A 137,578-nucleotide genomic window follows, 5' to 3' on the forward strand; every position below is an offset into this window, starting at 1 on the left:
CAGACACTACGTTGGGTTCTTAATTCGCTGAGCCACAACGGGAACTCCAGTTTTCTGTAGTTTTAAAGTCTCTTCCCCCAGCAGACTCTAAGGAGAATAAAAGAGGTGTCCCCATCAAATGCTTAGATGACCCCGAAGCAGGGAATGGAAAAGCGGGGGGCAAGCCTTGCAAATATCCAGGAGAACTCCAGGCAGAGGTACCATCAAACTCAAAGATCCCAGAGTTACCACGGTGGCACAACATAATCAGCCGTGTCTTGGGAGTGCTGGGACACAGGTTCTATCCGAGGCCCAGCACAGTGAGTTAAGGATCTGGCGTTGCTGCAGATGAAGCTTGGGTTGCAAGTGCAACTCACATCTGATCCCTATGCTCCATATGCCTCAGGGTGGCCAAAAAAAAAAAAAAAAAAAAGATGCAAAGCCCCTTTGCTATGAGCTTTCACATTTAGGGAGCCTAAGGGGGAGAGAGGCAGGAGAGGATGAGAGTTGTAGTCAGGGGCCACACGGTGAAGAATCTTCGCTTTTACAGCTACATGCCAAACGATCAAACTGGACTACTCTGTCACACCATATACAGAATCAACTGAAGCTGGATTAAAGGCTTTAAAGTAAGACCTGAAACCTTAAGATTCCTAGGAATTTTGGAAACACAGGCAGAACTCAATGTCTTAGCAAAATGAATTAAGTCAGAGAAAGACAAATACCGTATCTGACGCACATGTGGAATCTAAAAAGCAAAACAAATGAACAAACCAAACAGAAACACTCACGGATACAGAGAACAAACAGGGGCTGCTGGAGGAGAGAGAGGTGGTGGAGCAGTGAGACAGGCGAGGGAGACTCCAGTTAGGACAACTCCGCCTGGTGACTTACCGGGGGTCCTTTCGTGATGTACCGAGATATCAAAGTGCCACATTGTCCACCTGGAGCTAACAGTGTTGCAGGTCAGTTACATTCAAAGAAATCCTAGCGACAAACGTTTTAACTTAATTCCAGAAAAGAACTGAGGAAAACAAAAACTACCTTATTCCGAAGGATATTGGCAGGTGAGGGCACGGAAGCATTGTGAGCAGGACCATAGCAAGATTCGTTGCATTTTGAAATCACCACCTGTGGCGTGATTAGACTTCAGGAAGCAAGAGTGAAGCCGCTGGAATAGTGAGACGAGAGAGAACAGTGTCTTCCATCTGGGAGAGGAAGAGGAATTCTGAAGTAGAGCTGACAGGTTTGGCTTACAGGTTGAATACTAGTTCTCCAGCAGAAAGATCACTAAGTAGAAGCAGGATTCCCTCAGACGCAACAGCTGCTCCGGGATGAACCGAGGCTATGAAACTAGAGTACGATTTGCCAGTGGCCACCTGGCTTGGTCTTTCCCTTCCCCTTTCTGGAGGCACATTCAAAAGCCATTTAATTAAGGGTTTGACCGTGTGTCTTTACCACTCGGACCCACTAGGGCGGCAGTCACCAGGCACTGAGCTGAGTACGGCGACCGAGCCGCAGGGACGGCGCATCGCAGAGGATTCGGGGCAGGTGTTTCCTCGGATTCAAGGTTCTCACGGGTCTCTCTCCTGTGTGGGGTCGATGGTGCGGAGCCCGGTGAGGGAGCTCTGAGCCTCCCAGGCGCTCCACACTCGCGGGCTTCTCACAGGCATGAATGCTACACGCTGGATAAAGTGCGCGTTTTGGTTAAAGGTGCCACACCCGCCGCATACGCAGAGCTTCCCTCTGTGATCTGCCGTCAGCGGGGCACCGTGTGCTTCTGATGCCGACGGAGGTGTGAACCGTCTAAAGGTTCCCACAGCCCCAACGTTCGTGGGGTTTCTGCCCGCTCCGAGCTCCATGCTGAGCAAGACGGGCGCTTTGTCTCAAGTCTCCCCACGGTCGTCACGCCCGAGTGGGGCTTCCACGTGGGTTTCCTGACGCCCACTTGATCCGGGCTCTGATGCAGGTTCCCGAAGCCACTACACGCAGCTTCCTCTCCAGGGCGGGCTCTCTGGGGGTCTGTGCCCACCGAGAGCTCCCCGAGGGGTTTCCCAGCATCCCTAGATCGGGAGGGCTTCTCTCCTGTATGAGCTCTCACGCTGAACCGAGACCCGAATGAAAGCTTTTCTCATGTTTTTTCCAGTATCTGGGTTCCTTGATTGTCACTGTCCGTGCGAATTATTTTAAGATTTTTATTTTTTCCATTATAGTTGATTTACAGTGTTCAGTCCACTTTTATTGTACAGCAAAGTGACCCAGTCATACATACATAGCACATTCTTTTTTCTCACCTTATCCTCTATCATGTCCCAACACAAGCGACTAGATAAGAGTTCCCGGTGCTATACAGCAGGGCGAATTATGTTTAAAACCTTGATCACATTGCTGAGACGGCTCTTGTGCAGGAAACTCCTGAAATGATAGAGTCTGAGCTCAGATTCAAATTTTGCCTCTGACTTGTTACATCCCCGCCCTGGAAACGAATCCGACGAAGCACGAGGTTGCAGGTTTGATCCCTTGGCCTTGCTCAGTAGGTGAAGGATCCGGCGTTGCCACGAGCTGTGGGGTAGGCCAGCAGCTACAGCTCCGATTAGACCCCTACCTAGCCTGGGAACCTCCATATGCCGTGGGAAGCGGCCCTAGAAAAAGGCAAAAAGACAAAAAAAAAAAAGATCCGGCGTTGCTGTGAGATGTGGTGTGTGGTGCAGGTCGCAGTTGCCACTCAGATCTGATGTTGTTGTGGCTGTGGCATTAGGCCGGCAGGTGCAGTTCTGATTCGACCCCTAGCCTGGGAACCTCTATATGCTGTGGATGTGGCCCTAAAAAGCAAAACAAAAACCTTCCCTCCGGGTAACTGTCGTTGGCCTGAAACCAGTCTTCTCAGAATGAGGGTGTTTCACACTCACAAGTCACTCGAATCTGCAGTCCCACCTCATCTTTCCAGTTTTTACCGAGCTTAGATCCTGCTATGACCATTTCTTGTATTTCATTTCTTCATAAATTTTCCGGTTTAAATGTTAATTTTCTTCTTAATCCTAGCCTCCAATTCTGAAACACAAATTATCAATATTATCTAAGAACTTTTACTACATGCAAGTGAGAACTAGAGGAAATAGGAACTGTATTTCCTAGGAAATATAAGGATGAGGAGTTTCTGTTGTAGCTCAGCAGAAACGAAGCTAATATCCATGGGGACACAGGTTCGATCCCTGGCCTCACTCAGTGGGTTAGGATCTGGTGTTGCTGTGGCTGTGGTGCAAGCCGGCAGCTACAGCTCTGATTTGACCCCTGGCCTGGGAACTTCCATATGCTGAGGGTTGGGCCCTATAAAGACAAAAAGAAAAAAGGAAATATAAGAATGATTCAGAATGGATACCTTGCCTAAAGAATGGAAAGAAGTAAGAGAAAAATGAGAAGTCAGAGCCGAATGGCGGATGTGGCAGTCACAGGAGAGCTGTTTACGTGTGTCCAGGCCTGACAGGAGGTACAATCTGAAGTTCACCCAAGCATCAGGAGCGAGAGGCGGGCTGAACAGCTGTGAGATGCAGGAGCTTCAGGGACTAGGTTAGGGGGCCAGGAAAAGGTTCTTAGAACTGAAGGCAGAAACGAGGTAGAAATAGGACACTTGGGCTCTTTTAGTATTTATTTTTAAACTTAACTTTATTGGCGTATAGCTGGCTTACAATGTTGTCGTAGCTTCAGGTGCACAGCAAAGTGATTCAGTTACACATACACCGTTTCCCCCCACAGGTTATTACCAAGGACTGAGCAGCTCTCCCCGTGCGGTACAGCAGCTTCTCGCTGCTGCGTGTGTTACCCCCGCCCTCCCAGTTCCTCCCGCCCCCTCAAGTTTCAGCTGCAGTGTTCAAGATTGGTTTTGAAATGTGTTTCCATTTTCTAAGGTTTTCTGTCTCATTTTTATTAGATTCCACATATAAGTGATACCATATGCTGTTTGTCTATGAAGGCAGAAACAAGGTGCAAATAGGACGCTTGGGTTCTTTTTAATTTAGCTGAGCTAGGCTCTTTCATCTCAGTGCTTGAATCTTTCCTTTCCCTCACTTACCACAAATAAACAGGAACACAGAGCATGGACTTAGTGACATTATTCCTGCAAGAAGAGGAAAGTCAAGTGTGGGGGGGTCATGATCGGCAGCATGATTTAAAAAAAAAAATTGGGGGGGGGGGGTCCTACTTGCAGCATATGGAAGTTTCCAGGCTAGGGATTGAATCAGAGCTGCAGCTGCTGGCCTACGCCACAACCACAGCCACACAGGATCCAAGCCATGTCTGCAAACTTCACCACAGCTCACAGCAACACTGGATCCTTAACCCACTGAGCAAGGCCAGGGATTGAACACTTGTCCTTATGGATCCTAGTCAGGGCCACAAACGGGACAGGAACTCCCTAAATATTTGATTATCTACTTCCTTATTTCTTCCTGCCTCAGACTTAGTAACTGCAAGACAGTCACTGGCCACAGACACTGTGTATCATGGGCTGGCTGACTGTGTCCGCCCCAAACCCGTATTTTGCAGCCCTAGCATCCAAAGTGACTGTATTTGGAGACACGGTCTTGAAGGAGGGAAATTCCGGTTAAAGGAGGTCGTGAGGCGGAGCCCTCATCTGACAGAACAGGAATTCTTAGGAGGAGATGAAAGGAGGGAGTCTCCGTTGTGAGACTCAGCAGTAACAAACCCACTAGGATCCATGAGGTTGCAGGTTAGATCCCTTGCTTCGCTCCGTGGGTTAGGGATCCAGCATTGCGTGAGCTGTGGTGTACGTCACAGTTGTGGACTGGATCCCGAGTGGCTGTGACTGTGACCTAGGCCAGCAGCTGCAGCTCTGATTCAACCTCTAGCCTGGGAACTTCCATATGCCGCGGGTGTGGTCAAAGACTAAAGATGAAAAGCCTCACAGGAAACCAACCCTTAGGGAACCCCGACTTGGACATCCGGCCACAAGAACCAGAACAGAAATGTCTGTTGTTAAAAGTCGCCCGGTCTGAGTAGAGAAACATACAATTTTTTAAGGAAAAAAAACTTCGACCTAATGAGATAACTGGCCAGGTTGATAACTCACAGAACAGCAGCCAAAGGAAATAAATGTTAGAAAAAATTACTGTAATTGTTCTAAGAAAGGGGATTTTTAAAATTTGCTTTTTGTCTCTTTGCCTTTCCTAGGGCCGCTCCTGCGGCATGTGGAGGTTCCCAGGCTAGAGGTCTAATCGGCAATGTCGGATCCTTAACCCACTAAGCAAGGCCAGGGATTGAACCCGCAACCTCATGGTTCCTAGTCGGATTCGTTAACCACTGAGCCACGATGGGAACTCCCAAGGGGATTATTTTGATGGAGATGATCTCTCAGAGATTTAGGGACGGGGACAAAATACACTTGTACCTGGACAGCTGCACAATTTGGTGTCTTTACAGCTCAACAGCAAAAAAACCAATAACCCAATTGAAAAAATGGACAGAGACCTAAGTAGACATTCTCCAAAGATACACAGATGGCCAGAAGGCACATGAAAAAGTGCTCAACATCACTAATTACTAGAGAAATGCAAATCAAAACTACTATGAGGTACCACCTCACATCTGTCAGAATGGCCATCATTAACAAGTCGACCAGTAACAAATGCTGGAGGGGGTATGGAGAAAAGGGCAAGAAAGTTGGTCCAACCACTAGGGAAGAGCCTAGACCACGGAAGCAACCTAACCGTCCACGGACAGGTGAATGGAATACTACTCAACCATAAAGAAAAAAATCACGCCGTTGGCAGCAACATGCATGGAACTAGAGACTCTCATACTACGTAAGTCAGAAAGACAAATACCGTATATAGATAGCACTCATATCTGAAATCTAACATACGGCACAAATGAACCTATCTACAGAAGAAAGACTCATGGACATAGAGAACCAAAGACCTGTGGTTGCCAAGGGGTCGGGGGAGGGAGTGGGACGGACTGGGAGTCTGGGGTCAATAGACGCAAACTGTTGCCTTTGGAATGGATGAGCAATGAGATCCTGCTCCGTAGCCCTGGGAACTATGTCTAGTCACTTATGATGGAGCAGGATAATGTGAGAAAAAAGAAGGTATCAACGTATGTGTGACTGAGTCACCCTGCTGTACAATGAGGTCCTGCTGCACAGCACAGGGAACTATTATCTAAGCACTTGTGATGGAACATGATGGAGGATAATGTGAGAAAAAGAACGTGTATATATGTGAATGACTAGGTCGCTTGACTGTATAGCAGAAATTGACAGAACACTGTAAATCAACTATAATAAGTAAATTTTTAAAAATTGAAAAAAAACTTGACGTCTGGTTTACTCAACACAGGGGACTAGGACGATGATTTGAGATAAGACGGAATGATGGGAGTCGCTGAAACGTAGACAGTCCACACACAACCAGAACCTTTTTTTCTTACCTGGGGATCTTGCTTGCCTGCTCAGGTGTCAGGGGTCTTCTGCTGGAGTTCAGCAGGTGTTCTGGGAGCTCTGTTCCATTGTAGGTGTATTCCTTTCTCAGTGCAACTTTTATTGTATCCTGGCGTGTACTTGATTGATTTACAGGGTGTGTGAGTTCCGGGTGCTCCGCAGAGCGAATCGGTTCTACACACACAAACATGCGTTCTTTTTCGGACCTTCCCTTTCAGGTTATTGCAGAATCCTGGGCAGGGCTCCCTGTGCTGCGCAGCGGGAACTAGGTGGTTATCCGGTGTGTACATGGTCGTGTGCACGCGTTCCTCCCAAACCCACTCGCCCTCCCCCCGCACGTGTATCTGTGGGAGGAGCGAGTTCCAAGCCCTACTCTGCCCCGCTGGCTGCAGCCCCCCGACCTTGAGTAAAGTTACGTGACCAGAAAAAGGGGTTTCTAAGTTTACATCACTTTCTCTAGTTAATCTCTAGGCCCTCCCTTCACACAAAACAAGTGGTTTCACCATTAGGATTTCCAGCCATGTTACACGACACCTGGTGACAATTTCTTCAAAGCCGTTTGCCCACACAGCACTTCAGGTTTAACAGGATACTGAGGCTAGCCCAATAGTCGTTGTATTAGGAAAGGCCTACCATGTTCCAAGAAGATACATCTGGGGTGAAAGGAAGTCTAGTTACACCCTAACTTTCTGGAGTTTCTCATGTCCGGTAAACTAACGTGAAATAAGAGTTAAGCTCACAACAGCCATGTGGTGAATCCGCACTACAACTTCGACTCACTGGGAGACAAATGAGGGATCCTTGGAGTTCCCTGGTGGCCTGTCAGTTAAGGATCCAGCGCTGTCGCTGCTGTGACTCGGGTTTGAACCCTGGCCCGGGAACTTCTGCATGTGTGGGCACAGCCAAAAAAAAAAAACGAAACAGAAACAGACTAGGCATCCTCTGAAGTTCTTGCAGAGACATTTCATGCAGTGCTTCTCTGGCGTCTTTTGGGGACACTGAATCAGCAAAGGGTGTCCCCCAGTGAACAGATGCTGCCCCAGGACTGAGGCTTCCCGGGTCTGTGTGGCTTCCAGGCGGCCCAGCTCACAGCTTCCTGTGCACCTTCTGGTGCTGGATCAGGTGCCCGTGCTGGTTGAAGGCGCGGCCACACTCCCCACACTCGTAGGGCCTCTCGCCCGTGTGGATGCGCTGGTGCTGCACGAGCACGGAGTACTGGCTGAAGGCCTTCCCGCAGCGGCTGCACTCGTAGGGCCTCTCGCCCGTGTGGGTCCTCAGGTGCACGATCAGCGTGGCCTTCAGGCTGAAGGTCTTGCTGCACTGTGCGCAGCGGAAGGGCCTCTCGCCCGTGTGGATCCGCTGGTGCTGGACCAGGGACCGGCGGGCGCTGAAGGCGTGGCCGCACTCGCCACACACGTAGGGCTTCTCCCCGGTGTGGACCCGCTGGTGCTGGGTCAGGTGGGAGTGCTGCACGAAGGCCTTCCCGCACGCGTAGCAGCCGTAGGGCTTCTCCTCGGTGTGGATGCGCTCGTGGTTCATGAGGGTGGAGCGGTGGCTGAAGGCCTTGCCGCACTCGCCGCACTCGTAGGGCTTCTCCCCGGTGTGCACGTTGTGGTGCTGGATGAGGACAGAGCGGTCGCTGAAGGCGCGGCCGCACTCGCTGCAGGTGTAGGGCTTCTCGCCGGTGTGCACCCGCTGGTGCTGGAGCAGCGTCCTCTTCACGCTGAAGGCCCGGCCGCACTCCTCGCACTCGTGCGGCTTCTCGCCGGTGTGCACCCGCTGGTGGCTGCGCAGGACCGTGCTGTGGTTGAAGGCCTTCCCGCACAGCGGGCACACGTACGGCCTCTCCCCGGTGTGGATGCGCTGGTGCTGAATGAGATGCGAGAGCTGCGTGAAGGCTTTCCGGCACTCGAGACACTCGTGCGGCTTCTCCCCCGTGTGGATCTTGTGATGCTGCGCGAGATCTGAACTCACTCGAAAGGCCTTGCCACACTCATTACACTCGTAGGGCTTCTCGCCTGTGTGGATCCGCCGGTGCTTGCTGAGCACGGAGCTCTGGCTGAAGGCCTTGCCGCACACGCCGCACACGTAGGGCTTCTCCCCGGTGTGGGTCCTCTGGTGCTGGAGGAGGTGGGAGCTCCGGCCAAAGCACTTGCCACACTCGATGCACTTGTAGGGCCTCTCCCCACCAGGGACGGCCGGCAGCCGAGTGAGAGGCCCGCTCTGGCTCGAGGCCCGGCCGTCGGGGGGGTCCACACAGCTGGGGCTCAGACGGAGGCTCCGCTCAGGCTGGCGAGTGCCCCGAGCCGTCCACTCTGCAGGCGTCGAACCCAGCATCGCCGATGTGTCCTCGGAAGTGAGCGGCCTCAGATTCAAGTCTGTGTTTGGGTTCTGCCCCTTGTCCTCAGACCCTGAAACAGCAAAGCCAAAGTGAGCGTGAACCCCACTCCAACTGCACAGCAAGTGCCGTCCTAAAGGTGCTTTGCTGAGGAAGGGGTGGCTCCAAAGTGCCCGCGAGTGAGAAGCCGCCAGCACGTCACAAACTGAAAGGTGCCCAGGTTGACAGTACAGCTAAAGAGATGGCGCTGGCTCCCGTCTGAGGAGCACACGGGGTCATAGCTCACTGCCACCCGAGTCCTGCCCTCTCTGGGGCCTCAGAGGCCCTTGGAGCCGGCAAGGCAGGACCACACCTGCAACCACGGTGGTGGCGGCTGGTGGGGAGACGTATGAGCTCCCATGCGCACGTCCAGAAGACTCCCCCCTGGGGCTATGACCACTTTGCTGGACACACTGGGGCCAAGACAGGACCTGCAGGCCGGGGTGAGGACGGAGAAAGTGCTCGGGTTGGGGGCTCTGCAGGCCGAGTGGCCAGAGCAGGGGGGTGCCGAGGACACCATGTCACCGGGGGACGAGACCACCCTAGGAGGAGGGGCTGTGCGCACAGCGAATCTCTTCAAGGACCCTCGGAAGGTGGGGCTGGTCCTCCTGCCAACGTGCTGCCACCTTCAGACTCCCGAAGGGTGTGCCAGAGCAGGGAGCCATGTGGGGGGAGGGGGATGCAAGGAGGGGCTCTCCCACTCTGGTCACACAAGGACTCAGCTGGGACCTGTGACAAGTGCCAGGGGCTGGTAACTCTGGGGAAGCTGATCAAGCCCAGATCAACACGCTTCCCGGGGCCACCTGGGTCTGGTGGGCAACAGTCTCCTTCTGGAGCTCAGTGTAGGAACTGCCCTGAATGCAACCCATTACATTCTCCCCCATTGTGCTTTTTATTCTAAAAGGGTATTTTTAAGTCCAGTGAGCCCTTTATTTATTTTTGGTGGTAACAGCATTACTTCGATATCAGCTGTTTTCTTTGTTTGTTTGTCTTTTTAGGGCCGCACCTTTGGCATATGGAGGTTTCCAGGCTAGGGGTCGAATCGGAGCTGTAGCCGCCGGCCTACACCACAGCCACACCAGATCCGAGCCACGTCTGTGACCTACACCACAGCTCATGGCAACACTGGATCCTTAACCCACTGAGCGAGGCCAGGGAGTGAACCTGCAACCTCATGGTTCCTCGTTGGATTGGTTTCTGCTGCGCCACAATGGGAACTCCTACTTTTTCTTCTTTAATGGCCACACCCATGGCATACAGAAGTTCCTGAGCCAGGGATTGAATCTGAGCTGCAGCTGAGGCAACGCCAGATCCCTATCCCACTGTTCTGGGCTGGGGAGCAAACCTGCACCTCTGCAGTAATCCAAGCTGCTGCGCACGGATTCTTAACCCACTTCACCACAGTGGGAACTCCCTAAGCTTTACTTTTTGATTCATTCAGAAGTTGGTTTGGGAAGACAAATGCTGAACAGTGGGCTTCCTCAAACCCCAACAAGGACCCTTGAAATAGCTGAATCAAATCCAAGCAGTACCCCCACTAAGCAAGGGAGAGTCTAACTTGGACTCGGAGTGAAGTGTCTGGAAAAAGATTTGTGCCAAGGCGCCAACAAATGAGACACGTGCTTGATTTGACCTACAGTGTCTCGTGACATCCAGGAGGTCCGAAACACCAAATGCTAAGACATCCTGCAACAGGGTGGAAGCCAGGCCACAGCAGACCCTGAGCAGAGGGTCCTCTTGGGAGAGGCTGGGGACACTTCCCCAGGGTGACACCAAAGGGGTACAGAAGCTGGGGTGCCCCAGCTTCAGCTGACCCCCTGAAATGAAGACACCCCGGGCCCCCAACACCTGCACTACTCTCCAGGGCTCAGGCGGGTGACCTGCCCACAGCCAGACCTCTCCTTCCGGAGGGCCGGCCAGCACATCCAGGTCCCCCAGCCTCAGAACTTCCATGTGCCGTGGGTGCGGCCCTAAAAAGACAAACAAAAAGAAAACCAAACCCCTTAAATCAACACAACGCTCCTGGCATTTTACAGAGACTGTGTTGTGTAACGAAACCAGAGTTCAGCATCAGGGCCGCCTGGGAACCGGCTCCTGTGCTGGCGAACCAGGAGCACGAACACCTCCAGGGATTGCACGGGACTGAAGAAAAGGTCAGACACACTTACCCCAAGGACAGGAGGAGCTGTCTTGTCGCACACTAGTTGTCATGTGGTCACACTTGAGGCCGTCTGCAAAAGGAACAGAATTGAAGGAACAAAAAAGAAACACCTCTCTGGAGAGTGGAAAAGCTGCCGTTACAATAGGAAAATGCAGTTCACGAGTCACAAACAGCAGGACCAGCCTGGTGCACACGCTTAACCATCCCGAGCAGCTGCCGGGGTGAGGCTGAGATGCATGGGGGGGCCCAGGCTGCAGCAGGCAGCTAGCGCTCTGCACACCCTTCATCTCTCAGACCCCTTCTCCGAGGCCCACGGAGTAACCAGGTGCTTTTGTGCAAAAGCTTCTGTCTCTGACCCACCATGCTCTTGGAGACTCACAATCTCTGGCATCATATAAAAAGGGTGCTCGTCCAAGACCTCTGCTGGGTGATCCCACAGCTGGCTGCCAGGGAGCCCAGGGCTGGTTGGTGGCAGCTGTTTTTGAACCCACTGTGGCTGCAGTCAGCAAGCAGTTTATCTTTTTTTTTTTTTTTTTTGGCATTTCTTGGGCTGCTCCCTCGGCATATGGAGGTTCCCAGGCTAGGGGTCTCATCGGAGCTGAAGCCACCAGCCTATGCCAGAGGCACAGCAACGCAGGATCCGAGCCACGTCTGCAACCTACACCACAGCTCATGGCGACACTGGATCCTTAACCCACTGAGTGAGGCCAGGGATCAAACCCATAACCTCACGGATACTAGTCAGATTTGTTTCCTCTGAGCCACAACGGGACCTCCCTAATCAATATTCTTGCAAGGAGACAATTATACGAACGACAAGCAATGCTCCTCCTCCTTCTTCTCAATTCTCGTAGCTTCCGTTTTATTGTTTTGTCTGGCTGGCTGTACTTAGGGCAGGACCCCTGGACAACGCCGTGTGGCTGTGGACGGTGGGCTCCGTAGTTTGGTTCCTTATCTCAAACAACGGGCTTCAGCCCTCATTAAGCACCAGGATAACCTCTCCTTCTGCGCTTAGGATGCTCCCTTCTTTCCTAAACCAGCCAGGGACGCCGCAAAATCTGAATGTCCCGTAAGAGCAGGGACCTGGCAGGGGACAGTCACCACGCGCCCAGCCCTCCACCCACCTGGCCTCACTCCCTGCACTGGGCCTCGGCCCCTCGCCACCTCCACACAGGCTGCCGGGTCGGAACCCAGGTGGAAGCACCCACGGGTGCAGGAAAGCCAGCTGCTCGCACTCACCTGAGCAGCCGCTGCCCAGGCCTCTGCGCTCCTCAGCGCCCTTCCTGTCCAGGACCCAGGGCTCCTCTCCTCGCTCCAGCTGGGAGATCACCTCGGGCTTGGACCCTGGAATTCCTGCTCAGGGAGGGAAGTCCTTTGTCTACACAGCATGTGTGAGGACCCCCAGCCTCCCAAGGCCGAGCACGCACGCAGGCCGCCTTACCCACGGAGACCACGTTGCCGTAGGTCTCCATCATCACGTGTCGGTAGAGGCCGCGCTGCGCGGGGCCCAGGTGGTCCCACTCCTCCTGGGAGAGGAACACGGCCACGTCCTCGAAGGTCACCTTGGCCTGGATGACAGGAGCTGCAGGTCAGACTGAGGCTCCACGTTCGGGACAAGTGGGTGCAATCAGTGTGGGGTGTGGGGAGGCGCCTGGTTGGGGGGGCCCTGACAGGAAGGGGCCACAGCGTCCAGGGGAGCCCCAGGGGCGGGAGGACTGCGAGGGATGGCAGGGGTGCCGGGCCAGCCTCGGGGGGGCGCTCACCTGGGGTGCCGCAGCTGGTGGCAGGAGCCTGGTGGCTGCCATGACCTGATCCTCTGGGGTCTCCGAGAAAGAAGGAAATGGGGGTGCCTGAAGAAGAGGAGGGCACACTTGAGAAGCCCAGGAAGGTGCCCGGGAACACTGTGCAGCCCCAGGGCTCTGGCCACCGGCACAGCCAGAGCACCCTCCTGGGGCAGGTGAGAACGCTCCCCAGGAGCCGGTCCTCTGGGCAGGTGTGGGCCCCAGGCCAGGCTGCCTCCAGGAACAACTTCCCAAGAGAAGAGGCTGGGAACGGCCACATTCCCGAGGCCCCACAGGCTCGGCTGGACCTCAACCCTCCTGCCAGCAATGTTAGCACCTCAACCACTCCAGGCCCTGCCCTGGCAGCCCTGGTGTACCCACCAAGCAGGGGCTGGCAGCGGAGGCAGGTTCTGGGGACAGCAGGACCTAGCAGGTGTCCGTCACACCCAAACTGCCGGATGGCAGGGGGTCCGAGAGCTCTCCTAAAGAGTTGTGGGGCTGACACCCTCCAGAGGCTGAGGGGCCTGTGGCACCGGAGCAGGGAGCCAGCACCCCACCGTCTCTGTCCAACAGCAGGTGTATGAAGAAGATGCTGAACTGCACAGCAGCCACCTGCGGGGAAAAGGACCCTGGGGAGAGACCCCCACAGCCCAGTCCCTCTGTTCACTGTTCACCACGAGTGCTCAGTTCCCAAATGTCTGTCCTTTTCTGCAACTAGCAACTCTAATTACAATTCAAATGTCTAATTTAAAAGACAACAGGGAGTTCCCGTTTAGGCGCAGCGACTAGGAACCATGAGGTTGCGGGTTCGATCCCTGGCCTCGTTCGGTGGGTTAAGGGATCCGGCGTTGCCATGGTTGTGGTGTAGATCGCAGACGTGGCTCGGATCTGGCGTTGCCGTGGCTCTGGCGCAGGCCGGCAGCTATAGCTCCGATGAGACCCGTGGCCTGGGAACCTCCACATGCTGCGGGTGCGGCCCTAAAAAGGACAGAAAAAAGAAAAAAGACAACCAGCGTCTTAAAGAAAGAAGTGAATAAGAACAGAATTTGAAACAACAGGTGTTGGTCCCACCTGGCCACACAGGTGGGGAAGCTGTGGCCATAGCACCCCCTCCCCCGACCTTTGTGTGCCCAGCCCTGCCACCTCTCAAGGTCAGCCGTCCTCCTCACAGCCGGGTCCCACTGCTTCCCATGAGTGGGCCCCTTCCCTTCACCCCAAGCGGCCCTGGTCAGGGTCTCCTGTGACCTCCAGCAGCTCAGTGGCCACAGGTCTCCTGGACACCGCTCGGACTACCCGCATCTGCATGAGACGTCCGCCTCGGGCCCTCTGGGAACCCAGTCAAGGTGGACAATCCTGTGCACCACGGCCTGATGGCACCTGGGCCAGGATCCAACAGCGGCACCACAGGAGAGGGGCCCCATTCACGGCCTCCCCAGTGGGAGCTGGCAGCCTGTGCAGCCGACCCTGGCCAGCGCCCGGGCTGCGCCCACCCCACAAGCCTGCAGTCAGTGGGGTCCAGGGCTCCCGTGTGGTGTGCTGAGCCGGCAACTCCTTCCCTCGGGGCTGCCCTCTAGCACCCCAGACACTCGGCCCCCCACCCCGTTTCTGTTCTCACAGGGCAGCACACAGCCCAGATCCCCAAGTTGGTCTCCCCGCCACCGTCTATACCCACGCCTGATCCACCCTCCAAGGGCACCCAGACTCAGGCTGCAGCAGCACGGTCCCGCCCTGTCCCCCACAGGGACACACAGGGACACAGTGACCGGTGACCTCCTCAGCTCCAGGCCCAGCAGGTGGCGCCCGCCCGGTGGCTCATGCTTGGCCATGGTGCTCTCACTGAGGCCCCTGCCTCACCCAGCTCTCAGCCTCCCTTCCTGTCCCAGCACAGCAGCAGCAGCAATGTCTGCTGAGAATGTATAACTGAGCAGGGCTCTGGGAGGCTCCTGGGCGCACAAACCCTTCTGTGGCCTCCATTTCTTGTTTTTGTGACCTTCCGCTCAGACGGTTGCTCTGGTGGGGGGCAGGGAGGCAGAGACCAGGAAGGGTGATAAGGAGACAGCAGTGCAGCCTCGGGGCAGGGCCTGGTTCCTCCTCAAGGAATACGCACAACACTACCTTTGAGCCTTTCTGCAGAACCGCTCTGAAGGTGCAGTCCTCAATCTGGCAAGGAGGACCACCAGTACCAGCCCGGGGGCCACTAAACACAGCCTGGAGAAGCAAAGAAAGCTTGCCTCAACCCCGACCCTTATCTGTGGCCCTATTTTCCACTCCCCAAACTATAAAACCACCTCCTAATCTCCTCCAAGGGGGCACAGTCTTTACAACAGTACCTGTCGCGGCCCCCTTTGTCTGGTAAAGCAATAAAAGCTCTTTTTCTCCTCCATCCAAAACATTTCTATTCAGCAACTGCGGAGTTTCAACAACAGAAGCGCATGAAATTACAGGAGCAATGAGACCAAACATCTGCCATCTCTTGCCGCAGGGCGGAGCTTCCCAGGAAAGTCACCTGCCTGTTCAGGTGGAGCAGTGCTGTGCCCTGGGACAGCAGCAGGCTCAGGGTGCTGCTGCCAAAGCCACCAGTCCTCGTGCACAGCAGGCTTGCCCCCACTAAGACCAAGGTTCATGCCACAACAGGCGGTCAGGAGCATCGGCAAAAGCATGGGACACGGAGCATGTCCATGATGCTCCTGTTTCCTAGACAGGACCCCAGAGCCACAAAGGGGGTGCGACCCTTCGACCCCACCAGTAAGACAGGGAAATAACACCCCTCCTCCAAGGGCCTCTTTTTTTTTGGTTTTTGCTTTTTAGAGCTGCACCTGCGGCATACGAAAATTCGCAGGCTAGGGATCAAATTGGAGCTGCAGGTGCTGGCCTACACCACAGCCACGCCAGATCCTTAACCCACTGAGGGGGGCCAGGTAGCGAACTGGTGTCCTCATGGATACTAGTTGGTTACCACTGAGCCACAATGGGAACTCCCAAAGGCCTCCTGAAGACGGCAAGATTGGGGATAGCATTTGCCTGTTGTATCACATGATTAGAGCAACTCAAACCAGGCTGCAGACACACCTGAGAGGGGTGGACAAGACCCTGCCACGGCGAGTCCCAGAAGAGCATCTAAGAACTCTACACATTACCAAAGGGGAACAGCGTACCATGAAGCATGCTTGTCCCTGCGGCCTGAATGTTTGTGCTCCCCCAGATTTCCAGATCTAAGTATTGAAACCCCAGTGCCCAGAGTGACGGTGTCAGAGGCACCCAGGTCAGGAGGGTGGAGGCCCCAGAACTCCCTGGCCCCTTCCTCCGTCAGGACACAGACGCCTGCGACCGGAACAGGGCCCTCCCCAGCCCACCAGCTCCAGACACCCGGCCTCCACACAGCGGGAAATAAAGGTCTCTTGTCTTACAGGAAACCAGGTCGGTGGGGTTTTGTTTACAGCCGCTCAAATGGGATAAGACACTTGTATGCCGATAAAAACAAGTTTAAAGAGAGGTACTAACTAGTTTTTCATTTTTCTGGACTCTGACTTGTCCAGATCTCCTGGAACAAGTCTGTGCTGGATGCAAAGGTGTGCAGAACACCGCAGGGAGCACAGCCACCTGGCTCTGAACCCCGCTTTTCCTAGACCACCCCTCCCTCCAAGTCCACGGCTCCAGGCTGTCACGACGTTCAGGCAGGAAGGGAGAAGAGGTGGGCAGGACAAGCCCTGTTGGGAAGGTCCCCAAAGCTGGAACCACCACCCTCAAAGGCCAGAAGTGACTTTGCGGAGCCACCTAGGGAGACCAAGCTGCCCCCAACCCAGGGCAAGTACAAGACGTGCCCACCCACCCATGGGTCTCGGTCATTCTTCAGATGCAGGAATTCTGTCTTTGGAAATCTCCCTTGGGAATGACCAAGACCAAAACCAGAACAGATCAATTTCTCTGCAGCAGTGGTCACACTGCAGTGAGACACTGCCAGGTAAAGTCTGGCTCTGGTGGTGACTGAGGAATAGGAACTAAAACCGGCAGAGGGCTTAGGATTTCACATTTATTAAATGACTCTATTTTGTAAACTAAGCTAAGCCTAGGAGCGGGTGCTCTAGATAATCTTGACACAAAAGAGCAAGGAGCTGTCCTTCCAAACAGCCCACCCACAGCGGCAGGCATGACAGGGCCTCTGCCTCTTCCTCACCACCCTCACCCTCAGACCTGCCTGCTGGAATGCCCGAACCCTCCTTCTTCATCTCCAGAGCCCCACGCCCCAGGGTGGAGGCACCTTCGAAAGTGCACCCACACACCAGTCACAGAGCAAGATTCTGCTCACACACGGCCCCGAGAAACAAGGCTAAAACAAACTTCCGAAATGTGATGTAAATTCTGTGCACTATATCCACAAGGCCTGGACCAGAAGGGGCAGAGCAGGGCCACCTCTATAAACAAACAGAGTCAGGCCCGCCACTCAAATGCTGGGGACGACCGTCCAGGAAACCGCACTAAGACAATGGGTCTAAAACTAGAATTCTGCACCCAGCTCAACCAATCTCTAAAAAACTAAGCAAAAGCAGAGATGAAAACAGGACAGAAAGAAAACTAGACCATCTGATGTCTACCACTAGGCTAATGATGATCATGAGCTAAACAGGGAAATTGTTATCGCTTAAGTGGAAAGAGCCTTTCTAAGCAACAAACCAAAACCAGAGAGTCTGGGGGAGCAGAGACCCAAAGATCTGCTGACATGAAAATCGAAATACTTTGTACATCAAAGCACCACAAATTCCAGAAATGGGCCCAAAACTTGGGAGAATTTAATACCTGACAAAGGCGGTTTTCCAAATCAACGAAAAAATGAATTATTCAGTAGGTGGTGTCAGAAATACCAGGCTTTACAGAAAAATAATTGAGGCTGGATTCCCAACTTGCCCCACACCAAAATGATTCCAGACGGATCCAACATTTTACAAGTACCAGAGAAAAACAAGAGCTTATTTTAAAACTAATCCTGGAGTGGGGAAAACCCTTTAAAATACACCACAGAGCCAAAAGCCCATTAAAAACGAGAAATCTTCCATCTCAAAAAGAATAAAACGCCAGAAAGGAGTCAGAGAACAATTTGAGAAGAATATTTTTAACATATACGGGAAAGAGGAGGAACCGGCGATCAGAAAGGCAACGCAAAAGCCGGCGCTCGGCGAGGGCCGGACCTACGACCACCGGAGGGGCCGCGGGGCTCGCCCTCCAACGGCTGCGCCCTATTTTCCACTGAAGCGCGAAGCGGCTAACAAGCGGCCGAGAAGGCCGATCGCACTCGGTGAGAAAGGGCTGCACAAAGCAGCAGGGACTCGGGCCTCAGGAAAGAAGGAGCAATGGAATCCGGGAGGCAGTTTCCGAACAAGATGCCCCGGCCGCCCAGGGCCGCCCAGGGCACCGGTTTGGAACCTTAGCCCGCCCCGCCCCCGCCCCCGGGCCCGGCGCGAGGCCGGGGCTCGCGGCGCCGCCCTGCCCGCCGGACTCACCGTCCGCGGGGAGGGGCGGGCCTGGGCACGGCGAGAGAGGGGCTCAGAGGGGCCCGGGGGTCGGGCGCGCGCGGGAAGAACCCCCCCGCGTGCGGGTCTCGGCCCCGCGTGGCCCACAGGTTGACTCACCGTCTCGCCGCAGCCTCCAGCGTCAGGGCCGGCGGTCCGCAAAGCACTCAGACAAAGGGGGCGCCCCGCCCCGTCTGCGCATCCGCCAATCCCATAGGGCCCCACCCCCACAGGTCCCGCCCCCGCCCCAGGCCCCCAATCCTAGCGCGCGGCAGCTCCCAATCCGCCCTCGGCCCCGCCTTCCCCGCCCGCCGCCTTTTTCCTGACAAGGCCGTGCGGCGCGCTCCGCGGCCGCTGAGAGACCAATCCCCCGCCGCTCCTGGAGAGGCCGCGCCGTGCCCCGGACGCACTTCCGGCGGCCTCGCGGAAGCTGCTGCCGGGCGCTCCGGTCGGTTTTCCGCCCTCTAAGCTGGTCCGTCCCCGCTCTGCTTCAGCCGTGGGCTCAGAAGCGGGGCCTGGCTCGGGCTGCGGTGGTCGGCTCCCCGCCCACCCCGCGCTGGTGGTTGCGCTTTGTGGGGGCGGCGGCCGAGACAGGAACGCGGGAGGACCCGCGGGGCGGGAGGGAGGACCCGCGGGGCGGGAGGACACGATGTGGCCGTGTGGCTGTTTCTAGCCGCGCCTGCTGGGTCTCAGGCCGGGCCGAGGTCTTTCCGAGGGGCACGGGTGACTGGGACTCAGGACGAGCTAGGCGGAGTGGGAGGACAGGTGCCCCGACGGTGGGGCTGCAGAAGGGGTCTGGGGAGAGGCCCGATGCTGGAAGCGGAGGAGTGGAGGAGGCTGGCAGGCGCCGGCGTCAGGTGCGGGGGTTGCCGTCCCGTGGAGCGTGAGGTCAGTTTCCCACGGGAAACTGCGTCTGCTGCTCGGCACCGGCCTGAAGCTCAGGTCCGACGGTGTCCTAGATGGTTTTGGCCAGATGGCAGTGTTAAAATAACTAAACAAGGTCATTAGACTGGGTGGCTGTACTGCCTGGGTAGCTCCTTTTTTTTTTTTTTTTTTTTTTTTTGATCTTTTTAGGGCTGCACCCAGGGCATATGGAGGTTCCCAGGCTAGGGGTCTAATTGGAGCTGTAGCCAACGGCCTACGCCAGAGCCACAACAACGCTGGATCCTAGCCGTGTCTGCGACCTACACCACAGCTCAGGGCAACATGGTATCTTTAACCCCCTGAGCGAGGCCAGGGATTTACCCCACGTCCTCATGGATGGTAGCCGGGTTCGCTAGCCGCTGAGCCACTGTGGGAACTCCTGGGTAGCTACTTAAGCGACGCTCCCCCCTTCCAAGTAAGGCAAGTGCTTAAGTTATAAGCAACTTCCTTGCTTTGCTTCTACCTCTCTTCTATAAAAACCTTACTCTCCTCTAGCTCCTGTTGGAGCCCAGTTCCACTCCATATTTGCTCAAATAAACACTTCAAAGTTTTTATATGCCTCAGTCTACTTTTTAACAACGGGGATGAGGTCTGTCCCAGCAACCTTGGTCCCAACCCGGAACCGATGTTGGGATGTTGACCACATCCTGCTCTTTTTCTCCTCTGTAACTTATTTTACAAATGTTCATTCATAGGGGTTGAAAGAACAATACGACAAATACCTGTTCATTTTCCCCTTAGAGTCAACAACTGATATTTTGCTAGTTTTTCTAGCAATTCAGCCGCCAGCATTTGTGTGTGTCAAGCTCTGCCACTTTTTTTGTCTCTCTGCTTCAGCAAGTGCCGTATTTCTTGAGAGCCTGGTGTGTGCTAGGCACTGTTCTGGGTGCTGAAGTTACATCAGTGAATAAGACGAGAAACATGCCCAGTAAGTCCCTGTTCTCATGGACTTCACATGTGAGTGGGGAAAGCAGGCAGAACAGAGTAAACGTGTGAATTATGAGCGTGTCCAGGGGTGGTACTTGCCACTCAGACGTGTCCCCTGGCTCGGTGGCATAAGACAGCAACAGAGCTGCAATTGCTCCACCTCCCTCTGGATCCTTCAGCATCACTGATTCTGGCTGTATTTAGCCCAGTGCAAAAGGCTCTCTGTTCTGCAGGGTACCCACATCACCAGGAAAAACAGAGGGTTTCGGTCCATCCCCATGGGTCCCAGTTCACACCACGGGTCTCAGCTCATCCCTGCTTGCTCCACTTTGCACCCATGTCCCTCTGCAACACCTGTCTTGCTCCAGCATCAGAGGCAAAGACAGCAGTTGCTTGGAATTTATTATGTCCCACATTTGCATGAGTTCTAATTCCTGTAATATATATTTTACATAATTATTTCTATAGCTTCTGTCTCTTGATTTCCGCCTCATACAGTATACTTTTTGTGTTTTTTTTTTTTGGTCTTTTTGCTATTTCTTGGGCCGCTCCTGCGGCATATGGAGGTTCCCAGGCTAGGGGTCGAATCGGAGCTGTGGCCGCCAGCCTACGCCAGAGCCACAGCAACACAGGGTCCGAGCCGCGTCTGCAACCTACACCACAGCCCACGGCAACGCCGGATCGTCAACCCACTGAGCCAGGGCAGGGACCGAACCCGCAACCTCATGGTTCCTAGTCGGATCCGTCAACCACTGCGCCACGACGGGAACTCCTCATACAGTATACTTTTAAGTGCACATGCACACGCGCACGCATGCGCACACACACACACACACACACACACACTTTCCTTTTTATAGCTGCACCTGCAGCATATGGGAAGTTCCTGGGGTCTAATCAGAGCCGCAGCTGCATACCTACACCACAGCAACACCGGATATGAGCCAAAGCTGCGACCTATACCACAGCTTCAGCAATACTGGATCCTTAACACACTGAGTGAGGCCAGGGATCGAACCCACATCCTCACAGAGACATCAGATCCCTCATCTGCTGCACAACAGAATTCCTATTCCTATGCCTTAGAATATAAATTTTTATTTCACCTAAGCCTTTCACCAACTCTGCTTTACCCAACTAAGTATCATTATAATTATTAGTTACTTGAAAAATGTCCAAATTGTCTGAGCCAATCAAAGGGAGCTGCTGCAGTTGGCTGACATCCTTGAACCTACCTTATTGTTTTTTAAAGCAGATTTTTATATTTATTACTTTGAATGCCCCCTCCCCTTTTTTGCACTGACGTCATCTAAACTGAGTGATCTATATTGCCAACTGACACCACTTCCCCAAACCCAAGTGTGCAAGGGAAATGAGCCTGTGTGAGGCTCTTTAATAGATGATGCACCAGGGAATCTGTCTACCCCTTTCCCTGAAAGAAAGTAACTAGAAGGGCTGGAACCACAGGGTGGTCTAGGGCTCCCTTGCTTTTCTGGCTTTTGCATATGTAGAGTCAGTCCCCTCAGGATCCCTGACTGTTTTGGTGGAAAAGAATCAGAGGCTTCCAGGGACGCACGTGAAATTTTTCATGCTGTTGGTGCACTGTTAGGGTGCTAAGCTGGAAATGGTCCTTTTGAGATTGTGTCCGCACTGACTTTTGACAAATTCAACACATTATGTTAGTTTCAGGTAGGACTGGCATTGACCATTTTCAAAAGAAACTTGGGGAGTTCCCGTCGTGGCACAGCAGAAATGAATGCAACTAGGAACCATGAAGTTGCAGGTTCAATCCCTGGGCTCCATCAGTGGATTAAGGATCTGGCGTTGCCGTGAGCTGTGGTGTAGGTCGCACACACAGCTCAGATCTGGCGTTGCTGTGGCTGTGCTGTAGGCCGGCGGCTACAACTCCAATTGGACTCCTGGCCTGGGAACCTCCAAATACCATGGGTGCAGCCCTGAAAAAAAAAAGAAAAGAAAAACTAGGCAAATAATATTAACCATTCACAGAAAACAAAATACAAATTATTCTTAAAACATCACTCTTTAATAACAAATGCAAATTAAGTCTCTCTGGAGCACCCATCCCACCTGCAGCTCTGTCACTTGTTCACTGGCGCATCCAAAGTACCTGCTAGAGGCCCGGTGGGCGAGCAAGTGGAGTTTTTCCTGCAGCAACTCCCATCTGGGACCTGACTCACATCTGCCCGCACTTGGGGCGCCTTGTCTGGCCTTTGCAGGGTGTCAGGAGGGGCGAGGACACTGGGCCCTCTGCTGTCCACGTGAAAATATGGTCCTTAAAGAAAAGGCAAGTTAAATGTTGAATTACTACCTTTATTTACTAACTTTCAGAATACTATATTGTTTTTCTAGCATTCTCCAGAGATGACTAATTAAGTCTTTTTATTTCTATTAACATTTGAACTAAAAGAAATGTAATGTAGTTACTACAATTAAAAAAATTATTACACATATCATCCCATCTTTGGTCACCAGGAATCTCTTCAAGTTTGCCCAGAGTTTTTCTGACACAAGCCCTTTGATCACTTCTAGCTCCTAGATTTCTGATCTGACAAGACTCTAGGCTCAACTCCTATACTCCCTGGACCCTAGGGATGGAATCAGTGTTTTACTAAGGAGCCCTAGGCCATCTAAGTGGGAAATGGTGTTGGGAAGACAAAAGTGGGGCATATGGAGGTTCCCAGGCTAGGGGTTGAACCAGAGCTACAGCTCCCGGCTTACACCACAGCCACAGCAATGCAAGATCTGAGCCATGCCTTCAACTCACACCAAAGCTCACGTTAACGCCAGAGGCCAACCCACTGAGTGAGGAGAACCTGAAACCTCAAGGATACTAGTCAGATTCGCTTCCACTGTGCCACAGTAGGAACTCCCTTATTTTTTTTTTTTTTTTCAATTTTAGAAACTGTTTACTTTCCGTCAACAAATTCCCATTTTGTTTGTTCGCTTATTTATTTTGCTTTTTTTAGGCCCATCTGCACATTTGCAAACTCGTGCCACTGCCTGGAGTTGCCCCCTTGGTGTAAAAAGCTCCAGGAATCTCTGACCTCACAGATGCCGCAAAGTATCGCTCAGAGTCACTAGGTCTGTAACTACACTCAGGCCACAGTACAAGCCTCACCGGGCGCCTCGGCCCCCAAGTCCCAGACTTCACTGCGAGTGGCCGAGGCACTCCTGTCACTTCTCCCGGAGAAGGTGGCAGTGGACTTTCATCTCCCCTGCCGGCCCCAGGCTGCCACCTGCAGAGGGTGCTGGACGACTCAGTGAAGCAAGCTCTGATTCAAGTGAGGGAAACGCGGTGCGTCTCTGCCATCAAAGGTCAGGGGGAGTTGTAGCCAGCAGCCTGGCTCCGCTGTTTGCTGTTTGCTGCTCAAAAGCAAGTCAGAGCTGCTCTCCCTTCGTCAGGGCGCTCCTGGCCCACAGGCCCCCGCGGCCCCCTTCCTGCGGTTTAGGTCCCAGACATCATCGGCTCCCATGTTGCACATGATGTCTCGATGAGGCCTTCTCTGCCCCATTTGAGACTGAGCCCCTCAAAACACCTGATCCCATTTCCTGCTTTACTTTGGCTTCACCACACTCACAACTCTTAGGCAGTTTTTTCTCCCCGCTGGAATGCGGGCATTTTTGTCTGTCTGGTTTCCTGCTGTCTCCCCCACTGAGTGGCACGGAGCAACCACCCAGCATGTATTCAATGGAAAGGAAGCGTGGAATCCAGGCTGGGAGAGGAGGAATGTGGAGCCACAGGAGGCTGCCTGACAGTGAGAGCACTGAGCTGGAGGGCGGCAGGGCGGGGGCCCCTGTCCAGGCTACAGACGCAGGCCCTGCCTGGGGCAGGGGCTGAAGTGGAGGGAAGGCCTTGGGGGGCAGCAGCAGCTGCCTGGAGGGTCTCGGGCAAGAGAAGGCAGCCGGTGCTGCCAAGCCCAGGGGACCCGCCTCCGGTCCAAGGCGGTCCCTCCACACTGGTTTCTCTCCCGAGCTCCCACCACCTCTCTATCCTCATTTGCAACTGCTGGTCTTGCCTCACTTCCCTCAGAAAACAGAAGCCAAAACCTTACCTGCCCACTGTAACTACAAACCCGACGACACCTGCCCATGCCTCTTGTCCTGTTGAAAAAATGTAGGAAGTGCCCTCGCTCCTTCCACCCTGTGACCCCCCCCTTCCAGGTCAAGATCAGCCGGCTGGCATCCAGAGGCCTCCTGCTTCTGGACCACATTCCGCTGCTTAGGGAGCAGGGTCACAGCTCAGGCAAACAGAGGAGGGGCCAGTAGCCAGCTACCAGAGGCAGCTAGGTACCCTATAAACGGTGACGGACCTGGGGAAGAGCGACCTGAGGGCCTGTAGGGGGAGAGGAAGGGCAGGGCCCGGACCCTGGGAAACAGCCCCGAGCAGCGCCATGGGGGCTGCCTCACAGCAAAGCAAGGAGGACGCGGATGGGCTCAGGAACGTCGGGGGGGCAGGGGGGTGAGTCCTGGTACAGAGTGGGAGGGACAAGAAAGGACATTAAGAAGTACACCCCAAGGAGTTCCCGTCATGTCGGAAACAAATCCAACTAGGAACCATGAGGTTTTGGGTTCGATCCCTGGCCTCGCTCGGTGGGTTAAGGATCTGGCGTTGCCCTGAGCTGTGGTGGAGGTCGCAGACATCACTCGGATCCCACGTTGCCGTGGCTGTGGTGTAGGCCGGCAGCTGCAGCTCTGAATCGACCCGTAGCCTGGGAACTCCCATAGACTGCGGGTGCGACTCTAAAAAGCAAAAAAGTATCTGCTACCTGGAGGGTAGGTGACAGCAATCAGACCTGAAAAACAAAACTTTTTTTTAAGGCATATGTAAGTTCCCGGCCTACGCCACAGCCACAGCCACGCCAGATCGGTAACCCACTGAGCAAGGCCAGGGATCAAACCCGAATCCTCATGGATACTAGTCGGGTTCATCACTGCTCAGACAACGGGAACTCCTGAAAAACTCTCGATCTGACTTTATGTAAAGAGAAAACAAGTGTGGCCTCGACCAGGACCTCACTCCCTGAGACCAGTGACCAGACGAAAGGCCACTGTGTTTCTCTCCACACAGATTTCGGTTTACTCTGCTGGTTACCGACCACTGGGAAGGGAACGCACTCTGCTCCTAAGCTGGCAGCCCCATCATCTCTTCCCTCCTAACACACAGGCAGTCTGATAACAAAACAGAACACCACCACAGGAGAGAAGCTGGGTCCCAGGGGCAGGGCTTGTGCGGGGCCAGGGGAGCGAGGCCTGGGGGCGGGAGGAGCCGGCGGGGAGCCCAGCTGGGGGTGGGGGGGCTGTGGCCGAGCCGAGCAGCTTCACTCCCTGGCGTGGATCAGCTGGTGCTTGACCAGCTTTGACCGCTGGCTGAAGGCCTTCCCGCAGGCCTCGCAGTCGTAGGGCTTCTCACCGGTGTGGACCCTCTGGTGCTGGGTGAGGACCGAGCGCTGGCTGAAGGCCTTCCCACACTCACCGCACTTGTAGGGCCTCTCTCCCGTGTGGATGATCTGGTGCTGGATGAGGTGCGAGCTCTGGCTGAAGCCCTTCCCACACTCCACGCACGTGTAGGGCTTCTCCCCAGTGTGGACTTTCTGGTGGTGAATGAGGTTGGAGCTGCGGTTGAAGGCTTTACCGCACTGGTCACACTCGTGGGGCTTCAGGCCATTGTGGATTCGCTGGTGCTGGATAAGCGTTGAGCTCTGGCTGAAGGTCTTCCCACACTCGGCACACTCGTAGGGCTTCTCTCCCGTGTGAACTCGCTGGTGGAGGATGAGGTTGGAGCTGCGACCGAAGGTCTTCCCGCACTCGCGACACTCGTAGGGCTTGTCGCCCGAGTGCACGCCCTGGTGCTGGATGAGGGCGGAGCTGTGGCTGAAGGCCTTGCCGCAGGCGCTGCACGAGTAGGGCTTCACACCCGTGTGGATGATCTGGTGCTTTCGGAGCACGGAACTGTAGCTGAAGGCCTTGCCACACACGGGGCACACGTGGGGCTTCTCCCCGGTGTGGACTCTCCGGTGCTGGAGGAGGCTCGAGCTCTGGCTGAAGGCCTTGCCGCACTCGCTGCACCTGTACGGCTTCTCGCCCGTGTGGACCCTGCGATGCTTGACGAGGTTGGAGAACCGGCTGAAGGGTCTGCCGCACTCGCCGCACGCGTGGGGCCTCTCCCTGGTGTGGACCCTGTGGTGTTTGATGAGGCTCGAGTTCCGCCCGAAGGCCTTGCCGCACGTGCTGCACTGGAAGGGCTTAGCCGGCTCGTGGGACCTCTGGTGGCTCTCGAGGCTGGCGCTCTGGCTGAAGGCCTCGCCGCACTCGGCGCACACGTGAGGCTTCTCCCCGCGGTGGCTGAGCCGGTGCCTGAGGAGGTCCGCGTGCAGGCCGACGGACTCCCCGCACTCGCCGCATATGAACGAGCTTTCGGCTGCGTGCAGACCCTCGGGGCCGGCCAGGTCCATGCCGCAGTGGACGCTCTGGTCACATGCGTCGAACGGCTGGGGCGTCTCTTCCTCTGGCTCGCCCGGAGAGGCCACTGGGGTGATGATGAGACCAAAGTTTCTCTCCAAGGGTTCGGTGTCCATCTCTGGCTCTTCTAAGGGGCTGCCGGGGAGCAGGTACGCAGGCATGAAGCCCCCCTCCTGGCAGAGGGACAGCCCCTCGCCCTGGGGGACCCCCCAGTCACTCCCTAGCACGTCAGCACAGAGCTCTCCACGCTCAGGGGCCTGGGAACCAGCACCCACATAATCTTCTGATGTTCCCGCCTGGGATTCCAAATCCTCAGAAGCGTCTTCCTTCTGAAGAAGCTGTGAGCCCTCGGTCCTCAGGTCCCAATCTGAAATGACACCACGAGGTCACGAGGTCAGCTGGAGGGATACAAGGAGATGCAGACAAGCCTGGGGGTTGGCACTGGGGGGGTGAGGCTGCCCGGCACCGAAAGCCAGTCCTCCCGCAGGAGGTCACCGCAGTCTCGCTCCCGGGTCCCAAAGCCAGCGCGGCAGGTCACCAGCAAGTCCCGTGGGCTCTGCCTTGGAGCAGGTCCCAAAGCCAGGCCCTCGCCCTCTGCAGCCAACACCCCGGGCTTTTCCTGCTCCGGACACGCGGCGCCTCCACGGCATCCCTGCCAAGAATCGCCAGCCCTTTGGGGAAGCAGGGCTGCTGGGGACTCTGACCACTTGGACCAGGGAGCCTTCAGGGACCGTGCCCGTCCTGCCGAAGCCCCTGCCTCCCCAAGCCTGCACTGGGAACGTGCCTCGTTAGCTGGCGCCAGGGTCGCACAGGAGGCACCCTCCTCTTCACACCTTGGACAAGGAGACTGCCCCCCTGGCCTGACACCCAGGCCACGCCGCCTGGGCGGTGACACCCAGGCTGCCCTCCTTCCCTTCCTGCCCACAGCAGGCCTGAATCAAGGGCACTCAACCCCCGATCCCATGTCCACACTCCCTCCTTCCCTCTGGCCAGCTCTGCTCCCACTCCTCACTTCTCTCCTGGCACAGCCCTGAACCCCGACAGGGCTCCGTGTCCCAAGATGGGGGACGCCAGTGGTGCCTGAGGGTCGCCCTCTGACCTGCCCCTCAGTTCAGGACAACACTGTCTCTCCCAGCTAGAACTTCTAGAACCTCCCACCACAACCTCTGTCTCCCTGCCTCTTTCTGGAGGCTTCTGCTGTCCCTGGAGCCGCCACTGATCTAGACGCAGACCCAGCCTGGCCATCCACTCAGCCTGTCTGGCAGCCCCACTCACGTGTCTGGTGGGCACTGCTTGCATTCCAGTCCCCTGACCCACGGCCCACACGGGCTGGGCTGGAAGCCCCTCATGGTCTGCACCAGGACCCCTCCTTGGAGCCCAGCGTGTGGCGGGCACACAGACCTAGGCACCGTGCTGTGCCTTCCTGTGGACCCTCGGGCAGGCTTGTCTTCACAGCACCTTCTCCCAGACCCCCAGCCCTGTGAGGCTGCAGGAACGAAGATCTGCACAGGACGGCCCAGGGCTCGCTATGCCCCCCGACTGGCCAGGAGCCCCACTCTGCCAGCTGCATGTGGAGAAAAGGCCGGAGCTTGTCCATAAAGGGTCAGAGAGGACCTGTTCCAGCCTCTGTGGCTGCAGGATCTGCCACACGATCTGCTTTACCGCCATCCTTAAAAACCTCACACGGTTCTTGGCTTGCAGGCCACAAACCACTGGCCAGCCGAGTCTGGCCTGCAGGCCATGGCACTGACCGCAACTGAAACGAGGGCACTGCAGTGGCTCAGGAGGTGCTGGCAGTGGCAAATGGATTTGGGGCCCGAGGAAGAGTCAACCTGGAGGCTTTTCCTGAGACAGGAAACAAGTGTTAGTCCCGTGGTGAGGACGATCAGAGGATTTTTCCCCTCTTTTTAGGACTCGCAGAAACGCTGGATCCCCGACCCACTGAGCGAGGCCAGGGATCGAACGGGCATCCTCATGGATACAGTCAGGGTCACCACTGCTGAGCCACAACAGGAACTCCCTAAATTTGGATCTACTGGGGAGGGACAGCTCTGAAAACAACTGCACGTGTGGCAGCAACTGGAGAAGAGGTGACGACCGGCCCTTCGAGCACACAGCAGGCCGGCAGCGGTTCCTCGGAGACGGGCAGCGGCTGCCCGCTTTGTGGAAAACAGCTCATGCGCGGCTCTGCAGCCTCGGCCGAGGCCAAGCAGCGACCCGTCCGGCGCCGTCCAGACCCTGAGTGGCACCACGCACTCCACTGCAGCGGCTGTTTCCACTTCCCTTAATTTACTGAGGTAAAATCCACAAAAAAATAAGTTAATTTTAAAAATTAATTAAATTAAAAATTTTTAATTTAATTTAAAATTAATTTTTAAAATTAATTTAAAAAAATTGTGGCCCACACCACAGCAACATGGGATCCGAGCTGCATCTGCGACCTACACCACAGCTCAGGGCAACGCCAGATCCTTAACCCACTGAGTGAGGCCATGGATCAAACCCACAACTTCATCGTTCCTAACTGGATTCATTTCTGCTGCGCCACAACGGGAACTCCTGGATTCTTTCTCTTAATGCCAACAGCTATCTGTGCTTCACGCCTTTTCACAGCTGAATGATATTCCCTGGTGTTGACAGAACACATTCAGTCCGCGCATTTATGGATTCTGGGCTGTTTACACCTCCAGGCTGTGTGTACAGCATAGGAACGCGATGTCTATGCCTCTGGCCAGGTCCTGGCCTTGAATTCACTGGGCAGGTATCTAGCGGCGGAACCGCCAGGTCCCACAGTCATGCTTTGTTTAAACTTTCGAGGAACTGCCAGACTGTCTTCCACAGTGGCTATTACCATTTCACCAGTAACGGGAGCGCCCGTTTCTCCACATCCGGGAAAGCAATCGTTATTTTACTACAGCCATCCTAGTGGGTATGAGGTAGTAATCCTATGAAGGTTTTGTTTTGCTTTTCTCAAATGACTAATGAATTTGAGCATCTTTTCATTTGCTTGTTGGTCGTTTGTACATTTTTTTTGGAGAAATGTTTATTCACGTTCCTTGATCATTTAAAAAAAGTGGGGGAGTTCCCATCAGGGCACAGTAGTTAACGAATCCAACTAGGAACCATGAGGTTGAGGGTTCGATCCCTGGCCTTGCTCAGTGGATTGAGGATCCAGCGTTGCCATGAGCTCTGGTGTAGGTCGCAGACTCGGCTTGGATCCCACGTTGCTATGGCTCTGGTATAGGCGGGTGGCAACAGCTCTGATTAGACCCCTAGCCTGGGAACCTCCATATGCCACAGGAGCAGCCCTAGAAAAGGCAAAAAGACCAAAAAATGGGGGGGGGGGAAGCGGGTTGTGTCTTGTTGAATTGTAAGAGTTCTTTACACATTCTGGGTACTAGACTGTACGGTTTGCAAAGATTTTCTCCCATTGTGTAGAATGTCTTTTCATTTTTTTATAATGTCCTTTCATCCCCAAATGTCTTTAATGTTAATGAAGTCTAATTTATCTCTTTCTTTTGTTGCTCATGCTTTTGAGGTCATAGCTAAGAATCCATTGCCAAACCCACTGTTATGTAAAGGAACAGAAGAAAGGGTTTCTTCTGTTTTAGGACTTGTTTTTGTATTTGTTGGATGATTCTGAGTTAACTTTTGCCTATTGCATGAGGCAGAGGTCCAAGTTCACTCTTTTGCATGTGGAAATCCACTTATCGCGACCGGCTTCAGATATACTCACTTATTCCTAGACTCTCAGTTCTATTTCATTGATCTCTGTTTATCCTACATTGTACCAAATTGTTTTGGTAACTGTAGACTTTTTTTTTGGCTGTGACTGCAGCATACAAACATTATAGGGCCTGGGATCGAACCTGTACCACAGCTGTGACAACACCAGGTCCTTAACCCACTGAGCCACCAGGGAACTCCTGGTCACTGCAGCTTCATAGTAAGTTTTGAAACTGAAAAGAATGAGTTATCTGACTTTTTTCTTTTTCAAGCTTGCTTTGGCTATTAGGGCCCCTTGTAATTCCTTATAAATTTGAGGCTGCTGAGGGAGTTCCTGTTGTGGCACAGCAGAAATGAATCCGACTAGTATTCATGAGGATGCAAGTTGGATCCCTGGCCTCGCTCAGTAGGTTGGGGATCTGGCATTGCTGTGGTTGTGGCTGTGGCTGGAAGCTGCAGCTCCAATTCAACCACTAGCCTGGGAACTTCCATGTGCTGCAGATGTGGCCCTTAAAAAAAAAAGAAAAAAAAATTGAGGCTGCTGGATTTTTTTGGTTTTGTTTTGTTTTTGCTTTTTAGGGCTGCACCTGCGCCATATGGAAGTTCCCAGGCTAGGGGTCGAATCAGAGCTGCAGCTGCCAGCCATAGCCACAGCCACGTGGGATCTGAGCTGCATCTGTGTCCTACACCACAGCTCACAGGAAGGCTGGAGCCTTAACTCACTGAGTGAGGCCATGATTCAAACCCGAATCCTCATGGATACTAGTCTCAGGTGCATTACCGCTAAGCCGCGAGAGGAACTCCCAGGCTGCTGATTTTGACAAGGATTGTATGGAACCCGAGGGCTGCCTGGTCAGCACTGACGTTGTAACACTACCAAGTCCAACCTGGGCCATGGGATGGCCTCTCGGTCACTTAGGTCTTGAATTTCTGGGGCAACACTTTGTAGGTCTCAGCCAACACACCTTTCACCCAACTGGTTAAACTTACTTCTAGATTGTTTCTCTGATGCTATTAGAAGTGAATTCTTTTCACTTCCATTTCAGATTTGCTCGCTGTATACAGACTGACTCGTCCCCTGCACCTGTGCTGAATTATTAGCTCACGCAGCTTTTTACTTTATTTCTGGGTTTATTTTTTATTTCTTTTATTTTTTGGCTGCTCCTGCAGCATGCATAGTTTCCAAATCAGGGACCGAACCTGTGCCTCAGCAGTGACATCAAATCCTTAACCCGCTGAGCAGACAGTGAACTCCCTCAAGTAGTTTTTTTTCTTTTTGTTCATTTTGGCCGCCCCGAGGCATGTGGAATTCCTAGACATGATCAGGTCAGACCCAAGCCACCTGTGCAGCAATGCCAATCCTTAACCCACTGTGCAGGGTCAGGGATCGAATCTCCATCACATCGCTCCCAAGATGCTGCTAATCCCTTTGCGCCACAGTGGGAACTCCTCAAGTAGCTTTTTAATGGATTCTTTGGGATTTTCTATACATGGGATCATGCATTATGCAGATAGAGGTAACTTTATTTCTTCCTTTCCAATTTGAATGACTTTTCTTACTCTTGCCTGACTGCTCTGGTTAGAACTTTCAATACAACACTGAATAGCAGACGTGAAAGCAGGCCTATTCTCCTGATCTTTGTGGAAAAGCTTTTAATCTTTTACTAATGTGTATATGCTAGCTGTGGGTGTTTCATGAATGCCCTTTATCACATGGAGGTTTCCTTGTATGATGAGTTTTCTGTGTTCTTATCATGAAAATGTGTCTGATCTTGTCAAATACATTTTCTTTCTTGTTTTTTTTTTCTGTCCTTTGTCTCTTTAGGGCCGCACCTGAGGCATATAAGGTTCCCAAGCTAGGGATCCAAGTGGAGCTGTAGGTGCCGGCCACAGCCACTTGGGATCCAAGCTGCGTCTGTGACCTACACCACAGCTCACGGCAACACCGGATCCTTAACCCACGGAGCGAGGCCAGGGATCGAACCTGCGTCCTCATGGATACTAGTTGGGTTCGTTAACCAGTGAGCCACGACGGGAACTCCAAGATCTTGTCAAATACTTTTCCTGCATCAACTGAGATTATAGCTCTTTTCCTTTATTCTATTAAGGTGGTAAATCACACTGACTGGTTCTGATGTTGAACCACTCTTGTATTTCTGGGTTACTTCCCACTTAGTCATGGGGTAAATACCTAATACACTGCTGGTAGCAGTCTGCTAGCATTCTGTTGACGATTTTGCTTATAAAGCCATCAAATGTCTCAATATGGAATTTTCTGTTCTTGTGGTGTCTTTGACTTTCCTTCCTCTTCTACAGCTTGGAAGAATTTGAGGGAAATTACTACTAATTCTTCTTAAACCTTAGGTAGAACTTACCAGCGAAGCCAAGTGGTCCTGAATATTTCTTTTTTTTCTTTTTAGGGCCACACCCACTGTAAATGGAGGTTCCCAGGCGAGGGGTTGAATCAGAGCTACAGCTGCTGGTCAACACCACAGCCACATCCATGCGGGTTCTGAGCTACGTCTGTGACCTGCACCACAGCTTATATCCCAACCCTGAGTGAGGCCAGGGATCGAACCCACACCCTCACGGACACCAGTCGGATTCACTTCCACCGCACTCCAATGGGAAGTCCCAGTGCTGAATGTTTCTTTGTTAGAAGATTTCAAAGTTACTGATTCGATGTTTAATTGTAGTAAGTTTGTTCAGACCTTCTACCTAGTCTTGAGTCCCTCCTGGTCATTTGCGTGAAGAATCTCTCTTTCATCTAGGTTACTGAATTGTTAGTGTGCAGCCGTCTCTTACTCCTTTTTCCTTTTGTGAAGTCGGTAGTAATGTCCCCATCCCATTTTCACTTGCCTTGTATTGTGTCTTCTTGTCTTTTTTTTGTCGTTTAAAAGCTTTGTTAGGAGTTCCCGTTGTGGCTCAGTGGTTAACGAATCCGACTAGGAATCATGAGGTTGCGGGTTCCATCCCTGGGATTAAAGATCTGGGGTTGCCATGAGCTGTGGTGCAGGTCGCAGATGCGGCTCGGATCCCGTGTTGCTGTGGCTGTGGTGCAGGCCAGCAGCTACAGCTCTGATTCAACCCCTGGCCTGGGAACCTCCATATGCCACAGGAGCAGCCCTAGAAAAGGCAAAAAATCCAAAAACAAAACAAAACAAAAAACACCTTTGTTAGAGTTCCCTGGTGGCCTAGCAGTTAAAGATCTGGCCTTGTCACTGCATGCTGAGAACATGGCCAATAAAATAAATAAATAGTTTGTCAATTGTGTGGATCATTTCAAAAAAACAATTTTTTGGAGGGCCATGACTGTTGCATGTAGAAGTTCCCAAGCCACAGCAGTGACAAGGCCATATTCTTAACCCACTGAGCCACCAGAGAACTTCTAAAATAACCCAACTTTTAAAGAATTACATTTTAAAAATTAAAGTTAACTTTCAATCTCACTGAACCTCCACTGTTTTCCCATTCTCTATTTCTCATCTAAGGTGTATTATTCCTTCCTTCTGCTAGCTCTGGGTTTAGTTCCCTTTTCTGTAGATTTTGAAGATGTAAGGTTAATCACTGATTTAAGATCTTCCAATTTACTGTAGCCCCTTACTGCTATAAGCTTCCTCTTTGCTGCTGCCTTCCTTGCATCCTGTAAGTTTTAGCATTTTGTGGGTTTTTTTGTTTGTTTCTCTCTCTCTTTTTTTTAAGGGCTGCACCTGCAGCATATGGAAGTTCCCAGGCTAGGGGTCAAATCAGAGTTGCAGCTGCCAGCCTACAGCCGCAGCAACGCGGGATCCGAGCCACGTCTGTGACCTACACCACATCTCACGGTAATGCCAGATCCTTAACCCACTGAGCAAGGCCAGGGATCAAACCCAAGTCCTCATGGATACTAGTCGGGTTTGCTGAACCCCAGGTTTTGTTTTAATTTGCCTATAGGTACTAACTTCTCTTGTGATTTCTTCTTTGACCAAATGGTTAAACCTGTGTGCTTTTATTTCTACATATTTGTGATTTTCCAATTTTCCTGCTATTATTGGTTGGAGATGTTGCTTTACATTATTTCAATCTAAAATGTATTTAGGGAGTTCCCGTTGTGGCTCAGTGGTTAACGAATCGGACTAAGAACCATGAGGTTGCGGGTTCGATCCCTGGCCTCGCTCAGTGGGTTAAGGATCTGGTGTTGCCGTGAGCTGTGGTGTAGGTTGCAGACGCAGCTCAGATCCCGCATTGCTGTGGCTCTGGCGTAGGCTGGTGGCTACAGTTCTGATTAGACCCCTAGCCTGGGAACTTCCATATGCCACTGGAACGGCCCCAGTAAAGGCAAAAAGACAAAAAAAAAAAAGTATTTAGACTTTTCTGTGGTCTAACATATGGTACGCTGGAGAATGTTCCCTATGCACTTAGGAAAAATGTCTATCTACCTCCTTGGGTTGAGTGAGTAGCCGTGCCTATTGGGTCTAGCTGAGTGCTGTTCAAGTTCTCAATTTCACGGCTGAACTTCTCTTCAGACGACTTTGATTTTGATTTTGGGTTTTTTTTTTTTTGGTCTTTTTGCTATTTCTTGGGCTGCTCCCTCGGCATATGGAGGTTCCCAGGCTAGGGGTCCAATCAGAGCTATAGCCACCGGCCTACGCCAGAGCCACAGCAACACAGGATCCGAGCTGCGTCTGCAACCTACACCACAGCTCATGGCCAGATCGTTAACCCACTGAGCAAGGGCAGGGATCGAACCGGCAACCTCATGGTTCCTAGTCGGATTCGTTAACCACTGCGCCACGACGGGAACTCCCGATTTTGGTTCTTTTTTTAATGCCATTCCCAGGCTAGGGGTCGAATCAGAGCTGTAGCTGCCAGCCTACACCACAGCCACAGCAACGCCAGATCCGAGCCATGTCTGCGACTTACACCACAGCTCATGGCAATGCTGGATCCTTAAACCACTGAGCGAGGTCAGGGATTAAACCTGCATCCGCATGGATGCTAGTCAGATTTGTTTCCGCTGAGCCACAATGGGAACTCCCAGACAACTTTTGGAAGTGAGGTACAGAAGTCTCCAACTGCTCTGGCAGAAGTACCTATTTCTCCCTTCAAGTCTATGCTTCACATACTTTGGGGTTCTTCTTTGGTGTGTATGTTTATAACTGCTCTATCTTGATGAAGTGACGGTTGAATCAATATATAATGTCCTTCATTTCTCTTGCAACAGCTTTTGACTTAGTTTTTTTTGTCCGACATTAGTGTAATCACCCCAGCTCTCTTTCGGTTACTATTTGCATGGGATATATTTGTTCACCTGTCACTTTGAACTTATTTGTTTCTCTGGATTTAAAGTAAGCCTCCTGTACACAGCTTTTAAAAAATCTATTCCGTCAACATGTGCCTTTTGACGAGTTTCAACCATTAACATTTACAGTAATTACTGATAAGGACTTAATTCTGCTACTTTGCTTTCTGAATCTTCTATTTTCAGTATCTTTTACCTTTTCTGTCTCTCATTTCCTCTAGTGTCTTCTTTTGTGTTCAGTTGTTTCTTTTTGGAGTGTACCATTGTGATTTCTTTATTCCTTTTGGGCATATCTTTTAGATACTTCATTTTCTTGGTGGTATCGTGGGGATCATAACGAACACCCTAAAACAATCTCGTTTGCTTTTCTCCCTGAGCTTTTTTGGTCCCAGCCCCCAGTGTTACTGAGGTGTAACTGCCACATAACATCATGTAAGTTTACGGAATGACTCGATACAAACAACTCCCTCCATGGGGGTCCCACATCCCACATCCACCGCCTCAGTTGCCCGGGGTGTGCGGAGAGCTTTGAGGACCTGCTCTCTTGGCGACTTTCCAGCACACAGGAGGAACCACATTCCCAGGCTGTATATGAAAGCCCCAGAAGAAAGCCATCAAGTTTGACCTGATACCACCTCGGCCACAAGAGCGTACGGCTCTGCTCCCACACAGACGTGCTCCCGTGTCTCCGCTGCTGCCGTCACAAACGTTTCCGCGTGCTCGGCGGCAGAGGATGAGGGTGGTGTTTACGCACTTGCCTCTCGAATCATATGGGAAGTAAGAAATGGGGTCATAAACTAAAAATGTAAAAATACTAGCTTTGTTGGCCATGCCCCTGGTATGCAGAAGTTCCTGGGCCAGGGATCAAACACAAGCCACACCAGTGACAATGCAGACCCTTAACTGCTAGGCCACCAGGGAACTCCAATAGTAGCTTTTTTTTTTTTTTTTTTTTTCCGGTTGCACCTGTAACATACGGAAGTCCCCAGGCCAGGGATCAAATTTGAGCCTCAGCGGTGACCACGCCACAGGTGCAGCAATGCCAGATCCTTAACCACTGTGCATGGCCACGAGTCAAACCTGTGCCACCACAGAAACGTCAGACCCTTAACCCAGTGTGGCCCTCGCAGGTACCAGCTCTCATGTCCTAGGCAGTACATTTTGCCAGAGACCTTTGGTTCCTCCCTTGCTCTGCGTTCCCTTCTTCTCTAACCTGTAGGACCCCTTTAACATTTCTGACAGGGCGGGTCGGTGGCTAATAAACATCCTCAACGTTGTTTATCCTGGAAATATCTTAATTTTGGCCGCCTTCTGAGAGGTAATTTGCTAGATACAGAATTCTTAGCTGGCAGTTTCATTCTCTCAGCACTTTACCTTCCGGCCTCCAAGGGTTCTGATGAGAAACGGGCGGTTTCTCATCTTATGAGGATCCCTTATACAAGACGGATTGTTTCTCTCTTACTGTTTTTAAGACTCAGTCTTTCAACAATCTGATTATAATGACTCTTGGTATAGATTTCTTTGAATGTGTCCTAGTCAGTTTGTTGAGCTTTTTGGATGCGTAGATTCCTGACTTTCGTCAAACTGAAGACGTTCTGGACATTATTCGAATACCCCCTCTGTCCCTTACTTCCTGGACTCCCACGTGTGCTGGTCCCTTGATGGGGTCCCACACGTCTGTTAGGCTCTGCTCACTTCCCCTTCTGCTCCTCAGACTGGCTAATTTCAATGGCCTGTCTTCAAGTCCACAGTTCTGGTGCCTGCTCAAACTCTTCCTGTCCGTTATTCGAATCCTCAGCTTTAGGAGGTCTATTCCCTCTTTATAATAAATAAAATATAAATTATACACTTGTAATTATCTCAATTTTCTCCTTCTGTTCACATGTCATTTTCCTCTAGTTCTTCGTCCATGGTTTCTTTCAGATCTTTGAGCACATTTAAGAGAAATGATTTAGAGTCTGTCAAGCATCTGCTTTTTCAGGGACACTTCTGCCAATTATTTTCTCTTGAAGGGACCAGCCATATTTTCCTGCTTTGTATTCTTTATGAATTTTTGTTAAAAACTAGACATTGGAATAGTTACTGTAAATCAGCCTCTCCCACCTCCAGGGTTTGCTGTTCTTAAAACTACTGGCGGCTACAGTCGTCTGTTCATTTAGTCACTTTCCAAACCTTGTTTTTCTTTTTCTTTTTTTTGGTCTTTTTTAGGGCAGCACCGGTAGCATATGGAAGTTCCCAGGCTAGGGGCCGAATTAGAGCTTCAGCTGCCGGCCTAAATGGCAACGCCAGATCCTTAACCCACTGAGTGAGGCCAGGGATCGAACCTGTGTCCTCATGGATACTAGTCAGGTTCTTAACTCACTGACCCACAACAGGAACTTCTCCAAACTATTTTTTTTGTCTTTTCTCTGGGGTGGGGGGAGCCTGCACCCACAGCATATGGAGGTTCCCAGGCTAGGGGTCGAATCAGAGCTGTAGCCACACCAGCCTATGCCACAGCAACACCAGATCTGAGCTGCATTCGCAACCTACACCACAGCTCATGGCAACACTGGATCCTTTACACCACTGAGCAAGGGCAGGGACTGACCCACATCCTCATGAATACCAGGCAGATTCTTAACCGCTGAGCCACAAGGGGAACTCCCTCTTCCAAACTACTTTTGCGAAGACTGCATTCCTTGTCACTTGTGGTCACTGTTTTAATTCCATTTATCACCCTGTCCTAGCTTCCTGCTTTCACTGACTTTAGAGATCAGCCAGAATGAAGCTACAATTGTCATAGGTCTTTTCTTTCTTTCTTTTGCTTTTTACGGCCTCAACTGTGGCATATGGAGGTTCCCAGGCTAGGAGTCTAATCAGAGCTACAGCTGCCAGCCTACACCACAGCCACAGCAACACCAGATCCTTAACCCACTGAGTGAGGCCAGGGATCAAACCCGCAACTTCATGGTTCCTAGTCGGATTCATTTCTGCTGAGCCACAATGGAAGCTCCTGTCACAGGTCTCTTCCAAACGTACACCCTACCCTGGTCATGTATGGGCTTTTCTAAATGCCCTGATACACAGGGGTGTTTCTGAATGCCCTCATTGCTCCAGCTTTCCCTCCTAGGCCTTAGGCAGTTGACTGTACCGTTAACTGATGACCCAAGTGCCTGTGGGGTTTCAGTTCACCTTAAAATATTTTGAGCCCACCAGGTCTCTGCTGAGTAAGTTCGGAGTTAAGCAACACAGAGACAAACACTTTGTGTCAATTCTTTGCCCAACCCCACACAGGTGAAAACAAACAAAATAACTTCTGAATAAGCTCCTTCTGGAACCAGGGACCAGGATCCCCCACTGGGAACACAGCCTGTTCACTTTGAGACTACTACTGAACCATATTTGTAAAGCTTTCCATTTTAAGTTGCCTTTTTCCTTCTCTCTTTTTTTTTTTTTGGTCTTTTTTTTAGGGCCACACCCTCAGCATATGAGGTTCCTGGGCGAGGGATCGAACTGGAGCTACAGCTGCCGGCCTACCCCACAGCCAGAGCCACACAGGATCCGAGCTGTGTCTGCACCCCACACCACAGCTCACAGCAATACCAGATCCTTAAGCCACTGAGCGAGGCCAGGGATCGAACCCACATCTTCATAAATACCCGTAGAGTTGGTTACCGCTGAGCCACAACAGGACTCCCAAGTTGCCTTTTTCCTGACGGAGCATTTGCTTGGCTGCTGGAAACCTGACTGTTCTAGATTTCTGACAAGGGTGGTCGTGGTAGTTTCTACTTGTTCTTTTTTTTTTTTTTTTTTTTTCAGGAAGAACAGATCCCAGTTTTATTTATTTATTTTTTTGTCTTTGTCTTTCCCAGGGCCGCACCCGTGGCATATGGAGGTTCCCAGACTTGGGGTCTAATCAGAGCTGTAGCCGCCAGCCTACGCCAGAGCCGCAGCAACGCGGGATCCGAGCCACATCTGCGACCTACACCACAGCTCAGGGCAACGCAGGATCCTTAACCCATGGAGGGAGGCCAGGGATCGAACCTGTAACCTCATGGTTCCTAGTTGGATTTGTTAACCACTGAGCCACGACAGCAACTCCAGTTTCTACTTGTTTTTTTAAAAATGTTTATGTGTGGAGTTCCCATCGTGGCACAGTGGAAACAAATCTGACTAGGAACCACAGGGTTGAGGGTGCAGCCCTAAAAAAAGACAAAAAAAAAAGTTTATGTGGAAGGAAGTGTTTGGAGCTGCTTCCTCCTCCACCATTTTGCTCTATAGCAGCTTTTTATTTATTTATTTTATTTATTTGTTGTCTTTTTAGGGCTGCACCCATGGGATACCGAAGTCCCCAGGCTAGGGGTCAAATTGGAGCTACAGCTGCCACCGTACACCAGGGCTCATGACAAGGCTGGATCCCTAACCCACTGAGCCAGGCCAGGGACTGAACCCGCACCCTCATGGATCCTAGTGGGGTTCTTTACTGCCACAAAGGGAACTCCTACAGCAGCTTTTTATTTATTTATTTTTTTATTCTTTTGCTTTTTATGGCAGATGGAAGTTCCCAAGCTAGGGGTCAAATCAGAGCTACAGCTGCTGGCCTACACCACAGCCACAGCCACATCAGATCCGAGCTGCGTCTGTGACCTACACTACTGAGCGAGGCCAGGGATCGAACCTGCAACCTCATGGTTCCTCGTCAGATTCCTTCTGCTGCGCCACGACGGGAACTCCTACAGCATTAAAGCATGAGCTACTATCAGCCTGTTTTCTTCCCTGGAGCAAGTCCTGGCCTAGCTCACCTCACTGCCTGTAACACCCTTGGCCATCTGGTAGCAGGCTTCCCCTCGGGGCCACTTTTTGGGTCTACGTCGTGTTTCTCATCCTCTAGGCACCCATCCCTGCCGCTGGCCCAACCTTCCAGTCCATAGAGGGTCTGACCAGGGCATGCTGCCCCGATGTCCTGAGCACGACAGTCCCACGTAGTTAAGAGTGGGTTCTCGTAAAGGAGATGCCAGGAAGGAAAGCTGACAGTGAGAAGCTGTCCCGGTCAACCTGTGAGGTCTGCAGAAGAGGGTCAGTGAAGGCCTTTAGGAAGGACACGCTGGTGTCTGACAGGGATGGGAGCAGTGGGCAGTGAAGGCTGCCGGAAGGGAGCGGGGCCAAGGCCTGAGGGCAGGTGTCACCACCAGTCCGGTGAAGAAGTTAGGCAGGGCTCAGCTAGCGACCAGCACCTCACGCCCTTCTGTGTCAGCTGAGGATACCACCATCCCACTCAGGGCACCAAGGCAGCCAGGTGCCAGGCAAACTTCTCTCTGACCTCCAGCCTTGGTCCCTCAAATCCACAAGGCACCTGCCCCTAGTGGTGACACAGACACGTCCTGAGGTAAGTGCAGGGTGACGTGGACAAAGCCCCCCAGAACAAGGGCACCAGTGGGGAACTCACCCCCTTACCTGCCAGCTGATGGTGTGGAGGGGTGGCTCCTGGCTCAGTGTCACCACAGCTGAGGGGACCATGAAGTGCAGATCCAGGGTGGGTCACAGCAGGAGCATCACTCACAGAGACCTGGGTGCCGGGGGTCCGAGGGGATGGTCCAGGAACTGAGGGCTCCATCTCTGCCTTTCCAGGACGAGTTCTGAGGCTGGGCATGGCTGGGACCTGGAGACCAGCAAGGATGCAGGTGAGTGTGCAGAGGGCCAAGCTCCAGGGGCTCAACCTCCCACCCAGCAGGCTCACGTCCTCCACCCCTGCAAGCCAGAGACCTCAGGAGGGCCTGGGGACTGATGCTGCATTCCCTGATCCTGGGCCACAGGGGAGGGTCAGCCGGCCAGGGGGATAGGGACACACGAGCCAGGTGGGAAGGGGCAAGATGCGGACCGTGGAGCAGGGTAAGTACAGTGTCCCATGGGCACCACCCGGAAGGCCCAAGCCTGCCCTGATAAGAGAGCAGCTCCCTCGGAGCCTGTGCCTGCTGGGGGCCACCCGACCCTGCACGGGGCAGCTGCAGACAGGCATGAAGTCATCAGTGCCACCTTACTCGTCAGTCCTGAGTTGTGCCCTCCTGGCAGCATCCACAGTGGGTGCCCCATCCCCACCCTTCTGGCTGCCTTCCCACAGCACCAGTGGTTCCCTCCCAGATCCCTCCTTAACCCCCTCTTCATGCCGGGGCTACAGGGCTCACTTCGGCACCTTAACCTGGTTAATGTGCCCAGTCCCGAGGCAGCAACATCCTTTACCCTGTGAAGACTCTCAAACTAGGTCGGGCTCATCTCTGGCTTTAGGTGCTTTCTGAGATCAGGAACGGGACATTCCCACCTGGACATTCGCCACCCCTCCCACTGCCCTCTCTCTGAGCAAACACACCAAGCCCTGCTCACCAGCCTACCTGAGAGAGGGGCAACATCCCCTGGCCCCTTATTCACTCTGCACCATCAGCAGGTACCACTGACCCTTCCGCCCCTCAGGGGTGGAGAAGACAAAGCAGGAACTGTGGCAGAAGCCCACCGTGGACAGCACCTGCGGCCTTGGGACTGGACTTCTCTTCTTGGACACATGCTTTCAGAGATTCCAAAACACCCACTTTATGTCAGGGGCTATTCTGGGGAGGTGTGACCATCACCCTCGTGGACTTGAGTAAGACAGATGGCAGAGGAAAGACAGACATGAGATGGGCACATGCCTGGACAGAGGAAGCAGGGAAGGGACAGAGTCTGGGCAGATGGGTTGAAGAGGGTTCAAGCCCTGCCTGGCTGGGAAAGTGGGAAAAGGCAGAGGTTACACAGGGCAGAGGTGTGGACAGAGCTCAGAGGCAGAATTACTAAGGGTCAGATTTAAAGAGGCCTTGACGACCTGATGAAAGTGAGGCACCAGCCGCATTTCTCCCTCAGGAGAGACAGAACTAAGGGAAAAGCACAGGAAGATCAACCTGGCCTGGGCACGCAGACTGACATCTGAGAAGACTCCTGGCACCCATCCATGCAGCAGCAGGAGAGAGCAGACGATGACCTCGAGGGGGTAGCCTTCACTCTCTCTCCCAAGGGGAGGCTCAATCATTTGCAGTAGTTATTTAGTTCACTTTTTTTTTTTTTTTTTTGCTTTTGCTTTTTAGGGCCACACCTGGGGCATATGGACGTTTCCAGGCTAGGGATCAAATCAGAGCTACAGCTGCCGGCCTACACCACAGCCACAGCCACACGGAATCTGAGCCGCATCTGCGACCTACATTACAGCTCACAGCAACGCCGGATCCCTGACCTACTGAGCGAGGCCAAGGCTCGAACCTGTATCCTCATGGATATCAGTCAGATTCGTTTCTCCTGCGCCACAACAGGAACTGCAAATTCACTTTATTTTAGAATTCTTGAAATTAAAATTGTCTCTTGAGTAAGGGAAACGTCATGTGGCTCAAAATTCAAAAAGTTAAAGAGGCGTTAAGGTGAAATATCCCCCAGCCAGCCACTCGGTTCCCTTCCCTGTTTCCAAGGTCCCCTTCCAAATTTCTCTAAGCTTACACAGGCAAATACGTTTATAATATCTTTGCCTTTTTAAGTTGTACCAAACCACACTCATTTAACATCTTGCTTTTCTTGCTTCAGTACATGTGGGCTCTTGCCCAGAAGAACAGAGACAGGGTCTGTGGCGGAGAATGCCCCTCCCCACCCATGTCCCATAATAATCCCTGGAACCTACCCTACACAGCAAAAAGAGACTTTGCAGAGGAAATTAAGGTTAAAGTTATGGGCCTGGATTATCCTCGTGGGCCCACTAATCCCATGAAACTTGCTGACTCAGAAGCATGGGTCATGCGCAAGGAGTGCGGCCTCCAGGAGCTAATGGCAGTCAGCAGGGAAAAGGCAACCTCAGGAAATGGATTCTACCAACGAGCTTGGAAGTCGATTCAACTGGCGTTGGGCTCAACCTGGTGCCAAGCAAAGACAAACCTGTGGGGACCCGCAGCCACCAGTCTTCGGCAGGTACCCGCGGCGCCGGCACGACTCACCCTCAGCCCCACTCCCCTGGGGGGGAAATGCCCTTCTTCATTCTCAGGGCGAAACGACCACACCGACTGGGCCCCCAGGCAGAACACCCGGAACCAAGCGACAACCCCATTCATTTCTCACCGGCTCCTTACAGCTCCGACGACCGCACCGATTCCTGAGGCCCCCTTCTCCGCCCCAACCGCCCGCGCCAGAAGACCTGCCCTCGCACTCCCGCAGCCGCGCTCCCCGGGCAGGCGCTGCTCGGCCCCGCCGCGCATCGTCCAGGGGCCGCCCCCGCAGCCCTCCCCCACGCCGCGCACCCGAGTCTGGGCCTCCTGGGACCAGCACCCACCGCGGGGACTTCGGAGTCAGGCGGGAGCGCGGGCTGCAACGTGGAGGAGCCGCGCGCGCGCGCGAGCATCCCCCACCGCAGCCGCTCCCAGAACCGCGCAACGCCTCGAGGCGGCCCACAGGCTGACCCCGGAAGTCCCCCTCAACTTCCGGTCCGCTGCTTCCCCGCCCCCCTCGCCAGCCCAGCGAGGCCGCTCTAGGCGCGGGGAGCCTAACGACTCGGTAAGTGAGCTCCCGACACCCTCTGCTCTCGGGAGGCGCCTGGAGCGCCAGCTGCCTCGCGATGACTGTCTGCTGGCGCAACTAGCCGAGCGGTAACTGTTAGACATGGCGGGGAGGAAGGAGGCGGAGGGTGGGGCAATGAGGTCTCAGCCGGTTTATCGACCAACGAAGTGGCCGGGAGCGCTGAGCAGCGAGAACTCAGGCTCCCCGCTGCTTAGGGAGCAGTTAGTGGCCTCAAAAAAGGGGTGGTTTCTATTTTTAGCACAGGTTTGTGATGGAGTAAGAAACAGGGAAGATAGAAGTTATGTTGTTGCAAGAGTTCCCATCGTGGGTTCCCATCGTGGGGCAGCAGAAACGAATCCGACAGGGAAACATGAAGTTGCGGAGTCGATCCCTGGCCGCACTCAATGGGGTCAGGATCCGGTGTTGCCCTGAACTGTGGTGTAGCTCGCAGACCCTGCTCAGATCCTGCGTTGCTCTGGCTGTGGTGTAAGCTGGCAGCTGTAGCTCCGATTCGACCCCTGGCCTGGGAACCTCCCTATGCCACCTGTGCGGCCCTGAAAAGACGAAAGACACACAAAAAAAGTTATGTTGTTACAATTTAACAGTTTCTCCACCTATTTTTGTCTTGCAGCTTTGTGCTTCATGAGGTTATTTTTGTTCCCAAACTGTCTGGCTTTTGCCACCTTTTAGTTCTTTCCCAATCTACAGTCACTACCTAACAGTAACTGGACAGAAAGGGACAGGCAGGAAGAACTCGGTAGAATCAGAACAGACGTTGCTTGATAAGAACATGAGGGTGCATGTGGAAGAACTGAATCCCTCAATCAGTACATGATTAGACAGATTGATGGAAAAACAAATGCCTTACGTATATACCATATGTAATGTTCATGGGGCTGTCCACAGAACATTTTACAAAAACTGATTAAACCGATGATACGCTTAGACATGAAGAATACAAATATTTTAAAGTATGCATTTTACAGGAAAATTAAACTATAAAAAGTTAGAATAGAAACAACAAAAATACTAAAAACTCGACCCCCCAAACTCTAACTATTGAAATTTATGAAACACTGTCTACACAAACTTTGACTCAAAAATGGTACTAGCTGGGGAGTTCCCGTCGTGGCGCAGCAGAAACAATCTGACTAGGAACCATGAGGTTGCGGTTCGATCCCTGGCCTCACTCAGTGGGTTAAGGATCAGGAGTTGCCATGAGTTGTGGTGTAGGTCTCAGATGTAGCTCAGATCTGGCGTTGCTGTGGCTGTGGTGTAGGCCGGCAGCAACAGCTGCAATTATTAGACTCCTAGCCTGGGAACCTCCATATGTCATGGCTGTGGCCCTAAAAAGGCAAAATAAATAAATAAATAAATAAATAAATAAATAAAAATGATACCAGCTGGGAGTTCCCTTTGTGACTCAGCAGTTAACGAACCAGACTAGAATCCATGAAGATCTGGGTTCCATCCCTGGGCTCAGTCAGTGGATTAAGGATGTGGCAACTTCCATGTGCAGAAGGTACGGCCCTAAAAAAAAAAAAAGAAAAAGAAAAAAAAATGATACTAGCTGGAAAATTAGACCACAAAACAATGAAAAGCAAAAATACTTCATTCTCACATCTATGGAATGCAGTGTAAACTGTAAAATATATAATATTCACTGAATATTTTTCAGGGAAAAATATGTATTATATATCACCTTAAATAATTTTTTTTTTTTTTTAGGGCCACGTCCAAGACATGTGAAGGTTCCCAGGCTAGAAGTCGAATCGAGCTACAGCTGCCAACTTAGGCCATAGCCACGCAGGATCCAAGCCCTGTCTTCAACCTACATTACAGCTCACGGCAACGCCAGATCCTTAGCCCACTGAGCAAGGCCAGGCATCAAACCCACGTCCTCATGGATTCTAGTCAGATTCATTTCTGCTGCACCATGATGGGAACTCCTTAAATACTTTCATTATTAAAGAAAACAGAGGAGTTCCCATTGTGGCTCAGTGGTTAACAAACCCGACTAGTAACCATGAGGTCTTGGGTTCCATCCCTGGCCTCGCTCAGTGGGTTAAGGATCCAGCATTGCCGTGAGCTGTGGTGCAGGTCGCAGTCGAGGCTCGGACCCTTTGCTGCTGTGTCTGTGGTGTAGGCCGGCCACTACAGCTCCACTTCAAACCCCTAGCCTGGGAACCTCCATATGCCACAGGTATGGCCCTGACAAAAGACAAAAAAGACCAAAAAAAAAAAAGACGAACATTTATTTCAAGAAGTTATAAAAAGAGAAGTTCTCGTCGTGGCGCAGTGGTTAACGAATCCGACTAGGAACCATGAGGTTGCGGGTTCGGTCCCTGCCCTTGCTCAGTGGGTTAAGGATCCGGCGTTGCCGTGAGCTGTGGTGTAGGTTGCAGACACGGCCCGGATCCTGCGTTGCTGTGGCTGTGGCGTAGGCCGGCGGCTACAGCTCTGATTAGACCCCTAGCCTGGGAACCTCCATATGCCGCAGGAGGGGCCCAAGAAATAGCAAAAAAGACAAAAAAAAAAAAAGAAAAACATTTCTCTGCTCCATAACCAATGAGATAATGTAACAACGTCCCCTCCACAATAGCAACAAAAACTGACATATTGGGGAATTAACAAAGAGCATTCAAGACACAACAGAGAAGTCCGGGTCAGACTTTGTACAGATGGCATTTAACAGATGGTAACATGTCACCGCGATAAATGGCAGAAGGATGGGTTGTTTAGAAGGTGGTGTTAAATGGAGAAAAACAGAACCAGACCCTCGCTGACAACACAGGCAGTGGTAGGCTCTGAGAACTAAAGACCTAAATATGGACAGTGAAGAAATGAGGTTAGCAGAAAAACTACTCAGGAAATTTTCCGAGACCCTGAGGCGGAAGGGACGCTCTGCTGGGCTGAGTTCGGAGCCGGGGTAAGGCCAGTGTTTGCACTCGAGGTTCAAATAGTTTCTCTCCTGTAAAACCACAAATTTGTGGCAGGTTCACCCAGGCTCCCCACCTGATGATGTCCCGCTAGCCGACTAGAAGGAATAATAGGGATAAGGAGCTGCTGTGCCACAGTCCCCATGAGGTCACCCGCTGCATCAGATGCAGCTCCTGGTCAAGAGAACAACCCAAGTCCCGGCCAGTTCCTAATGCAGCTCATCTGAGTCTCTCTGGTCAGGGTGCAGCTGTTCCAGCAGGTCCTATAACTAAAGGACAAATTGCCTGTCTCCTGCACCCCCAACTTGAATATGGAAGAGGAGGATGGGAAATAGCAGTGTCCAAATTGTGCTGTGTCCAAGGACAAGTCTGATGTGCGTTTTTGTGTAGGTCGTGTAGTAATTGCAAATGCAATGATTCCACCCATGTAAGCGAGTGTGCAGGGCGTGCAGAGACCCCTTGGGCACCCCTAACCCTAGCGGGAGGGAGCTGCACGACATCACCCCAGGCATGCACACTCAGCTCTGGGAGGAGCACCCTGGGTGCTGGGCCCAATCAGGTCTGACTTGGCCTCCAGAGAGGCAAGTGGCCGCCCTGGCCCAGGCTGCCCAGCTTTACAGGGGCCTCCCGCCTGACAGCTCTGAGCCTGAGCCAGCTTCTTCCCTGCACAATTCCATCTAGTTCCACATGCAAAGGTCACGAGCTAAAGCCTGAAGCCTCGGGATTTCCTGAGTTGACCCAGCTTGCCGTGAGCTGTGATGTAGGTTGAAGATGCAGCTCAGATCCTGCGTTCCTGTGGCTGCAGCGTAGCCCGGCAGCTGTAGCTCTGATTCGACCCCTAGCCTGGGAACTTCCAAATGTCTCAAGTGCAGCTCTAAAAGGCAAAACAAAAAAAACGAGGTCTCGTATTATTTTTTACCTTTTCTGTGCTTGCCCTCCTAACGCTCCAGCTCAAGGTGACTTGAGGGCACCTGCACTGCCAGGCTCAGTGGGAAGGCAGTGCCTGCCTTTGGCTATTCATCCATTGAGTACTTGAGGTCCTCTTGAAACTGTGAGACACAGGCACAGCCTCTGCAGGCGGGGCCATCTTCATGTGCATTACATTCGTCGGTCACCAGGGCTCTGGGCAAAGAAGGGCAGGGTTTGGTGGATGCTGGACTGACCTGTCATTTGGCTGAGAGCACTAGGTACTCAGAAGGAATGTGGGCACAGACCTGGCCTGTGCTTCTCCTGCCTCGGCTTCTCAAAGCTTCATGTGGGCGTCAGAAGCAGCTGGCATTTTCAGCCTCATGGAGCCTGCTTACCTGACTCTTGGTCAGCACGGATCACAGGCCTTAGGCAGAGGGCAAACCCCTTGTCCAGCTCTGGTCCCTCCACCTGTGCCTCTACCTGCCCTCCTACAGCCTGCATCTCTCTAGAAAGCTCTGCTGAAACTGGGGACAAGTAACCAAGGCTTGCCAACATTCTGAACAATTCTGAACTGATTTCTCTAGGGCTGTAGTCTTATTTATTTATGTATTTATTTTTGTCTTTTTAGACCCACCAGCATGGCACATGGAAGTCCCCAGGCTAGGGGGTTGAATCAGAGCTGCCAGCCTATGCCAGCCCCAGCGGATCCTTAGCCCACTGAGTGGGGCCAGGGATTAAACCCGCATCCTCGTGGATACTCATTGGGTTTGTTACCGCTGAGCCATGACGGGAACTCCCTAGGGCTGGCTGTAGTTTTAGTCGCATGTAGTCTACGCCTAATACATCACAGCAAGGGTCACAGCAAAGGTCTCCACCTGTATTGCCCCTGTCCTCCACCTGATCATTAGGCCAGCTCTTCTCTTCAGGTATAGGTTCTGTTTTGGCACCACCGTGTTCTCAGCTGCTGTCAAGAGGCTCTAAACCAGCGCTGGCTTCAGTGAGGCAGAAAGATATTTCTGTCTCCTGCGTTAGACCACATGGCTGTGGTGGTCGTCGTCCCGAAGATGGAGGGGCACAGGCCCTTCCACTCGAGGGCTCCCCCTGCCCCAGCGCATAGTCACTGCTTCAGCCCCTGGGACATGATGAGATGAGACCTGGAAGACACACACGTCCCTTCCGCCCGCGGCCCACATGCCACATCTCATGGCCGTGCAGCTGGAAACATCGTCTTTGCTTGAATGGGCAAGTGTCAGCTAACATCCCATGTCTGAAAAGGACAGGAGGAACGGAAAGGCAGGAGAGAAGGACCAGCAGGCTCTGCACATCCACCAGGGGGCATAACATGGTGAACACAAAGCCCTGCAGCAACATCAGAAAACACACTGACAGGTGTCCGAGACAACTCAATAAATTAGAGGTCCATCCATCTACCACCTATGACAGTAAAAATGCCACTCTCGTGAATTAGTTAGGATTAAATAATTTTATTGCAAGCTTGATGAAAAACACTACTTCTCAGCCAGCCTAAACTGTCACAGAATAAGGTAAACAGCCAGTGCCCACGAGGTGGTGACCTCCTGACCACCCTGACGCAACCCTGAGGCCCATGAGGAGGGCGGGGCAGGGCCTGGGTGCACACAGGCTGCCGTATCCCATGCAAATGTGCTTTCCACTGGGCACGTTATGCTGTGTTTTTGTCCTGGACATCTCAGTTTTTCCCTCATTATGAAGTTTTCCACTGTACATATGAATAAAAGCTTTTGCTTTATTCTGATAACACCACGTTATCAGATTTTGCTGACAAACATGGCTGCCATGAGCATCTGGGGACACATCCCCTGGTGTTGATGGAAGGGTCTGCTGCGTGGATGTGGAGTGGAGGTGGGTTCTGGGCTATTGCATCTTCATTAATGATGCCAAATTATTTTCCAGTGTGTTGTTCCAACTTCACTCCTATCACTACGTGAGAGTAATTGTTGCTGTACATTTTTTGAAACCTCATTATGGCCAAACTGCATTTTGCAGCTGGTAAGTATATCCCCAGTGCTGTCAGCACTGAACCCCACTCATCTGTGGGGCTCATGGCCTTAGATGCAGTGTAGACACCCTCACCCCAAGCTTTGTAGGGAGTTGGAACCTCGCTTGTTCAGATACCCCAGCATCTCTGTGCACCGTCTCAGAGCTGCCCCCGCCCCCCTGCTCACTCTGAGCCTCTGTCTGTACCAGCCTCCACCTGACATGATGCTCCAACGCTTGGGGGCGTGGCCATGCCCAAAGCTGGTGCTGCCAAGACCACCGGAGGCCCCAGGCCAGGTTGCTCAGGTGGGGGCAGGACTCGCCCAGACCAATTCTGGTGCCTATTCTCCTGCAGAGCTGGCACTGGCAGGGTGCCCAGAAGCTCTGCTAAGCTGTAGGAACTTTCCAGCCCCTGCCCATTCACAAGGCCCTCCTGGCCTCTGGCTGCCCCTGTGAGGGCGGCTATCTACATGGCCTTCTAACGCCCCCATACGCTATTCAAGGACCTGCTCTTGCCCGCCTAACAAGTATAGTGGCCCCATTCTGCTCCTCTGGACACAGCCAACTGGACAGGCACTGACATCCAAACCAGGGGGGCCTCATTTACTGGAATCCTACAGGTCCATGGGTGCGTGAGTGGACACCTGACCACAGATTGGCTGGGGCCTCTCCTTAAAATACAAATCAAAGTACTAAGTTCCCAGCCTTTTTCCGGCAGGTCTCTCAGAAGCAGCAGATATGAACCCAGGCATTGTGGTGGACAGTTTTTCATCCCAGCAGACTGTGGCCCTGAGAAGGTAAGTCTGGAGGGAAACCAGCATCCAGTTTGGGGCGAGAAATCCAGAAATTGTTCCGGTTCCCAACTCCAGCTGTCTCCCCACCTGGGTTCCCCGAGATGTGCTGGGACCCCGCAGACGAAGCTCCTTGTCCTTGCTCAGGTCATCTGAGGTAGGTGTCTGTCACTGGTGCACGCGACCAACCCCTCCAACTTCCATCCTGCAGTTTCCTTCTGGCTCCACCTTCAGGTACACAGAAGACGCTGCACGTATGCAGCTTTAAGGTGGAAAAAACTCAGTTTGGTCCTGCTGCCTGGAGAGCCAGGCCCTCAGTAATCAGGATCGAGGGGAGCGGCCTGAGTCACTCGCCCCTTACTGCTGCATGAACATAAAGGCATAATGGGATCCCCCCCACTACCTTTCAGTGCTTGAAACTCAAATAAACCTTAGAGTTGGTGGGGAAAGAGGAAATATCAACTAACACAATAAAGCAGTAGGGCTGGCACAGGTGTGACAGCACTGGGAGAGAGAAATGTCACCTCATGAGCAGCCGCTCCAGGGACCTGAAAGTACCCTACTCACTCCTTCCCACGGGGATAAACAATAAGCAGACCAGCTAGAGCAGCAGGAACAGGCGTCTTCAGAACAAGCCTGAGACAGAACGAGGTCTGAGCAGAGCTTGACCTCCTGGATGTCAAAACTGTCCTAGGCACAGTCGGTCTGCTTGTTTCCAGGACCTTCTGGGTGACAACGCCTGTGCCACCAGTGGGCCATGGTGGGGATCTTGGAAGGTTGTACATGTGCTGGCCCTGGCATAAAACTCTCTAAAAGTAGCTTCTTTTCATCGGTTGGAAAACCCAGAACGACCTTCTCAACGGCATCGAAGCTCCCAGGTCTAGAAGCCAGGAGGCGCCATGCAGGTGAGTGTGCGACTGCAGCTCAGAGGCTTTGTGCCATCAGGAGACAGCCCTGCTCCTGGCAGTACTGGCGCCACCAAGCCAGGTGAGGCCACGTAAATACAATTCAATACAGTTGGTGCAGGAATTACTCAAAGACATCTTAGCTACACAATCTAAAACAGAGAATTAGAAATAAAAGCTGAGGTTCTCAATTAAGTAAATTGTCCACTGTATATAAAGATGAAAATACAGACAAAACCCCAACTATTTCCTCCTGATTTGGCACTCGACAGGCCTCGGCGAGAACCCTGCCATGGCTTCCTAGTCCTCCTGTCTCTGAAAGGATGCCAGAGAGATGCTTGCGGCAATAACAGTGAGTTTTCTTTTTCTTCCTGAAAGTTGTTTCTTCTCAAGCAGAAGTTGCGACTGGATTAAAAGCTCTGAGGCCCTACTCAGCCTGAAGCTGGGAGAGCCTGGGAAGGGGCTTCCAACACAGCCTAGGGGTTCAGGTGCCACCTTGGGAAAAGACAGACATTCCCTCTTTTTGGGATACTGTGACTGGGCAACAATGAGTGAAGTCACAAGCCAGAGACTCCCAACTCGACCATTTTCCAATGTTACTTTGTTGATAACACATCCAGAAGATAAACCTACCAAACCATATTAAGTAAATCATACAATTTCAATGGGCCAGAATTACTCAATCCACAGGAAAAAAGAAAAACCAGCCCAGAATTAGTCAGCTGGGCCAGCCTAGGGGCTGCAAGCTCTCTGCAAGCAGTGCCTAAACTCTGGGGGGCCAGGGTGCAGCGGGGGCCCAGCAGGCATCTGAGCCCCAACAGGGCAACCTCTGTGCCTGTCTCATCAAGAGAGCATTAAGAGGAATGCCGACTTCACTGCTCCCATTGTGGTGCAGCAGTAATGAACCCGAAGTATCCATGACAACATGAGTCCAATCCCTGGCCTCGCTCAGAGGGTTAAGGATCTGGCATTGCCATGAGCTGTGGTATAGGTCACAGATGCCGCTCAGATTCTGTGTTGCTGTGGCTGTCGTGCAGGCCGGCAGCTACAGTTACAATGTGACAGACAACCTAGCCTGGGAAACTCCATATGCCATGGGTGTGGCCCTAAAAAGACCAAAAAAAAGAATGCATAGGCAATGCTGGGTAGCACAGGGAACTATGTGCAATCACTTATGATGGAACTTGATGAAAGATAATATGAAAAAAAGAATGTATATACATATATATATATATATGCATGACTGTGTCACTTTGCTGTACAGCAGAAATTGACAGAACAGTGTAAATCAACTATAATAAAAACATTTTTAGGGCATTCCCATTGTGGCACAGCAGAAACAAAATCTGACTGGCATGAGGATGCAGGTTGGATTTGTGGCCTTGTTCAGTGGGTGAGGAATCCAGCATTGCTGTGAGCTGTGGTGTAGGTTGCAGACCTGGCTCAGATCCCTTGTTGCTGTGACTATGGCTATGGCCAAGGGCTGTAGTTCTGATTCCACCCCTAGCCTGGGAACTTCCATATGCCATGGTTACAGCCCTAAAAAGAAAAAAAAAAAAAAGAAAGAAAGAAAGTACTATTCAAAGTATTCAAAGTACATAAAGAAGTCGTACACCTCAACAATAAAAAACAAAGAACTCAATTCACAAATGGTCAAAGGGAAGTTCCCTTGTGGCAGTGCAGGTTAAGGATCCGACATTGTCACTGCAGCAGCTCAGGTTGCTGCTACGGAATAGGTTTGACCCCTGGTCCAGGAATCTCCACATGCTCCAGGTGCAGCCAAAAAAAAAAAAAAAAAAAGTAAAAAATGGCCAAAGGGGGGTGAAGGGGGATTAGCAGATGCAAACTATTAAATACTGAATGGATAAAGAAGGTCCTACTGTATAGGACAGAGACCTATATTCAATATCCTGTAATAAACGTAATGGAAAAGAACATAAAAAATGTGTGTATGTACAACTGAATCGCTTTGCTGTAGAGCAGAAATTAACACAACATTGTAAATCAACTATACTTCAATGAAATAATTTTAAATGGCCAGAGGATTTGAGTAGACATTTCTCCAGTGAAGGCAGAGAAATGGTCAACAGGCACGTGAAAAGATGCTCATATCATTAGTCACTAGGGAAATCCAAACCCACCTCACCTCCACAGGATGACTATTATCAAAACGAAGGGAAATAACAAGTGCTGACAAGGACATGGAGAAAGTGGGAGCTTCATGAGCTGATTGCTACTGGGGATGTAAAACGCCACTGCCCCTGTGGAAAAGGCTGACCATTCTTCCCAGAGGGAAACACAGAATACCGTATGGCCCAGTAACTGTACTCCTAGGATTACACCCCAAAGTAGTCAAAGTAGGGAAAGTATAAGCACAGAATTTACACTAATGTTCACAGTAGCTTTATGTACAAGAGTCAACAGGCAGAAACACCCAAGTACCCATCAGCAGACGACAGGTAAACAAAATACAAGAAATGGAACATTCTTCAGTCATAATAAAGGAATGATGTCCTGACACCTGCTACAACACGGGTGAAGCTTAAGGACATGATGCTCAGTGAAATAAGCCAGGGCATAAAGGACAAATGCTCTATGATTCCACTTCTATGAGGTACCTGGAATAGTCAAATACTTAAGAGACCGAAAAAAGGAAAAGGCGAGAGTGGAGAGCCATTGTTTACTAGGTACAGAGTTTCTGTTTGGGAAAATAAAACAGATTCAAAAATGATGTGATGGATCCATCAGTGTGATATACCACATTAAGAAACTGAAGAATAAAAACCATGTGATCCTTTCAAGAGACGCAGAAAAAGCCTTTGACAAAATCCAACACCCATTTCTGATAAAAACCCTTCAGAAAGTGGGCACAGAGGGAACCTACCTGAACATCATAAAGGCCACATATGACAAACCCACAGCGAACATCATTCTCAATGGTGAAAAGCTGAAAGAATTCCTGCTGAGATCAGGAACAAGACAAGGATGTCCGCTCTCACCACTGCTCTTCTTCAACATAGTTTTGGAAGTCCTAGCCACAACAATCAGAGAAGTAAAAGAAATAAAAGGAATCCAAATTGGAAAGGAAGAAGTAAAACTATCACTATTTGCAGATGACATGATACTATACCTAGAGAATACTAAAGACTCTACCAGAAAACTGTTAGAGCTCATCCATGAATGTGGCAAAGTTGCAGGATACAAAATTAATACACAGAAATCGACAGCATTTTTTTTTTTTTGTCTTTTTGCCATTTCTTCGGCTGCTCCCATGGCATATGGAGGTTCCCAGGCTAGCGGTCGAATCAGAGCTGTAGCCACCGGCCTAAACCAGAGCCACAGCAACTCGGGATCCTAGCCATGTCTAGGATACCACAGCTCACGGCAATGCTGGATCCTTAAGCCACTGAGAAAGGCCAGAGATCGAACCCGTAACTTCATGGTTCTTAGTCAGATTCGTTAACCACTGAGCCACAACAGGAACTCCACAGCATTTCTATACACTAACAATGAAGGAGCAGAAAGAGAAATTAGGGAAGCAATCCTGTTTACCATCACATCCAAAAGAATAAAATACCTAGGAGTAAACCTACCTAAAGAGACAAAAGACCTATACTCTGAAAACTATAAGACATGGATGAAAGCAATCAAAGATGACACAAATAGATGGAAAGATATACCATGCTCGTGGATTGGAAGAGTTAATATTTTCAAAATGACTATACTACCTAAGGCAATATAAAGATTCAATGCAATCCCTATCAAATTACCAAGGACATTTTTCACAGAACTCGAAAAAAATATTTTAAAGTTTGTTTGGAAGCACAAAAGACCCAGAATAGCCAAAGACATCCTGAAAAAGAAAAATGGAGCTGGAGGAACCAGGCTCCCAGACTTCAGACTACACTACAAAGGAACAATCATCAAAACCATATGGTACTGGCACAAAGACAAATATAGATCAGTGGAACAGGATAGAAAGCCCAGAATTCAACCCACGCACCTACAGCCAACTAATCTATGACAAAGGAGGCAAGAATATACAATGGAGAAAGGACGCCTTGTGCAATAAGTGCTGCTGGGAAAACAGGACAGCCACATGGAAAAGGATGAAATTAGAACACTCCCTAACACCATACACAAAAATAAACTCAAAATGGGTTAAAGACCTAGATATAAGACCAGACACTATAAAACTCTTGGAGGAAAACATAGGCCAAACACTCTCTGACATAAATGACAGTAACATCTTCTCAGGTCCACTTCTTAGAGTATTGACAATAAAAACAAAAGTAAGCCAAATGGGAGCTAATCAAACTTAAAAGTTTCTGCACAGCAAAGGAAACCCTAAACAACACGAAAAGACAACCCACAGAATGGGAGAAAATCTTTGCAAGTGAATCAACTGACAAGGGATTCATCCCCCAAATTTATAAACACCTTCTGCAGCTCCATACCAAAAAAAACAAACAACCCCATCAAAAGATGGGCAGAAGATCTAAACAGACAGTTCTCCAAAGAAGACGTACAGAGGGCCAAAAAACACATGAAAAGATGTTCAACATCACTCATTATTAGAGAAATGCAAATCAAAATCACTATGAGGTCATACCTTACACCAGCCAGAATGGCCATCATCAAAAAGTCTACAAACAATAAGTGCTGGAGAGGGTGTGGAGAAAAAGGAACCCTATCACACTGTTGGTGGGATTGTAAATTGGTGCAACCACTGTTGAAAACAGTATGGAGAATCCTCAGAAAACTAAAAATAGAACTACCATTTGATCCAGCAATCCCACTCCTGGGCATCTATCCAGAGAAAACCACGACTCGCAAAGACACACGTACTCCGATGTTCATTGCAGCACTATTTGCAATAGCCAAGACATGGAAACAACCTAAATGTCCATCGACAGAGGAGTGGATCAAGATGTGGCATATATACACAATGGAATATTACTCAGCCATTAAAGTGAACGAAATACCAGCATTTTTAGCAACATGGATGGACCTAGAAATTATCATGCTAAGTGAAGTCAGCCATACAATGAGACACCAACATCAAATGCTTTCACTGACATGTGGGATCTGAAAAAAGGACAGACTGAACTTCTTTGCAGAACTTCTTTCACAGACATTGAAAAACTTATGGTCTCTGGAGGAGACAGTTTGGGGGATGGGGGGAATGTGCTTGGGTTATGGGATGGAAATCCTGTGAAATTGGATTGTTATGATCATTATACAACTACAGATGTGATAAATTCTTTTGAGTAATAAAAAAATAAAAAAAATTTTTAAATGATGTGATGGTTACACAATATTTTGAATATATTTAATGCCACTGAATCATACACTTAAAAACAGTTAAAATGGTAAATTATGTTTATATTTTACCACAATAAGGCAATTACCAGTTCTATTAAATAACAGAAAAGCATGAACATGCTAGTTTTTAAAAGTTTACAATGTGTAAAACTACGTAAACATGTAGAATCCTCTCCAGTGTGAATTTTCTGAGACTGAGTACACAGAGGCTGCAGTGATGAGCACAACAGTTTTTGTGGGGTTTTTTTTTTTTTTTTGGTCTTTTTAGGGCCTCACCCAAGGCATATGGAAGTTCCCTGGCAGGGTCAAATTGGAGCTGTAGCTGCTGGCCTACACCACAGCCACAGCAATGCAGGATCCTTAACCCAGTGAGTGAGGCAAGGTATTGAACCTGTATCCTCATGGATACTAGTCAGGTTCGTTACTGCTAAGCCACGATAGCAACTCCAGCAAGACAGCTGTGAAAGCTCTTCCGTGGGTGTGGAAGGAACCCACAGCCAAAGTAGTGGCGAGTTCCTTGTCTAAAGGGTGGCTGCAGGAGCTTCTCCTCTCTGTTTACTGTTCTCACTCAATTTCTCTAAAAAGAACATGCACTGCTTTTGGTTTAAGAAAAGAGTTTTTTTAATCAGTCAGAAGTGCCCTTTCACCTGTGGCAACACCATGTGGACAATAAATAAAGGGGTGGGCAAGGCTCGTGGAGGAAGTGCACAGCAGACGTCATGGGGAAAAGTCATCCCCCCGGAGGTGAATCCTCTGATGCTGGGACATGTTGGAACTGTGCCGGAAGGCCTTCCCACACTCGCCACACTTGTAGGGCTTCTCCCCGGTATGGATCCTCCGGTGCTGGATGAGGTAGGTGCCCTGGCTAAAGGCTTTCTTGCAATCAGCACATTTGTACGGCTTCTCTCCATGGTGTGACCTCTGATGGTGGATGAGTCTGGAACTGTTGTGGAAGGCCTTGCCACACTCACTGCACTTGTAGGGCTTCTCCCCCGTGTGGATCCTCTGATGCTGGATGAGGTGTGTGCTCTGGCTGAAGACTTTGCCACAGTCATTACATTCATAAGGCTTTTCTCCAGTGTGGCTTCTCTGATGTTCAACAAGTTTTGTCTTTTGGATAAAGGCTTTCTCACATTCATTACATTTATAGGGTTTCTCTCCAGTGTGAATTCTTTGATGTTGGATAAGGTTGGAACTTTGTGTAAAGCCTTTGCCACATTCTTTGCACTCATAGGGCTTCTCCCCAGTGTGAGTCCGACGGTGTCGGATGAGGATCGAGCCATCACTGAAGGCCTTCCCACAGTCGCTGCACTTGTAGGGCTTTTCTCCAGTGTGGATCCTCTGGTGATAAATGAGGGAAGAGTAGGCACTGAAGTGCTTCCCACACTCGCCGCACTTGTAGGGCTTCTCCCCAGTGTGGATCCTCTGATGCTTCATGAGGTTGGGTCTCTGATTGAACATCTTCCCACACTCATCACAGCGGTAGGGGATCTCCCCAGAGTGCATCCTGCGGTGACTAATGAACTCACAGCTCTGGCGGAAGGCTTTCCCACACTCGTCACACTTGTAGGGCTTCTCTTCACTGTGAAGCCGCTGGTGCTTGATGAGGTTAGCACTGTACCTGAAGGCTTTCCCACAGTAAGCACAATAGTGCAATTTTTTCCCAACAGGAATTTTCTGACCTTCTTTAACAACTAAATTTGCACTGAAAATTTCCCCAGAATCATGAACTATATTTGTTTTTCTGGACCTGTGTACACGTTTATGATTATTAAGATATGATCTCTGTTCAAAACTCTGCTCACATATATCGCATTTGTGAGGTCTTTGATCAGGGGTAGGGCTCGACCCCAACCTGAGGTTTCCCCCAGCTTCCAGGGTGCTTGCCTCACTGGCCAGTAGGACTGGCCTGGGGCCTTTCTGCTCCGCAGGCCTGTCCAGGCTCTCCTTTGGCTCCCCGACATGCTCACAGGTCTCTCCTGGCTCGGGTCCCTGGAAAACAGTCCCTCTGGGTTGGTCCAGTTCTGTCCCATCAAACATCTCCCCTGAAGTCAACTCCTGGTGCTCAGTGCTGGTGCCATGAGCTGAAACAATAAACAGAACACCTCAGGGTCACGTGACTCTGGAAGTCATAAGGGTTCTGCCAGTCCCTGCAGAGTACCAGCTCCAACACCAACTCTCGTCACAACACCTTGCAAACATGAGGCCTGGAACTCAGAGGCTTAAATGCCTCGCCCAGGGCTGCAGTCGGGTGGCAGTGTAAGCATCTGCCCAATTCTAACACCCACATTGTTCCTGCCTGCCTGCTGCTCACAAAGCCTGCCTGGTGGGACTGCAGGACACTTGTCCTTGTTACAAAAGAATGGGAGACAGAAGCTTCAGAGCTTCATGGAAACGAGAGCAAGGAAGGGCCTTAAAAGTCATGGAGGACATGTGACAAAGAAATTAAAACCAAGAGAGTTATAGCCAAGGCTAACCAATAAGAGCTAATCCATCTCAAAATTCATGGTGGGAAAACCACTGCCTTCCCAGGAGGGCAGAGAGCAGAGCTCAGCCAGCTGAGGAGGGGGCAGTGAATAGAGGCCAGGTCCTTCAGCCTCCCTAGCAGCACACAAACTCCTGAGGCCTTAGAGGAATCCAGGGAGCCACCAGCACCTTAAGAGGCCAAACAGGATGCTTCTCAATGCCCTCATGTCTCCTGACTGACTCCACTTGCAGGGACACACACCCACCAGAAATGCATTCTCTGTGAGCCAAGAGACACACACACACACACACACACACACACACACAGACACACACACACACACACACACACACACACACACACACACACACACACGTCCCAGAATGCAGAGAGCCAAACATCTTGCAGTACAGTAGAAAATAATCTGTGGTATGTTTCGACAGAGGAGTGTCCAGTGACCAGAGAGAACAAACTGCACACAGCATGTTAACCTCATAATACACAGCTGCCCCGTGAGTCAGACAGCAGAGCCCATGGGGAGCAGCTGGAAACAATGGGGGGGGGAGACCCTGTGGGCTCCCAGGGAACTAGGAATGTGTTCTGTCTTAATCCAGAGCATGGATTTTTTAAAATAAAAATTCACTGAGCTGGGAGTTCCCATCGTGGCTCAGTGGAAATGAATCTGACTAGCGTCCATGAGGAAGCAGGTTCAATCCCTGGCCTTGCTTAGTGGGTTAAGTATCCGGCATTGCCGTGAGCTGTGGTGTACATCGCAGACTCAGCTCAGATCCTGCACTGCTGCGGCTGTGGTGTTGGCCAGCAGCTACAGCTCCCATTCGACCCCTAGCCTGAGAACCTCCATATGCCTCAGGTATGGCCCTAAAAAGACAAAAAAAAAAAAAAATCACTAAGCTGCAAAAAGGGTTTGCCCCAATTTCTATAAGTATTTAGATACAAATAAATAAATTTACAAAAGTGAAATTCAGGTCCTTTGAGCCAACAGTTCTTTCCTAGGAATCATTAAGACACATGAAAAGATGCTCATAACGCTGTCCACGGCAATGAAATTGGAGAACACCCTTCCCCACAGCACTTCCAGTGAAGCAGCAGGTGGCAGAGCAGTGCACAGGGACCTCTGCGTTCCTGTTAGGAAGCAAGTCTGTGTGTGGGTGCAGACCCGGCATCACTGGAAAAGGGACAGCAGGAACACACCAGACCACACCTGGATCTGGGGGTGAGGTCTGAGGTGAAGTGTACCCCCTCTTTTCCTATAATGCTCTATGCAGGTAACGGAGAAGAGGGGGAACAAAGCCATGTTTTCTGTCTCTGTGGCTCCTGCTGACACCCCTCAGAGGACCTGAGCTCCAGAGGGCAGGGCTCCATGGGTCCCATGGGCCCGTCTCTCCCTCACAGAACACCCGAGCTACCTCCCCTCTTCTCCTCACACCCTCCTAGAAGAGTCAGTTCAAGAATGACCCCACTGGAATTCCCTCTGTGGCACAACAGGATTGGTGGCGTCTCTGCCCCGCCAGGATGCAGGTTCAACCCCCAGCCTGGTTAAGGGATCTGGCATTTCCGCAGCTGTGATGTAGCTTCCAGTTGTGGCTCAGATCTGATCCCTGGCCCAGAACTCCATATACCGCAGGGCAGCAAAAAAAAGAACAAAATAAAAAAGGATCACTCCAATGACATGTAGAAAATAAATAAGCAGCAAAGCTATACTGCATAGCCCAGAGAAGTATAACCATTATTTTCTAATAACTTTAAATGAAGTACGATCTGTACAAATATTCATTCCCTACGCTGTACACCTGCAGCTAAGAGAATTCTGTAATCAACTATACTTTGACTGAAAGAAAAAGAGGGAGTTCCTGTTGTGACTCAGCAGGTTAAGGACCCAACTAGTATCCATGAGGATGCAGGTTTGATCCCTGGCCTCACTCAGTGGGTTAAGGATCCGGCGTTACTGTGAGCTGTGGTGTATAGGTCGCAGATGCAGGCTCGGCTCCCACGTTGCTGTGGCTGTGGGGTAGGCTGGCAGCTGCAGCTCCTGTTTGACCCCTAGCCTGGGAACTTGCATATGCTGCGGGAGCGGCCCTGAAAAGCAAAGGGAGGGAGGGAGGATGGAAGGAAGGACAAGAATCACCCAACTGCAGCACCCAGGCTGACAGAGGGGACCTGGTTTCAGCAAGGGCCACTCACAGGCCTGTCACATTGGCCATAAGACATCTCCCTCCAAACTCTATTCTGGTGATACCACACACCCCGGACCCCTACACATGCCTGTTCAGCAAGAATCAGGAGGCAGCCCCCCACGCACCTGAGCCATCAACGGTCGATTGCTCTCTCCCCTGCATGTCCAGGACCCACGGCTCATCCCCTCGCTCCAACTGTGCGATCACTCCAGGCTTGGGACCTGCATGTCCAGCTCCTGGGAAAGAGACAGGGGCTGGGCTTGGTGCCAAGGACACAGTGTGGTCTCAACCCAGGACTGGTGGGGGAGGGGAAGCACAGGTCCAGGCAGGTGAAGGGAAGTATGGACACTTCCTGGGGGAGGTGGGGGAGGTCGCAAAGACAAAGATTGGAGCACAGGGGGCTCTGTCCACCAGGAACCGCATCTGCATTGGGCCCCGGGCAGGGTCACTGATGCCTGTCCCTAGGCCTGGGGATGAGGCCCGCAGCCCAGCCCCTGCTGAGCCCTCAGCCCCCAGGGCTATTCCCTGAGCTGCATCCCTGGGGCCTTACCCAGCGAGACCAGGTTCCTGTAGGTTTCCAGCATCACATCCCTGTAGAGGCCTTTCTGAGCAGGGCCCAGACGGCCCCACTCCTCCCGGGAGAGAAGCACAGCCACGTCCTCGAAGGTCACCTCAGCCTGGAACGACAGGGGCTGCTGCAGGTCCAGATGTGGCTCAGGATGGGCCCCAGGGGCAGAGGCAGCAGAAGCCCGCTGGAGGAGGTGGCACAGGGCTGATCACAGGCCTGATCCCCCGCATGGCCTGGTCAATGGCCTAACCCTTTGGCCACTGAGCCAGCTCACCCAGGGAGGCTGGGGGAGTCACAAGGCCACTCTTCCTCCACTCAGCACCCCATACCAAGGCACCTGAGAGTGTCTGCTGAGGCCAAACAGATTGGGGAGTCCTGGGTGGAGACCTCACACCTCCCAAAAGCAGATGCTCACCTGAGGGGCAGACAGATGCAACGCTGCCATCATCGCCTGGTGTCCTGGGCTTCCCCGGGATGGGGGCAGGAGCCAGTCACTCAGATGCTGCGGGAAGAGAGAGGAACATGTGGGAGGGCAGCCTGGCCCCTCCTGCAGGCGGCCTCCCTGCTCCTTGCAGACATGTGCCGCACCTCCTCGCAGGCACACTGAGTGAGCTCATCCAGGAGAAGCACAGACACTCACTTTTTATTTCTTTATTTTATTTTTTGCTTTTTAGGGCTGCACCCACGGTATATGGAAGTTCCCAGGCTAGGGGTCACATTGGAGCGGCAGCTGCTGGCCTACACCACAGCCACAGCAATGCTAGATCCGAGCTACATCCATGACCTATGCCACAGAACACGGCATCACCCAATCCGTAACCCACTGAGTGAGGCCAGGGATCGAACTCGCATCCTCATGAATATCTGTCAGGTTCTTAAGCCGCTGAGCCACAGTGAGAACTCCCCTCACTCACTTTATATGGAAAAATAAAGACAACTTGTTCAAGGCTGAGGAGGAAAAGAATTACCACATACCGTGCAAAAAAAGAAAGTCTCGACAAATTCCAAAGGTTGATACCACTTGCCAAACATTCTCTGACCCTACTGTTGTTTTGCTAGGAATACTTGATTTTAAAAAGGAACCCCCTCCAAGAAAAAAGTAAAAATGAAGACTAAGGTGGAAGCAGAAGCAAAGGCTACCCAAGGAAAAATGTGTATCCTTAAGGCACTTGTTTTAACAAAGAGATTAAAATAATAACCTAAGTCTTCTACGAAATACCAGACAAAGAGTAAGAAGCAGTTCATGGAAAGATGAAGGAAATTTAAGAAGTATGATTTAGGAGTTCTCTTGTGTCCCAGCAGGTTAAAGATCTGGTGTTGGAGTTCCCGTCGTGGCGCAGTGGTTAACGAATCCGACTAGGAACCATGAGGTTGAGGGTTCGGTCCCCGCCCTTGCTCAGTGGGTTAACGATCCGGCGTTGCTGTGAGCTGTGGTGTAGGTCGCAGACGCAGCTCGGATCCCGCGTTGCTGTGGCTCTGGCGTAGGCCGGCGGCTACAGCTCCGATTCGACCCCTAGCCTGGGAACCTCCATATGCCACGGGAGCGGCCCAAGAAATAGCAAAAAGAAAAAGAAAAAAAAAAAAGATCTGGTGTTGTCACTGCAGTGGGTCAGCTTTATCCCTGGCCTGGAACTTCCATATGGCACAGGTATGGCCAAAAACAAAAAGAAGAAAAAATGTATGATTTAAAGAAACAGAAAATAGGAGTTCCTGCTGTGGTGCAGTGGGTTAAAAAACCAACTGAAGTGGCTCAGGTCATGGCGGAGGTGCTGGTTTGATTCCTGGCCTAGTGCAGTGGGTTAAAGGACCTGATGTTGCCTGCAGCTATAGCGCAGGTTGCAGCTGTGGCTGGGATTCAGTCCCTGGCCCAGGAACTCCCATATGCTGCAGGTGCAGACATTAAAAAAAAAGGAGAGGAGTTCCCATTGTGGCTCAATGGTTAACGAATCTGACTAGGAACCATGAGGCGGCAGGTTCGATCCCTGGCCTTGCTCAGTGGGTTAAGGATCCGGTGTTGCCGTGAGCTGTGGTGTAGGTTGAAAACACGGCTCGGACCTGGCGTTGCTGTGGCTGTGGCGTAGGCTGGCGGCTATAGCTCCTATTCGACCCCTAGCCAGGGAACCTCCATAAGCGGCCCTAGAAAAGGCAGAAAGAGAGAAAAAAAAAGAGAGAAACAGAAAATCATCTCAATGTTGGGGGTTTTTTTGTTTGTTTTTTGTTTTTGTCTTTCTGCCTTTTCTAGGGCTGCTCCTGTGGCATATGGAGATTCCCAGGCTAGGGGTCGAATCGGAGCTGTAGCCGCCAGCCTACGCTAGAGCCACAGCAACTCGGGATCCAGGCTGTGTCTGCAACCTACACCACAGCTCGCAGCAACACCAGATCCTTAACCCACTGAGCAAGGCCAGGGATCAAACCTGCAACCTCATGGTTCCTAGTCAGATTCATTAACCACTGAGCCACGACGGGAACTCCTCAATGTTGGTTCTTTGAAAATGCTAAAATACACAAACATCTGACAAGCTCAATGCAGGGAAGGGGAAGAGATGGAAAAGGAAATCCTATTTATAACAAAGAAGGGACAGAAGTCTCTACCACACACGGCAGGGCTTCTGAGAGTGCAGGCCAGTACCTGGTGGGTTAGCAACACCAAGCAACACAAGGAAGCATCCATGTCGGTCAGTGAGAGGAAAGGGATGCCTGCTCCCTGCCCAGCTGCTACTGATGGTGTACCTACGACCTCAGCCAATGCAATAAGCCACAGAAAAGAGATAGAGCCACAAAAACTAGAAGAGATGGACAAAATCCTAATTATCTGAGAATGATAAGACCACCTACATAGAAAATTTGAGAGTATCGGCGTTTCCATTGCAGTGAAGCAGAAACAAATCCGGGAGTTCCCGTCATGGCGCAGTGGTTAACAAACCTGACTACCATCCATGAGGACACAGGTTCGATCCCTGGCCGTGCACAGTGGGTTAAGGATAGACCAATTAACACCACCCCAGCAACCAAAAAATGACATTCACAACAGCTACAGACACCATACAGCATCTAAAAAGGGTCTAACAAAACACATGTAATTTATGGATAAAATGATCAAACTTTATTGAAGGACACTAAAACCTATGGAGAGAAGTCCTGTTGTGGCTCAGCATAAACGAATCCGACTAGTATCCATGAGGATGCGGGTTCGATCCCTGGCCTCACACATTGGGTCAGGGAGCCCACGTTGCCATGAGCTGTGCTGTAGGTCACAGACCCTGGCTCAGATCCCATGTTGCTGCGGCTCTGGTGCAGGCTAGCAGCTGTAGCTCCGATTCAGCCCCTAGCCTGGGAACGGCCTGGGACTATGCCACAGGTGCGGCCCTAAAAATTAAAAAAACAAAAAAAAAAGAAAACCAAACAAAGAAACAAAGTTGATAAACAGAAGGATTCAGTATCACAAAAATGTCAATTCTCCTCAGATAAATCCATTAATTCTATACAATCAAAACTGCGGAGCTCCCAGGTGGCCTAGCAGATAAAGGTCCTGCATTGTCACTGCTGTTGCTCAGGTTCGATCCCTGGCCCAGGAACTTCCACATGATGCAGGTGAAACCAAAAAAACAGAAACAACAAAAAAAAAAACAGCCACATCATGAAATCTGACCAAAATGACCCTAAATATCACAAGAGTAATGATCCAAAATTAACCAGTGCAATCCCAAAAAGAACTAAGTTAGAAAGATCCCATGTGGTGCAGCAGGTTAAAGATCTGGCATTGCCACAGCTGTGGCACAGGTCATAACTATGGCATGGGTTCAACCTCTGGCCTGGGAACTTCCACATGCTGCAGATGCAGCCAAAAAAATACAAGACTAAAGCAGAGGCATAGCCTGCAAGACATCAAGGGTTAGGGTTGGGGTTAGTAGTAGTAGACAGTAGTAGTAGTAGCAGACATGACTCTAGGACACCCACCTTGGCTACCAAAATTCAAAAATGCTCAAGTCCCTTATATACAATGGCATAGTTCTTGCATATAATGCACACACAGCCTCCCTAATCTCCCATAGACTTTAATTTGGGGGTGGGGTGGCATATGGAAGTTCCCATGCTAGGGAATGAATCAGAGCTGCAGTTGCTGGCCTACACCACAGCCACAGCAACGCCAGATCCAAGCTGTGTCTGCAACCTACACCACAGCTCATGACAACACAGGATCCTTAACCCACTGAACTGGGGCAGGAATCAAACCCACATCCTCATCAATACTGGTTGGGTTCCTTACCGCCGAGCCACAACTGAACTCCTCCCATATTCTTTAAATCATCTCTGGATTACTTATAATATCTAATACAAAGTAAATACAATGTAAAAACTACATAAATAGGAGTTCCCGTAGTGGCACAGTGGTTAACGAATCTGACTAGGAACCATGAGGTTGCAGGTTTGATCCCTGGCCTTGCTCAGTGGGTTAAGGATTCAGGGTGGCCGTGAGCTGTGGTGTAGGCTGCAGACTCAGCTCAGATCCCATGTTGCTGTGGCTCTGGCGTGTTGCTGTGGCTCTGGCGTAGGCCGGCACCTACAGCTCCGATTAGACCCCTAGCCTGGGAACCTCCATATGCTGCAGGAAGCCGCCCTAGAAAAGGCAAAAAGACCAAAAAAAAAGGCTACACAAATAGTTGTAGATACAATGAAAATACTATGTTGCCAAGTGTATCAAATTAAAGTTTTGCTTTTTGGAACCTCTTGGATTTTTTCCTCCACTTTATTTTTGGCTGTCCTGCAGCATACTGAGTTCCTGGGCCAGGGATCAGAGCCAAGCTGCAGGTGCAACCTATGCTGCAGGAAAGAAGATAATGGAACAGATCCATGAGTGTATTAATAACATATTTGCGACCTGAACAGCAACACACCATATTCCATAAGTGGAGCTGGCACAACTGATTTTTCACAGGGAAATACAATTTGACCCTGCTTTCTATGGCACAAAAATATGGCCTAGATGTTTCTTAAAAATGCTTATAGCTGCTATAAGAAAATAATATGCAGAGTTCCCTGCGGGCTCAGCAAGTTGAGGATCTGGCATTGTCACTGCTGTGGTACAGGTCTGATCCTTGGCCCAGGAACTCCCACATAGCCAAAAATAAAAAGAGGGGGACAAATATACAGATTTCTCCAAAAAAGACATACAAACAAGAGCTACATGCTCAGGCACTCAACATCACTCATCATCAGGGAAATGCAAATCAAAACCAGAGTGAGATACCAGCCATTGTTAGACATGGCTATTATCAAAAAGCTAAAGATAATAAACCTTGGTGGGGATGTGGAGAAAAAGGAACCTCTGTGCAGTTTGTGGAAATGTAAATTGCTGCAGCAACTACGGAAAACACTAGGGAGATTCATCAAAATATAAAAAATGGAACTACCATATGACCCAGCAATCTTACTTCTGAGTATATATCCAAAGAAGGAAAATGTGAAGCTCAGCGAGAGTTCTGCAACCCATGTTCACCGCTCCCTCATTCAAAACAGCCAAGATCTGTCAACAACCCAAGTCTCTGCACATGGATGAAAGGTTAAAGAAAATGGGTGGTACACACACAAAGCAGTTATTATTCACTCATTCTAAAAAGAATGAAATCCTGCCACTTTACCAACACAGATGAACCAGGAGGGCCTCATGCTAGGTGAATTAATTCAGACACAGACAAACATTGCATGGTTCTTTTTATATGTGGAATCTAAAATAGTCCAAATCAGGAGTTCCCGCTGAGGTGCAGTGGATTAAGAATCTGACTGCAGTGGCTCAGGTTGCTGCAGAGGCACAGGTTAAAGAATCCAGCATTGGAGTTCCTGTCATGGCTCAGTGGTTAATGAATCCGACTAGGAACCATGAGGCTGCAGGTTTGATCCCTGGCCTTGCTCAGTGGGTTAAGGATCCGGTGTTGCCCTGAGCTGTGGTGTAGGTTGCAGATGCGGCTTGGATCCCGCGTTGCTGTGGCTCTAGCATGGGCCAGGCGGCTACAGCTCCAATTAGACCCCTAGCCTGGGAACCTCCATATGCCGAGGGAGCGGCCCAAGAAATGGCAAAAAGACAAAAAGACAAAAAAAAAAAAAGAATCCAGCAAGCTGGGGTGTAGGTCATAGCTACAGCTGGTATTCAGTCCCTGGCCTGGAAACTTCCATGTGCCTCGGTGCGGCTGCCAAAAAAAACAAGTAAAAATATAATAGTCTAAATAAATCATAGAAGCAGAGTAGAGTGGTGGTTGCCAGGGGATGGGGGTTGGGGAAAATGGAGAGATGTTGGTCAGAATACAAACTTTCAATTATGCAAGATGAATAAATTCTAGAGATCTAAGGTACAGCCTGGTGGCTACGCTTTATGTTGCACTGTATACTTTGAAATTTGGTAAGAGGAAAGACCTTTAGTGTACTCACAACAAAGAAACAAAGAAAATGGTACCTATGTGAGATGATGGAAGGTTAATTAGGTTGAATATGGTAATAATTTCACAATGTTCACGTACATTAAAATCAAGCTGTAAAAAAATAAATAAATAAAATTTGAAAATCAAGTTGTACACCTTAAATACAATTTTACCTCAATAAAACTTAAAAAAGGTGTAAGGATAATGTTCAAAATAGACACTGCCTGAGAAAGCTAGGTAAGATTCTAAGAGTAATTTTAACAGTTCCCTTAAAATAAAAAAATAAAAAAAAAGAAGGAATTTACAATCCCAGCGAAACAATCTCTGGTGTTTGCTAATCCATTCTCTGTATTTTATTTCTAAAGTTTTATTGAAAAGGTTTTTTTAAAGCTACATATTAAAAGCACCAAACCATGGGGCAAATGAAAAGGTCTCAGATCTTGAATAAAAATCTCTAAGAAGGGAAACAGTTTTGGTCACTGGGAGAAATGCCTCAGAGCCACAAGCAGAAGAGGAGGAGATGGAAGGAACTACATCCAGGCGGCTAAAGGCGGGGTAGGGGCGGGCCGCGGCAGGGCCGTGCGGGAAGCGTGCAGACTGACGGCGAGCGACACAGGCAGCAGGAGGAACAGATCGGGGTGGAGCGGGTATGACAGCAGAGTGGGACCCGAGTGCGAGGGAAGGGCCCGGCCCACCGGGCCTGTTACCTTCGGCAGGAGGGTCTCAGGAACCTCGGGACGCAGAAGGAGCCCGGGGGGGTCCCCCGGGAGAGGAGTCAGGCGGGGAGGCCCCGGGACCGGCCTGGACCAGTGATGGAGACCTTCGGCGGGAAACGGGCCCGGCGAGGAAAGACCCCGGCCCGGGTCTCGGGGATCCGCGCTCCGCGCCGGGGAAGCCCCGCGGCCGCCGCCGCCCCCGCAGCATCCGTCCCACACTCACCTCAGCGCCGCCCAACCGCGGCCGCCCTAGTGGATCCCGCGGGCGGGTCCAGCCCGGCCGGCGAAGCCCCGCCGGAAGTGACGTGACCTGCCCCGCCCCCTGCCGCTCTGGAAATCGGACGCCACGTCTCGGTGGCCGGCTGCTCAAGGCGTTGCACCCCAAAGATCAGTTCTTTCCTTTACAGTAGGCGGAACATACACCCTCAGAGCCCTGAGATCACCCAGAAAGCGAAGAGGTTGCTTACTGGTCAACGTAGTCCATTTTAGAGTTTAACCCACTGTCCCAGCCCCAACCCCTGTAAACAGGGCCCAGGGTCCACTCTATTACCAGAAAAGGATTTGCAGCGTGCCTGAGTGCTCCTGGGACAAACCCTTCCCTTCGGCCAGCCACCTGGAAACGCCTCAAGGCCACTTCACCCAGAAGGGGAACAGTAAAGCAAGCATACTATAGTCTAAAGAACCATGGCAGGTGCTCTTTTCTGCAGGAAGAAACACTGCCCTCCTCTTCCCATGACCAAGGTCCTAGCCTTCCTGGGTCGCTAAGTGTGATGAGTTGCCCAAGGGAGGTGAGGTCTCCAGAAAGCAAGACCAGAAATGAGGTTGGGCCATGCGTATAGGAAGCCACCTGGCATCTAGGTAGGCTCTATCACCAAGGGGGGACCCTGCCACACAGCCCTCAGAGCAGCAAAGGTGACCAGTTCTCGTGCATGGTGGCTGCCAGACTCCAGGCAGTGCCCTTCCACCCAGTCTGCTTCCAAACCACCCACACTACAGTGGTCGGTCAGGCACGGTGGCTTAAGGGAAACACTGGGCTGGGGGGACTGTCTGGTTCCCAGGAAGCAAGTGTCCTGGTCCTGAGGACCTCATAGGCCTTCACTCCCAGCTTGAGGCCCCTGGGTCTATCAGCTTTGACCAGCCTGTCAGTCTGGGACAAGGTGCTGGTAACAACTGCCAAAAAGGAGGCTCATCTGTTCTGAGCAACTAGCCTGGTCCTTCATGGCAAGCAGGCACCCTGCTCTCCAGCCTGTGGCTTCCAGGTAATAGTACTGCTGTCCACCCAATAGCACCCATACTCTCATCCAGATTCTCCAAGTGCTCAAGACAAAGGGTTACAGTCCTCGTGAGGAGGCTTCCCTACTCAGCATGCCAAGTGGGGATGGATTCCAGGAGCCAAAGGGCTTCCACTGTTCACTGGAGCATCTGCTCCATCTTCCTCCTCCCTCTACCAGGAACACCACGGCTGTCCTCCTAGCAGCATACCCCTCCCTCGGAAACCACAGGAGTGCGCGGCTTGGTTGTGAAAAGGATAAGCTTTATTGAGCCCCCAGCCCCTAGTTCTCTTTCTCCTGCACAGTCTTGGTTCCTCGGAGACGCCCTGTCCGGCGAGCAGCAATGAGACCCACTTTCCGGCCGGCAGGGGCATCTCTGCGGATGGTAGAGGGTTTGCCAATGTGCTGGTGGTTGCCACCTCCAAAGGGATGCTCCACAGGCTGCAGGAAGAGAGAAGTGGTGTTAAGGTGGGGGAGGCCTCAACCTACCTCAGAAGGGCTTGAGGAAAGACAGGATCAGCTGGCCTGTGCTCACCGAACACCCAGTGCCTCACACCACAATCCCCCAGCAGAGGAAAAAGGACACTGCAGGAAGGAACCTGCCCAGTCCAACAGCCCTTGTACATGAATACCCCCCCAGAACCATTTCTGGGCAACTTACATTCATGGCCACACCCCGCACACGTGGCCAGCAATTCCTCTTGGCCTTATACTTGTGATAGGCACGGCCGGCCTTCAGAATGGGCTTGTCAATGCGGCCACCTCCAGCCACCACACCTGTTGAAGACCACGCACCTCAGATTACCACACCCTGCCCAGCACTGGGAGGGACCTTCCATCAGGTGGAGACTTCCCCTGTTGGGTCCTTGCCAGTTCCCCATCCCTCGAGGGGATCACATGCTCCAGGCAGCCTCAAAACCAAGCAGTAAGTTCCCTTGTCTGTCAGCTGGTAAGTTTCTTCAGGCTCCATAGGATAAACCAGGGCCCCCTTCACATCCTCTGGAATGCCTATCTCGACGCAGGTTCGACAGGAATGGCCTCCCCACCCCAAACAGGGCACCTAACCTGGGCTGCCACATCTCAGCCATCACTTTGCTGGTGCTGTGAGCACACCATCAAAGAGGACCGGGCCGAGTTCCCGTTGTGGCACAGTGGTTAAGGAATCCGACTAGGAACCATGAGGTTGCAGGTTTGATCCCTGGCCTTGCTCAGCGGGTTAAGGATCCGGCGTTGCTGTGGCCCTGGCCTAGGCTGGTGGCTTCACTCCGATTAGACCCCTAGCCTGGGAACCTCCATATGTCGTGGAAGCAGTCCTAGGAAAAAAAAAAAAAAAAAGGACTGGGCCTGTCACATACATTCGAGGGTATTAGCAAAAAGCACAATAAGCAAACTTGAGCTGAAACCCTATCACAGTACGTGGCTTTAAGAAAACCACATCCCTCAGGAAAGAGTTAACCAGGTAGAGACAGCAGCAGGAGCCCTGCCTTACAGACCCTTACGATGCCACTCTCATTCTAGGGCCTCCAGCCCTTAAACAGGGACCGCTGTACCCACTTCACAAACGGCCAACACAGACCACGGGGGTGCCTACGGAGCTCTTGCTTCAGTCGAGTAAGCACCTCTCCTGGCTTCCACGGCCCTGCTAGCGGCTGACTCTTCACAGGAGCCTCACAACTGCTGCCTTCCACTCACCGACCACAGCCCGGTTGGCCGAGGAGATGACCTTCTTAGAGCCTGAGGGCAGCTTCACGCGGGTCTTCTTTGTCTCGGGGTTGTGGGAGATGACGGTAGCATAGTTCCCCGAGGCTCTGGCCAGCTTGCCCCGGTCACCAGGCTTCTCCTCCAGACAACACACGATGGTGCCCTCGGGCATGGTGCCCACCGGGAGCACATTGCCGATGTTGAGCTGGGCTGCACGTGGAGGAGAGACAGCGCCGTCAGCGGGGTAAGTCGGTGTGTCCCAACTCCTACCCCCAGAAACTCAGGCCTGCGCGGCACCCACGGGGAGCTTCCGCCAAGCGAACGTCAACAGTCGGGGCTTCCGCCTCAGTGTCCCTCCGCCCCACCCCGACCTTGCATCCCAGGCGCGAGACTTACCTTTCTTGCCACAGTACACGAACTGGCCAGTGTGGATCCCCTCGGCGGCGATGAACAGCTCCGTCCGCTTCTTAAAACGGTACGGATCCCGGAAGACCACCTTGGCCAGAGGCGCACCGCGGCCCGGGTCGTGGATGATGTCCTGCAGGTTATGCAGGCATGAGCAGGGTCGGGGGGAGGGTCCCCAATTCGCTCCGCGCCCCCACCCGCCTCAGCCCGCACGTCGCACCTTCACGATGCCCTTGATGTAGCCGTGTCGCTCGGCGAAGTCCACCGCGCGCAGACGGGCGGCGCCTTTTCGGTGCTTCACGTGCGCGCGGAACACGGAGCCGGCGCCCTTCCTCTGCCCACGGATCACGCGGCCCATGGTGGCGGTCTAGAGGTGGCTCACGGTCAGCGCCCGGGCGGCCCAGGCACCCCCGCCACCCCGGCTTCAGGGCCCTCGCTCCCCGGCCTCCTCCCTCCATGCCTCGGCACCCCCTCCTCCGGCCCCAACCCCGGCCGCTGGAGTTCCCCGCGGGTCCCAGGGCGGCGGATGGCCGCGGATGGCCCCGAACCGCACCAAAACGTCCTACCTGGGGCCGAGCGCAGCCGAAAGAGGAAAAGAGGCCCCTGAGAGCCGCCTTATCTTCCGGGGCGGGGCCGAGAGCCCTCAATCTTCCGGTCAGGGGTGGGACCCGCAAGCTCTAGCGCAATGCACGCCGGGACTTGTAGTCGGCCAGCGGGCGCCAGTGCACCCCCACCCCCACCCCGCGCGGGGGCTCACTGCAGGCGCAGAGAGCTCGAGCTCTGGCAGAGGTGCAGCCTTCGGGTTTCAGGATCACCAAGTGGGCGAGGCCCGGTGGGAGGGAGAGGGGCGCTCAGCTTTCACAGAGGCCTCCGGGCGGGTATTCTCCAGTGAGCAGCGAGGAGGCCCCGAGAGGTTGGGTGACTGTCCAGCTTGGTGCGGCCCACGACCGAGCGCCTCACTCGGGGCTCGGGGTCTCCTCCTGCTTTGGCAAGGGCTACCTTTAAAGGAAACGGGTGGACTGATTCGGGGAACGTGCTGGTTTACAGAGTAAAAACACAGGGTCTGGACGACGGAGGAGAGATGTCCGACTCCTACCGGCGCGGGCGCTCTGGGAACATGGGGACTTTGCGCATTGCTGGGTCCTTGGAGATGTCAGAGCGGCCGTACCTAGATGCGGATGTTGGGGCGAGAGAGCCGGGGATCCTGGTCTTTGCTGGGAGGGATTAGGGTGGGCGTGGAGCGCCGGTGGGGTCGAGGTGGGGGCGGCAGAGAGAGTGGGAGAGGGCGCAGGTGCGGGAGTCTCGGCTGGGATGGGTGAGACCCCTAGGGAGGGAGCCCTCCTCCTGGCTACGCGACGCCCTTTTTAGGCAGATGGAGAAGGGGATGCCAGCCCAGGAAAAGGAGAGGAAAAAGCGTTTGGGGGTGAGGTGGGGAATCCCCAGTAGCTGGGAAGGAGAGGTGGGCGGGGTCACGCTTCTGAAAGGATGGCTGGGGACACGGAGACTCGGCACGTGACCTGCCCAGAGCCTGGGGAGAGGTGGGTGGGATTGGAGCCTTGAGAGGGAGCTGCTGGGGCGGTGAGATGGGGGTCTGAGTTGAAGATAAGGAGCAAGTCTTCCCCATTGGGTAGGACACATCCTTCCCGGAGAGGGTTTCTGGAGAAGTGGGAGGCGTCCTTCCAGAGAGGGTCCCTGGAGTTAAGCAGAAAAGGAGGTGGAACCCCCAGTCTGAGTGAAAACTCAGCAGGGAGAAAGGGAGAACTTGGTGGCCAAGGCTCCGGGTGTGCAGGTGAGACCTGCGCCAGTGAGGCAGGGAGGGGTCTGGGAGCAGACAGGCTTGCAGCCAGGACTTCAGGTGGTGTGTTTGCTGGCAGGCTCTGCGCAGATGGAGGCAAGATAGACATCAGGAGAAAATGACAGGAGAGAGAAGGAAGGGGGGCCTGGTAGCCACATGCTGAAGCCACAGGGGATCAGAGGGGACTGGTGCATGAGGCCCTGAGAGAGGCAACAGACTGGGGTTGGCAGGGATAGGGTATCAGGAGGCAGCACAGCCCATGCAGGGCCAGAAGCTGACAGACAACTGGGCCTCCTTGGGGCAGGGTGAGGTGTTCTGGGGTCAGCTTGGAATAGGCCTGAAGGACCAGAAAAGCAGGGTGAGAGTAGGATAGTGCTTGGACCTGTCGGCTGTGGAGTCCCTGGGATGGAGGCGGGGGGGTTTGCAGGGCCCTCCACGCTCCCTCTGACCCTGAGCTGGGTGCTAGAGCTGTGGATGCAGCCAGAAAGAGGATGACCAGACCAACTGTAGGCATGTGTTTAGGGTCCTGCCACAGTCTGACATGAGACGGGCAGTGCCATCCAGGTGCCCCCAGGGGTATCCGGCAGCTATGAGCCCCATTGGGGGCCCTGAGCCCAGGGAGGTGCTGCTCCAGGGAGCTTGCTCATGTGGGCCCCTCCCAAAGACCTACCTAGAGGGAGCAGGGAGCAGGTGTGGACTCACAGGAAGGCAGGCAGGGGTGGGGGTGGGGGTGTGCAGATACTGTCTGATGTTTATGATGCCTCCTGGTGCATCCTCTTTGTAGAGATGGGAGTACTGGCTGCTGTACCCCTCATGGTCCTGAGACCTGGGACTTGGTTCTCACTGGCCTAAATGTCGGCTGCCGTGTGAGGCCACTGAGCCAGGGCTCTGCAGATCTGGGTCAGCTGTTGGTGGTGAAGGCAGCCTTACTGGGCCTTCAAGAGGGGCCACCTGTCTCTGCCCCTAGATGAGGGCCTCCCCACAGATGCCTTTGCTCATGCTGGTCAGCTGGGGCACCTTCTCATGCTGTCCAAGGTCATCTCTTCCCTGCGTTTCAAACTTGACTCCTAAATTTTTTTTTTTTCCCAAACCCACAGCATGTGGAAGTTCCAGGACCAGGGATCAAACCTGCACCACAGCAGCAAGCCGAGCGAACCACTGCAGTGACAAGGCTGGGTCCTTTAACTGCTGCACCGCAAGGGAACTCCTCTAGAAGTTATTTATATATTTCCTTTTAAAGTTGCTCTTAAATGTTTCTTGTTACACACACACACACACACACACACACACAAGTAACTGGTACAAACTCGATTAACCATGACCCTCTTCTGTCTTTTTTTTTTTTTTTGTCTTTTTGCCATTTTCTTGGGCCGCTCCCGCGGCATATGGAGGGTCCCAGGCTAGGGGTCGAATCGGAGCTGTAGCCACCGGCCTATGCCAGAGCCACAGCAACGCGGGATCCGAGCCGCGTCTGCAACCTACACCACAGCTCACGGCAACACTGGATCGTTAACCCACTGAGCAAGGGCAGGGATCGAACCCGCAACCTCATGGTTCCTAGTCGGGTTCATTAACCACTGAGCCACGACGGGAACTCCCCTCTTCTGTCTTGTTGGTTTGGTTCCCCACCCCAAGCATAAGCAGCCCTGAGGCAAATAACAGCATTCTGCTCCCACATCTTTCGTAGGGTTATTGAGAGGGTTAAACGCGTGAATACACACTAAGGGTATAAAGTGAGCCTACAAAATCACCAGGGCTATGCAAATCAACTATAATACCAAAAAAAAATTTTTTTAATTGCGAGGGCTGTAGAAGTCAGAAAGTGGCCAAGCTCAGGCACAGACAGACAGGTGGTCTGAGAATGACCAGAGGGGGGCCCTGGGAGGCTCCAAGGTCCTGGGCACCATCAGTTTGTTGACAAAGGTCATGCCGAATGCTGAAGGCATTTGTAATTCCTTTGATTTCTACTAAAAATGAAGGGTTTTTGCTTTTTTTTTTTAAGTGTATGGGAACTCGTAAAAATTTCTGGGAGGTGTTCAGACCTCCAAAAACTGAAAGGGGTGATCCAAGCCTCCAGTATCTCCAAGGAGAGAAGGGATGTGGGGTAAAATTGGAGTAAAGAGAAATTCACGTATATGTGTATATCCAAACAAAAGTGAGGAGGTCCGGTTGTGGCGCAGTGGAAATAGTCCAACTAGGAAGCATGAGGTTGTGGGTTCGATCCCTGGCCTCACTCAGTGCGTTAAGGATCCGGCGTTGCCATGAGCTGTGGTGCAGGTGGCAACAACACTCGGATCCTCATTGTTGTGGCTGTGGTGAAGGCCGGCAGCTGTACCTCCAATTTGACCCCTAACCTGGGAATTTCCATGTGCTGCGGGTGCGGCCCTGAAAAAACAAAATACCAAAAAAAGAAAAAAAAGAATCAGGTCTTTCAAGATGCTTATAGTAGGTGAATACACATGCTGAAGGTTGTATATATACACGTAAACATCTACTAGACGCACATATATCTGTATTATTGTATGTTTCCCTGTAACTATCCTGCAATGTGTTTTCACTTCTTTCAACTCCAAGTTATCTTCTAGTGTTCTATGTGACTTTTTTAAATTTTCTCTTTATCATAAGAGTTTAGTAGATTGCTATTTAGCTTCTAAACTTATAAGATTTGTTTTAACTAACTACATCTAATTTTTTTTTTTTTTCCCTTTCAGGGCTGCACCTGAGGCACATGGAACTTCCCAGGCTAGGGATCAAATCAGAGCTGCAGCTGTCCACCTACACCACAGCCCAATAAACCCAGATCTGAGCTGCACCTGCGATCTATGCTGCAACTTGCAGCAATCCCAGAACTCTCAACGCACTAAGTGCATTTGAACCTGCATCCTCGTGGATACTAGTCAGATTCTTAACCCACTGAGCCACATTTGGAACTCCCTAGCTACATCTAAATTTAATGTTTTATTTTCAGATAACTTCGTAGATTCCCTGCAATACAGGTGTTTCTTTTGTGTGGCCTAGTAGATTTTAACAATTAATGCGCCCTCTATTTTCAAAAAGGTGTAGTCCCTGCTTTTGCACTTTTTTAAAATGAGAAAATTGTACTTAAAATATTTTACTTAAAAAAACATTTTGGGGGAGTTCCCGTCGTGGCGCAGTGGTTAACAAATCCGACTAGGAATCATGAAGTTGCAGGTTCGATCCCTGCCCTTGCTCAGTGGGTTAATGATCCGGCGTTGCCGTGAGCTGTGGTGTAGGTTGCAGACGCGGCTCAGATCCCGTGTTGCTGTGGTTCTGGCGTAGGCCGGTGGCTACAGCTCCGATTGGACCCCTAGCCTGGGAACCTCCATATCCCATGGGAGCAGCCCAAAGAAATGACAAAAAAAAAAAAAAACCGTTTTGGAGTTCCCGTAGTGGCTCAGTGGTTAACGAACCCAACTAGTAACCATGAGGTTTCAGGTTTCGGTCCCTGGCCTCACTCAGTGGGTTAAGGATCCATCGTTGCCATGAGCTGTGGTGTAGGTCACAGACGAAGCTCAGATTTCAAGTTGCTGTGGCATAGGCCGGGAGCTGCAGCTTTGATTCAACCACTAGCCTAGGAACTTCCATACGCCACGAGTGCAGCCCTAAAAAGCAAAAATAAATAAATAAACATTATATTTAACATTTCACATTGCATTGCATTTTTTGTGGGGGGGGGGGGCACACTCGTGGAGAGCCAAAGTTCCTGGGCCAGGGATAAAACCTGAACCACAGCAGTGACAATGCCTAGTCCTTAACCACTAGGCTACCAGGGAACTCCAAAACTACTTAGTTTTAAGATATGGGAGGTGTCCCCTGGTGGCCCAGCAGGTTAAGGTTCCAGCTATCACTCCTGCAGCTTGGGTCACTGCTATGGTACTGATTCCATCCCTGGCACAGGGACTTCCACCACAGGCACAGCCAAAAAAAAACAGTTTTTTTGGACAATTTTTAAAATACATGTGTAAGCACTTACCTATGTAGATGTCAGCTTGTGCTCTGTCACAGTGTAAAGCTTTGTTGTTGTTGTTTGAATGACCACACCCAGCATATGGAAGTTCCCAGACCAGGGATCAAATCCAAGCTGCAGCTGCAACTGGATGCTTTGACCCACTGCCCAGGCCAGGGATCTGAACCTGCACCTCCCAAATGACCCAAGATGCTACAGTCAGATTCTTAATCCACTGTGCCAAAGCCCATACTCCTAATGTAAAGCATTTTTTTGTGTGTGTTTTTGTCTTTTTAGGGCCGCACCCATGGCATATGGAGGTTCCCAGGCTAGGTGTTGAATTGGAGCTATAGCTGCCAGCCTGCACCACAGCCACAGCAATGCCAGATCCGAGCCGTGTCTGCGACCTACACCACAGCACATGGCAACACTGGATCCGTAAACCCACTGATCAAGGCCAGGGATTGAACCCGAAACCTCATGGTTCCTGGTCGGATTTGTTTCCACTGCACCACAAGGGGAGCGTTTTTTACTGTGAATCTCAGTCAGAAAAATTTTGAAACACATGACCCATTGGAGTTAACCTCTGTGGTTCAGCAGGTTATGAACCTGACTAGTATCCATGAGAACTTGGGTTCCAACCCTGGCCTGGCTCAGTGGGTTAAGGATCTAGCGTGAGCTGTGTGTAGACCTCAGCTGTGTTCCGAATCCCCTGCTGCCATGGCTATGGCTCAGGTCAGTTCCACCTGTAGCCTGGGAACGTCTCCACGTGCGGCAGGTGTGGCCCTAGAAAGAAAACAAAGACATGACCAAGGAGGAGCTTTTTTAAAAAGCGAGTGAAGTGGGTGGATATGTGAATCTCTATTCACTACCTTTGCAACTTGCTGCAACTGATAATGACGTCAAAATACAAAGTTATAAAGAGGAGTTCAAGCTGAGGTGCAGCGGGTTATCCCGCCTTGCAGCAGCTGTGGTGAGGGTTCAATCTCAGGCGGAGGACTTCCTTACGTCCAGGATTCGCCCAAAAAGAGAAAAGAAAAGGGAGGGGGCGCTGCCTCAGAACCCGGTGCCTGGGAAGACGCTCTGGCTCTCCCAAGAACGCGTCTGCTCCGCGGGGCTGCAAGCACAGTTAAGAGGCCCCGCGCCCAAACATGGGACGGCTGGAGACCGCTCGCCCCGCGGGACCTGCGGGTTCAACCCAGACGCCCCGCCCCGCCCCCAGCGACGGCTCCGCCCCTCGCCCCGGAAGTCGAAAGGCACGGCCCCTCCAGCCTCCCAAGTGGCGCCGGCGCCCTTTTCTGGGGGCGGCCCGGGGTCCGGGGACTCCGGTCTCGGCGTGCTCGGCGTGCTCGCGGGCCGCGGTCCTCGGATCCCAGCCTGGCAGAGGCTATTTCCGGCGCCGCCCTTCGCCTCTCCTCGGTTTTGGGCCTTCGGGAGCGTCTGGATAACCAAAGGGTACAGGCTCCCTCCCTCCGGCTCCCTTCCCCGAGCTCCGCATCCCCGGAGCCCGAGTAGTTGCCCGAGCTGAGACTGCAGTTGGCGGGAGCCTGGGAGGACCAGCTCTGTCCGGGGATGCGTCCCCCTCGGCCTCAGGCCTGTCGGCCCCTGAGCGCCCGCCCCACACCCTTTCACTCTCACACTGTACCTGTTTGACGACCCCCAACCCCCTCCGCAGAGGAGCCCTTGATGGTTTTTTTTTTTTTTTTTTTGTCATTTTGCCATTTCTTGGGCCACTCCTGTGGTATATGGAGGTTCCCAGGCTAGGGGTCGAGTCGCAGCTGTAGCCACCGGCCTACACCACAGCCACAGCAACGAGGGATCCGAGCCGCGTCTGCAACCTACACCACAGCTCACGGCAACGACTGGATCCTTAACCCGCTGAGCAAGGGCAGGGATCGAACCCACAACCTCATGGTTCCTAGTCGGATTCGTTAACCACTGCGCCACGACGGGAACCCCGGGAGCCCTTAATGGAACACTCACTCCATCCATAGCTATGGGAACTTACCGGGTCCAGAGGACACCTGGTGCGGGGCGTACAGACGGCAGTGAAGAGGCATGACTGTCCTCACGGAGGGAGAGTGTAACGGAGGGGAGGCAGTAAACAAGAAAGTTGTTTTTCTCTTTCTTTCTTTTTTCATTTAGTTTTGCTTTTGTCTTCGTTTTTGCTTTTCAGGACCGCATCTGTGGCATATGGAAGTTCCCAGGCTAGGGGTGGAATCGGAGCTGCAGCTGCCAGCCTTCACCAGAGCCACAGCAACGCGGGATCTGAGCCGCCTCTGCGACCTACAGCACAGCTCACGGCAACGCCGGGTCCTTAACCCACTGAGCGAGAGTTAGCCTTTGAACCTAATGGCCGAGAGGCCTTGCTGATCCCTGAGGAGAAACGTCTGAGTGAAGGGAACCGCCCCAGAATGGCCTTGCCCGACTTAAGCCTTGCTGGCTGCAGTGTAGTCAGCCAGGGGACAAGGTGTGGCAAGCCCTGAAAAACGGAGAGAAGAGTGACCTCTGCTGGTCCTCGGGCCCCAGTTAAATGTGATTCCCCCAGGAAGCCCTTCCTGACCTCCATCGATGTTGGTGCCGTTTCTCCCTTCGCACTCTGAGCAAAAACCTGCTCTGGGAGTTCCTGTTGTGGTGCAGCGGAAATGAACGCGACTAGTATCCAGGAGGATGCAGGTTCGATCCTTGGCCTCGCTCAGTGGGTAAAGGATCTGGTGTTGCCATGAGTTGTGGTGTAGGTAGCAGATGTGGCTTGGATCCCGAGTTGCTGTGGCTGTGGCATAGGCCTGCAGCTGTAGCTCCAGTTCACCCCCTAGCCTGGGAACTTCTATGTGCCTCAGGTGCAGGCCTAAAAAGCAGAAAAGAACCTGGTCTGTTTTATTATCATGATCCCCTGTTTTTTTTTTCAACCTAGCACTGTTTTTATCTGATCCAAGATTTCTTTCTTCTTTCTTTCTCTCTTTCTTTCTTTTTTTTTTTGTCTTTTTGCCTTTTCTAGGGCCTCTCCCACGGCTTGGAGGTTCCCAGGTTAGGGTCTAATCGGAGCTGTAGCTGCCCGGCCTATGCCACAGCCACGGCAACTCAGGACCTACACCACAGCTCACGGCAACGCCAGATCCTTAATGCACTGAGCAAGGCCAGGGTCTGACCCCGCAACCTCATGGTTCCTAGTTGGATTCGTTAACCACTGCGCCACGACGGGAACTCCCTCTGATCAAAGATTTCTATCCTGGTTCCGAACGTAGAACTAAAAGCAGGTTCCCCATTTCCACCAGATGGTGAGCCCTCCCGGACATGAACAAAGCCCCTGTAACGTCCCCCTCCTAGCCGTGGAGGGTGCTGTGTGTCCTCGAGATATTCCAGTTGCTTTGTCAGGGTGAGGAAGACAGAGACCTGTCAGCTGGGGCAGCAGCAATTGTCCAGATAGGTCCTGGGCAGACGGCGCTTGGGAGCAGGCTGGCAGTGCGTGGTTCTGTTGTCCTGTGCATTTGCAATGTGCACTATCGAGGCAGAGGCCCACCAAGACTCTCGAATCATCTGCAGTCCATTACACTCATGTTTAAAGGGCTCTCCTACCAAATGTCACCTCACGAAATCATAATCATAGGTTTTCTGTTTACCGATGCCGAAACAGGACCCACTATACAAAGTGGCGGCCACCTTGGAGGCTCAAGACCCACTTCAGAGACCCCTACTCAAACACAGAAACTCAAGGAACAATTGAGGAAGGGCTATAGACCAGGGCCCTGTGCCTGCTCTGCAAACACGTAGCCAGAGCAGGATGTATTGCGTATGTGTGTGTGTGTGTGTCTGTATGTATGTATTATGTATTTTGGTTGTGCCCGTGGCATGTGGGAATTCCTGGGCCAGGGATGGAACCTACATCACAGCAGTGACCTGAGCCACAGTACTGACAGTGTTGAGTCTACCTACTAGGCCACCAGAGAATTCGTCTTTATTTATTTATTTATTTATTTATTTATTTATTTACTTGTTGGTCTTTTTTTGAGGGCTGCACCCACGGCATATGGAGGTTCCCAGGATAGGGGTCCAATCGGAGCTGTAGCCTCTGGCCTATACCACAGCCACAGCAACTCGGGACCCGAGCTGTGTCTGCGACCCACACAGCTCATAGCAACATCAGATCCTTAATCCACTGAGCAAGACCAGGGATTGAACCCACAACCTCATGGTTCCTAGTCAGGTTCATTAACCACTGAGCCACGACAGGAACTCCTTATTTATTTTTAAATAACTTCCCCAACCGCAGAGGCAAAACACATTTGTTAACAAATAGTGAGTCTTGGAGTTCCCGTCGTGGCTCAGTGGTTAACAAATCCGACTAGGAACCATGGGGTTTCGGGTTCGATCCCTGGCCTCACTCAGTGGGTTAAGGATCCAGCGTTGCCGTGAGCTATGGTGTAGGTCGCAGACACAGCTCGGATCCCGAGTTGCTGTGGCTGTGGCATAGGCCAGGCAGCTACAGCTCGGATTCAACCCCTAGCCTGGGAACCTCCATATACCGAGGGAGTGGCCCAAGAAATGGCAAAAAAGACAAAAGAAAAAGAAAAAAGACAAACAAATAGTGAGTCTTGAAGAAATCAGAAAAATAGAGGAATTCCTGTGGTATGTGTTCAGTTCCTGGCTCAGTGGGTTAAGGATCCCGAGTTGCCAGGAACTGCAGTGTAGGCTGCAGACACTCTCAGATCTGGCGTGGCTGTGGCTATGGTGCAGGCTGGCAGCTGCAACTCCAATTCAACATTTAGCCTGGGAATTTCCATATCCACAGCCCTGAAAAAAGAAAGGAAGGAAGGAAGGGAGGGAGGGAGGGAGAGAGAGAGAGAGAGAAAGAGAGAGAGAGAGAAAGAAAGAAAGAAATCAAGGAATGAGGGAAGGGAATTCTGGGGTGAAGGTGGCATTTTTAAAAAATACATTTTATTTTCATTTTTTTGGCCACACTCGTGGCATGTGGTAGTTCCTAGGCCAGGGATCAAATGTCAGCTCCAGCTGTGGTCCACACCATAACTGCAGCAATGCCAGCTCACCAACCAGCTGCTCCACAGCAGGAACTCCAGGGGGTTGTCCAGGAGGTCCTCCTGGGAAGTCCAGGGGCGTGGGGGTGAGATGCAGGGAGCCGCTTCTCCCTGGGACCTGAGGCCGGCAGCTGGGGTGGCTGCGACGTGCTTGCCTCACATCTTACCCTTTCCTGACTCTTCTCGACCTGGGCAGTCCTTCTGAGGGACGAGGATGCCCCCGAGGCTTGGGCTCCTGCTTCTGCCCCGAAGGGCGGTGCCACCCCTGATGCCTGGACCCCAGGTGAGCGCTTCCTTTCAGCCTGCTGGCTGCCTTCAGCCCCAGCCTCAGCTTTTCAGTTCCGAGCCCCTTTGCAGGGAGTCCTAGGCCCACTCGTGTCACCCCCATTCCTTCAGGCGTGTCACAGGGATGGAGTCTGCAAGCCCAGGTTTGGCCCCTCCCTTTGCAGCCTCCCTCCCAGGAAGGACTCTGCTGACTCCTTTCTGAGGTTTCCTGAAGCAGCAGGAGGCTTCCCTGGGCCTTCTGTAGCCCTCGAGCTTCCAGGGTCCCCGTCCTTCCCCAGCACCGGCTCCATCCTGGCGAGAACAGTGAGCCCCTCCTCGGTGCACACTGCCTTGGGCCTGTCTGCTAGGAATTGAGAACCAGAGCAGACCAGGGCAGAGGCTCAGCCATCAGCATATCTGGGGTGCCCCCTCCCCAGATCGCTGAGAGCCTGCAGAGGCATGAGGCCAAGGTTGAGAACCCCCCTCCCGCTAGTGGCTTCATGGTGTCTGCCTTGGGGAGTAGTAGGGTGTCCCCTCTGTGTCAGGCCCTGGGTGTGCAGCAGTGACCACACAGACAGAAGCCTTAACTCCCAGAGCTGAATAGGTTCTCTGAATGTTTCTAATGTGGCCTCCACGTTTCCTGCCCGGACAGCCCCAGTCAGAGGGTTTATGGTTGCAGGAGGCTGCTGTTTGAGTACGTGGCTGTGTACTTCGTGGGGATAGAGTGGAGTTGCCTGGCCCCTGACCAACAGGTGCTGCACAGAGACGGGATGTTAGAGAAACACAGGCACGTGTCCTTGAAGGTGAGGCTCTTGGTTGGTCCTAGGACTGAGCTCAGAGACAACCCTGCCCCTTCCACTGGCTGTGCCGGGAAGTTGGTTCTTTTCCGACAGCAAAGCCATATATGTGTGGAGGGGAAGCTCTCCACCTCCCTGGGGCCACCTGGAAGCTCTCCTGCTCCGGGGACCTTCTCTAAGTGCCATGGGGCCCCCGAGGCTTCTAGCCAGGGGTCTTCCTCCTTCCTCCTCCCTGACTCATAACGCTCTTCTCTCTGCACAGGCTTCAGCACCGAACCGGTGCTCACCTCCCTCTTGGAGCAACGGCCCTGATTGTGCGGGCGGCTGAGAAGCAGGGGACCAAGGCCAGCCTGGGCCCATGTGAGGGCCAGCGGGGGCGGGGGGGTTGGGGGCTGGTCCTCACACAGCTCCTTGCAGGTTCCTGGGTGCTCCCGCAGTGAGAAAGCTGTGCATTTAGCTCCTCAAAGCAGGGTCACGTTTCCTAAGAAATGCCCTGCTTCGAGTCCACAATCACTCAGGACAAACTAGTACAAAGAGCCCAAGGGCGTGAGTGTGCATCCTGGTGCTCAAGGTGTCAGACCAGGTCTTGGGGGCTGTCGATGTGTGGGGAGGTCTCAGCAGGGGAGACCCTTGGGCAGCTTGGATTCTCCCAGGTCCCTGTAGGTTGCATGCCAGGGGCTCAGCTTGGCACTGTGGAACCTGCAGAAAGGGAGTGGTGGCCTCCAGTCTGTGGGGCTGCCCAGACAGGACCCTGACATGCTGGCTGCGGAGTGAACTGTGGATGAGCTGGGGGAGGTGGGAGCGAAGAATGCAGGGCCCGCCCTGCTCCCAGTTTGCACCTCAGTCCTTGGGGCTGAGCCAGCCTCCCACTGTCCTTAAGCCTTTATGAACTTTTTGGCTCCCTTTTCTCATCCAAAACCTGATTTTTTTCTTCTTTTTTTTCTGCTCCACAGCATATGGAGTTCCCAGGTCAGGGGTCAGACAAGCTATAGTTGCAATCTATGCCGCAGCTCTGGCAGCACCAGATCATGAATCCACTGTGCAGGGCCAGGGATTGAAGCTGCATCCCAGGGCTCCGGAGATGCCGCTGATCCCATTGTGTCACAGCCGGAACTCCCAAACCCTGAGTTTAAAGCTTATTGCCAGCAGTTCTCAAACGCACTTGACACGGATTCTGTCTTCAAATCAGTAAGTGCCATTTCTTTCTCTTTTTTTTCTTTTTCTTTCTTTCTTTCTTTCTTTTTTTTTTTTTTTTTGGTCTTTTTGTCTTTTTAGGGCCTCACCCTCGGCATATGGAGGTTCCCAGGCTAGGGGTCCAATCGGAGCTGTAGCCACCGGTCTACACCACAGCTCACCGCAACACCGGATCCTCAACCCACTGAGCAAGGCCAGGGATTGAACCCGCAGCCTCATGGTTCCTTGTCGGATTCATTTCCGCTGCGTCATGACAGGAACTCCCAGTAAGTGCCATTTCTAAGTGTAAAAGCTAGGTCATCTTCCCGTTTTCTGTTCACTCTCCAGATTCCAGGACAGCCGTCGGGATCAAGGAGTCTTCTCTGAGGAGACATTCTCTAAGCAGGCAGGACTGTGGGCAAGGTTTGGGGGTGCCTTCCCTGGGCAGGACCCCCTTTTACCTGACCTTGATGGCAGACCTGAGGATGGGTCAGGCAGCCGGCCGGGAAGCTGAGCACATCCCTCACCCCAGGCCCTGCCCAGGCTGTGGCAGGGCGGGCGGGGAGCACACAGATGCCAGGCCTGCAGCAAGGCTTTCAAGTACCACCCGCTGCTGCACAGGCCCCGGGCCATTCACATGGGGCCAAGCCCTTCCAGTGCGCTGAGCGGGCACGGCCTTCAAGCAGAGCTGCATCGTCTTGGGGCACCGGCTCCTCCTCACTGAGAAGCGCTTCCAGGGTGGCGAGCAGCGCGTGGGGCCAGGCCTTCTGCTTCAGGTCCACTCTGGCCGAACACCGGCTCCTGCACAGCAGGGAAGGGCCTCATGAGTCGGGTTCTTAACCACTGGGCCGTGACGGGAACTCTGGGCCAAGGTTCTGTAAATGAGCCAGGGCCAGAGGGGTGACGGTGGCACGGGTCAGGGCTCAAGGGTGGTCTCCTGGCCCCCTGGCTCTCTGGCAGGGGTTCCAGAACCCCAGCTGGGCTCGTTGTGACCGGCCTTCAACTGGCCTGTCCACAGATGGCGCTCTCTAAGGAGCAAGGCCCTGAGAGCCCGCTGGCAGGGAGGCCATCTTAGTGCCCCTTCTGCACCATCAGCCTCCCACCCCGGGATCCCTGAGGAGGCTGAGAAGCTTCTGAGGCATCTCACAAGCAAGTGCCAGGAAGCCCTCGGCCCTGAGCTGGGCAGAGGGTGCCACTCATGAATGTGTATTTTACAATTAACATGGCTTTTTTCTAAATATAAAGTTATTGTAGAAGGAGTTCCCGTCGTGGCGCAGTGGTTAACGAGTCCGACTAGGAACCATGAGGTTGCGGGTTCGGTCCCTGCCCTTGCTCAGTGGGTTAACGATCCGGCGTTGCCGTGAGCTGTGGTGTAGGTTGCAGACACGGCTCGGATCCCGCGTTGCTGTGGCTCTGGCATAGGCCGGTGGCTACAGCTCCGATTGGACCCCTAGCCTGGGAACCTCCATATGCCGCGGGAGCAGCCCAAGAAATAGCAACAACAACAACAACAAAAAGTTATTGTAGAAGATTTGAGGACTTGCTGTTGTGGCTCAGCAGGTTAAGAACCTGACTAGTATCCATGAGGGGGCAGGTTCAATCCCTGGCCACGTTCAGTGGGTTAAGGATTCAGTGTTGTCGTGAGCTGCAGTGTAGGTTGCAGCTGCAGCTCCGACTCAACCCATAGCCCAGGAACTAACTTCCATATGCCACAGGTTTGGCCCTAAAAAGAAAAAAAGAAAAAAGAAAAAGAAAATTTGGAAGAGGCAGAAAGGCAGAAGCATATAAAAAAGAAACATAAAAAAGTGCTCTTTCTCTCTCCAGAAATCCCGACTCTGATGTTCGGTATGTTTTCTTAGACTCTTTCTAATGTGGAATATTACCCGGTGTGAAAAAGGAATGAAGTAATGATGCATACCATAACATAGATCGACCTTGAAAAGATTATGCTAAGTGTAAGAAGCCCATCACAAAGACATAAAAATCACATATTAGCGGTTCCCGTTGTGGCGAAGCAGAAACAAATGCGACTAGGAACCGTGAGGTTGCGGGTTCGATCCCTGGCCCCACTCGGTGGGCTAAGGATCCAGCGTTGCTGTGAGCTGTGGTGTAGGTCACAGACACGGCTCAGATCCTGTGTTGCTGGGGCTGTGGTGCAGGCCGGCAGCTGAAGCTCTGATTTGACCCCTAGCCTGGGACCCTCCATGTGCTGCCAGTGTGGCCCTAAAAAGTAAATTAATTAATTATTTAAGTGAAATTAAATTAAACGCTTTAAGGAGTTCCTGCTGTGGCACAACAGGGAGCACTGGGATGCAGGTTCAATTCCCTGCCCGGGCACAGTGGGTTAAGGATCCAGCTTTGCCACAGCTGCAGCTTAGCTCACAACAGCTGCTCAGATCTGATCACTGGCCCGGAGCTGCATGTGCCATACGGTGGCCAAAAAGGAAAAAAAAGTTTAAAAAGGAACATCACTTCCAATACCGCTGCCCACTGCCCTCCCCCCAAAAAAACACCACCAGGAAGGCAAGGGTCTTTCCCTGCAGAGTCCTGCACTTAGTGCACGGGGCTCCCACTCCCCTGTTCGCTCATTTCCCGGGAGGGCAAGACTGGTGGGTGAGAAGAGAACATGGGTTCCGTTCTTCAAAACTGAGTACTTTCTGTCTTTTGTCCGATTCAAACACCACACGCGAGGAGACATTTAAGAAGGAAAACCTTCTTTCCTGATTCAAAACGAAGCGTCACCACACCCTGAGAGTCATGAGGACGCCTCGTTCTGGTTCCCCTTAGGGAAGACTGGGGCGCTCAGAGCCCCTCCCAGGGCAGCTCCCCCAGCGCCCCCGGGGCCGCCTGCCCAGGCGGCATCTCCATCTACCAGCACCGACCAACGGAAACAGAACAGCAGCCACTGCAGTCATGCTACATTTTCTATTAGCCACATTAAAAGACAAAGGCAAAAAGGACTACATTTAATAATATATTTTATTTACCTTAACACATCTAAAACATAATTTCCAGAGGCAATCAATATAAAATTATTAGAAAGATATTTGACATTTTTTTCAACAACGTCTTTGAAATCAGGTGTTTCTTGTGCACATTCGCACATCGCAGTTGGGACAGGCTGAGGCCACTGTGCTGGATGGTGCAGAGCCAGAGCAGACGGGCTCCCTGGCCTCTCCCTCGAGGGCTATTCTCTTTCCACTCCCTGCTCCCTGCCAGTGGGAGCAGTCAGCAATCCCCTTGTTCCCCAAGAGTTAAAACAAGGGGTAAATCAGCAGGTTTCTGCCCCAAACGTCTCCGAGTGGAGGCTTCGACCTGACTGAGATTATTGGCAACCCCAGGGCCAGGTAACCCAGATGTCTACACGACAGGCGGGATGTCATCAGCTCCCACCCGGAGCAGCAGTTGCCTCCACCCATCTCTGACTTTGCTCTGCACTGTGGCAGGGTCGAGGCCCCTCAGGCTGTGCCCGAGGCCCTCCTGAGCCCACCGGGGCCTGAGGGTGGCGGGCAGGACACAGACCTGAAGCCAAACCCCATCTTGCAGATGCTGCCAAGCAGTTCACAGTGCCTTCCCAAGTCCGTGGTCTTCTGTAGGCTCCCTGGGAGTCCGTTCAGGGCATCCTCTGTGAGCTAAGGGGTCTGGGTGGCCCTAAGGGCGGGGAGAAGATCACGTGGCATTAGACCTTGACTCAACATTAGAACAAGGAGCCCCTCAGCCTGCCAGACGCTGGCACCTACCCACCCTCTTCTCCAGCCCAGTGTCACACCTGGGCCTGTGCGCATCCATTTTATTAGTTAACATATATTAACTTCACTTACTGCCTGAAACAAAACCTTCCAAAATCACTCTATAATCCTTGATAAAATTAGAAATTATGAGGAGTTCCCTGGTGGCCTGGTGGTTAAAGGATCCCGCATTGTCACTGCTATGGCTCTGGTGACTTCTATGGCACAGGTTAGATCCCTGGCCTGGGACCTTCTACGTGCTGTAGGCATGGCCAAAAAAATTACAAATGACAAGCATTCGGCAACATTCTCGTTCTCCTGATAGAACGATCTGACAGATGTGATTTTTCTGATGTACAAAATGGAGGGTAATTGTTCAGTAAACACGGATGTACATTGATTATGTGGCCTTTCAGGGAAGGGTCACACACGCTCTTCTTGGGTATCTGTGATGCTCCCCCAGGACTGACACATTTTCCCCGGCACACTCGCCTTCAGCCTGCCCCCAAGAGCTGTTATGAGAGCCAGAAGGACCTGTGGGTAAGAGGGGTGGGCCACGCTCAGACCCTACAGCACCTTAACCGGCTCGGGGACCAGGCCTAGGGGAAGGCCTTCCAGGTAGGAGCCCTTGGGGCAGCGGAGGTGAACTCCACGTCCCGGCTGCGCATCCAGACTGGACCTGTGGGGCCACTGGAGGACTCCGCACCCGTGGGAGGATATAGCCCTGCCCCCAGAGCACCTACAGGGGCTCAGCCGAGACGGGCTCCTGCTGCAGGAGGCCTCACAAGAACGACTGAGAGGGTCATGGGTCTGGAGGACGCGAGGAGGAGGGGAGAAGGGGGGCGACGACGGGGGGCGGAGGTCGCCAAGGGGTGAGGGGCTGAGACCCACCTTCGCCTGCCGTAAGACACACCTGTGTGCCTCACCTGCCATCCCTGGACTTTCTGAGCAGCTGCCCAGAGAGACCGGACCCAGACACAGCCCCAGGGTCCTGCAGCACAGCTGTCCTGCCACTGGCACTCGCCTGAAAGCCAGGCCCGCTTCACCCATGAAGAGAGCAGGACAGAGTGCAAAAGGGGAGAGGCCCGATGCTCCCCCCAGCGCTGGAAGGCTTCGGCTTGCACTGCCTCCCCCGAGGCCCTAGCAGCACAAGGGACAACCCAGCCCCTAAGAAGCCTCCTTCTCCCGCTGGTGGAGAACAGGCTGCAGAGGAGGCCCACTCCCAGGCCTGCTGCGGGGGGCGGGGGACAGGGCCTCCCACCCTCCCTGGCATCAGGAGCTTCGCGGTGAGCGCGCCTGCCCACTTCAGCCATATTTTTTCACATTTGGATTTCATCCTGGCCAAGCTGGAATCCCCATTCTGAATGAAGGAAACTGTTGTTTTTTTAGGGCCGCACCCGCAGCATGTGGAGGGTCCCAGGCTAGGGGTCCGTTCGGAGCTGCAGCTGCCGGCCTACACCTCAGCCACAGCAATGCTGGATCCGAGCCGCATCTGTGACCTACACCACAGCTCATGGTGTTGGGGAGATGGCTCGGATCGTCCGTGTCGGAAAATGAGACACATGAGCACGGGGAGGTCTCGACAAGGCGCTTTCCTTCTGCAGAAGGGCGCGGGGGCTCAAAAAGCGCGCCAAGAAGACCCTCCCTGTTTCTCCCTAATGCAGGCGACGGACCTGCCCCCTTCCCATGGGTCGGGTCAGGGCGCACTTTCTTCTCGGTGGGCTCATCTGAAACAAATTGTTACCAGGAGAAGAGGGAAAGAGGAGGGGGTCGCAGGAGGGCGGTTCAGCTGAAAGGGGAGCAAAATGGAGTCACAAAAGATTTCCTTCAAAGGAAAACACATTACTTTCCACGATGGCAACGCAGGACCCTTAACCCACTGAGCGAGGCCAGGGATTGAACCTGCAACCTCGTGGTTCCTAGTCGGATTCGTTTCTGCTGCGCCATGAGGGGAACTCCAGGAAATTGTTTCATTTCCGGAAATCCTGTTTTTCACCTTTTATCTCTTTTCGAGATAAATAAGTTTGCTGAGCCAGAGCATCACTGGCCTTTCAGACATGTTTTTATTGTGCGCGGCCCTCCTTGAGCACAGGAGAGATGCAGGGACTCAGGTCTGAGCAGAAGGAAGTCGAGTGCTGGACAGGAGTCAGCTGGGAGCAGGTGGTGACAAGACCTCTCTGCGCAGGCCATAGGCCTGTCACCAGGAGCCCTGCCACCTGCCTCCTCAGGCCCCCTTGGCACCTACTTTTGGCCCTTCCTTGCTTTTAGGCTCAGGATCCTGAGCCCCTGACCTGTTCAGGTAAAACCCTGGGGAGCTCAGGACTGCTTCTGTTCGGGGCTCTGTTTCCTCCCGCCACCTTTAGAGCCCTGGCTAGATCCAAAGACACCCACAAAGACAGCAAACAATCCTCAGAGGCAGGCTTTGATCCAAAACAACCAATCCCGAGCCGACACTCCTGACTTCTCCCTTATCAGACTCGCATACCACACCAGCGTCCCCCGCCCTGAATCACCCCAGGGGCAGGTATTGGACAGCTAGAGACCACTGCTACAGCACAGCCTGCTGAGATTATTCAAATGATAGGACACCAAGCTTTCTCAGCGGACCTGCCCGCCTCGCCCATTCCTTCCCATGTAAACCCCAATAAAGGCTCTGGGCTTCGCTTTCCTCCCTGCTTTTGCCTCCTGGCCAACCTGGTGCTTCACTGTGCCGCCCTGCGGGGTGTGTCCTGCCTTCTGTTCCTAGAGACCTGTGGGTACACGTGTCTTCCTTCATTTCCGAGTCTGCGTGAACTACCATCCCCTGAAGAACACAAACCACAGGTACGTTTTCACACATAGATTGCTGACGCCCAAGCACAGCGGTGGCCTTCAGAGGGGCTCTCTGTTCCAGTTCATTCAAAGTGTTACTGCCCTAGGAGTTCCTGTTGTGGCGCAGTGGTTAACGAATCCGACTAGGAACCATGAGGTTGCGGGTTCGGTCCCTGCCCTTGCTCAGTGGGTTAACGATCCGGCATTGCCGTGAGCTGTGGTGTAGTTTGCAGACGCGGCTCGGATCCCGCGTTGCTGTGGCTCTGGCATAGGCCGGTGGCTACAGCTCTGATTCGACCCCTAGCCTGGGAACCTCCATATGCCGTGGGAGTGGCCCAAAGAAATAGCAAAAAGACAAAAAACAAAACAAAAACAAAAAAACAAAGTGTTACTGCCCTAGGGCACTGTCTAGGAAGCCGAAAGTGGCCTAGGAAATTTATCTCTTTGAAAACTCATATTTATTTTATTTTATTTTATCTTGGCTGTGCCTGTGGCATGCAGAGGTTCCAGGGCCAGGGATCAAACCACACCAAAGACCTGAGCCGCTGCAGTGACAACACCAGGGGGCTCTTCAAAAATGATTTTTAAATTGGCTTGGGATATCTTGGAATCCCAATTTCAGGCTGGAAATAGCCCCAAAACAACCTGAGTTGGTCCAGAGAAGGGGCGCTGTGACCTACTGGGGACCCATGAAGGCCCCTGTCTTTCAGTAGCCTGTTTGCACAGCAGGTCCAAGGCTCAGCGAGGATTATGGGACCGGGAGGTGGAGACCCCAGCATGGCCTACAGTGGATAGAATCCATTTCCTCCATCCCCACCCCTAGGCCCCCAGGACCTGCACGCCCTCACACTGCCCACGTGTCCACTGGGTGGACACTCTGGGCCTGGCTCTGTCCTCAGAGTCTGCAGGCTCCTGCTCTTGCTCCCTGTGTCATCCTGGGAGTGCCCCCCTTCCCTTGAGAGGACCAGGCTGGGGTCCAGGTTTGCAGGAAGACCTCTGGGTGAAAGGCTCCCGCAGGTCAGAACCACTAGGGTGCACAGTGTACCCGCAAGCCCTTGGCTGGGGCTTAGGACCTGGAGGGCAGCTGGGAAGCAGGCATGTCCCTCTCCTTTCCCACTGTCCACTCACGCGTCTTTGCACAGATGCTCTCTGCGTGCGACCAGGGAGGATGCAGGGGGACAGGAGAGTTGCACTGAGCTGCCGAGGAGCAGGGTAGGAAGCGGCAGCACAGGACCACGGGGAGAGGAGGTGGACCTGAGAGCCTGTTGGTCGAATGGGAGCTACGGCTGCCGGCCTACGCCATAGCCACAGAGACACCAGATCCTTAATCCACTGAGCCAGGCCAGGGGTGGAAACGGCAACCTCATGGTTCCTGGTCGGATTGTTTCCGCTGCCCCACGACGGGAACTCCTGTTGGCTTTTCCTTTCAACCTCCCGCAGACGGCCTTTCGGGAGCTGACGCCGCCACTTTCTTCCTCTAGCTGGCTCTGGATCTCACCGGACTCTGAGAGGGACCTCGGGATTTGGATCATCAACCAGTAGGGTGTCAGGGTCTTGGCTGCGCACACTTTCTGTCCCGCCACCCCCGCCTCCAGGGGCGTGCAGTGTGAACGAGGGTCAGGCCGGGCACAGAGCCAGGCCGCAGCTGCAGACCAGCATTCCAAGGCCCGGAACCGGAGGGGAAGCTGAGGCCCCCAAAGACGCAGGCAGCGCCCTCCTCAAGGCTGCAGGGAGCTGGGCTGCTGAGAGGGAGGCTCCGGTCAGTCCCAAGGAAGCTGAGGTGACCGCTGCCCCCACATACAGCACAGAGAGTGGGTTGGAAGAACTCCCAGAACAGACGGCTCCGGGGTCCACAAGAAGCTGGGGATGGGTGGGGCGCAGGGAGGAAAAAGTCTGACCTGACCTCAGGGCGCGCCACCCTTGGCCTGGGATCCTACACCATCCAGTATCTCCGCAGGTCCTGAGCTGTCCTGCCCCGAACCCCGCGATGAAGCCGTTCCCCCTGTCCCCCTCCACCCGGGGCACAGCCTGGGTAGGGGCGTCTCTGCAGTCCTGGGCCCAGCGGGTGCTTCAGCAAACCCAGACATAGATCCAATAAGGGGACCAAGGCCCTCGGACTGGTGACCCGAGTTGCGCTGGACTGACCCGGACGACCCTCTCGCCCGCGGGCCGCGTCGCCTGGGTCTGCTCCTCCACCTCCGCTCCTGGGCCTCGGCTCCGGTCCACCGCCCGCCTCGCTTTGACCCCGCCCCTTACCGGGCTACGGCCCCGCCCTCTCGGAGCTGCGTCCTTTCCCGCGACCTGGCCCCGCCCCTGCTCTGGCTCCCGGGAGGCGTGGCTGGGAACCACCGAGTCGCCCGAGCCTCCGAGCTGCCCAGAACGGCCGGAAGTTGTGCGAGAGAGCGGGCGCCCGAGGCCCGTTTCCGGCGTCGTCGCGCTCGTAGAGCCTCGGGCGGCCCTGGGGAGGGTGAGTCGGTGCGACGGACGTGGGTGAGGGTCCGGGCGGCCCACGTGCTCCACGCCCGCGGGCGGGGTGGCTGCTGGAGGGCCCCGCGCCGTCCCGCCTCCGACACTGCGGGCCTTTCGCTCTGCGGGCCTGTCCGCAAAGAAGCACGGGTCGCGCGGGCGTCTTGCAGAGTCCGTGGGCGACTGGCAGGGCGGTGGTCGAGCCTTGGCCGAGGCCGGTGGAGGCGGAAGGTGGAGTCCCGCGGATCCGGCCTCGCGGCAGCCTCGTCACCTTCCCGCCAGGTCTCGGCGTGCTCCAGGGGGCTCTCAGCTTCTTCCTGCACAACCACCCCTCTCTAGGACCTTTTTATTCCGCCCCTCGAAGACCTAGTGGCAAAACGGCTGTGCCGTGGGTGGGGTAGGCTGTTTACCTTTTCAGAATTCCGGCTGCTGCTCGAGGCCTGTATTTCTCTGCAAGGGACCCAGAATCCAGCACTGGCAGCCACAGGTCTCCTGGCCAGGCCGAGATGGGCACCCACCTGGCAGTGGTCACTGCTGACTAGGTCACCCTCGCTGTGCTCACGGCCTGGGGTTTCTGCCCTCAAGTCAGTTTTGTTTGTTTGTTTTGGGGTTCTTTTGGACGTGGTGACCAGCAGCTTGAGGTGGGGATCTCAGTTCCCAGACCAGGGGTTAAGCATGGGCCACAGTGCTAACCACTAGGGCACTAGGGCACTCCCCCTCAAGCCACTTTTTGAGCCAAACGCTCACCTAGGAACCCCGCTTTTCATTCTGACCTCCCTGGGGAGAGGCCAAGTTGTTGGGTGGGGGCAGCCTCTTTGTCCTCCTGGTTCTTGTCCTTCCTGCTTCCTCTTGATGCCTGTGATCCAGCCCCCCCCCCCCCCCCCCCCCCGCCCCGGCTCATTAGCCCTCTTCCTTCCTGCCTCATGCCCTTTGCATGTGCCGTTCCTGCTGCCCTAAGTGGCCTTTTCATCTCCATTATCTTGGCTGCATTAGTGCCAAGGGAGGTGACCCATCAGACGAAGTTGGAGTTTCCAAGTTTAAATGCTTTCAGGGCTCCTTGTACTTCAGTGCTGTTATCACAGGTGTAACTTGGTGTTTGGTGCAGTGGTCATTTAAGTCTTTCCTCCACTAGACTGTTTCGTGAGGGCAGAGTCCTTCTTCACTGCTTAGTTGAGCACCTGGTACCCGTGCCCCCCCCTTTCGTGTTTCAGAGTGATTTGCACTCTGCGCAAACTCTGAAAGGTGAATGAAGCTTCGAGGGGCAGATAATCAAGTGCCATGGCTGCTTTGGCCCTGCCTCACATCCCTGCCAGAGAACACCTGGGGTTGGAGGTAAAGGATGTGAGAAGGCAGTACCCCCAAGATTAGCCTGGAAATTAGGGCTTGGGGCCTCCAGCACCCTGACCTCTGACCCTTTCATAACTGCCCACAGGTCTCTCGTCCAGGACACGTGGAAGCCCGCCCACCGAGCCTCATGGTAGGAGTCTGACTTCCCTGTTCTCTCGCTTATCCAGTGAGGGCCCTTACGTCCTCTGGGCACCCCTGCCCTCTGGGCCTGGGCCTAGGCCTTCCCTTGGCCCCTTGCGTGGCCCTTTCCAAGCTCAGGCTTGCCCATCACCAAGGCAGTGGGCAAGCCGCTGCCCACACTGGGCCCCACCTGAGGCTCTTGGGGGAGGGCTGTAGGTTACCTGGGTCTGTGTCCCTCTTTTCCTTTATACTGTCTCTCCCTTGATTTTATTATTTACTTATTTGGCTACAGCATGTGGAACTTTCTGGGGCAGGGATCGCCACGGCAGTGACCTGAGCCACAGCAGTGACATGCCAGATCCTTAACTATTGACCCACCAGGAGCTACCGTCCCCCCTTTTTTCTTTTCCAGCCACACCCATGGCATATGGAAGTTCCTGGGCCAGGGATGGAATCTGAGTTGCAGCTGGGACCTACACCACAGCTACGGCAACACCAGATACTCAACTCACTGTGCCCACTGGGGATGGAGCCTGCACTGCCACAGAGATGCCAGATCTCCCACCCACTGACTCACCAGGCAACCCTGCTTGCCTTGATTTGAGAGCCAAAGTGGCCTGGTGATTGTCTCACCCAAACTTGTGCTGCGTGTGCCAGGATGGAGCTGGCACCCAGAAGTCCTTGGGGAACTGGTGTGTGTCCTTTCAGGAGGCTGTGACATTTGGCGATGTGGCCGTGCACTTCTCGCGGGAGGAGTGGCAGTGCCTGGACCCTGGCCAGAGGGCCCTCTACAAGGAGGTGATGCTTGAGAACCACAGCAGTGTGGCCGGACTAGGTGAGCCTTCATCTGGACACCCCTACCCGTATGTCATCAGTTAGCATCCACCTAGCCAGTCCTCGGTTGGAGGCTGTGGGCCCTTGAGTCTTTGTGGTTCAGAGGCTGACCCCAGGAGAAGCCAGGGTGAGCCGGGCAGCCTCTGAGCTTTGCGCATGTCACATGATTCAACTCTCAGTGCAGGAGGACTTCTGGGAACTAACCAAGCCACCTTTTTTGTGAGCTAACAGATTAATTTGTTGTAAGAAGTAATGGCAAACTTGGACTGGCTTAAACAACAAAAGGGCAGTTACTGGCTCAAGGGATCCGAGGAAATGGTTGTACAGCTGAAGTCAGGGCGGCAGTGATACCCCAGGGACGGCTACGTGGAGGCTGTTATGGCTTCCCCCACCCCTCCTGCTCTGCCCACTGTCTTCCTCTCCTGTCCCCGACACCATAAGTGGGCACTCTGGTGAGCCTCCTGTCTGTCTCTTTGTGCTCTGCACCTTGGATCGCACCGCTGTGAGAAGGTGTGTGATCCCTGCTGTGCTGGCCCCACATGGTCTCTAGTCCCATCACACATGATGGGAGAGGTGAGAGAGCATTGGGCTAGGGGACTAGAGTGGCCTGGGCACGGCAGAGTGGTCAGCCAGGTGCCTCAGCCATTTGGACCGGGCCTGTCCCCCTCTGTCCCGACAGGAGCACACGGTGAGGCTCTTGTAGTTGGAGCCTGCGCTTCTCCAATGCCAGATGAGCCTGAGCATCTTTCCAGTCCTGTTAGAGTTGGGAAAAGCCAGATGTCATCAGTGAAGTGTCTGCTCAGAGCCTTGGCCTGTTACTGGGGTTACTGGGCCTTTCTGATTTGAGTGCGTTTATTATTTCTTGTGTTAGCTTTCATTGAACCCAAGATGCTGCATGCTATAAAACATCATTTTAGGTACCATTCGGAGGTTAGGTGCTGATGATTCTACTGCCACATGATTTTTTTTTCTTATTCCTTAAGTTTTTTTTTTTTTTTTTTTTTTAAACAGCTGCACCTGCAGCATATGGAAGTTCCAGGCTAGGGGTTGAGTTGGAGCTGCAGCTGAGGCCTACACCACGGCCATAGCAATGCTGGATCCAAGCCACATCTATGACCTACACTGCAGTTTAAGCAACGCTGAATCCTTAACTCACTGAGCGAGGCTGGGGATCAAACCGACATCCTCGTGGATACAATGTCAGGTTCTTAACCTGCTGAGGCCACAGCGGGAACTGAGTTTTTTCTTTTATACTTTTTTTTTTTTTTTTTGGCTTTGCCCAAGGCTTGTGGAAGTTCCTGGGCCGGGGTTTGAACCTGTGCATCAGCAATGACATTGCTAGATCTCAAACCACTGGGACATCAGGGAACTCCTATCTTATACTTTTTAAGAGTGCTCCAGACGTATTTAGAGAAGGGGTACCATGTGTCACTGAACTAGAAAGGGAAAGACACGGACCAAGCAGGCTTGGGCATTATGTCCCCTCCTGACCTCTGCGCCTGTGCTTTCTGGGTTGAGGAGAGCCTGAGCAATGCTGCCTTTCTTTTTTTTTGGCTACATCCATGGCACATGGAAGTTCCTGGGTCAGGGATGGAACTTGCACCACAGCAGTGACTCAAGCTGCTGCGGTGACAACACCAGATACTTAACCCACTGCACCAACAGGGAACTCCATGCATTTCTCAAGTGTTGCTAGGTTTTCACTTTGCTGCTGGTATGTAGCAGCCATTTCTTTTGGGTGGATCTTGCTGACAGACCACATGGCTCCCACGCTATGCCATCCTCCTGTCTTGGCCCTTGTGCACATAGCTGCTGATTTACCAGTGACTGAATTGCAGTCACTGCTTTGGAAACAGTCTGCTTTACGTCTCTGAAGACTGGTTTTTACTTGGTCACTCCATATGAGTAGCTGTGGCCCAGCCTTCCTATGCACAGGCTTCATGGCAGGTTACAGCACCATGTGGCTGCGGACAGCAGGGCCCCAATTGTGACCCATGTTCAGCACAAGCTCTTTAGGTCCATCTTAGGGTGATGGGGTGTGGTGAGACTGCACAGAGCTGTGCTTCAGAAATATCCTTCCCAGTCTTTGCTTGCTAACTTTGTGAGGTCAGGTTTAATGTAATTAAAGTCATTTGGTTTTTGCCTTATGGGTTGTACTCTGAAGTTTTATTTTATGTATTTAATTGTTTGAGGTTTTTTTTTTTTTTTAAGAGCCACACCCAAGGCATATGGAAGTTCCCAGGCTAGGGGTCCAATCAGAGTTGCAGCTGCCAGCCACAGCCACGCCAGATCAGAGTCTCATCTGTGGCCTAGACTGCAGCTCATGGCAGTGTCAGATCCTTAACCTGCTGATTGATGCTAGGGATTGAACCCATGTCCTCATGGATGCCAGTTGGGTTTGTTACTGCTGAGCCCCAATGGGAACTCCTCTAGTTTGACTTTTTTTGCATACAAGTGTCATGAAGTGTGCAGGGAAGCTTTAGCTATTGTTTTTAATTTCTGGAAGATTTATATGGAAGGAATTCATTGAACCTTTGAGCTTTGGGTTGAACTCACTTAAAACCACCTGGGCCTTGGGCCCCTTGGGGAAGGAAGTTCTTTCACTAGCATTTCATTTCCTTAATGCTTGAGAGTCTGTCAAGCTTACAGATTGTCCCCTGTGCCAATTTTGTCATTTCTAGTTTTTGTGCAAATTGGTCTATTCATTCAGATTTTCAGGTTTTTTAAGCATGTATTAGTTCATAATACTCTTTTTTTTTTTTGTCTTTTGTCTTTTGTCTCTTTTGTTGTTGTTGTTGTTGCTATTTCTTGGGCTGCTCCCACGGCATATGGAGGTTCCCAGGCTTGGGGTCCAATCGGAGCTGTAGCCACCGGCCTATGCCGAGCCACAGCAACGCGGGATCCGAGCCGTGTCTGCAACCTACACCACAGCTCACGGCAACGCCGGATCCTTAACCCACTGAGCAAGGGCAGGGACCGAACCCGCAACCTCATGGTTCCTAGTCGGATTCGTTAACCACTGCGCCACGACGGGAACTCCATACTCTTCATTTTTAATCTCTATCATGTTTGTATTTGTGTCCTCATTTATTTTTTGGCAGCATCTTTGCACTTTGTTGCTCTTGATAGGCTTTGCTATAAGCCTTTTCAAAGGAACCAGTTGGGAGTTCCAAGGGGGTTACTGAATCTTGGCCACTTTTGTTTTTCTTGCTTTTTGTTTATTTCAGTTTGCTGTGTTGTTTTGTTCCCAGCACCTTGAATTTAGTATTTACTTCTTTTGTGTTTGTCAGTCTCGTTTCTGGCATAAGTAAGTATATTTAGGGGCGTGGAATGTGATTTCTAAAGTACTGCTGCAGAGGCGTCCCGCAAGTTTTGACTCAGAGTAAATGTAGTTGCTACTTAGTGATTTGTTATTTAGTTTTCAGGTAGCTAATCTTTTTGAGCTGCCTATTGTGATTGCCTTCAGTTCCAGTTGCCTTCAGCTTGGGCACAGGCTGTGGTTTTATTCTGTGGCCTGTGCTATGACCCCCTGCGTGGCTCGCCCAAGGATGGTTCTCTGTGGGCATCGCACATGTGCTGGGCAAGAATCCATGTTTCCTGGGGGTTTTTTCGTTTTGTTTTGTTTTGTTGGTCTTTTTGTCTTTTGGGGCCATACCCACAGCATGTAAGTTTCCAGGCTAGGGGTCCAATTGGAGCCGTAGCCACTGGGCTACGCCAGAGCCATGGCAATGCAGGATCCGAGCTGAGTCTATGACCTACACCATAGCTCCTGGCAACACCGAATCCTTAACCCACTAAGCAAGGCCAGGGATTTAACCTGCGTTCTCTTGGATGCTAGCCAGCTTCACTAACCGCTGAGCCATGATGGGAACTCCCTGTGTTTCCTGTTGAATGGGGGGTCCTGCCCTCCCCTGAGGCCTTGGACCTGGACTCTCTCTGCTTGCCCTTCACTCCCATGGCTAGAAACCTGAGGGCTTGGCCAGCCCTTGGGTGGGCTGGGAGCGTGACACAGGGCACCCCATGGCATGGGGGCTGGTGACCCAGAAGGCCTCTGCCCCTCCCCATCTGCTGAGGCCCCCAGGCTTTTGTGTGAGGACTCGAGACTGGGGCTACTGCACCTTGGACTGCACACCTTCTCATTTAAAATCCATCTTGTCTGTTTGTTGTCTGTTGGTTTGTTGTTGTTTGTCCATCACCCCTGCCTCTTTGAGGTCCTGGACTAGAGGAACAGAGGGACTGCCTGTCTCTGCTAGGGAAGCTCTTCCTGGGGTAAACCTGGCCTGTCCTCTGCAGACTTTTTGGTGACAAGGCTCCCTGGGGACCCTGGTCCTGCTGTGGACCGAGACAGAGAGAGGCTGGGAGTCTAGACATTCCTCTCTCTCTGGCCTCAGGAGCTGGACAGACAGAGGGCCACCATGCCCCTGGCCCAGACACTCACCCCCTGATGCTCCCTTTAGAGGCTCTGCCTGTGCCCCTGTTGCCCTCCCCCTTTGCTCCTGGAAACCAAGGGGCTGAGCCCCCAGCCGCACTCCCAGTCACGTGTCTCCTCTGCCACCCCACAGCAGGATTCCTGGTCTTCAAGCCTGAGCTCATCTCCCGGCTGGAACAAGGGCAGGAGCCATGGGTCCTCGACCTGCAAGGAACAGAGGGGAGAGAGGCACCCAGGCCCTCCAGGACAGGTGAGGCTCAGGCCTGTAGCACAGAGGCCTCCAGGGAACCCATGCCAGGCAAGGGCTGTAGGGGCAGGAGGCCTGCTGGGCTGCCTGGGCCGCTGTGGCGTGGCCTCAGGAGAGACTGAACTCTGGAAAAGCAAGGACACAGAGCCTGTTATTGTGACAAAAGCAGTTTGCTTTTGAGTCACATTTTGTTCGGTTTGTGATTTTACTACTACTATGATTAAGCACAAGAACAAGCGTGTGCCCCCAGGGGCAGCTTTAAGCCTCGCTCCCACAGCCATCCCTGAACAGTTACTGCCTCCGTCAGCAGCTCCCTCCAGCATTTCTTGGGGTCCTGGGTGACCCCTACCTCTCAGATCAGGCTCCAAGACTGTGTCAGTGTCCTGGGGCTGCTGTAACAAACTAGAAGCTTAAAACAACAGAGATGTACTGTTTGTCAGTTCTGAAGGCCAGACATCCAAAGTCTAGGTGCAAGCAGGATGTGTCCCCTCTGAAACCTGTAGTGAGGGTCCGTCATGCTGCTCCCATTACTTGGTGGCCCCAGGTATTAACTTGGTTGGTGGCCACATCACCAAGCTTCCATGTGGAGGGGAGATAGTGTAGGCAGACCCTCGAGAAACGTGCAACAAGCGGGAGTCAATGTGGCCGGTGGGTGTGGCCTCCTGGAAGCTGAGGGGCAGACTAGCAAGAGGCCGGGTCAGCTGGAAGATGCAGAGTCAGGCCTGGGGTCCTGCTCAGATCACCGCCCACTGGAGAGCCCGATGCCCAGCCCTCTTGGGCTCAGCCTCTGGGTGCCCCCTGGCAGCCCTTGTACCTTATTTTTCTAGTTACCTAACATCCCTCTGTTCACAGTTTTCAGTCTGTCTTTCCTCCTTAGTCTCCTTCCTCTGGAATCAGGAGCCTCTGATCTCTCAGCCAAACCCTGCCTCTTGCTGGGTTTGACCGCCAACCCCGTCAGGCACACTTCTTTGTGGATTTTTCTCTTGTACTAGTTCCCCATAAAGTAACATACTCACTGTGTGGGAAGGTGGCTTTTTGCACTCTGCAAGTACAAAGTAGCCGAATGAATGTGTGAAATAGAAAAATATGTATGAAAGCAAATTTGAGCTCTGTCAAAGGTATTGACTTCTCGTGTCATCTTTTATGTGCTCAGTGCAGCCTGTCCTGGGAGGGAGCTCAGTTCAGGGGTGGTATGCACCCTTCACCCCCAGTCTGTCCTTTTTCTTAGCACAGGGAATAAGGAGCAGTTTATTTCCTGTTTGTTTCAGATTCTATGATTGGGAGTAACAGTCAGCAGGCCTGTGAGGATGTGGACATTCTGAAGCCAGATTCGCGGGTGGCTATGGTCAAACTACTCCCCCAGGACTTTCCTCAGAGTCCTTGCTTTGGAGCCACCTCTGATTTGGAGGTCTGGTCTGAGAGTCAGCCAGGCTTCCTCTTCCAGGGAAACTGTCCAAACACAGGGATTTTGGCTCCCAAGGGCAAGGCCAAGGGACGTGGTGAGCAAGGGAGCAACAGCCGCCTGGGTTGTCAGCTTGATAAAAGTCAGGGGTGGTCCCGAAGGTGTGATGTGTGTGGCAAGAGGTTCAGATCTAATTCAGATGTTGCTCTGCATGAGGAAACGAATGCACAGAAGAAACCTAACAGATGTCAAGAGTGCCAGAAAAAATTACCTGATTGCTTACAGGGGAGACATCAAAGTACCTTCCATGCAGAGAAGCCATATGAATGTGAAGAATGTGGGAAAGTCTTCAGGTTGTGCTCACAGCTTCATCAGCATCAGAGAATCCACACAGGAGAGAAGCCATTTAAATGCATCGAGTGTGGAAAAGCCTTCCGCCTGAGTTCAAAACTTATTCAGCATCAAAGAATTCACACAGGAGAGAAGCCCTACAGGTGCGAAGAATGTGGGAAAGCCTTTGGCCAGAGCTCCAGCCTCATCCACCATCAGAGGGTCCACACAGGGGAGAGGCCCTACCCCTGCCGCGAATGTGGGAAGGCCTTTAGCCAGCAGTCTCAGCTGGTCAGGCACCAGAGGACTCACACAGGAGAGAGGCCCTACCCCTGCCTCGAGTGTGGGAAGGCCTTCAGCCAGAGCTCAACCCTAGCTCAGCACCAGCGGATGCATGCTGGGGAGAAGCTTGAGCTGCCAAAAAATCCAGATAGTCCCATCCCAGTTGCACATCAGAGGACCCATGCTATGGAGAAACCCTTCAAGTGTGATGAGTGTGGGAAGGCCTTCAGATGGGTCTCCCGCCTGAGTCAGCATCAGCTGACTCACACTGGAGAGAAACCATACAAATGCAACAAGTGTTCAAAGGCCTTTGGCTGTAGCTCACGGCTTATTCGCCACCAGAGAACTCACACTGGAGAAAAACCGTTTAAGTGTGATGAGTGTGGGAAAGGCTTTGTGCAGGGCTCACACCTAATTCAGCACCAGAGGATTCACACCGGAGAGAAACCCTATGAGTGCAGCGACTGTGGAAAGGCCTTTAGTCAGAGCTCAAGCCTCATTTACCATCAGAGGATCCATAAGGGGGAGAAGCCCTACGAGTGCCTCGAATGTGGAAAAGCCTTCAGTATGAGCACACAGCTCACAATACATCAGAGGGTGCACACAGGGGAGAGGCCCTATAAGTGTAGTGAATGTGGGAAGGCCTTCAGTCAAAACTCCACCCTCTTCCAACACCAGATAATTCATGCTGGGGTGAAACCCTATGGATGCAGCGAGTGTGGAAAAGCCTTTAGCCGGAGCTCGTACCTGATTGAGCATCAGAGGATACACACTCGAGCCCAGTGGAACCATGAGTATGGGAATGCCCTGGAAGGTTCCACCCATGTGAGCCGGAGGAAAGTCAGTACTGTAAAGAAACTGCATAAGTGTAACGAGTGTGAAAAGATATTCAGATGGCGCTCGCATCTAATTATACACCAGAGAACTCACACTGGAGAGAAACCTTACAAATGTAACGAATGTGGCAAAGCTTTTAATCGGAGCTCAAGGCTTACTCAGCATCAGAAAATCCATACGGGGTAGCACTTAATCTTATGTGTATAAATGTGAGTAAACCTACAGCCTTAACTTATTTTCCATGGGGCCATTTGTACTGACACTTTAGAATGTTGGGAAAGATTCAGAATTGCTCTGCTAAGAAAGGGAATGTCCAGATCCATACAAAGTTCTGTGTCCTTGCTGGCATGTTTGACCTTATCCCTTTTAATAAAGCCCGTGCCCTCACATCAGGATGCCCATGTGTAGCGTATTGAGTTCAGAGGGAAGACCCTGGGTCTTACAGACAAGGAAGAGGCATGAGAAAAGCCCTGTGGGCCCCACCAGATACATGGATTGAAAGAAGTTACCCAAAATGTCTTGCTTAAGCACCAGTGACCCAGACTGGCTTCAGCAGTAGGGCTGTCCTAGGGCAGGCCCCCAGGAGGGGCGCCTGACTTCCCTCTTCCTCTCTCACCTCCTCATCCTGTATCAGAGCAGCCCAGGGATGGAGCCACCCATGAACCAAGGGCCCTGCCACAGCCCCTGGGTCTGGGGATGGTACCCTCCATCAATCCAGAGCCCAGCTGCCTGCCTGAGAGCTGCGTTAAGGGTAGCCACCCTTGGGTCACACCACCCCCTTGCCCCTGCTGAGAGCCCAGGCCCGCCCTCAGCTCTGCAGGAGCCTCACATCAGGATGGCTGGAGGACCCACTGGAGGCCGGGATTTGTGTTTGTTGCTGCTGACCTGACTTCCTCAAAACTCCAGCCACACAGACCGCCAGAACAGGGAGGCCTGCAAGTGGACACAGAACCTCTGTCCTTTCACAGAAGCCTTGGGAAGTGGAGCCAGCTGCATGGCCACGCCAAGGTAGAGAGCCCACTGGCCGAGCAACAGCTTTCACGTCAGTGGAGCAAGCCCACTGTGTCATGAGCTGGCAGGGCCGGAAACTGCCCCTTCCCCAGGTTCTGTCTGCTTATGGGCCCTGGGGAGAGCAGCCAGGGGCCCCAGCCACCTTGGTGCACACAGAACGCTGCTCTGGTCGATCTGACCCACAGGCGGGGACCACTGACTGTCCCATGGAGCATCCATTTAAGGCCTCCCAGCCGCAGGATGAGGCTGACCAGTAGCATTGACTCCAGCCTTGCCCCAGGTTCCTGGACTCACCACTGCCTCTTGGGACCAGAGTACTTAACGGGGACAGCCTATTGCCCTTTGGTGTCCTTGCCAGTAGTCACAGGGGCAGAGGGCTGCATCCAGGGAGAGGTGACCCTGAGGGATGTGGGGCCCTTAAGGACCACCTTCAACACCTGGTGGGATCACTGTCACGTTGGTTCGGTTAAGCCCCCGGGGGGGCTTCCAAGACATCACAGCCTCGGTTGCCAGGTATGATGTGGCCCCCAAGCTGCCTCCGGGTTTGTAGCAGGGAAACAAGGGCTGCTCCCTACGTGTGTGCCTCAAGGGTCTGGAGCTTCGTGTTGGTGTCAGAGACAGCAGCGTTCAAGAGAGTCAAGTTTGCTTGAGTTTCCAATTTCAGCATGTGGACTGAGACCTTGGCCCTGAAGCAGGTCAGCTCAAGCCACAACTGCCCGGCTGGGCACCAGGGGCAACGTGTGCTCAGGCTGCAGTGCTCTTTTCTGGGACCTAGACTTGGACCTGCAGGGTGTCCCCTCCCCAGGTGGAGGATGCCATGCCATTGGTAGCCATAACCCCATCTGCCCAGCTCTCCCCTGGTCTTTCCAGAACTTGCACCTGAAGGGCCACTGCAGGTGGGGCCAGAGAGTCTTACAAACTGCACAGATGATGAACATGACGTTGCCGCTGTGGCCCCTGTGCTCACCGGGTGGTTACTGCCCTCCGAGCTGGACCGGTGGGCGCATCTGAGTAGGCTTGTGAGTCGCCCAGCAGCGGGACAAGAGCTAGGGTCCTGGGTGGACGTGCCACACACTTGCCTTCTCCTAGCCCTGGTACAGAGCCCACGCCTGGCCTCCGCACCTGAGGAAGGCGGTTTGTCACTGGAGCCGCCTTCCCCACACGGGAGAGGTCTGGCCACTTCCTTGTGATGACAGACGAAGGGTGGAGGGCTGTCTGGGCTCCAGATTCTGCCCTGGGCAGGACACTTCTCTCCCTCGACAGCACCTGCAGGCGGCCGGGAAGAGCTGGAGGACCTGGCCCTAAATTTGCTTCAGCATGTGGATTTTGTCTGGGCCAACACGTTCTTAAGTCGGGCTGGCCGGCCAGATGCAAGTTTTTTGCCTGTACTGGTGAGGCCTGGTGGCTGTAAAGCCTGGGACCTACAACAAGCCCACTGGAACCTAAGCCAGCGTCAGTCCTGTGAGTGTGCTGGCATCCAGGAAACTTCACTATAAGCTGCCGAGGCTTTCCCAGGATCTGCCAGCCTCCCGGCTTTGCTTCTAAGGCTGCCGTCACAGGGGCTCGCCGCCATCCACCTTTGCGTCATGCTGATCAGCTTCAGAATCTCAGTGCACCTCCATTTGCCTTTTAACCGGCCTAAGAGCTAATGGGTTTTTTTCGTTTTTAAATAGTTGGGGGGTTTTAATCAGATTTCACTGTGACCAAATGAAGGTTCCTGGAACAAGCTGGCCATTTGTTTGTTGCCTCTGGCCTACCAGCAGGCCTGCCTCCCTAACTTGGGTAGAACTGCCAGCCTCCAGTCTTTTTTTCTTTTCTTTTTTTTTTTTTTTTGTCTTTTTGCTATTTCTTGGGCCGCTCCCGCGGCATATGGAGGTTCCCAGGCTAGGGGTTGAATCGGAGCTGGAGCCACCGGCCTACACCAGCGCCACAGCAACGCAGGATCCGAGCCGCGTCTGCAACCTACACCACAGCTCACGGCAACGCCGGATCGTTAACCCACTGAGGAAGGGCAGGGATCGAACCCGCAACCTCATGGTTCCTAGTCGGATTCGTTAACCACTGAGCCAAGACTGAGGAACTCCTTTTTTTTTTTTTTAATCTTTTTCCATTTCTTGGGCCGCTCCTGCGGCATATGGAGGTTCCCAGGCTAGGGGTCGAATCAGAGCTGTAGCCGCCGGCCTACGCCAGAGCCACAGCAACACGGGATCCGAGCCACGTCTGCAACCTACACCACAGCTCACGGCAACGCCGGATCGTTAACCCACTGAGCAAGGCCAGGAATCGAACCTGCAACCTCATGGTTCCTAGTCGGATTCGTTCACCACTGAGCCACGACAGGAACTCCCAGCCTCCAGTCTTTAGGGATCGCTTTCCTCCCAATTCTTAGTGTGGTCTGTTCACTTAGACTCAACCAAGCACGCAGTGGAAATCATCTCCGGCCCTACTTCCCAGTCTAGGCTGTAGACCCCAGAAGGAGAGGGCAAGTACTTTCTCAGTCCCGTGAACACGGTGTGTGGCATCCTTGTGCTGCCCTGTGAGACGAGAGCTTATGGTGCGGGTTCGAGGTCCCCAGAGCACAGGAGAAGCATCTGCCAGTTATGTGTGCAGGTCCTTCTGGCCAGGTTGAGGAGAGGGCCGCCTGCCAGGACTGTCCTGTCCTGATCTCAACTCTAGTTTCCCACTTTGGGCTTCAGTACGTTTTTTTCTTTTGAGGCCTGCACCTGAGGCATATGGAGGTTCCCGGGCTAGGGATTGAATCAGAGCTGCCAGCCTGCACCACAGCCACAGCAACGCCAGATCCAAGCCACGTCTGTGACCTACACCCACAGCTCACAGCAACGTGGGACCCACTGAGCAAGACCGAGGATCAAATCCACATTCTGTGGATGCTAGTTGGGTTCTTAACCTACTGAGTCACAGTGGGAACTCCACCTTCAGTAAAGTTAACGAACTCATCTTAAGGATTTCCAGGACTCATTCAGAGTAGATTTTAAAATATGTTGGGGGAGTTCCCATGGTGGTGCAGCGGAAGCGAATCTGACTAGTATCCTTGAGGATCCCCCGCCTTGCTCTGTGGGTTAAGGATCCTGCGTTGCTGTGGCTGTGGTGTAGTCCGGCAGGTGCAGCTCCGATTCAACCCCTAGCCTGGGAACTTCCATATGCCTCGGGTGCAGCCCTATAGTAAAAAGAAAAAAAAAAAAATTGGGGAGTTCCCATCGTGGCTCAGTGGTTAATGAATCCAACTAGTAGCCATGAGGTTTTGGGTTCGATCCCTGGCCTCGCTCAGTGAGTTAAGGATCTGGTGTTGCCATGAGCTGTGGTGTAGGTCACAGACGCGGCTGGGATCCCCGCTTTGTTGTGGCTGTGGTGTAGACCGGCGGCTACAGCTCCGATTGGACCCCCTAGCCTGGGAACCTCCACATGCCATGGGTGCAGCCCTAGAAAAGACAAAAACCAAACAAAAGTTTGGGTTTTTGTTTCGGAGACAATAAATTGAACCCATGATTTTGACCTGAAATTGTTTTTTGTCTCAGTTACCAGATGAAGCTTTGGTTTGACATTTAGAGCACTTTGGAAGTTTCACAAATTGTTGTGTGTGTGTGCGCGTGTGCGTGTGTGCAGAGCCCAGGTGGGTTTTCACATCCCTCTGTCCACAGTGCATGTGGCTGGCACTCAGCCTGGGCCACGTCTGTTGAGTGAGTGAACGATGCGTTTGGGATGCACCCAGGTGTTGAGGCTTTGGAGGCCTGTGGAAGAGAGAATCCGCTGGTATCAGAAGCTTCTGCAGGGATCTAGACGGGCACAGCGTGGGGGGGGTTTGCAGGTGCAGACATCCATCCTCTGAGCAAGGTCTCGTCTGGGCCTGGGGGTGAGGGCGAATGGGGCCTGCCCCTGCCCTCACGTCCAGGTCCCGGGTGGAGACTGACCGCGGGTGAAGTGGATAGTTCCTGTGCAGCCTGGGGTGCCGCACGGGCACACAGGGTCTACCCAGCCCGGTGAGAGCTGGGCCCTGGGAGGTGTCGAAGTTAAAGCACCCACCCACCTGACACCTGGTTTCTTACAGCCCTGGAGCTGAGAATGGTTTTTAAATGGTTGAGACAAATTTTGGAGTTCCTGTTGGGGCTCAGCAGTAAGGAACCCATTCAGGTTGGGGTTTGGGTGCAATCCCTAGCCTCACTTGGTGGGTTAAGGATCCGGTGTTGCCGTGAGCTGAGGTGTAGGTCGCAGATGTAGCTCAGATCTCACGTTGCTGTGGCTGTGGTGTAAGCCAGCAGCTGCAGCTCCGATTAGACCCCTAGCCTGGGAACCTCCATATACCACAGGTGCACCCCCCTCCCCCATAAAAAAATGGTTGAGACAAATTTTGTTACCCAAAATAAAAATTTCAGTGTCCATAAAACATTTTGTTGAGGAGTTCCTATGGTTGCTCAGTGGTAATGAACCCGGCTAGTATCCATGAGGATGCAGGTTTGATTCCTGACCTTGCTCTGTGGGTTAAGGATCCTGCGTTGCTGTGGCTGTGGTGTAGGCTGGCAGCTGCAGCTCTGATTCGACCCCTAACCTGGGAACTTCCACATGCTGCAGGTACGGCCCTAAAAAAAAAAAAAGACAAAAAATTTTGTTGGACAGAGTCATGCCCCTTCATTTCAGTATTGTCTCTGGGTGGTTTTGAGCTAATGGCAGAGCTAACAATCATTATGACCTGAAAAGCTACTCCCTGGCCCTTTATAGACGTTCACCAACCCCTGAGCTAGAGGATGGAGTTGCTGCTGGCCCGCAAGCCTATGCCCCTGCCTCCCCTGCTCTGATGGTGGCACCACAATCCTGCCTCACCCTCAGGGCTGGCGGCCCTAGTCCCATGGCTCCTCACAGCCCCAGGAGCCAACAGTCCCGGGAGTAGCCTGCTCCCAAAAGCCACTTAGCACCGTAGGCCATGTGTCCCTCCCTGATGCAGAAGCAGGAGGGCTCACAAATTGGACCCAGAATCTGCTGTCAGATGTCACAGGCTTATCTGGGGACACTGCCGTGAGACAGCCACTCTCTCCAGCCCCCCAAGGATAGGGAACAATACTCGATCCCAGCGTTCTGACCAAAGACTTGAAAGGCACAGGCGGGGCCTCCTGGAGGTGGGTGGAGGAAGCTGGTGAGGAGCAGGGCGCGCCGCACTTAGGCGGCTGGAGCCCCGTGGGTGCCTGGACGCTGAGCCTCGGAGGCCTGAGGAGTGGACCAGCAGGGGCAGGAGCCCACAAGGACAGGGCTTGAGCAGCCTGGTGGGCAGAGGGGTGTGAGTCTCCGTGTTCACCGACCGAGCACCACTGACTTAGCACCACGCACGGGCAGCCACTGGGTCCCTCCATGGCAAAGGAGCTCGGGCACCCACTGGGCTGCGTGGGCAGGGCTCAGACACCAGGTCTCCACCCATTCGCACTGGCCAAACCTCACTGCGGAAACCCTGCACAGCAGAAGCCGCCGCGTCGGTGGCTCTCAACCCTGGTGTGTCCTTCCTCTGGGAGCAGCAGCCACTCGGGGCACACGAGCTGGCACAGGGAGCCTCCTGAAGCCCCCGCAGGGACACACCCTGCCTCTCCTGCCACCAGGTCCACATGCCCAGTCAGCAGACGAAGGACAGGTGGAGAGGGAAGGCTGATGGAGAGCAGAAGGGCAGCTCCCCCAGAGCACGACCTCTCTGCACCTTTGCCTGTGAGGGGGGCGGCCGCAGGCCTGAGCAGATAGTTAACACAGGCCTGGCCCTGTGACTCTAACGCCTCTGCGCTCTCGGCTGCGATGACAGGGCCTGGCGTGTAGGGGGCGCGCAAGGACATGCTTTGGGTCAGTTCAGAAACAATACCACGGGCTTTAAACTATTCACTCCGGTTTTAAAAACACCATGCCAAGCAAAAGCCAGCACAAGAGGCTACACATTGTATGATTCAACGTTAAAAATGTTCACATTCTGTCTCCTCTGTTCCTACTTCTAAACAGCTTTTGTTTTTGTCTTTTTAGTGCCGCAGCATATGGGGGGTGCATGTGGGGTTCCCAGGCTAGGGGTCAAATCGGAGCTGTAGCCACCGGCCTACACCACAGCCACAGCAACATCAGATCTGAGCCGCATCTGCGACCTACACCACAGCTCACGGCAACTTCGGATCCTTAACCCACTGAGTGAGGCCAGGGATCAAACCCATGTCCTGGATACTCGCTAAAGAGTTTTCATATTTAACATCCTTTGGCCATTTACCACTAAGATCTCTGTGATTTTTTTGGCCACACCAAGGCATATGGAAGCTCCTAGGCCAGGAAACTGAGCCGCAGCTTCAACCTACACCACAGCTGTGGCAATGCTGGGTCCTTAACTCACGGCAGCAGCTCCTAGGGTAAGGTTCTAATTAGATTTGCAGGAGTGCTCTGTAAACAGCACGGAGCACACTGGCGCTCTTGACAGGTCTGGCATGGAGCAGGGGGCGGAGAAGGGGGCTGGGGAAAGACGGGGCTTCCAACACAGACGCGGCAGGGTGCCAAGCAGGCACCAAAGCTCGTCTGCTGTTTTTAGAGGAAGTTCCTGCATGCTGCACTGGCCTACTGTCCCAGGAGACTTGTGACCGTTTCCTGGCAGAGCAGACAGCGGCAGCAGGGGCACCACTAAGGTGAGCCCAATGCAAACAGCTAGGCAGGAAGGAGGACCCCCAAGGCCCCACCTGGGGTGCAGCCAGGCCACCAGTGCAGAGCTAGCCCCACACTCAGCACATGCTCAGCCTGGAGGCACGGGTGCTCCCTTCTTCCCTGGCACATGCCCACCGCTATAGACTGAGCTGTGTCCCCCAAACCTCACACGTCCAAGCCTTAACCCTGGTGTGACTGTGTCTAGGTGGGACCTTGGGAATTCCCTGGGGGCCTAGCAGCTAAGGAGTCAGCGTTCACTGCTGTGGCTTGGGTTCGATACCAGGCCTGGGAGTTACTGCGTGTTCCAGGCACAGCCGAAAAAAAAAAAGACGAGGACTTTAGGGTGATTCGGGTCATAGGAAGTCACAAGGATAAGACCCTGCGCTTGCTCGCGTGCACGCAGGACAGGAGAGGCCTCCCCGGGACCCGATCTCAGACTTCCAGCCTCAAGAACCGTGAGGAAGTCAGCTTCTGTTGCTGAAGCCACTTGGTCTGTGAGAGAACGAGCTGCCCCAGGCACCCACCCCGGAGGCACCTGGGAGAGGCCCCTGCTCGCCTCTTTCCTGCCACTGCACTCCACCCCAGCAAGAGCCTCTCCCCCAGAATCCCAGTCCCCACCCGGGGCCCCACACTCCGCTATCAACACAACATCCAACGCGATCCTTTAAAAACAATGGTCACACCACCCTCATGGCAGAATCGAGCCCGAGTTCTCACAGAACTGAGAGCCTGCCCCTCCCCACCTCCTCCCCACAGCTGAGTGGCCTGTGCACCACTCACTGCTCGCTCCGCCCAGGGCCCCTCCTCAGATCCTCTGCTCCCTCGCCTTCTTTAAGTCTTTGCTAAGACACCGTGTCTTCAGGAAGGCCCACCCCAAGACCCAATTTAAAACGACAGCCCAGGAGTCCCCATCATGGCTCAGAGGAAATGAATCTAACTAGCACCCATGAGGACGCAAATTCGATCCCTGGCCTGGCTCAGTGAGTTAAGGATCCAATGTTGCCGTGAGTTGTGGTGTAGGTCGCATACACGGCTCAGATCCTGCATTGCTGTGGGTGTGGGGTAGGCCAGCAGCTACAGCTTCAATTTGACCCCCATCTTGGGAACCTCCATATGCTATGGGTTCGGCCCTAAAAAAGACACACACACACACACACACACAAAGACAGCCCAGGAGTTCACGTTGTGGCTCAGTGGCTTAAGAACCCGACATAGTAGCTCTGAGGATGCAGGTTTGATCCTTGGCCTTGTTCAGTGGGTTAAGGATCTGGTGTTGCCATGAGCTATGGTGTAGGTCACACTCGGCTTGGATCCAGTGCTGCCATAGCTGTGACATAGGCCAGCAGCTCCAGCTCTGATTTGACCCCTAGCCTGGGAACTTCCATATGCCACAGGTGCAGCCCCCCTGCCGAAACAAACAAAAACACAGTCCAGGAGTTCCCTGGTGGCTGAGTGGGTTAAGATCTGGTGTCATTGCTGTGGCTTTGGTTACAGTTGTGTGGGTTCAATCCCTGGCCTGAAAACTTGCATGCTGTGGGTGCAGCCAAAATGAATGCATGCATGAATGAATGAATAATAAATAAAAAGGCAAGAGTGTAAGCAATTTAGAAATGAAAATATACAGAAGGTCCCGTCATGGCTCTGTGGTTAACGAATCCGACTAGGAACCTTGAGGTTGCAGGTTTGATCCGTGGCCTCACTCAGTGGGTTAAAGGATCTGGCGTTGCCATGAGCTGTGGTATAGGTCACAGATGCGGATCGGATCCACATTGCTGTGGCTCTGGTGAGGCCAGTGGCTACAGCTCCGATTAGACCCCCTAGCTTGGAAACCTCCATATGCTGTGGATGCTGCCCTAGAAAAGACCAAAAAAAAAAAAAAAAGGAAAGAAATGAAAATATACATTTAAGTCAAATAAGTTTAAAAAAAAAAAAGTCCCAGTTTTCCCCACCCCTGCCTCCCCCTCCAGAGCGGCTCTACTTCCCGCCTGACTGGCCCTCCTCTCACAAGCTACACCAGCTTTTTCTTCTTTGTAGAACCCATGTCCTCATGGATACTAGTCGGGTTCGTTACCGCTGCACCACCACAGGAACTCCTACCCCACTTCTCTCTCATGATGCGTTTTGAAATAATGGCATGCCTCCCCTCCCCACTAGAATGTTGGCTCCATAAGGGCAGGGGCTTAAGAAGGGGAATGAAATATCCATCCTGAAACACAGAGGTCACAAGAGCAAATGAGCAAGAACTCAGATCAACCTTCGTGTCCTCACAAAAGCTTTGGCCTGCACCCCAGACACTGATCAGACCACACGTGGCCACACTGGAGCGCTGCCCTTGCTCTGCAACAAGACCGGCTGACAGCTGAGGGGAGGGGCCTGCAGGTTGACACCCACTCAGGAAGACATGGTTTTCATAGTCGCTTTACTTCCAAAAAAAAGAAAGACCCGGCTGTCCTCCATTTAGAGAATGATGCGGTTTCACCCAAACGCTCTCACTGGAGGGCCTCCTGAGGGTGGGGGCCGGGCTTCGTTCTGGAGACAGTGTCTGAGCCAGCTGTCCCCGGGTGACCAGAAGGGGACTGGCGGGGGAGGGTTAGTCCTGCAGTTTGCGCTCGCATCTCTTCTCCAGGTCGGCCATCTCTTTCAGGACCAGGGCCACAGCGAACCTCAGCTCCTGGAACTTGGCCGTGGGGACCTCGAAGAGGTGTGCGGATCCATCCGAAAGCTTCAGCTGCATCAGGACGCTCGGCTGCAAGGAGCGGGTCAGGGCGCTGGTGGAGATGGCCACGTCCACTCTCCACCTAAAGTCGACAACGTGGGGCAGCCAGGCTCCCTGCTGCCTGGCCACAGAGTCAAGGAGAGGCCGCTGGCTCCCAAACACCACACTGGCCAAATCCACAACCAGGTCCTGGGGGATGCAGAGCTCCTGGAGCTGGTTCTTGAAGGCATCAGGTTTCAGGCTGGCCGGGGGCAGCCGGAGGGCCTGCTGGAGCAGGGTGTGTATGCCAGCAATCAGGGCACCCAGCCGCTCCTCAGGCAGGTCTGCACCAGCCCCGAGGCGTTGCACAGCCTCGCGGCAGTCTTCTCCCTGCAGGCTGCTGACCACCAGCTTCAACAATCTTCTGAACGTGCCCTTGTCCAGGTCCCCCAGGAGCCGCAGCATGGATGCCACCTCTGGGGGCAGCTGGGTCCCCAGGAAACTCACCCGGCCACTGTGACTGTCAGCAGGGTGATGCAGGTATGGAGCTGCAGAACCCACAGCAGACATCGCTGCTTCCTGCTCTTTGATCAGCCAGCCCAGAGGAAAGCTCCCAGCTGCAAGTGCCTGGAAGGGGGTGTGGGAGAGAAGCCCAGTGACTCCCATGGCCTTTGGGCCAGCAAATGAGGACCGATACACTCTCCACCTGCCTAATGCTGACATCAGAGGTCGGCAGGAGACAAGCAAGAGAACCGAACCACAGGGGAGCACGCATAAGTTCAAATAAATAACAGATGAAAGAATGAAGGAGAAGAAAGGTCCAGAAAGGAGTTCCTGCTATGGCTCCACGGGATGGGCGGCATCTCTTAAGTGCCAGAACGAAGATTCTATCCTCACCCAGTCCGACACGGTGGGTTAAAGTATCCGGGTTGTTGCAGCTGCGGTCAAACTGATGTGGCTTAGATCTGACCCCTGCCCGGGGAACTCCATACCCGGAGGGCAGCCGAAAAAAGGCGGGGGGGGGGGGGGGTTCCAGAGAATACAATGACACAGAAGCCACTGCCGCTACCACAGATCACTCCAGGACCAGTCTACTAACTAACTATTCCACCTGCGAGCCTCACGACTCTGCAAGAGCAGGTTATTGTTCTCACCCTACCAACGAGGAAGTCTAGGCTCAAACAAATGCCCGAGTCAAGGACTAGAACCCAGGCTCGTCTACTCAGAAGTCCCTGCTGTTTTCACCACAGCATGAGGAAACCAGACGGCGACCGCCAGGGCAGGAGGGGCTGAGGGGCGTGTGACAACAAACTTTAGGTGCAGTCCCTGAAGGAAGAGCTCGTCTCAGAGACCAACTCCAACACCTGCCTATGCACGAGAGCACCGCCCACCATAATCGCCTGGGTGCTGAAAAGAGGAGGGCGGACACAGGCCCATCACAGCCCTTGGTCCTCACAGCGCAGCGGAAAGGGGGCCCCGGGGGCCGGGGGCGGAGCTCGGGAGCACAGGGAACTCGCCACTGGCTTCGCCGTAGCCCACTCCCACCGGAAAGCCAGGCCCCTAACGCTGGCTGTCAACTACCGCCCAGTGCCAGAACGCGAGGGTTCTCCCTGGGGACCCGGCCAGGATCGGGAGAGCATTTTACTGCCCGCCACCTGACGCTCAGGCCCGGCTCCCCGGAGGCCAGCCCGCTACCCTCAGCCGACCCTTGCCCCGCCGCCGGCCTGGAGGAAGGAGCGCGCCTGGGCGGCCACCCAAGCGCGCCCGAGCCGCCGCGCCCCGGCCGCGGTCAGCGCGCTCGGGTCCCGCCCCGACCTGCCGGACAGGCCGACTGCCTCCAGAGCGTCCGGCGGCCAAGGGACCTGCACGAGTCCGCCGCCCCGCGCGGCAGGGCCACCCACTCCCAGTCCCGCCGCCCGCGCCTCCCACGCACCTGGCGAGCGGTGCAGAGCAAAGAGCTGCAGGGAGGCCCGGCCTCCGGAAGCGACCCGGAGACACTTCCGGGCGGCTCTAGACCGGCGGGTGGCCCCGCCCCCGGGACCCGCGGCCGGAAGGGCGGGGCCTAGGCCTCCGGGTTCCTCCTAGGGGTCCCGGTGGGCAAGGCGCGCTGGCGCCCTTCTCTGCGTGTCTGGTGGCGGCGGGAGAGGGCAAGAGCACGACCGTGGCCTGGGAGGGCGGCTGCACAGTGATTGTGAGCGTACCTCGCCTCTCTCCTGTACGCTTTGGATGACTGAATTGAATAGGGTGTGCATTCATCTCAATAAGGTGGTGGGGTTTGGGGTTTTTTGGTTTTTGGTTTTTTTTGCTTTTTTAGGGCGGCACCCTCGGCATATGGAGGTTCCCAGGCTAGCGGTCGAATTGAAGCTATAGCAGACCTACACCACAGCCATAGCAACGCGGAATGTAGCTGTGTCTGTGACCTACATCACAGCTCGCGGGCAACGCATATCCCTAACCCACTGAGTGAGGCCAGGGATAGAACAGGCGTCCTCATGGGTACTAGTCGGATTCGTTGCTGCTGCACCCCCAGGGAACGCCAGTAAAGAGGTGTTTTAAGAAATCAGTGAGGAGTTCCCACATTGAACTGAATGTTTATTCCTATGTTGAAACCCTAATCCCACTGTAATGGTGTTTGGAGATAAGGCCTTGGAGAGGCACTCAGGTCAGGAGGGGAGCCCTCATGCATGGTCTTAGTGTCCCTTCAGAAGAGACCACAGGAGTCAGTGGGTTAAGGATCTGGCATTGTCATTGCTGTGGCTCCAGTTTGATCCCTGGCCCAGGAATTTCCATGTACTTCAACACGAACAAAAGAAAGAGAGAGAGAGACAGAGAGCTGACTAGCTCTTTCCACTGTATGAAGACACCATCAGAATTCGGCAGTCTGCAGCCCGGTAGCTATCTTTCACTAGAATCTGACCATGCTGCCTCCTGATATCACACTTCCAGTTTCCAAAATTGTGCGAAATTAGTTTCTGTTGTTTATTACCCACCCAATCTGTAGTATTTCATTATAGTACCCCAAACAGACTAAGACAAATAACAAGTTTTGGGAAGACATGGACAAAATGAAACCCTTCTACATGGTTGGTGGGAGGGGAGAGTGGTCCAGCTACACCGGAAAAGAGTTTTGCAGTATCTTAAAAGGTTAAAAATGTTCACTATAAAAAAAAAAAAAAAGTTCCCGTCGTGGCGCTCTGGTTAACGAATACAACTAGGAACCATGAGGTTGCAGGTTCGGTCCCTGCCCTTGCTCAGTGGGTTAACAATCCGGCGTTGCCGTGAGCTGTGGTGTGGGTTGCAGACGTGGCTCGGATCCCGCGTTGCTGTGGCTCTGGCGTAGGCCGGTGGCTACAGCTCCGATTCGACCCCTAGCCTGGGAACCTCCATGTGCCGTGGGAGCGGCCCAAAGAAATGGCAAAAAGACAAAAAAAAAAAAAAGTTCATAATAGCCAAGACATGGAAACAACCTAAATGTCCATTGACAGATGAATGGATTAAGAAGATGTGGTATATGTACACAATGGAATACTACTCAGCCATAAAAAAGAACAAAATAATGCCATTTGTAGCAACACAGATGGAACTAGAGACTCATACTGAGTGAGGTAAGTCAGAAAGAGAAAGACAAATACCATATGATCTCACTTATATCTGGAATCTAATATACGACACAAACAAACCTCTCCACAGGAAAGAAAATCATGGATATGGAGAACAGACTTGTGGTTGCCAAGGGGGAGGAGGAGGGAGTGGGATGGACTTGGAGTCTGGGGTCAATAGATGCAAACTGTTGCCCTTGGAATGGATGAGCAATGAGATCCTGCTCTGTAGCCCTGGGAACTATGTCTAGTCACTTATGATGGAGCAGGATAATGTGAGAAAAAAGAAGGTATACATGTATGTGTAATTGAGTCACCTTGCTGTACAGTAGAAAATTGACAGAACACTGTAAATCAGCTATAAGGGAAAAAAAAATTTTAACTTTTAAAAAAGTTGGAAATATTTACATAGCCCAGCAATTCCATCCCTGGTTATATGCACAAGAAAAATGAAGATATGTTCATACAAAATCTTGCATAAAAATCTTAGCAACATTATTCATAATAACCAAAGATATAAAAACACAAATGTACATCAGCTGGCAAATGCATGAGCATATTGTGTTCTATCCCCTCAATGGAACAACATTCAGCAACAAAGAAGAGTGGAATACTGGCATGCTAGGACATGGGGGAACTTGCAAAATGCTGTGATGAGTGAAAGATGTCCAGCTGAAGCGGGAAAGAGGCCAAAGCATCAAACAGGCACGGGTATGGAAAAGGCTTGGTGGACGTCCAGACCAAAGTGGCTGGCCCCTCTCATGTTATCTGTTCCAGTGTCCTATGATGAGAACGCGGTGGCTCAGAGGATCTCAGCATCAGGGACTGATGGCCTGGACTGTAGGACCCTGACCCAGGCTGGGTCCGTCAGAACCTCTCTGCCTGTGAGCACAGTGAGGGAAGAGCTCAGCCTTGAACAGGCTCGTTTATGCCAAAGGCTGCCCAGCCCCCCTCAGCAGATAAGCCCCTGGTGTACTCCAGGCTCTGGGTTTAGTCAGACCTCCCACTGCTCCCCAGGACGCTTAGGCCATAATTTCTGTACAGGTTAGCTTTGGCTTTCCTGGAACTTTACCTAAATGAAGATAAGTAGTATATGCTCTTCGGGTCCAGCTTTTGCTCCACATAATGTGATTCTTTCATGCTGTTGCCGTCTGTCAGCAATCTCTTCCATTTTGTCCTAGAACAGACAGATGTGGCTTGGATCTGGCATTGCTGTGGCTGTGGCATAGGCTGGCAGCTATAGCTCTGATCCAGCCCCTAGCCTGGGAACCTCCATATGCCATGGGTTCGGCCCTAAAAAGACAAAGACAAAAAATAAAAAAAATTAAAAAAATAAAAATAAATAGAGCTGCTATGAACTTTCATGTACAAGTCTTTTGTGTATGTTTTCATTTCTCTTTGTTAAATGGTTAGGAATGAATTTCTCTGGATCAGAACAGGTGTGTGTTTAGTTTTTGTTTTTGTTTTGTTTTCTTTTTCGGCCACCCCATGGCATGTGAATTTTGTTGCTGTTATTATTACAACTCCACTTTATTGAGTTATGATTGACATGTAAAAAGCTGTGCATATTTAATGCATACAACTCGATGAGTTTGCCGATAAGTGTACGGCCATGAAACCAACACCACTACCACAAATAAACATGTCCGTCACCTCCCAGCGTTTCCTCCTGCCCCTGTATTATTATTACTTATGTGTGAAGAACACTTATATAAGTTTTATCCTCTTAGACAACTTCAAGTGTACAGTGCAGTATTGTTATCTGTACAATGTTGTATATTTCTGGAACTTATGTCTCTTGTATAACTGAAACTGTAACCTCTGACCATCACCTCCCCATTTCACCCTCTTCCCACCACCAGCATCCCTTCAACTCTCCCCATTTTACTGTTTCTATGAGTTTGGCTAATTAAAAACATTTTTTTTTTTTATATTTTGTCTGTGCACACAGCATAAAAAATTTCTGGGGCCAGGGAGCAAACTTGTGCCATACCAGTAACCAGAGCCATAGTAGTGACACCAGGCTTAACGCACTGTGTCACCAGGGAACTCCTTTGAGTCCTATTCATGTTCTGTTTCTTAACTGGGTGGGATTCACTTTGGGACAATTTATGAAACTGTACATTTATAATGTCCGTACGTGTCTTTTTCCTTTTTCGGCTGCACCCTTGGCACACGGAAGTTCTCAGACCAGGGATCAAATCTGAGCTGCAGCTGGGAGCTACACCACAGTTGTGGCAACACTGAATCCTTAACCCACTGCACCGCAGAGGGGAACTCCTTTTTGCACATTTTTATGTATGCATATTAACCAATGACCAAAAAGGGTTTGTTGTTTTTGGACCACATCCAAGGCATATGGAAATTCCTGGGCCAGGGATTGAATCCATACTGCAGCAGCGACCTGGGCCACTGCAGTGACAATGCTGGACACTTAACCCACTGTGCCACAAGGGAACTCCTAAAAGTTATTTTTAAAAAAAGGATAGTAGGTCCATTGTGTCAATTATCTCTGAGAGGTAGAATAAGATGAACACTAAAATATGCGTCAGAGTTCCTATTGAGGCTCAGTGGTAATGAACCTGACTAGTATCCATGAGGACATGGGTTCAATTCCTTGCCTCGCTCAGTGGGTCAAGGATCTGGCATTGCTGTGAGCTGTGGTGCTGCAGCTCTGATTCGATCCCTAGCCTGGAAAATTCTGTATGCTGTTGTGTGCCATTAAAAAAAAAACAAAAAAACGGGAGTTCCCATCTTGGCTCAGTGGTTAGCGAATCCGACTAGGAACCATGAGGTTGCAGGTTCGATTACTGGCCTTGCTCAATGGGTTAAGGATCCAGCGTTGCCGTGAGCTGTGGTGTAGGTTGCAGATGCGGCTCGGATCCCGCGTTGCTGTGGCTCTGGCATAGGCCGGCGGCTACAGCCCCGATTCGACCCCTAGCCTGGGAACCTCCATATGCCGTGGGAGCGGCCCTAGAAATAGCAAAAAGACCAAAAAAAAAAAAGACGAAAATTAATTATAATAACATGATAACTTAAAAAAATAATAAAATGCACGCACTGGTTTTAGCAAAAGGGAGGTCATTAGTGCAGGGAACAGCTCGGTACATTTCCACACTGGCCATGTGGCCAAGGCTGAGTTGCAGCCTGAGCTGAGTCTTGGCAGAATGCCGGAGGCTCCCTGGAAACAAAGGAAGGCAATCAATCAATCTTGTAGAATCAACTGTGATGCCGTCTTTACTGGACTTTCCATTTTGTTTCCCTTGGGGTACAGCTGCAGAGCAAAGCTGCCTGGAGGTAGTTTGGTTTGGAGTTGATGCCAAGCAGCAGAGGAATCTGCTGTCTGTGCTTCCTGTCATCCTGTGGGTCTGAGGAGCCTAAGAAATAAATGATCTGTGTCATTTGTGCTCCTTGCTGCGGGAATCTACAGAAATGTGATCGTGATCCTGTCACCTGCTGTGCTGTTATGCATGGACTGTTTGCCCAGCAATTGGCAACCCTATAAGCGGGAGGTGTATCAGTTCAGAAAGCCTCAGAAAATAAGGCAATCAAATATGTACTTTGCAGTCTTAAAACTAGAGTGATGTGCTTCCTTTCAGCCTTTTATCCTTTTATCCAAGTGCTCACCCAGTATTTACAGAATGCTTCCTACGCTCCTGCCGCTGCTGTAAGGCTGGTGGTTTCCTAGTGGACAAAACACAGCACTAGTACTACCTGATCTCATGGGGCTGCATACTCGGCTACACTGATTTCAACACTGCTCATCAGACCCCGCCAGCAGCAACACACTCTCCAGCCTGGCAGCGTTTTAATTACGTGTGACGTCTCTGCACGGTGTTTAAAGTTTTGGATATCCTCCTGCTACCTGACTGCCTCGAGCTCAGACCTGAACCGGTGGCCTGATTCCAGCAGCGCGTCTGGAAGACAAGAGGGTCCTCGGTGTCACCTAACGTCCCTACCCTTACCCCGTCCCTTCCTCCTCCGAGTGACAGGTGTGATTTAAGCACCTTCACTCGGCGTCCTTATTTGCGAGCTTGTGCTCGTTACCAACAGGAACGCAGCTGAGTGAGCCCCGCCGCCGGACTGGAGCGACCCGGCGACACGTGCGGCCCTGGAGACGGAGAGGAGGGCAGAGCGGGTCCGGCTCGAACCTACGCCCCGCCCGGAGCCAAGAGCAAGGCGTAGCGGGGCGGGTCCGCTGAACCCCGGCCGCCCGGAAGGGCGGGGCCGGGACCACGCGGCCGCTTCCGGCCCGATCGTCCCCGTGGGCCGTCCTGCGGCACCGGCTGCGGCGCCCTCCGCGGCCACCCGGCGGGGCGGGGCGTCCTGCGCGTGCGCAGCGCGGCCCGGGCGGCCCTGCCCCGCCGCGGGCTGACCGGTGCGCGCAGATGTGCAAGCCGGTCGCGTCCGCTCGCCTGGGGCGCGAGCCTTAGAGGGGCGCCTGCCGGCGGGGCGCGCTCTAGTGCGGTGGGCGGGCCCCGGGGACCGAGGTGCGTCCGGGCGGAGCTTCGGGAGGCTTCAGCCAGGGTCGCGATGGCCAGGGGCCGCCGCGCGGAGCTTTCAGGGGAGGCCTGCCCCGCGGAGCGTCGGCACCCAATGGCCTGGGGGCGCCGGAGAAGCGGCGGGCTGTGCCTGCAGCCTCGGGCGGCCGGAGCTCGCGAACCCGAGGAGTCACCGGGCCCGCAGGGCTGGGAAGAGGTCGGAGGGGAGTCTGTTGGCAGAATGAGGAAGCGACCGCAGCCTGGCCTAAGGAGCAGCCAGGATTGGGAGGCCGATTTGGAAGCTGGGGACCAAGCGGTGAGAAGGACGCAGGCTTCCAGCTACACCCTCGGTAGCTCAGCCCACCCGGCCGCCCAGTCCTCTCATCCTGTTGGTGGGGTGCGGTTCTTTGCTTCAGGTTGTCCTGGGACGCTGGGTCACTGGAGCTGCCAGCTTGCACCCTCACTTCCCGGCCCCACTGGGCCCACGAGGGCCATTTGGGCCCTTGCTCCCCCACTCTAGGGAGTTTCCGTGGGATTCTGGCCAGTCCGGCTCGCGTTGGCTTGTGATTGCCTCTGACCGGCAACGTTTATGAGCGACTTTACGCGTGGCCCCAGGAGGCCACTCCAGGAACCCAATTCTGCCGTCCTTCACCAGGCCCTTGGAAGCTAATGGAGTGACTGAATGGTATTGAATGGGTCTGGGTGTGGGCCTCCGCCCCTTGACGGTGAGCTGGGGGAGGCCGGGCCAGGGCTGCCTCCTCAGGTCCCGAGTCTTCCCTAAGATCCCACTCCCCCAGGATGGCTGCCACACTTGGGCTTCTGGCGCCCCAGGTGAGTTCACCTTCCTCCCTGTCCTCCCCCCTCTGGAGCGGTGAGCCCAGCACGCCGAGAAGCCAGGAGCCCTAGCACCCCAAGGACAGGGCTCTGGGATCCAACTCCCCCCCCCCCAGAGGGCTGCTGGGGGACTAGCTGGGTCTCAGGACGGAAGAGGGCAGCTGGCCCTCTGGCTGACCACCACAGGTCCACCCAGTGGGCACAGCCCCGCGAGCAGCACCCACCTGTCGTTGCAGGAGGTGGTGCTGCTGACCTTCCAGGACGTGGCTGTGTACTTCTCTTGGGAGGAGGGGCGGCAGCTGGGCCCAGACCAGCGGACGCTATACAGGGACGTGATGCTGGAGAACTACGGGCACGTGGCCTCGCTGGGTGAGGCTCTCCGTCAGCTCACGGTGGGGCCTCTAGGGAGCTGGGGACGCTGCTTGCCAGTTGGAGCTCAGAGAAGAGGGTCCTGCCCCTCGTCCCCAGGTTCCAATCTGGTCTCTGCATATTCCTCTTGCGAGTGCTTGCCTTTGTCTCAGTTCTAGAGACTTCACTTCCAGATGCCCATAGCCACCCGGGTCCCCGCCAGGGGTGGGAGAACTGACCAGAGAATTCTTCTTCCGTGCTCATTCTCAGCCCTCCTGCCCTGACCATGCCCCCTCCCCTGCACACACTCACCCAGTGCCTGCCCCTCCACAGGACTCCCTGAGTCTAAGCCAGAGCTGATCTCCCAGCTGGAGCAAGGTGAAGAGTGGTGGGTGCTGGGTCTGCTACGAGCTGAGCAACAGGAGGTTTTGAGCAGGACAGGTGAGAAGGGGGTGGGGGGCCGGCTAGGGTGATCTCCCCAGCCACCTCCAGAGCTAGAAGAGGGGGCTGGTTGGGTGAGGAGCCTCATTCCCAAGTCCTGGGTGTGATCTCAGGCAGACATTGCACAACATGTGCACTCAAGCTCGTGCACACCTTTTTTTGGGGGGGTGGGGGGGTGGCTCGCTCTTTGTGTATAGGCAATTTTGTTTTGTTTTGTTTTTGCTTTTTAGGGCCACATCCAGGGCATATGGAAGTTCCCAGGCTAGGGGTCAAACCAGCCTATGCCACAGGCACAGCAACGCTAGATCTGAGCTGCCTCTGCAAACTACAGCACAGTTCATGGCAATGCCAGATCCTTAACCCACTGAGTGAGGCCAGGGATTGAACCCTCATCCTCATGAATATTAGTTGGGTTCATTTCCACGGAGCCATAACAGGAACTCTGTGTGTTGGCTAGTTTTGGAGTGGAGATTCTGGATTGTGTTATTTTTCTCTGAAGAGTGTTGTTTTTCTTTGTTTTAACAGCTAATTTTCATAGCTGAGCTTAAACTGAAAACTCTGGTGCCTTCAGGTCTCTTTTCTTAGCTGGGCCACTTTGAGTCTGTTCTGTGGGGGGGTGGTTCTGGGGTCGGTGATACAGGTGTGAAGAGCTTGGGGCTGCTTTTCTGGCTCTGTCCTTCCTCGGAATCTCCCATTGTCTCTGGAGTTCACAGTGCCCGGCTCCCATCTCTGGCTCCTGGAGCCAGAAGTGCCGTGTGTTTTACTCCCTGTGCCCCTGCCTCTGCGCATAGTCAGTGCGTACTTAGCCTCAGGCTGGTAGCCAGGGCAGGGACCTAACCTGTGGGACTGTGCACGTCCACAGCGCACAGTGACTTGGCCATTCCAGCGCCTTCAGGTGGTTGCCTTTTGTGCTTTGTCCCTGTTTATAGCTCTTCTCTGCCGTGGGGGGCTATTCCAGCAGTGTGTTTGTCATCATACTTAGAAGCAGGAACCATATGTGGCCTTTATGCTTGAAAGATAGCCTGGCTGGACCTAAAACCCTTGGCTCACATTTTCTTCTTTTGAATAACTTGTAGATCTGTTCCGCAGTCTTGTGGGACCAGATAGAGCTGATACCATACCACTTTCTTTCCTATTTATAGATGAATTGGTTTCCTCCCCCAAGTGTTCCTCTAATTGCTCTTTTTTTTCCCCTCGGGATGCACAACTTCCCTATGCTGCTTATGTGATCATTAAAAACAAGCCAAAACAAAAAAAGGAAATGTGTGTTGAATTTTATTAAAATTTTTTTCTGTATTTTAATTTTTTTAGGGCCGCACCCACAGCATATGGAAGTTCCTAGGCTAGGAGGGTCAAATCGAGCTGCAGCTGCTGGCCTACACCGTGGCCACAGCAACTCAGAATCTGAGCTGCATCTATGACCTACACCACAGCTCATGGCAACACAGGATCCTTAACCCACTTAGCGAAGCCAGGGATCGAACCCGCAACCCCATGGTTCCTAGTCAGATTTGTTTGTACTGTGCCACAACAGGAACTCCTTGTTAATGTTTTTTGTTTGTTCGTTTTATTTTTTTTTTCATTTTTTCTTTTCCTCGTGTTTGTTTTTATAATGATTTTTATTTTTTCTATTATAGTTGGTTTACAGTGTTCTGTCAATTTTCTACTGCACAGCAAGATGACCCAGTCACATACATGTATACATTCTTTTTTCTCACATTATCATGCTCTATCATAAGTGACTAGATATAGTTCCCAGTGCTATGCAGAATCTCATTGCTCTTGTTAATGTTTTATTTAGGGTTTTGGGGTTGATAATTGTGAAATTAACCTTAAAATTTTCTTTCTCACACTGTTGTCAAGTTTTGGTATCAAAGTTGTATTAACCTCATAAAAGGAATTTGAGCATGTATTATGTCTTTCTATGGGTCATTAACCTGCTATGCCACAGCAGGAACACCCAAGATTTGGGGATTTTTTCTTTGTTTGTTTGTTTTCATTTTTGGTGGTCCCATGGCATATGGAGCTCCTGGGCCGGGGATCAGATTGGAGCCACAGTCATGACCTAAGTCACAGCTGCAGCAATGCCAGATCCTTAACCCACTGTGCCAGGCTGGGGATTAAACCTGCATCCCAGTGCTCCTAAGACACTGCCAATCCTGTTGTGCCACAGTGGGAGCTCCCCAAGTATTTTTTAATTTAGGCATGTACTTTGTTGTCTTAGACACAATGCTGTGGTACACTTAATAGAATATGGTATTGTGTGAATATGGCTTTCGCATGTACTAGGAAACCAAGAAATTGGTGTGACTTGCTTTATTGTGACACTTGCTTTATTGCATGGTCTGGAGCCACCTGGGAGTGTTGCCAAGGTTGTCTGTATTCTTCTAAATTTATTTATTTATTGTCTGTACCTGAAGCATGTGGAAATTCCCAGGCCATGGACTGAACCTGTACCATAGCAATGACAACACAAGATCCTTAATCCACTGAGCCACTAGGGAACTCCTGTAGCAGCTTTTAATAGATTATGGATTTTCTTTCTTTCTTTCTTTCTTTCTTTCTTTCTTTCTTTCTTTCTTTGGTCTCTTTTAAGGGCCACACTGGCAGAATGTGGAGGTTCCCAGCCTATGGGTCATATTGGAGCTGTAGCTGCTGTCCTACACCACAGCAACTCCAGATCCTTAACCCACTGAGCAAGGCCAGGGATTGAACCCATGTCCTCATGGATGCTAGTCAGATTCGTTTCCAGTGAGCCACAACAGGAACTCCTTTGGATGTTATTTCTGCTGTGTGTTTCTCCCGTTATGTTTTGTGTAACAGATTCTGTGATTGGGACTGAGAAGGAGTTATTCATTCTAAACCAGAAATGTTCTGAAGAAGTAAAAACACCAGAATTGATATCAAGAACATTCTCAAGGGGTAATCCACAAGCATCTAAGTTACAGAAAGCTTGGGACATTGAGAATAAACTAGAAGAACACCTGGGAAATCCTTTTGGGGAGAGTTTGAAGAAACCCCATCTTCACAAGAGAGTTTTCAGCAAAGAAATTTTCATGTGTAGGCAAAGATCTCCGGGAGAAAGAATCCAGAAATGTGGTACATTTGATAGAAACTTGAGTCTGAACCAAAATGTTGTTAGACTTCAGAAAACTAGAACAGGAGAAAGAGGTTTTAAATGTGATATCTGTAGCAAAACCTTCAAATATAATTCAGACCTAAGTAAACACCAGAGGAATCACCCTCGGGAGAAACCATACGAGTGTGGTCAATGCGGACGAACCTTTACTCACAGCTCAGGACTTATTCTGCATCAGCAGGTTCACACTGGAAACAAACCATTCAAATGTAATGAATGTGGGAAAAAGTTCGGTCTTCATTCCTACCTCCTTCTTCACCAGAGAATTCACACTGGAGAAAAACCTTTTGGATGTAGTGAATGTGGGAAGGCTTTCAGTCGAAGCTCAACTCTCATTCAACATCGTGTAACTCACACAGGAGAAAAACCTTACAAATGTAACACATGTGGGAAAGCCTTCAGCCAGAACCCACAGTTAGCACAGCATCAGAGAATTCACACTGGGGAGAGACCCCATGCATGTAGTCAGTGCGGGAAGGCCTTCCGTCGAAGTTCAAGCCTTATTCAGCATCAGAGAATTCACACTGGGGAGAAGCCCCATAAGTGTAGTCAGTGTGGCAAGACCTTTAGTCAGAGCTCAAGCCTTTTTCTCCATCACAGGGTTCACACTGGTGAGAAGCCCTATGCATGTACTGAGTGTGGTAGAGCTTTTGGTTTTAACTCCCATCTTACTGAACACATACGGATTCACACTGGAGAAAAACCCTATGTTTGTGCTGAGTGTGGCAAAGCCTTTAGTCGGAGTTCAACTCTTGTTCAGCATCGGCGAGTCCACAGTGGGGAGAAGCCCTACCAGTGCCCTGACTGTGGGAAAGCCTTCAGTCAGAGCTCACAGCTTGTCCTGCACCACAGAGTCCACACTGGGGAGAAGCCCTATGAATGTGGTGATTGTGGGAAAGCCTTCAGCCGGAGGTCCACCCTGACTCAGCATCAGAAAATTCATTCTAGGCAGAACCCTCATGAGTGCAAAAAATGTGCCGCAGCCTGTGTTCATGGCTCCAGCCATAGCCCACGTGGATGGATCCACACTGGAGAGAAACACTCTGTGTATGACAGATGCTATGGCACAAACCTTGTTCTGCATTGGACGGTTCACACTGGTGAGAAATCCTTTAGGGGTGATTAACGTTGTAAACCTTCCAGTCCCAGCACACAACCCACCAAACACCAGAAAACTGGTGCTGGGGAGAAGCTCTACAAAAATCAAGATTGTGGAAACTCCTTCAGTCAGGGCTCAACCCTTACTGAATATGAGGTAACTCCTGCTGGTGAGAGGTCTTATTGTTGTCATGTGTGGGAGCACCTTCAGCCAGACGTCACGACACAGCATCAGCAAGTCCACATGGGAGAGACACCTTTAAATGATGAATCTGAAAGATACTTTATTCATAGTAAAAAGATTTTCCAAGAAAGACACTTAATGGGATAAATGTGGGGAACAGTTCAGCATTTGTCTATTTTGTATTGGGTAGGATGGTAACATGGAAGTCAAGTAAGAAGATCAAAATATTAATAGCAAAGCAAAATAAACAGTTCAGATATCTAAGTCATTACGTTTGGAAGTAAACAATTCATTCTGGACAATAAGCTTTCTGTGCAGAGGTTACCATTGTGCTAGAAGGTGACTGTGTGCCCAGGTTACCACCAGATACTCAAAATGTATGAATGCAGGACAAGAGAAGTGAGTTCACCCATCGGTTCTGTCTGCCCTACCTGCTATATTTCCCTGAGTCTCTGCCTTCCTATTTAAGCCCTGACTTGAGATTTTTAGTTTCAGTCCTACACATCTGCCTCTAAATGCGTTCAGAAAACCTGCCCAGCAGGGTATGTTTCAAGCCTTATTCTCTGCCATGCATGGCTCATCACCCGACCAACCCACAGGTGGGAGTCCCTGTCTCGCTTGGAACCTCAGTGTTTGCATTTGTAAAATGAAAGCTTATTTTTTTATTTCAAGATGCTCTACAGTTTAGCCAAGGAGGGTAGCTGAGGCAGGCTGTGACCTGGGACCCTTTGCTTCAGGGCTTGCACCTGAAAAATGTCTCCTCAAGCAACACAATACAAAGTAACTGTAAGGGACTGAGAACAGCTGTGTGCATGCACAGCAGGGGCGAATTATGAACAAGATACCAAAAGACCAAAAACTGTGTCAGGAGCAAACATGGGGTACTACAGATGCACCCTGCACACAAGGCCACTAAGAGGGTGGGCAGGCCTCCTAAGCCACCCCTCTAGCCTGACCCCTGGGTGCTCCCATATAATGAACCAGCTCACTGCCACCCCCCACCCACCCACACACACACTCAGGGAGTGAGCAAGGAAACCTGTTGCTCAGTTTTGCTCCCTTCTGCTATAGCGGGAGCTCCAGTAAAGACTTGCCTGAATTTCTTGTCTGACCTCTTACCAATTTCTATTGATTAGGGAGGCCAAGAACCCTGGTCAGTAACACCTCGGGCTAGCAAGGCAGGGGCTGCCAAGTAGCTCTACTTTTGAAAATTGTGATCACTGATACCAGGTTTATTGGGACAAGAGTGTTAATAGGCAAAGTCATGGTTAAGCACCAGGGAGAGAGGCAGCACCCAGGGACTAAAAACGAGAAATGGAAATCAGAGCTTCAAACGTGAAAATGAAGCTGTAGCAGTTTGGGGTGGGGGGGGGGGCTCCCCTATGTGGAGACAATACATGAGGCCTGACTTCCTCCAGGATGATAGTGGGAACATAAGCTCATATCCAGCACTGAAGCCCCTGAGTGCTATGCCGTCTGTGTAAAGAAAAACTAGAAAAAATCCACTTCCTTGCACAGAGGTGCTGGGCAGTCTCCATGAAGTGAGGAGATGGAGCCGGGAGTGCAGGGCTGCCAAAGTGCCTAAAGTTCAGCAGGAGCAGAAGAAACTGTAATATCCCAAGCTGAAGTGGAGATCCACAAACAAGCTTTGGAGATACGGAAAACACCTAGAATCAGATATTTCAAAACTGAGTGAAAATGCCTGCCCCTCCCTGCCAAAAAAAAGGGGAGGGGAGAAATGCAATGAAAGATCAAATGAAGGGAGGAAGTTATGAAAAAGGACAGCTCTTCAAGCCATATATTCAACTTACTTCTAAATAGTTCAGGAAAAAATGAGAAATGGTAAAAGTGGTGAAAGTTTAAAAATTGGTGAATCTGATTTAAGGTTATGTGGGAATTATCTGCGTTATTATAACTTTCCCATAAGCTTCAAATTATTTCAAAATACAAAGTTTAGGAGTTCCTGCTGTGGTGCAGCAGGTTAAGGATTGGGTGTTGTCTCTGCAGCAGGCTTGATCCCCTGCCGAGTGCAGTGGATTTGTAAGCAGGGCTTATGTACAGAGAAATGAGACACCAAGGCTTTTTACCAGGAAGCAGTGTTTATTCCTGCTGGCACTGGCTTAGTGGATTACTATCCAGAGGCTGAGCCTCCAACGCATCAGGGCACCACCTTATATACCCGGCTTGTTTTCTGGCTACATCTAAGTTTCTTTGTCTCCCTTATAAGGTACTCTATACATTTTGAGCAGAAAGTTATAGATCCGCCTGTGCTTAGGGACACAGGTTATGCTACATTGTCGCAGGGCTGCCATGCGCGCCCAGGTTGCTGGTGCAGCCAGTTCCCTTCCCTTTGATGTGGGAAGGCCCTTTCCCCCTTCCCACCTCAGGTTAAGGATCCATTGAGGCCTCAGCTACGCCTCAGATTCAATCCCTGATCTGCCGTATGTTGTGAGTGTGCCTGAAAAATAGAAATAAATGATTTAAATAAAGGAGTTCCTATCATGGTTCAGCAGAAACAAATCCAACTAGTATCCATGAGGGCACGAGTTTGATTCCTGGCCTCCCTGGGTGGTTCAGGGATCCTGCAATGCTGTGGTGAGGTGTGGTGTAGGTTGCAGAGGCAGCTCGGATCCCCCCCTGGCTCCCACTGAACCCCTAGCCTGGGAACTTACCTATGCGGTGGAGGCGACCCTAAAAAACAAAAAATAAATAAAAATAAAAATTGACAGGGATTTGAACAGGATCGCTGCAAAGAAGTCGTTCAGATAGTCTCTAAGCACGTGAAAGGATGCTCAACCTGATTAGCTTTCTGGGGAGTTCTCTTGCGGACAAAGGGTTAACCATCCTATGCTATCACTACAGTGGCGCGGTTCCATTCCCTCGCCCGGGAACTTCCACAGCCGCAGCTGCGGCCAAAAAAAATTGGTTCTCAGGGAAACGCAGGTCAAAACCACAAGGAGCTACCCCTCACACGGCCTAGCGGGCTGTAAACAAAAACATGGACAGCAACCCGCAATGACCAGGTCTGAAGACTGGCGCCCTCGCGTAGAAGGTGGACGCGGGGCGGGACGTAAGCGGGGCGGCTCGCCGGGAGTCCGGCAGGAGCTAGAGAAGTCAACCTGGAGAAACGGGATTTCAAGTCCAGACTAAGCTTTATTTGGAGGGCCTTCCCGAGACCGTGCGTACAGGGGAAGCCCTTCACCAACCACTGGCGGCGGACGCGGCGCCTCCAGGAGACCTGCCCGCGCGGTCCTCAGCTCACTGCGAGCCAAGGTCCGAGCGACGTCTGCGCGCCGGCCTCTCGGCGCCTCCGGAAGTGGCCTGAGGTCGGGCCTGCGCGTGCGCAACCCCCCTCCCCCGCCGCTCTAGGACCGGGGAAGACCATCGACTCGGTGGTGCTCGGCCGCCCAGCGCTCCGCCTTCCGCGGTGGCGGAGTGACCCGCAGCGGGGTCGACCGGCGCCCTGCAGGTGGTCTTTTAGCCCAGGACTTGGGGTCGTTAGGCCCCCAGCACCGTGATCGGCCGCCGCTGCCGAAATGCGGAGGCGGCTTTGTGCCGGTGGCGCGGTGTGATGTGAGGTCTTATGGAGGCGGGCTCTGGATGTCCGGACTGGTTTTTTGGTGGGAGAGGCTCGGCTGCCAAGAGCCGGAGGACGAGGCCTGCCGGGAGTGTCCAGCGGCTAGCGCACTGAGTCCAGGCTTGGATACAGACGTGGGCGCCGGACGGGCACTGTTACGGCTGGGACACTTGGTCACCCAACTTGAAGAGGCCCTGCCCCCTGCCCCCGCCCTCCCGGGGTGGTTAAGGCCTGTGCAGATGAGGAGGAGGGGGTCTGAGAACTGTGGGGTCAGTCAGACCTTGGTGGCCAGGGCATTAGGATCCATCGGACTGGGTTCCACAGATACCCTCCTGGACTAGCTGGGGTCGTGGAGGATGAGAGCTAAGTAATGCACGTAGAAAAAAGAACTCTCCATTCTGGCAGTGCCTGGGATGCTTCCGGGGGGTGCGGTTAAACATAAAATCTCTGGGTAGCCCGAGCCCAGAAGCTGTAAGTCAGAACCTGGGTCTTGTCACTGACTTAGAGCATGACACTATTGCTGCCTTTGAGCATTAAGTGATGATAACAGTACCTGCCACTCCTTGACTGCCTGCCACATGCCATGCTGTGCTGAGTGCCTCACATGCACCAGGTAGATATTAACAGGACCATTTTACAGGTAAGAAAACTAAGGATGAGGGTTACTGAAACTGTCGGCGACTACATAATAAGGAATTCAGATCCATCCAAAACCCATGCTTCTGTAATTCCCGCCCCTTCACTCAGAACAGGTGTGGATGAGCATCTGTGAGGACCAAACAAGAGCCCGTAGGTGTGGCGCTGAACAGTTTCAAGTCATTCTAAAGCTTCATCTGTCTGAAACTTACTTCCCCAAAGGGCAAGAGCACGTGATTTTACCTTAGCAGAAACCTGATAACTCGTTAGAGAAAGTCTGAGGAAAACTCCATTCAGCTTTGACTCCACGCTTGAGAGGAAAGAAAATGGACACGTGAAGATGGAGGTGCGTGCAGACACCACCCAGGCTCGGTCTGGGGGAGCCGTGGCGAGACCGCTAGGGGCAGTGGCGCACCTGTTGCCCGATCCCGGCTGTGGAGATGGACATAGTGGCCATCAGTGCTTAGGGCCACTGAAGTTTGAATTCCATGACCCACTTCCCCATGTTGTGATTCCAGATCCCCCAGCTTCTCCTGAAACGCAAATGTTCAGAGAGGAGTGAGATCCTGGCACATGCTGACACCAGATAGGCCCTTGGCAAGCTCACCTATGCCCGGCTCTCTGGTCTTCTGCACCACTTCCTGGAGTATAGGGACATCTCAGCGCAAGGGCAAGGCTGAGGAGCAGCCTCGGGCAGGTAAGCTTGACTCTGGACGCAGGACCCACATGACGGAAATGGAGCACGAGTTTTCGATAATCAAGAAACTGATTTACGATCTCTGAGGACCAGGCAAGCCTTGGTATTACACCAGGATGACAGGTAAAATGAGCCCCACAGAGCACCTGTCACAGTCCCGATGCCTAGACAGCCGGAAGCGTTCCCTCCCTGATGTTGCCTTACTCCTCAAAAACACCTGGACTTCCTGTTGTGGCTCAGCACGTTAAGAACCCAGCTAGTATCCCTGATGACTTGGGTTCGATCCCTGGCCTCACTCAGTAGGCAAGGATCCAGCGTTGCCAGTCACAGATGCGGCCTGGATCCCTGTTGCTGTGGCTGTGGTGTGGGCTGGCAGCTGCAGCTCGATTCAGTCCCAAGCCTGGGAACCTCCATATGCCGCAGGTGTGCCCCTAAAAACAGCAGCAGCAACAGAAATACCAAAAAACACTTGATGTTTCCACGGCCTCTGGGACGGAGCCCACACTCTCCAGGAGACAAAGGCCAGGCCCTGCCTGCTCCAGAGTCGTGTTCCCATCTCCCTGGCCCCTGGGAAGGTGCCTCTTGCCATGCTCCACCTCTGATGGTGCTGCTTCTGTCCCATGTACCATCATACTCCTGTCCTCAAGGCCGGTTCCAGTCCTCCTTCATCAAGCCTTCCTGGCTTTGGCCAGTGCCCCCCATGCCTGCCTGTGTTACCCAGGCAGGACGCAAGGAAGCAGTGACACGTGCAAGTGCCTCCCTCTCTGTGAGGGGCCCAGAATTTAGGACAACACTCAGAGGTCCCCCTTCCCACTCCCCTTTTTTAAAAAAAGTTTTTTTGGCTGTACCTGGGGAATGTGGAAGTTACCAAGCCAGAGACTGAACCCAAGCCGCAGCAGTGACAATGATGGATCCTTAACCCACTGAGCCACACGGGGACTTCTCTATCCTTAAGCATTCTGTATTTTTGCATGTTGGCATTCAGTTAATATTTTATGTAAGGTTTTCACATCTATATTTAAATTAAAATGAACCTAATTTATCCCAAATGACCAATTGATCCCTCCCCACCTCCCCTTTAACTTGTCCAATTTAACTTCTTAAACTTGTCCAATTTAAGAATCAAGACGATTGTGACCTAAGAATAAGTGAGATAGCTTTTCTCCTTTTTGGAACAACTTGTCCCAAAATAGGTACTATCTACTTAAAGATTGATAGAATTCATCTATTAAACTGTCGAGAAAGAGGTAGTTTGTGGGTTGGGGAGGTATCTGCTTACTTTTACAAAGTCTTCAGTGAGTATTTGTCTTTGCTATAGACTGAATGGTTGTATCCCATCAAAATACTTGTCTTTTTGTCGTTTTTTGTCTTTTTAGGGCGCATCTGCAGCGTATGGAGGTTCCTAGCCTAGGGGTCTAATCGGAGCTGTTGCTGGCGGCCTACACCACAGCCACAGCAATGCCGGATCCTTAACCCACTGAGCAAGGCCAGGGACTGAACCCGCCACCTCGTGTTCCTGGTTGGATTCGTTTCCGCTTCGCCAGGACGGGAACTCCCCATCAAGATACTTAAGCTGAATCCTGGTCTCCAACATGGTGGTTTGAGAATGGGACTTTTGGGGGTGATTAGGTCGTGAGGGGTTAGTGCCCTTATGAAAGCGGCTGCAGAGACCCCTGTCCCTTCTGTCTCGTGAGGTGACGTCTCTGAATAGGAAGCAGGTCCTCCTCAGGCACCAAATCTGCCAGCGCCAATTTTTCTTTCTTTTTTAAAGCTGCATCTGCAGCACATGGAAGTTCCCAGGCTATGGGTGGAACGGGAGCCACAGCTGCCAGCCTACGCCACAGGCACAGCAACGCCAGATCCCCGACGCACCGAGGGAGGCCAGGGATCAAACTCTCATCCTCATGGATACTAGTCAGGTTTGTTTCCACTGTGCCACAGTGGAAACTCCTGTCAGCACCTTAACCTTGGACTTCCAGCCTCCAGAACTGAGAGGAATGAGTTTGTTGCAGTAAGTACCCACCCGACCCTCCTGTGTATGTGAGGTCACCAAGTAGCAGTAGCATGAGTGTAGCTAGAAAATAAACAAGATCCAAGGACTGAGCCTTGATGCTGTTTAACACTGAGGAATCATGAAGATGAGGAGGAATGGGAGAGAATATTAAGAGGTAGCATGTGGAGAAGTAGATGCAAAGGCAGGTGAGTATTCTGGAAAATGAAGCGGAGGAAGCGGTCCAGATGGGAGAGAGAATCAGTGGCAGCGCGTGCTTCTCGTGGCTCCAGTAGGAGAACTGAGAGCCAGTGGATTCAGTCCAGCTGCGCTCCCATCCGTCTGTTCTCGGCCTTTTCAAATAACCAGCTCTGGGTTTGCTGATATTCTGCATTTTGCTATCTTGATTTTTACAGGTTAGTGCTCTTAGCCTTATTGTTTCCTTCCTTCTTATTAATGTGTGATTGCTCTATTTTTTTTCCAACTTCTGGTGTTGAACATTTAGCTTAAAGGTTTTCATTTGTTCCTATTCTCTGAAGATCTATTTAAAATTCCCTGTGGGAGTTCCCGCTGTGGCTCAGTGGTTAACGAATCCGACTAGGAACCACGAGGTTGCGGGTTCCATCCCTGGCCTTGCTCATTGGGTTAAGGATCCGGCACTGCTGTGAGCTGTGGCGTGGGTACAGACTCGGCTTGGATCCCGTGTTGCTGTGGCTCTGGTGTAGGCCGGCGGCTACAGCTCCGATTCGACCCCTAGCCTGGGAACCTCCATATGACGCAGGAGCGGCCCTAGAAATGGCAAAAAGTCAAAAAAAATTTAAAAATTAAAAAAAAATAAATAAAATTTCCTATGTTGCTTTAATTTTGTCCTAGAAATTTTGGTGTTTTTGAGTGTTCTTCAGCCCTAATTATTTAATTTTTTCTTCATTATTTCTCCTTTAACGAAGGGCTATTTATGAAGCTTTATGGTGGCGATTTTCTGTATGACTTGCCAAGAACATATGCTGAATTTTCTATCTACTGCTGTTGATTTGTCTATCTCCCCATAAATCTATTCTTTATATACCGAAATATATTTTTAATGCACATATTATTTGTATTATTTGTAGTCTTTTGTTAAACAGAATGTAATTCCCTCCGAGTTCCCATCGTGGCTCAGTGGTGAACGGATCCCACTAGGAACCATGAGGTTTCGGGTTCGATCCCTGGCCTCTCTCAGTGGGTTACGGATCTGGCATTGCCGTGAGCTGTGGTGTGGATTGCAGATGTGGCTCGGATCTGGCGTTGCTGTGGCTCTGGCATAGGCCGGCAGCTATAGCTCCCATTAGACCCCTAGCCTGGGCACCTCTATGTGCCGCAGGCGTGGCCCTAAAGAGACAAAAAACCAAAAAACAGAATGTAATTTCCTTTTGGCTCTTGTTAATGTTTTGAACTTGAATTCTGTGTTTGTCTGACATTAAAATTTCTACCTCAGTTTTATTTTGGTTCATTTCCCCCAATGTATCTTTTTTTGTACTTTGATTTTTTCCCTTTATATAAATGCTCTCATCTATGTTAGACAGGGGGTGGG

General features: G+C 52.4%; 7 protein-coding genes and 2 long non-coding RNA genes across 22 annotated transcripts; 3 read left to right on the top strand and 6 right to left on the bottom strand.

Annotated features, from left to right (window-relative positions):
* Window positions 1-3,623: 3,623 nt before the first annotated feature.
* ZNF250 (zinc finger protein 250) lies at window positions 3,624-18,430 on the bottom strand. 3 transcript variants are annotated; one of them, XR_007135368.1, is made up of 7 exons: window positions 18,377-18,430; window positions 12,735-12,821; window positions 12,413-12,539; window positions 12,211-12,324; window positions 10,979-11,041; window positions 6,424-8,844; window positions 3,624-4,093 (listed from the first exon to the last, which is right to left on the bottom strand). XR_007135368.1 is itself a non-coding variant. In XM_047783103.1 (6 exons), exons 2-6 carry the CDS (start codon window positions 12,774-12,776, stop codon window positions 7,520-7,522), a joined length of 1,671 nt encoding a protein of 556 aa, XP_047639059.1. In that variant the 5' UTR covers window positions 12,777-12,821; window positions 18,377-18,430; the 3' UTR covers window positions 6,268-7,519. The 3 variants fall into 3 exon arrangements, 2 of the variants coding, with proteins under 2 accessions (XP_047639059.1, XP_047639060.1); XM_047783103.1 differs by lacking the exon at window positions 3,624-4,093 and having other exon boundaries at window positions 6,268-8,844; XM_047783104.1 differs by lacking the exons at window positions 3,624-4,093; window positions 18,377-18,430 and adding an exon at window positions 13,134-13,524 and having other exon boundaries at window positions 6,268-8,844.
* A 3,699-nt stretch (window positions 18,431-22,129) lies between these two features.
* On the bottom strand, window positions 22,130-44,062 carry ZNF16 (zinc finger protein 16). Of its 3 annotated transcripts, none has more exons than XM_047783099.1 (4): window positions 43,909-44,062; window positions 41,031-41,235; window positions 25,602-26,954; window positions 22,130-22,400 (listed from the first exon to the last, which is right to left on the bottom strand). In XM_047783099.1, the coding sequence occupies exons 1-4, from the start codon at window positions 43,975-43,977 to the stop codon at window positions 22,207-22,209; spliced, it is 1,821 nt and encodes a 606-aa protein (XP_047639055.1). In that variant the 5' UTR covers window positions 43,978-44,062; the 3' UTR covers window positions 22,130-22,206. The 3 variants fall into 3 exon arrangements, with proteins under 3 accessions (XP_047639055.1, XP_047639057.1, XP_047639056.1); XM_047783101.1 differs by having other exon boundaries at window positions 43,877-44,018; XM_047783100.1 differs by lacking the exon at window positions 22,130-22,400 and having other exon boundaries at window positions 25,014-26,954.
* On the top strand, window positions 44,002-52,616 carry LOC125128973 (uncharacterized). 2 transcript variants are annotated; one of them, XR_007135370.1, is made up of 5 exons: window positions 44,002-44,129; window positions 49,913-50,008; window positions 50,715-50,793; window positions 51,507-51,692; window positions 51,965-52,616. It is a non-coding gene; the product is annotated as an uncharacterized LOC125128973 (long non-coding RNA). The 2 variants fall into 2 exon arrangements; XR_007135369.1 differs by lacking the exon at window positions 44,002-44,129 and adding an exon at window positions 44,140-44,221.
* A 4,659-nt stretch (window positions 52,617-57,275) lies between these two features.
* Window positions 57,276-69,685, bottom strand: ZNF34 (zinc finger protein 34). 2 transcript variants are annotated; one of them, XM_047785605.1, is made up of 5 exons: window positions 69,600-69,685; window positions 62,663-62,749; window positions 62,230-62,356; window positions 61,805-61,915; window positions 57,276-59,101 (listed from the first exon to the last, which is right to left on the bottom strand). In XM_047785605.1, exons 2-5 carry the CDS (start codon window positions 62,693-62,695, stop codon window positions 57,735-57,737), a joined length of 1,638 nt encoding a protein of 545 aa, XP_047641561.1. In that variant the 5' UTR covers window positions 62,696-62,749; window positions 69,600-69,685; the 3' UTR covers window positions 57,276-57,734. The 2 variants fall into 2 exon arrangements, with proteins under 2 accessions (XP_047641561.1, XP_047641560.1); XM_047785604.1 differs by lacking the exon at window positions 69,600-69,685 and adding an exon at window positions 69,368-69,585.
* A 1,204-nt stretch (window positions 69,686-70,889) lies between these two features.
* On the bottom strand, window positions 70,890-73,405 carry RPL8 (ribosomal protein L8). Its single transcript, XM_047785663.1, has 6 exons — window positions 73,320-73,405; window positions 72,974-73,120; window positions 72,745-72,886; window positions 72,340-72,558; window positions 71,309-71,424; window positions 70,890-71,088 (listed from the first exon to the last, which is right to left on the bottom strand). The coding sequence occupies exons 2-6, from the start codon at window positions 73,109-73,111 to the stop codon at window positions 70,930-70,932; spliced, it is 774 nt and encodes a 257-aa protein (XP_047641619.1). The 5' UTR covers window positions 73,112-73,120; window positions 73,320-73,405; the 3' UTR covers window positions 70,890-70,929.
* Window positions 73,406-88,743: 15,338 nt separating this feature from the next.
* On the bottom strand, window positions 88,744-93,644 carry LOC125130142 (uncharacterized). Its single transcript, XR_007135646.1, has 2 exons — window positions 93,450-93,644; window positions 88,744-89,433 (listed from the first exon to the last, which is right to left on the bottom strand). It is a non-coding gene; the product is annotated as an uncharacterized LOC125130142 (long non-coding RNA).
* A 777-nt stretch (window positions 93,645-94,421) lies between these two features.
* On the top strand, window positions 94,422-105,010 carry ZNF7 (zinc finger protein 7). 8 transcript variants are annotated; one of them, XM_047785536.1, is made up of 6 exons: window positions 94,723-94,788; window positions 95,920-96,119; window positions 96,220-96,264; window positions 96,963-97,089; window positions 101,651-101,767; window positions 103,033-105,010. In XM_047785536.1, exons 2-6 carry the CDS (start codon window positions 96,066-96,068, stop codon window positions 104,799-104,801), a joined length of 2,112 nt encoding a protein of 703 aa, XP_047641492.1. In that variant the 5' UTR covers window positions 94,723-94,788; window positions 95,920-96,065; the 3' UTR covers window positions 104,802-105,010. The 8 variants fall into 8 exon arrangements, with proteins under 8 accessions (XP_047641499.1, XP_047641492.1, XP_047641493.1 ...); XM_047785537.1 differs by having other exon boundaries at window positions 95,999-96,119; XM_047785538.1 differs by lacking the exon at window positions 94,723-94,788 and adding an exon at window positions 94,795-95,069 and having other exon boundaries at window positions 95,999-96,119.
* Window positions 105,011-114,691: 9,681 nt separating this feature from the next.
* Window positions 114,692-116,987, bottom strand: COMMD5 (COMM domain containing 5). The gene is made up of 2 exons (XM_047785665.1): window positions 116,918-116,987; window positions 114,692-115,611 (listed from the first exon to the last, which is right to left on the bottom strand). Exon 2 carries the CDS (start codon window positions 115,552-115,554, stop codon window positions 114,880-114,882), a length of 675 nt encoding a protein of 224 aa, XP_047641621.1. The 5' UTR covers window positions 115,555-115,611; window positions 116,918-116,987; the 3' UTR covers window positions 114,692-114,879.
* A 5,938-nt stretch (window positions 116,988-122,925) lies between these two features.
* ZNF251 (zinc finger protein 251) lies at window positions 122,926-129,379 on the top strand. The gene is made up of 4 exons (XM_047785547.1): window positions 122,926-123,380; window positions 124,135-124,267; window positions 124,580-124,687; window positions 127,511-129,379. Exons 1-4 carry the CDS (start codon window positions 123,117-123,119, stop codon window positions 128,950-128,952), a joined length of 1,947 nt encoding a protein of 648 aa, XP_047641503.1. The 5' UTR covers window positions 122,926-123,116; the 3' UTR covers window positions 128,953-129,379.
* The last annotated feature ends 8,199 nt before the right edge of the window (window positions 129,380-137,578 follow it).

The sequence above is a fragment of the Phacochoerus africanus genome, chromosome 6, assembly GCF_016906955.1.
Source record: "Phacochoerus africanus isolate WHEZ1 chromosome 6, ROS_Pafr_v1, whole genome shotgun sequence".
Lineage (NCBI taxonomy): Eukaryota > Metazoa > Chordata > Mammalia > Artiodactyla > Suidae > Phacochoerus > Phacochoerus africanus.

Excerpts from the sequence above, each read along its gene's own strand:
- ZNF250 (XM_047783103.1), bottom strand. The coding sequence starts at position 12,776 with ATGGCAGCCACCAGGCTCCTGCCACCAGCTGCGGCACCCCAG. Across the intron at positions 12,540-12,734 it reads CACCAGCTGCGGCACCCCAG|GCCAAGGTGACCTTCGAGGA; the intron begins GTGAGCGCCCCC and ends CCTGTCATCCAG. Across the intron at positions 8,845-10,978 it reads CAGCTCCTCCTGTCCTTGGG|GGTCTGAGGACAAGGGGCAG; the intron begins GTAAGTGTGTCT and ends TTGCTGTTTCAG.
- ZNF16 (XM_047783099.1), bottom strand. The coding sequence starts at position 43,977 with ATGCTCGCGCGCGCGCGCGGCTCCTCCACGTTGCAGCCCGCGCTCCCG. Across the intron at positions 26,955-41,030 it reads TCCACACCATCAGCTGGCAG|ATTGGGACCTGAGGACCGAG; the intron begins GTAAGGGGGTGA and ends GTGTCATTTCAG. Across the intron at positions 22,401-25,601 it reads AGAGAGGCCCTACAAGTGCG|GACCATATTTTCACGTGGAC; the intron begins GTGAGTGTGGGA and ends CTTTTCTTTAAG.
- ZNF34 (XM_047785605.1), bottom strand. The coding sequence starts at position 62,695 with ATGATGGCAGCGTTGCATCTGTCTGCCCCTCAG. Across the intron at positions 61,916-62,229 it reads CAGGAACCTGGTCTCGCTGG|GAGCTGGACATGCAGGTCCC; the intron begins GTAAGGCCCCAG and ends TCTCTTTCCCAG. Across the intron at positions 59,102-61,804 it reads ATCGACCGTTGATGGCTCAG|CTCATGGCACCAGCACTGAG; the intron begins GTGCGTGGGGGG and ends TTATTGTTTCAG.
- RPL8 (XM_047785663.1), bottom strand. The coding sequence starts at position 73,111 with ATGGGCCGCGTGATCCGTGGGCAGAGGAAGGGCGCCGGCTCCGTGTTC. Across the intron at positions 72,887-72,973 it reads ACATCAAGGGCATCGTGAAG|GACATCATCCACGACCCGGG; the intron begins GTGCGACGTGCG and ends CATAACCTGCAG. Across the intron at positions 71,425-72,339 it reads GGCCAACCGGGCTGTGGTCG|GTGTGGTGGCTGGAGGTGGC; the intron begins GTGAGTGGAAGG and ends GGTCTTCAACAG.
- ZNF7 (XM_047785536.1), top strand. The coding sequence starts at position 96,066 with ATGGCTGCTTTGGCCCTGCCTCACATCCCTGCCAGAGAACACCTGGGG. Across the intron at positions 96,120-96,219 it reads GAGAACACCTGGGGTTGGAG|GTCTCTCGTCCAGGACACGT; the intron begins GTAAAGGATGTG and ends AACTGCCCACAG. Across the intron at positions 96,265-96,962 it reads CCCGCCCACCGAGCCTCATG|GAGGCTGTGACATTTGGCGA; the intron begins GTAGGAGTCTGA and ends GTGTCCTTTCAG.
- COMMD5 (XM_047785665.1), bottom strand. The coding sequence starts at position 115,554 with ATGTCTGCTGTGGGTTCTGCAGCTCCATACCTGCATCACCCTGCTGAC.
- ZNF251 (XM_047785547.1), top strand. The coding sequence starts at position 123,117 with ATGGCCAGGGGCCGCCGCGCGGAGCTTTCAGGGGAGGCCTGCCCCGCG. Across the intron at positions 124,268-124,579 it reads CGGGCACGTGGCCTCGCTGG|GACTCCCTGAGTCTAAGCCA; the intron begins GTGAGGCTCTCC and ends GCCCCTCCACAG. Across the intron at positions 124,688-127,510 it reads GGAGGTTTTGAGCAGGACAG|ATTCTGTGATTGGGACTGAG; the intron begins GTGAGAAGGGGG and ends TTTGTGTAACAG.